Below are 144179 nucleotides of genomic sequence, written 5' to 3' on the forward strand. Positions count from 1 at the left end.
CGGGCAAATTCCCCTTTATGTGCCTACTCTTTCCTTTCTCTTTCATCTCAACTTTGTCTATAACATTCTTAAGCCACAATACAGATAAGTGGGCTGATGTGAGGCAAAGAATGAGAAACATTTAAAATAATTGTTCCCTTTTAGACACAACCTGAAACTCAGACCCTTTTCACAGGGGGTCATAGAACTAAACACTCTTAATCTTAAGTATTGGTTGCCGAGTCGATGTCTTCCTGCATCTTAAATAAATGACTGCATTATTTCTTGAAATATAATTTTGGCTTTTTACTGTTTATATGTTTGGCACTTTGTCTTCTATTACCTGTATGTACCGAAGAAACAAAACTTAAAATTGGAACTCAGTTTACTAATTCACCCATTGCTGGCTCTTTTATCTACCCGACCATTCCCATCATTTGAGGGGTCTTATTACACATATTGTTTCCTGTACCATTCACCAGCCATGACAAAGATGAGGTGCACAGCTGGAAAAGAGTATTAAGGAATGGATTTTTAAATAAACTATAGATTTACATAGAAAATAAATATTAAGAAACTGTGCATTTATTTGACCGTGCAGTATTTCAAGCCGTTTTACTCTGCCTCAGGATGTTTTTGGCCAAGGCAAATAGCTGCGAGCTGTTAGTTATCAGTCTTTGATAAATCTGACACTAGCCCAGGTTGGTTATATAATCCACCATCCCCTGGTCCTGGAGATGGCTCCACCTTTGGAATCTGTGTCACATTATTCTGGCATTAACAAAACGAGCCAGGCAAGATGGTGACCTGGGCAGTGCTAAGATTACAAGAACAGGATCACTTTCTGTTTTGTTTTGACTCCATTGTGAGGATTGTGAGTGTCAGATTTAGAGTCTTTGGTGTTGGGGCTTTTCTGATAACCTTGTCAGAGCCCAAACTAACCTGTACTTTCTGGGCTTTACTCCAAGGATCCAGCAGGGAATTGGTAGTACCAGCTGTGTCTCGGAAAAAAGAGTCTTGGACCAGCCTTAGCCAACCAATGGGGCTTCTGTGGGCTAGTCCTGCCTGTGAACCATTGTGATGTGAGTTTTCATTAGCTTTGCCTTCCTTAGAATGACAGAAGTTTTGGCATTAGAAATGTATAAAATTCACACGTACAAGAAGAATAAGCAAGTCTCGAAACCTAGAACTGTTTTCACAGGAAATGAGAAAAGAAAATGCTAAAAACAAAATTGTGTTAAGTGGGGAGAGAGAGAACTAATTAGGAAATATGGATGGGGCCTTTCAAGTACCCAATCATATATATACATGCAAATTTTACAAATATTTATATATACATTTTACATTTGGCTTTGCCCTGGGCTCAATCAACAAAAGCTGGTATAACCAAAAAATAATAGAGCATAACTAGCATTATATGACTGCTCAATAAAATTAGCTATGTGGGCTTTCAAAGGAATGACATTGTTTTATAGAAAAGTTCAGATTATAAAGCAGATCTAAGAAGGACCCCAGGGCAGTCCTGGGGAAAGCAGGGAATGGAAATCTAAGAAGATATGGGCTGGTCATGAGGTATCGAAAGCTAATTCTGCTCATGGTAATCCAATTCCATTAAAATGTACCCGGCATATCCTACACTGAAGCATCATTCTAGAGTCTGCAGAAGACACAAAGGCTAGTGAAGGGTGGTCCTTGCTTTAATGAAATCAATGATCTTGGTATCTGGATGGAGGTGAGAGTTGGTAGAAGGAAATATATTCAGTAGGAAATATTTCCAGGCAGGTAGAATTAGACCCAAATGTTCAATTTGGGCAAAAAAACATGCATCTCTGAAAGTGGACCTCAAAATATCTCAGCCTCTCTGAAACCGAGAGAGACCTCTGGATTTCCTTCTTACTGTTCCTTCTGTACCTCATCACCATGGAATCTGTTTCCTCCCCCTAAGATTCACCTTCACCACTGAGCACTCCTGTTAACATCACATGGCTCTAATTGTTCGGCATTCCAGCTTCGCTGCCTATTAAGAATGGTTACTCCTACTTATATGTTTACATGCCATGTGTAGTTTTATATATTTCTGCTGTGGATGTACATTTTTGAGAAGGTGCTTATCTACCTTTTGCATGAGATGGTAAGTTCCTTTAAGGACAGGCACTCTATCCTTTTCCATGGAAGGCCTCACGCCTTCTCATAAAGCATTTGACGCTTCAGGTATTCATAAATTTCTTATTCTAATGGTAATCAATATTTATCACAGAAGCAGAAATTTGAGTTCTTTTTCATTCTCTGGATCCTAACTTGCTTTGTTCTCAAGAATGGGAAACAGATCTGTGAGAGAATCTCAGATGGTGGTCTGACACATTTAGCTGGTTGGAGATATGTAATCTTTGAGGAAACTGAGCCAATCAAGTCAACTTCTCTCCAAAACCTCTATGACCCCAGAACAAAATACTCCCAAGGGTTCTACGAAAGTCTTAGTCCCAGAATACATTAGGTGTATCTAATGCTGATATGAGTTTAGTGGTGATAAATATGACACATATAATTAGTCAACACTCAGCAAAATTTAGTTTTTCAACTTCTCTTATATCAGTAACATGTTCCTCACACATAGAATGAGAAGTCTCATGCACATGGAAATAGAGTCACCAGTGAATCAAGAAATAACCAATCTGAGCAGCATCCACACTCCTTGAATAAAGCTGATTCAGAGGAAAGTCATTCTTTCTGGTGCTCTTCCAAAGTCAGACAAGAATTTTTCAACACTCCTCCTATCAAGAAATGAAATCTTTTCTTCACCCTTTGAATATGGGAGGCCCTGCAACACGGTTGACCAGTACAGCAGAAGTGACTTCCAAGGCCAGATCACAAAGGACATGTGACCACCATCTTTTTGCTGGAATGAACATTCAGAAGTCCAGGTACCCAGAGGCTGCCATGCTGTGAGTAAGCTCAAGCCACATGGAGAGCCCATGGGTCAGAGCTCTGGTCCATAAAACCATCTGAGCCAGCCCAGGTTCCAGACATATAAATGAAGAAGCCTTTAGATGATTGTAGCCTCTGATGGCTCAATTTATGCTCAGTTATTAAAATCTTCCTGAGTTGAAGCTTCAGACATGATAAAGCAAAAACTAGCTATCTCTGCTGTGCTCTGCCTGAATTCCTGATCCACAAAATACACAAGCAAAAGAAAATTTTGCTTAAGGCCTTCCTTCTTTTTGTGTTTTTGAGGAAGATTGAGAAGACAGGGCCATTAAGACTATTTCATTTCATTATCTATCAAAATTACTCCGTTTTCATGATTCACTGATAAATAATAAATTATATCCATCATCAGAAGAATAAACATCTAGCTTATGATTTCTGATAGGTAGTCTGTATATTTTGCTAAACCACACACACACATACACACATACAACTGTCTCCAGTTGGCAAGTTTATGTTACTTGTTTCTCCTTTGTTGGAACAGGAGTACATAGAGAGGTTCTGTCTTGAGGAAACTGAAAAAAGACTGGCCTGCTCACTCACAGCTGGTATGACCTGAAGCAGAATGAAGCACCAGCTCTAGCCTGATGGGCCGTACTCAAGAAATCATATGTCACAGTCCCTTCCCTTGAACAACTGATTAGTAGAAATAAGTAACAAAGTGTTTATTAATGAAATACCAACAATGTTAGCAACACTATTATATTAGCATGGGACAATGACAGTTGGGGAAAAAGTTATTTGTTACTTGAAAATATCTAGGCTAGAGATTCTCAGAATATTCACACTTTTCAAATATTGAAGGAATAATATTTAGAGTAAGAATAGAAAAAAGTTTAAATAGGAAAAAGGCATAGCAAGGCTAATAAAAAAGACAACCTACTAAAGATAGTACTGATTCAACTATTCTGTAAATGTGTTCAAAGTGCATTATATTTATTACCAGGTGTGCACTGTTTATTTCATTGAATAAATATTAATTGAGCTCCTATTTATATAACATAAGTATTTCAAACTTAATAAAATGAAACAAAAACCTCTTTTCAGGCTACAGGCCAAAATGCAATATATTTCAGTATGATTAAAGGTGATTTTTATTACTGAAGTTTAATAATATTTTCAATAAATAGCATTGACTTCATTATTTTTGTAAGTTTATGAACTCTATTTCAGACACCTGAATTTCAGACACTTGAGATTCTCAGTCTTTTGATTTGGCGTGATCAAACCAATTAGTTAGATTGTTTTAACAATCTATCTAATATCACCCTAGCATTAATGTATTTGGAATTATTGAGCAGGTGGTGGACAATTTGTCAGACTTTAGTTCTTGCCAGAGTCCAAGTCTGTTTGCTTATGTGGACCTGGCTTCTTCTCAGACCTAGTTATGGGATTAAAAGTAAGTTTCTCTGCTGGATAAAGTAATTTTAGCTCAGATACATATATTTAATAATGAAAAATGGTGGACACTTTACTAATTTTTTCCATCAAGGTAGAGAGCATACACAGGGATAAATTACAGTCAGGGTCCCTGAAGAGGTCTGGATTGCTCTAGGGTCCAACTATAAGATGTGACCAAAGAGGCCTTCCCAAAGCTTAGAAAAGCTAACTCATAAATCCCTATTAGCAATTGGAAAGGCAGCTGAAGGAATGTAGATACACTTGTGCAAATCAATCAGTTGCTAGAAAGAGTATTCAAAACACAGTAAGCGATGTCATGAAAAACAGAACACTTAACCACCAAGATGAACTGAACCATTCTTCATCTCTCTTTCCCATTTCGCTCTGTAGTTGACAAAATCAAAGAGCTGTAAAGTGAACCTTCTTCAGACATTTACCTGGAAGCCAGCAGTTCCCTAGAAATGCTGGAGATGGCAGCGGAAGATGCTCACAGATGCCTTCTTTTGAATTTTGAGCATATTGCCACTGTGCCTGGGTATTATCTCCTCTGGAAAACTGAACTTTTAGAAATTTAGCTAAATTGTAAATCCTCCCTAGTTGGTCAAGTCTGTGCTCTTGGCAGTTCTATCCAATGAATATTATATATTTTCTGTGAATATTTGAGTATCTTTTGTGCTGGCCATATTCATTAATGAAGCACACTTGCCTTGATGAATCATAGATAATAATCAACTAACCATATATATCCTAAGGAACCAATATCCTACAAACTAGGGAGTAAAAAATTTAAATAGTATTGGATGAGGATGGGAGAATGTGATATAAAGCATTTTTAAGAATAATGTTAAACAGCAAGTTGAGTTACAATATAGGTTTCTTCTATTTCAATGTCATTTTTATGAATTACTTTTTTACCTATTTTTCTCTGTACTTTTATTTTCAGTTCAAACCTTGATATCAACCTGTAGCATTAAATACAAACTGTCAATTCACCTTATCCTTAAATTCATGCAATGCTAAAAACAGTGTCTATTATTATTAAGCCATATATTTGCAATTATGCTCTCAGAATTTAAATTTTCTAAAACAGTACTTTTATAATCATTTTCCTATAATCACTTGAATGAACGTGGATCTATAAAGCTATTTCAGCTCCTGTAGGGTGCACCTGGCAGTGGAGATGAAATATGGATTGATTCATATGGCCAGAATTACTTTATTAGGCTGTTCGCCTTGGCTTTAGAAATACCATGTTTCACATATTTAAATTATTCCTTTTCTCTCAAAAGGATAAAACCTTGATTGAAATAACTTCCTCCTTTTTCCAGTCAGCTACAAAAGAGAAATAAATGAATTAAGCAATAGGATTAAATGAATGCTGATGTAGCAGCTCAAAACCACTTCTCAAAGTTAGCAGTGCCAGTCAGGAAAAGAGAGGAGAATGTACAAAGAGAAGAATCAGCTGAAGATATATAATAGGGCAAGTGGACCATGAGTTAATTGCCTAAGGGTCACCTAGGAACCTTGATTAAAAACATTAACATCTTGATGTAACAAATCTACAGGACTTCTTCATGCCTCTTCCCCCAAGCTCCCACAGGCTTTTGGGGGCCTTCTGGTTGCCTTGGTCACAGAAGGTTTTCTTGCTTTAATCAAATTCCCCCTCCCCCAACTCTGTAGCCTCCTGCTTTGCAAAAAAAAAAGAGCCTTTGCTCAGCAAACCAGTTCCTCTTACCGCCAACAGCACAGAGACCATGGTTCCATGACAGCTGATTCCAGTGTCATACAAGGATTTCCAGGAGAGCTACCTGAAATGTGGGCAAGAAGACAAAGACCACTGGCCGAGAAAATTTCAAGATTACCTGGTGATGAAATGGTGGCCACATATTACAAATATCTGATTAGTATTTGTCTTCCAGTCTCAAATGTCCTCAATGTTTTCTTAGTTCTCATGTCAAAAATAGGAGGAAGGGAGTCCAATGTGATGGGCACATCAGACTTAGCTTTTCTTAGCTTCCCTTCAGGGTCTAGCGCCTCTTGGCAATTTCAGGTCTCTCTTTCCCCTGCCCTTTTCTGTGTATTGTTTTTCTTTCTTTCTTTATTTGGTGCTTTTCCACTAAATTGAACATTTCTAAAGAATCAAGACTAGGTCTTCTATTCTTGTCTATAACCACACTGGAACCTGCTTTCCTGTGATTCTAATAATCTGCAAAAGCATTATGCTATTCATTGCTTCCCTTCCATCCTCTAACTCAACACCTTGTCCCTATTATACCTGAGCTGGAAATTCACTTTTAGAGCTTTACTTTGTTAGGTCAGTAATTCTCTGCTAAGAGAAGGATGACATGTACCTGAATCACCCAAACAGGTTTTTTAAAAAAAAAACCAAACAAACAAAACAGAGAATTCCTTCCCCTAGGAGATCTTTCAAAATGGTTTGGAACAGCACAGAGATTTTTGTAGTTTGAGAAGACTGACCAAGAGGTTCTTATCCCCCTCCCATTTCCCACCTTTCACTGCACATCCCTACTAGAAAGGCACTAAGACTCTGTTGAGAACAGCTGCTTTAAATGAACACTGTGATTACCAAGAGAAGAGTAATGAAGTCCCATCTCTCTCACTGTTCATAGATTTTACTTCTTTTCTTCTTGTTAAACCTCAGGCAGCTTTCTAAAATGGAATAGTCACCTTCTAAATGCAAACCTGATTAATACTCCGCAATGATTCTCCTTCATCCTCAGAATGAAGCTCAAACTTCAAACCCTTAAGCCTCATCCCTGGCTGTGCCTCTACACATTCCCTATCATTCAAGTTTTCTCCAATCCAAGGTACTGTTAGCCCTTGGTGCTTCAAGCACAAGACCCTTCCACTGCAAATGCTTTGTCTTGAATTAAATTTCTTGATTGACAGCCTCTCACTCTTCGTTTTACCCTTTGTGATTCAGCTCAAGAGGGCTTTTCTCCAGGAACTCTTTTTGGAACCCTCCAAGACAGGCTAGATGCCCATCTGAGGGAAGCACCCCTTGCAAACCTCCCTTGTAGAACTTTTAATCACACCATCTTTGTAATGAGAAGTCTGACTCCATTTTTTTAGGTATTTGATGTTGAGAGCCTCTAAGCTTCACTCTTTTCTCCTTCTCTTGTGCCACATATCTGGAGAAGCTGAGAAGACAACATGGATGCTCCGTCAATTCACACTGGTGGGAGATTCAAACCACACAAGCCCCCATCCATGTTCAGGAACTGTCACCCCAACTTCGTCCTGTACCCACAACAATAACCCGGCGCCAGCCACCTTTCCCTGCTCTCTTCAGTCATTTCAGACCTACTTGAAAGTCTTGCTCTTCTTGTCTCAGAGATCTCAATTTCATAAGCAATAAAAATTTTCCTATCCTCTTGGCGTGCGTGTGGCATCAGAAATCTCAATATCCAAACCACACTTTGGGTGGAGGGTCTATCTTCTGTGGAAGATGACCATAAAGTAATTGTAGCCACTGTTTTTCTTGCCTGTAATCTCCCCTAAATTATAAGTCCTTTGAGGGTAAGAATTGTGTTGCTTAAATGTCCCCACTACCGTCTACAGTATTATGTCTAGCGCAACAGTGGATGCTCAGTAAATGTTTGCTTGTTGAATAAGGTGCGTGTCTTTAACTGAATGCCTGCTTTTATCAAATAAAATGTAAATAAATTAGGCACTTACAGTTTGAAAGAAACTTGGGTATTATCAAATACAACCCAAACTAATGAGGCATATATATTAGCATCATTATCTGTTATGTTAAAATAAATACATGGAAGGTTTTTGGTTTTGTTGTTATTTTATAGTAAAAAGTTACAAAAAGAATGGACTAAAATACAAAGCTGTCATTTGTGGACTAGTTTGAGAGCTAATGAGATCACGACTCTGGGAGGTATTTAAAAAGACATCACTCGGAGATGTCCATTCCATTCTCCACAGCTCAAGTAAGGTATGTTAGGATTACCATCGATTTGGATAATTTTTTTTTTGAGACAGAGTCTCACTCTGTTGCCCAGGCTAGAGTGAGTGCCGTGGCGTCAGCCTTGCTCACAGCAACCTCAAACTCCTGGGCTTAAGCGATCCTACTGCCTCAGCCTCCTGGGTAGCTGGGACTACAGGGATGCGCCACCATGCCCGGCTAATTTTTTCTCTATATATTTTTAGTTGTCCAGATAATTTCTTTCTATTTTTAGTAGAGACAGTGTCTTGCTGTTGCTCAGGTTGGTCTCGAACTCCTGACCTTGAGAGATCTGCCCTCCTTGGCCTCCCAGAGTGCTAGGATTACAGGCATGAGCCACCGCGCCCGGCTGATTTGGATAATTTTAAGGAACCTGGAAGTAATCATGAACACAGAGCAAGGTAACAAATTATATATACATTTATTACACATTTCACAATTATTTAAAAATGCTTTCAGATGGCTTGCTTATATTTCAAAGCAACCAGTATCAAAGTTAAATCTCTACCAGTAGCTGACTTTAGTATACTTGGATCATCATCTGCATCTGTTACAAGAGTAATAGGTAAAACCCTGGTGAACTGGCTATCCAGCATGGAGAAATGAGACAATTGCCTCCAACACATCCCTGATTTGCACAAACACACCCCTTTGAGCTGCTCTCCATACCTCTAACCCTCTTAATCACCTCTCTTAAATATGAGGTTGACCAGATGCCCTTAGTTCTACCTATGGAAGTGATCTTGAAATTCTGTGGTTGGGACATGATTCTATGCAAGTGGATCATTTTCATTGTTTAATGTGGTAATTAAGGTGTAGGAAGAGTGCTGCTGACATGCTGATTTGGATAGACTTTTGTTCACATCAGGCAAAGGACTAATTTTACCATAGGCATATCAGACAAAGGACAAACCAAAGCAGTACGGATGGGCCCTCTGCATGTGCACACTGAAGTAGAGCCTTGGGTCCAGAGCACCTGAGGATGGTGGGTAGCGCTGGCATCCTTTATTAAGTGGAAGCCTCCCCACCCTGCACTGGCAGCCAGGATGCTCGCCCCACCCCTTTCCCGTCTCTGTTCTGTGTGGCAGGTAGTCTTCCAGGGTGGCCACATCCATCTGCTCTTAGGACGTTCATTGCTCCCTAGTGCAAACAGGCCCTTCCCATCCATGTGGTGACAACACACTCTCTGGGTTGATCTTGAGCCATACTGGATAAGGAATACACTTTCCTTGCAAGAATCACTTTTCTCACTCTGCCAATGGCCCCTCGTGTATCCTTCCTGCTGCTAGCCATGTGTGGAAGGCAGGTTGTTGATCACCATTAAAAGATGTCACAATCTAGAAATGCAGTGATTATGACCCAAAGAGTTCCAGAGAAGAAATGGTTGGAAGATGTATTTGTTTTATGTTTATTTTACAAAATTCCACACAATAAATTCAACATGACCAGAACATGGATAATTGTTCACGTTTTCTGTATACTTTAAATAAGATTTGCATTTGCCACCATCACTAACCAAGCCCGATAAAAACCTTTGAGAGCATCTTTGGAAGTCAGTATTCATGGGCTGTGAGATGTGTCACACCAGTTGTGAGCAGTGAGGCACCCAGAATGGAAACACATGGTACTGGGGAATTTCAGAGGCAAAAAGACCAACGTTGTTTCAATACAAACAGGGTCCAAACAGCATGGTAGCAATTGCAACACTGCTACCTTATTCTTGTTGTGGGAATTGCTACATATAACAATTAAAAGCATGAAGAGCTGGTGCCTGAACACTACAAAGAATCTTCACAGGCTCTGATTGGACAATGAACAAATAAAAAGTACCTCTTTTCTACTTATTATTCTAAATCTTCATTGATAAGGCATTATACATGACCTCATGAATGTTATAATACATTTTTTAAAAATAGGTTTTATATAGACACAGCCCCTGCAAAAAAATAAATATTTGCCTCAGGCTTTGCACACCCAAAAGGTGGCCCTGATTGAGAAAAAGCAGTTGGAAGGATCCTTCCTCCTTTCTATATGATAGATTCCTGCAAGGATGATATGATTTTCACCTGGATTTCATACAAATTTTAAGGAAGAGGATTAAGGAGCAAGAGGTACCACCTAATTAACACATCAAAAGCTAATAATCTACCTCACCACATACATACACACACACATGCACACATTGCTAGTGACAGCGTGTGTCAAGCCTTCAGGCCTTAGCAGTTTATCATTTTCATGGGAATTGCCAGAAGTAACCCCAAATAATCGCAGCTCTTTGAAGACTATAGTAAAATTCAAGCCCTATTGAAAAGGTCTGAAAATTATGCTTTCACAATGAACACAAAGCAAGTACTTTTCTTTTCTAGGTATCACTTGAAGAAGTTTAGTCATCACCATACTTGCTACATTTCCAAAGAATCTTTTGAGGGGTGGATCTCTTCATTATTGTACAATTAGCTGAAGCAAGCAGACACTTAAATGGGAGGTAGAGAATTTTTGGATGAATAAGCAATCACCATCTTTCTAAGTGCCTCAATAAGGGCCTGATAAAATGCCAGCGTTTCTGACACTTCCCATCCCATTATTTCATCCACAGTTACAAGAGTGTTGCATCAGCCAAGACCAAATCAGAAATACAGCTGTTTAAAAATGAGGTTCTCTCCTGATGAGAAGAGTCAGAAAAAAATCAAGAAAACATATGTCGACATTTATGAAATTCCAATTTGATGATTTTATGGAAAGACAAACAATGCAATAAGGACTAATAGGAAAGAAACAAGCTCCTGTTAATTGGCAAATTCCAGAAGCACTCTCTGCAAATGTCTTCAGAAACCTGAAGATCTAGTATAAGATTTTACAAGTATTTAGCAAGATATTAATAACATGGTGTCTGCTACCTCATATTTCTGGTCCTAAAACCCAGTTGATTATTCCAAATAAAATGTGTATATTTTTTAATCCTTGAGATTTCACTAGACTTAAACTACCCTTAAAATATAGAGAAGGGGGGAGGCTAAGTCGTTTCTTTCATCACTTATGAATAAGTAGATTGATAAGATAAAAAACATCAGCAAAGAATAACATTTGAACTGCAAATAGTGTATCAGGCTAAATACGTATCATTTATGCAAGAGAAGGAATGTGAAGAAATTAGAAGCTGGGTTTGTTTCTAATAATGGGTTTAAACAGAGAGTCAAGGATCTATAGAGGGGAAAGTTGTTGTTAATAGGTTTCTGCAAGAATGAAGAGGAGGCGGGATAAGGGCTGAGATGGAGAAGGTAATGTTAGGATTTGGGTCTGAACTAAGCCATATTTTTATGAGGACATGACAGTCCGAAAAATTGTAAAATCTGCAAAACTAATTTATAATAAAAACAAGTAGAAAATACTTTAGAGATTATCCAAACTGTCTGTGGTAGGCAGAATAATGCTTCCCCCACGAAAGATGTTCACATCTTAATACGCTGAACTTGTAAAAATGTTACTTTACATTGCAATAGGGACTTTATGGGTATGATTAAGTTAAGAATATTTAGATGGGAGGATTATCCTAGATTATTGGGGCGGTCTCAATATAATCATATGGGTTCTTATAAGAGGGAGACAAAAGTGTCAGAGCAGGAAAGAGATCTGAAGATGCTATGCTGTTCGCATTGAAGACAGAGGAAAAGACCACAAACCCAAGTGACTTCTAGAAACTTAGAAAAGGAAAAGAAATAAATTCTCCCCTAGAGCCCCCTGAAAGAACACAGTTCTGCCAAACCTTGACTATATCTTAATAAGACATGTTGGACTTCTGATGCCCAGAACTGTAAGACAATAAATGTGTGCTGCTTTAAGCCACTAAGTTTGTGGCAATCTGTTACAGCAACAATAGGAAACTAATAACTGTCACTCTTACAGATAGTCTAGAGCAGCGGTCCCCAGGCTTTTTGGAACCAAGGACTGGTTTCATGGAAGACCATTTTTCCATGGACCGGGGAAGGGGGGATGGTTTCGGGATGATTCAACAGCATTGTATTTATTATGCACTTTATTTCTACAATTATTACATTGTAATATATAATGAAATAATTATACAACTCTCCATAATGCAAGATCAGTGGAAGCCCTGGGCTTGTTTTCCTGCAACTAGATGGTCCCATCTGGGGGTGACAGGAGACAGTGACTGATCTGACAAGAGGAGGAGCTCAGGCGGTGAGGCCAACAATGGGGAGCGGCTGTAAATACAGATGAATCCTGGCTTGCTTGCCTGCTGCTCACCTCGTCTGTGTAGCCCAGTTCCTAACAGGCCACAGACAAGTACTGTTCCATGGCCCAGGGGTTCAAGACCACAGGTCTAGAGAGTAACATAACTTACCCAAGATAACAGAGCTGGTAAATGACAAAACAGAGAGTACAACCTAGGGGTTGTACTCTCTATGATATGCCTCTTTCTGCCAGATCTTGTTTTAACAGAAAAATAGATACATGATTTGTTTAGACATCAAAACTGGTAAAGTTGTATTAGAGAGCATAGCTTGGACTCAGGTCAAATTGGGTTCCCTGGCCCTACTCCCTGGAGCTGGTCACCAACAGAGCAGCTGAATAGCTGCAGGTGCATCCCCTTTGTGCATCCTAGTTGTAGGACAGGGCTTCCCCAGGGAGGCTCAGGGGAGAGGAAAATGCCTTCGCTGCAAGCAGGAGCTCTCAAGAGGGTAAATGGTTATAGAACATACCTGACAAGTGACCTTGGACATATGAAACCCACCCAAATGGGAAACATGCGTCATCTCAACCAGGGAGAAGATGTGATACAGAAGTAACTTCTTCCCCAGTACTTGACTGAGAGGGCAGGAGTGTTGGAAAAGTTTCTCTTCTGTATGCTTCAACACCTTGCTGAGCAGATCAAGCGTTCCCTACACATCTCTTAATACCCCAGTCTGGTCTTTCAGTCTGTCACCTGCCTCTGTCACAACTTAGCCAGACTTAAGAGAACCTATACAAAGTTAAAGAATCTCATGACAAGATACATTTTTTTCTTTTTTTTCTTATTTACAGAAAGGATATTTGTAGCAACAAAAAGTATAAATCATTGTTTTAAAATTGCTATGGTCTGAATATTTGCTTCCCCTTCAAAATTCATATGTTGCTATCCTACCCCCCACTGTGATGGTATTAAAGGTGGGGCCTTTGGGAGGTGATTAGGCCATGAGTATGGAGCCCTCATGAGTGAGATTAGTGCCCCTGTAAGAAAGGCCCAAGAGAGACTCCTCACACCTTCTACCATGTGAGGATTCAGAGAGAAGGCACCATCCATGAACCAGAAAGCCTTGATTTCGGACTTCGCAGCCTCTAGAACTATGAGAAATTTATTTCTGTTGTTTGTAAGCTACCCAGTCTGCGGTATTTTGTTATAGCAATCCAGACAGAGTAAGACAAAAATTAATTATCGGGGATTGAGGATGATGAAGAAAGTAAATAGTGTACAAACACAAGAATGGCGCTCACTGAATTATGAGTGTATTTTTTACGCTACAGAAAGTTTCTGTCTCCACATTGAGCTATGTGATGCTCCTTCCCCAAGGCAGGAACATTATTTTCTTATCTTCAGCATTTATTACAGTGTCTGGGAGAAGGTAGGCTCACTAATATTTCCTCCTTGAGGAGGAAAATAATATAATTGGGTTTATTAGTGTTTTTGACTGCATTAAGTTATTGACTTCTTTACTAAAACACCAAAAAGTAAGTATTAGTATGAATACCTCTATTTTACAAATTAAGAAACTGAATCACAGATAGATTTGGGAACATGGTGAAGTTGACACAGTTGGGATTCAAACCCAGGCATTTGGGCTCTAAATCCTTACCTCAATGTGCTAGTACTTTGGATGTTAGGCCACTAGGATATCAAGCCACAAATAACAGGTTCTGAAGAGTCAAAGGACTGAGAAATTATTTGCAGCTAAGAAGCAAATAAGAAAAGGAGTTGACAAATTCTCCATTCACTCAGCCTCATTTTCTTTCAAAGAAAAACTGTTACAAATAACACAATTTTATAAGTGGAAAATAAAGTTCTCTACTATCATGTGGTTTAAAATTGCAGAAGTTTTTCAACTTGTAATTTGATAAACATGCAGTTTAAAATGTCAGTTCTTTTGTTTTTCCCAGATACTTTAGGCCTGTAAGGTTTGAAAGGATTTCCCCACGTAGGCAAATTCTAGCTCTATGCAAACTCTGAGTCATGTGAGAGAGCAACCAGAAATTTATGTTGAAATACAAGATTGAGTGTCTGATGAACAAGCCATGTGCCAAACCTTAATCAGGCTGTGCTACAAGGACAGGTTTTATTCCCCTATGGTTCTTACTTACAAGTCTTTCTAATTTTTCGCTGATTTTTTTCTTATTATGGAAAACGTTGCCCTTCTTCTGGGCTATAGGAAGGTTATTTTAATGTGAAACTCATAGATTTACCCCACTGAGAGGCATCTGTGACTCAATATCATGTCAGGGTGATGCCATCTGCCTTGGTGGATGGACACTACCAAAAACGGGTCTGTGAAAATCATCCTGCATTTGCTATGATGATGCCACTAAAGACATTATTTTTCCCACCAAATTATCCTCATTTGAGAGCCCTGGACACAATTCTTTCTGGTTCTAGAATTAAGAATAGTTCTGCTTCTCTTAAACTTAGTTTGCTTATCCCTTATATACTATCAGAAAAAAAAAAAAAAACTGTGTCTGCTATTTAAAGGGAAGTAAAATCTTAAGACAGAAGAATGAGACTGGGAAGTTGAAGGAAGTAAGTGGGCAGGAAAGGAAATTTGGAGGACTCTAGGAAATAAACCTAGCTCTGATACATAGAACACTGTACCTCAGAGAAATGATGTGCCGTGAATATAGCATAGAATTCCCCAAAATAACCTAGCCACATTTCACAAAGTGAGATAGCTAATGGAAGTACAACTATACCTTCAGGGATTTATTTTATAAATTTTCTTCAAAAGCCAAAGAAGGATAATGGATCATTGAAGTTAAAATATTCTAGTCTGACTTAGCTCACACTCCATGAAGCCAGCACTCAACAGCAACAAACTCACACCAAGCCAGCCAGAATGAATGGAAATTTAGATTATTTAAGTTTTCCTTGATGGATACGTATCACTGTATAAATTTTTAAAAGAGTGGTGTTCTGGGGTAGGAGGAAGATTCATACCTTAGAGTAAATTTCAAATATATATAAAGACATATGTGTAAGAATATTCATAGCAGCATTGCTTCCAAAAAAGAAAAAAGCCTGAAAACAACCCAAATGCCCAAGACTGGGAAACTGAATAAATCTAAACACATGGAATTCTATACAGCAGTAAAAATGGATCAATTACAGCTACACATATCAACATGGGTGAATTTCAGAATCATAAAAAGGAGTGGAAAAACTAAGTCACTGAAGAATATCTACCATAGGATGCCATTTGTGTAAAAACCAAAAATAACAAAAAATTTTAATGTGTGAGTACAAATATATCTTCCATAAAATGACAACCAAAACATACAGAAATAAAATAGTGTTTATTCCCGAGCAATACAGAAAGAGACACGAGCAGAGGCAAAGAGGCATGTAGGAGACTTCACCTGCATTGGTAATGTATCATTTCTTAAACTGGGTACTCGCTATTATTCTTCTAACTTCCATGTATGTGTGTGTACAGTATATGAGAAATGTTTCATAAGTTAAAAATTGGTAGAACCAACTATCTTGCTTTGGCAGAAACTAGGTTTTCACCAATCATTTCCTTTGTCTTTCTGAGCACACAACTAGCCTCCATCTCCCAGCCTCACTTGTAGTTAGGTGCTGCCCTGTGATAAGTTCTGCACCAAGGACTGTGGGCAGAAGAGGAATGTTCTGTGCACCATAGCTAGTCTGCCATGCACCTACCCCACTGTCGTCTTCATGCATCTGCTAATCACCTGCAGAGAGTCCAGTGGAGGACCCTGTGGACTGAGTGGGTGGCAGAGGGCCTGAATTGCACCAGAACCCCCATCCCTGTTTTGTACCTAACTGTGTTGTGACCAAAAAATGAAAAGTTAGTGTGATAAGCCACTGAGATTTGGGAATTGCAATAGCAGCAACTTACCCTGCCTAATATACTTGCTATAAAATGATGAGCATTCAGCCTCTGGCTTCCAGATGCAATTAAGACTTCAGAATACAAACTGAAGTCTATTCCAGAGAAATAAAATCAATCTTTCTTTTGATTAAAAACACCAAGCAAAATTCAAACCCATCCAAGAAACTGGGGCCAGACCTCTTCTCCCTTATAAAACAAACCAACAATATTTGTAATAAAGTCAATCCCACTTTGCCAAGAAAATGAGAGAATTCACAGATCCTAATTTAAGCTAGTTTCTTACTTCTAGTTCCAGTTCATTTGTGAGGCAAGGAGAGAGCCATCATCTATTTATAATATGGAGGCCAAACGACGATGGGCTCATGATGAACGTTCCACAGAAAGAGTCTGAGAAAAGGATAATCAATGGCCTCTTGCACCCACAAACCACAGCTGCAGAGAGAAACATATAGAAGAGAACAGTAGTAACAGCTTCATTTCATGAGCCCTTCCTTGATGCCAAGCAGTATTATCATTGACTTACAGACACATTTAATCTTCATCCATGTGATAATGCTATTAACACTATTTTACAAATGAATAAGATGAAGAACAGAGAATGAAGTACAAGGTTCAAGGGTCTTTCATTACCTTGTCTTAGACTGTGTTGAGGTGCTAAAATGTGACTCACCCCAAATATGGGCTAGTTATTTACCCTTAAATATATGTTATGAAGAGGTCCCAGGCCTTCTTGAATTTTCTTTTTAAAATTCAGTGCCCCCCACTCCCCGCAGTAAATTACTAACACCATTAACTGAGAATAGTAGCAATAACTGAAGCCTATCTCTACCCTCTAAAAGCCCAATAATGGAAAGCAAAGAGAGAAGATTCAGAAGAGAAAGGGCTTAGGAACAATTTCTCATTTTCTACGTTTCCTCTTGCTACTGCTTTTAAAAATCACCAACCTTATTTGGAGCATGTTTCAGAATCCCTCATTTTAAAACAAGAAAAACATTAATAAACATGTCCTGAGTTCCTATTGGGTGCGTAATGTTCCATTATACACAAACAAGGCTGGCATTACTTGTGAAACAGGGTCCCAATTCCAAGTTTTTGCAATGCAGAATGAAACATAAACATGTCAACTATTCCACTGGATCAAAGAAAGAAAAAAATCAATATCCTGTTTTCCTGAACCGCAGTACTACTAATTGCCTTTAAGTGGGCAATATATTTCAGTGAAGTAAGATGAGCTAATTACCTTCCTTCTCTTTTCAGAAGCCTATGATAATGCAAGAATGGGAAAGGATTTCTCCTTTTGTGAAGACTGGGTTTAGGTAGATTATAAAATGTATAACTTGGAGGCAAAATAAACAAATAAATGAAGGGAAAAAAAAACAATGATCACCAAAGACATAAAATAATTAAAAAGTAGGAAAAGATCTAGCAACTCTGGAAATAACAGGAGTTGAAAATTATCAGAAAATATATCCACGGATCCCCGAGAACCTTTCCTTCCCTGGTAATACAGCTAACACTAGATGACAATTTATTCTTTGCCAGACACCGCTATAAACATTTTACATGTATTAACTCATTTAAACAACCAACTTAGGCAAGTATGATTCATGTCTCTGTGTTTTGAATGAGGAAACAGAAGCACAGAGAGTTTAAGTAGCTGGTGCCAGCTCACATAGCTTTTTAAGAGACACAATCAATATTGAAAAAGGAATCACCTCTGGCTCAAGCTCAGACACTGAACACCTCTCCAGTATCATCCTCTGGTCTGTTTGGTTCCTTTGTTTAATTCTTCACATATCCTAGAGGGCTAATGAATAATGAAGGTGAAGATCCCAGGTAAACCTTTACAGGTAATTTTGAATACACAGATCTTGAGCATACTCTCTGAGAGAATCCCTTCTAAGGGAATTATAGCAAATCCTCCCAGACGGCATAGCATTGTTCAGACAGCGTTGATAGGTGAGTGAGAAAGGGAAGATGTCTGTGTGAGTGTGAGAGATAATACAGGGAACAGGAGGAAAAAAGACAATAATAATAATGATGATTTACAGTTTCTAAAAGTTTATGAGCCATATTGCAAATAGGTATATTATTATATGAATTGTATATGATATTGTAGGGTTGTAGTCTGTTCTCGGTTCTTGGTGTGCTCTTGGCCAAAGAATGATCAGATACACCAAAAGCAAGGCACCCGTGCAATGAAGTTTATTGAGAAAGTGTTATGCAGATAGTGAGGGATTCCGGGTCTCCTAGGGACGAAAGTGGGTGCTGTTGCCCCCATCTTGGTCCTGCCCCACCCTAATTCTCCATACCTGGGGAGGAGGGAATACCCTACGAATCTGCCAATCAGAACTTGGTGCACCAACTGCAAAAGAATGCAGAGGACTCTCTAGCCCAGGGGCCAAGCCATATGGGTACCATAAAGTCTGGAAAGTGACCTAGAACCCACATGCGTAGTTAAGGCTCAGGTCATGTGACTCCCAACTGTCCAATCAAAGTGATTCCATGGTGATTCCTAAACCACAAGGGAGGTCTCTATCTGGGCACTATAAAATAAGATGTAGACCGTAGCCAATCTCTCTCTTTGCTCTTACTTTGGCTTTCCCTTTGCTGTGACAATGGGCCTGGTCATCATCTGTGACATATGTACCATGCTCTGTAAACCTATATCTTGCTCTTGCTCCATAATACTCTCTTTCTCTCTTCAATAAACCTCATTTTCATGCTTGCCTAACTTTGGAGTGTCTGGTCATTCTTCGGCCACGAGTGCGCCAAGAACCGACATTTCAGACTAAAACCTGACAGAAGAACAAGATAGGTTTACAGAGCAAGAGCAAAATATGTTCACCACGGATGACGAATGGGCCCCCTGTTGTAACCAAGGAGGCCTTGGTTATGGTCTGGGGTCTTGTTTTAGTGTCTGGATTGGGCCCTTTTCGTGATTCAGACATCACCATCAAACCACTTTGATGGACAGTTGGGAGTTATATGACCTGAATCTTACTGCGCTTGTGGATCTCCCATGAGCCTCTCTTAAAGCCCATGTGGGGTGGTGAACTGCAATGTAGATTTAAGCTAATGACATGATAATTAGCCTTAGGTTGTTCTAGGTCACCTTCCAGACCCTATTGTACCTCTGCATTCTTTTGCAGTTGGCATGCTAAGATTTGATTGGTAGATTCATAGGGTGTTCCCTCCTCCCCTAGATGTGGCAATTGCTTGGGGAACCCACCTTTGTTTCCAGGAGGGCTGAAGTCCCTCACGGTCTACCTAACAATTCTTACAGAATAATAAAATAATAAAATTATAAGGGATTGAAGATATTAAGGACTTCCAATCTGATTGGCGGAGTTAAGAAAAGTAAAATTAGAGTAGGCTAGGTAAGTTTTCTAAGTTATCCAACTATTTAATGCCACAGCCAACAAGAGAAATCAGATTCCCTACCTTAGTTTCTCATTGCTCATCATTTAACCTTGTGCTACAATGTCTAATAAACAACGTCAAGTTTTTGATCATTAGCATCTAAACTTAATTTGAGTAATAGGCAGCAAAGGATTCTATAAGCTTCTAGATTGTTTTTCCTCAATCTGTGTGAAGTTGCTAATTACCTGTTGTCAATGAAAACAACCCTGTAGGTAGCTGAAGAAATGGATTGGAGTTTGAAGTTCAATAAAAAACACAGGTGTTGCTTTGTTCAATTAAAACCTAAAAATAAACCTAGCGGGATAAGAGGATGAGAGATGGGAAAAGGAAAAGGAAAACTGACATTATCCTCTGCTGGAACTGTCGGAGAAAGGATAAAAGCAAGAAAATAGCTTACTAAGCACTTCCTAATAGGGAATTTGGAAAGCTAAAGGTATTTGCAGAACTCACTTTTGTCCACAAAACAATTTACATTTCAGAAAACAAAACTGTGAAAAGATTTTCTGTCTTCTGAAAAAAAAAAAAAGTAAAAAGTCATAGTGGTCAAAATTAAAGAAAAAATTAGACTTTAAAGCAGACAACAAATTATAAATTGAGGGAGTTTTTGTTTTGGGGGTTGGCATGGGGCATACATTCTTTTTAACTTGTTAAAAGTTGATATTTGTACACTTAGAACAGTGTACGCTAGTACAATACAGGTGCAGGCGCTTTACCTGAGGTACTGCAGTCAGCACTAAAAATGGCTTTTTGATTTGTTTTTAATAATGATAATTGACCTTTCAGAAGTCTTATAAACAAAAGTCAGAGTTCCAAAACTGAAATATACCATGTACCGTTGACTCCTCACTCGAATACTGTCTGATTCTCTCATTCCTGTTAGGAATTCCATTTAATACAGAAAACAGCAACGTTAATTTTGATTTTCTATTTTGCACACCAAGACGCAAGGAATTCTTAGGCTCTGAACAATGTACTGAAAAGACATGGAGAAAAGCGTTACTTTAAACTTCTTCAGGAACCTCTTTGTCTTCTTCACATCTCCATCATCTTTAAATCCAGGTACATTTGTAGTAGGAATTTGTTCTGTGAAACCCTGCAGCAATATTTCTCTTCATTTCCATGACAACAGCTCCCTATCAACTTCTGAAGGAACTTGCCTGTATTGTAAACAAACCTCTCTTGGCAATTGGCCTGTTTTCTTTCTCTATCTCATCTTCCATCTGCTCAAAGGCTTTGCTTCAAAAAGAAATAGGTTGCAGGTGTGTACTTTTTCTTTCTCTCTCCCTCTCCCCCTTTGTTTCTGAAAGAGGTCGATCTTGGAGATTAAAATTCTCTCAACTAGTGACTTTAACAATCTCACCAGGAGTGAGGCTGAGTATCTGTGTGTACCTGTGAGCCAATATTTGGGACATATAAACATATAGCCTGTTTAGTTCCATTTTAACACATGTCCCCTTGAAAATAAGCAGACTAACACATTTCATGAAGTCAATTCTAACTACAGGAAAAAAGTCAAAAATGATTTAGTGTCAGCCTAAAATGAATTTTTTTTCAGGATCTTTCATTAAAGACTAAAGTACCTGTTATTGAAATAGCTTAGTAACAGAAACAGAGCCTTACCATAAGCAAGGTAAGAAACAGCTTTTTATTTAAAGAAAATAAAGTTACATGTTTAACTTGAGGTTTCATGACCTCCAACTGTAATACAACTTTAATCCTCAGGGTTTGGAATGCAGGTCAGTTATTTGTTCAATATGATAAATTTGTCATTTTTGTGAGTTCATTTACCTACACTACTCTTCTTTTATTCAATGTCACAGCTATTGGAACAAGAAACTACTAGTACAAACACAATTGTCTGGCATTATTTCCAATATCGAAAAAAAAAAAGTCAAGTAGGAGGAAAAAAAAAGGTAAATTCCTTCACCAAACATAAAATTTGAAGAGTGATAACTAGAAAGAATATTTAGCTAGAATTATAGAGAGAAATTTGGGGGCATATAAACCACAGTGTCAGGTTTTTATTGAAAGTGTTGTTTTATTTGCTTGTTTTGTGTTTAATTTTCCTAAAGATTCCTGAAGAGGGACCACCTTTCTGATAATATCTGAAGAAAGGCCTTTTTTTGCAAAATTTATTTTTAATTGACAAATAAAAACTTGTGTGGATTTATGGTATACAACATAATATTTTGATGGATTGTGGAATGATTAAATCAAGTACATTAACACATCTTTATTATTTTTTGTGATGATTGTTGATATCTCCAGAAAACCCCAGATTTGTGAAGCCCAAGGTGTCTTCTCTTCAAAAAATATTAATAATAAAAACCAACAAGTAATGTTTGTTAAGTTTCCAGCATGTTTTTGTTTGTTGATATTCTTAAAGTACTATCTAAACCCCAAGTATAGTATTAATAACAATAGAATAATTTAATTTTAAAGTATTTTCATGCTTTATCTCATGGTCTAACTTTTATCTGTATAATTACATAAATAATTTTATATTATAAGGAGAAAATCCCAAACTCAGCATAGCTATAAAAGCAAACAACAAAAAGAATCCTTACATCTTTCTTGTTGAAAGTATACTGCTATTATCCAATTATTTGTCAAGTGACAAAAAACAATAATTGTTCAAGGTAAAATGCCTTTAACAATTTATATCCAGTAAGATTTCAGAGATGCTACTTTATTGTGAAAAAAAGATTGTCTAGGGCTTGCTTACAATTTAGCACTGATATTTGATAGCTATGTCCTTAGGCAAGGTATTTAGACTAAGCCCATTTTATGTAGAAATTTTCCCCAAACAAAATGAGAACTGTACTTATCTCTCAGCACATAATTGCAAGCAATAAATGTTAGTTCCATCCTCCTTTTACTGAGTAGGGGAAGAGGATCATTATGGTCAGAGGCGTCCTAGAGAGAGTAATTCAGTATACAGTTAGTTGGGGTTTATAAATTAAAGTTTCCAGTATTATTTTTTAAAAACAAAGTATAACTGTGGTAACAATCTTCTCAGCTATTATACTCTATTCAGCATTACAAATACTACTCCAGCAGAAGTCAGCTCACATAATATGCATTATCATTCCATTGCTAACCACCACTTCCTCAGCAGTTCCCCACAGCAGTAGGCTAAGGAGACCTAAAATGCTGCTACTATAAGCCCACATTGGCTTTGTCTATGTACCAAGTAAGGTAGAGAATTGAGTCCAAATTCTAAGCAGAATATGAGTGTCTGTGTGTTTAAGGTGGTCCTATTAGAAAATGGATTAGACTTCTCAAGGCAAGAAGAGTTGGGGATACTGTTAAATTATAAGATGAAAGGAATCAAGACCAACTTCTTGGACCAAACCTAACATTGGAAAATCATGTTCAAGGCTGTTCAAGTGGCCGGGCGCGGTGGCTCACGCCTGTAATCCTAGCTCTCTGGGAGGCCGAGGTGGGCGGATCGTTTGAGCTCAGGAGTTCGAGACCAGCCTGAGCAAGAGCGAGACCCCATCTCTACTAAAAATAGAAAGAAATTATATGGACAGCTAAAAATATATATAGAAAAAATTAGCCGGGCATGGTGGTGCATGTCTGTAGTCCCAGCTACTCGGGAGGCTGAGACAGGAGGATCGCTTGAGCCCAGGAGTTTGAGGTTGCTGTGAGCTAGGCTGACGCCACGGCACTCACTCTAGCCTGGGCAACAGAGTGAGACTCTGTCTCAAAAAAAAAAAAAGGCTGTTCAAGTAATTCCAAAGACAGGATCTGCCCAAGTTCAAGTGAGAACTGATAATGATCCAGCTGGATCTTGGCAACCAGGTGGGAGAAAGAACTTATCTTTGGAAATCTCTACCCCACCTTAACAGCTGTCCTTTCCTCCTCTGGGTATATCACCAACCTGCTGGTGCTTCCCAACACCAGCCTACCTTGCCTCCTTTATTTTATTCCGCTTGAACTTCTACTAATGCCAGCTAAATGTGTGGCTGATTAAGGCATTTGGGGAAAGCATCCTAACATTTCTTACATGGCAATGGGATCCATTTGACTTCGCTCCCTCTTTTCCTCATTTACTTCTCCCAGGAATTGTAAAAGTAATCTGAACATTCTATAAGATACCTACATTTACACTTTTGTGCACCTTCTCATTTACACACATATTTATTCAAAACATATTTATTGAGTGCTTACCATGTGCCAGGCACTGTGCTAAACGCTGGTTAATACAGTGGGAACAAGGACAAAAATCTCTGTCCTTGGGGAGTTCTCTGGGTAGTGGAGTATACAGGCTTTAATCAAATCATCACACAAGCTTATGCAAAATTACAATACAGGAACTTTTAGTAGAAGAATTTGACATCTAGCATGTGGAAATAATTTTCAAGGAAGACCTCCCAGAGACAGTGAGGCTTGAGCTAAAGTTTGAAGAAGACACTATAGTGAAGCAGTCACAGATACTGTATTTATTGTTTGTTCCTGCACACTGGGGTTCAAGTCCCACAAGGGCAGACTGCCCTGTCTCTTGTCACATCATCCTTAGGGCCTGAAACTGGGTCTGGCACAAAGTTCAACACTCCATGAATGTTTATTAAATGAATGAACTGAAGTAAATCTAACTAAATAGAAAGGGGCAAAGCAATTCAGACAGGCTCGTGTAAAGACCCTTAGTTGGAGGAACCATGAAAAATAAGAGATTGAAAATGTCCAAACAACTCAGAAAACTGGCTGTAGGTTTGGAGACCTGGGGCGTTAGTTGTTTTAAATCCGTCAGGGCTGAGGCAATGACATCCATTTAACTTCCTTCCCTTTTTCCTCATTTACTTTTTTTTTACTGATCATCCAAGATTCCAGGGCTTACCTATGAAAATTGTGAGCAATTGTTGTTCTCGTAACAAAATGTGAGCTGATTAATACACCCATGAGGCAACATAGGGACTAAGATGTAGAGATAAGCTCTTCTTCTCCCTTTTCTCTCCTCCTCCTTCCCTTTTCTCCTCCTCCTTCTCCTCCTTCTGTTCTTTCTCTCTCTCTCTCTCTCTCTCCCCCCCCACCCCGCTTTTCCCCCTCTCTCTCTCCTTCCTTCTCTCTCTCCTTCCTTCAGTGACTGTGTAAGGGACACTTTACTCTGAATAATCTTTGGTGCACATGGTAACATATAAGAAGAGAAGTCAGGACAGAAAACGTACTAGCCTTGGGTCGAGCCAATCAACATCCATTGAGTATTCCCTGCACGACCAGATCTCTCCTTGACCCCAACTTTGGGGAAGGACCATCTTCATCCTAGCAGGCATCTGCTTAATCAGAAAAGCTGAAACAATAGCCTCAGAAGAAGTCACCAACAAAAACAAGATTTCAACTCACACAAATGAATTGCATGTGGCATTATACAGGAGTACATAGTATATGAGTTAAATCAGGGAGACTTCCAGAAGAAAACATTTCTTTTTTTAATTTTGAAAAAGGGCTTATCAGAGAGCAATGGAGAGGTGCAATTCCTGTATATGTGTACATACATGTGTGTATATATAGTATAATATAAATGTCTTCAAAGGTTAGGACCATTTGGGGAAAAACTAATCACCTCTGAAGCAGAATCTTGATATGGTCACCACAGCTCGGTGGAAAATACAGCAAACAAAAATAGCTAAAGAATGTTTTCCCTTGTTCCTTTTCAAGCTCAAACCAGGGTCCTTTCTCTGGTACATAAAAAAATGTGAGCACTTTCATCCAAAGAACAGGCTCAATAATAAAAGACCCTATTACGAACCACATAGCAGCAAATTTCTTCAGAACTGAAAATCTGTTGACCTAAACTAAAAATGAATATTTTTGATCTTAAGATTAACCTTTGATCTATCCTCTCCTATATGAGAGTATTCCGTATTATGATATATAATTAACTGTTGCTTTCAACATGAATACCATAAAATTTTTAAAAATATTCCATAAGACTAACATGGAGATAATGTTCCATTTGTTAGGCATTTCCTACCTGAAGGCACAAAAATAAATTTACACTGACTGTAAGTTTGTGCTGAGAATGTTTTCACCTTTTTTTGGATCAACACCTGCTAGTCTGGTCTTGTGTCTCTTTCACTCTCTGGGATAGTATTTCACTGCTTAGAGGCCTTTGAAAGGCAACAGATAACAAACACTCTTTGGTCCCTTGCATTTCAATAGAATAACCTGAAACTTCTTATCATGAAGGCCCAGGCAGACCATGATATTGGGGAGGGATGGGGGTTCCCAGGTCCTAGTTCCATGAATAATTTGATTTCTTTTAAACAAAGAATGGGTTAAATTAAACCCAAATTCATGCCAAAAATAATTTTTTACAGCAGCACCCATGAACTGCCTAGGTCCTCCCATTTTCCTCATTTCGAAACTTAGCACTTTGTTCGAATCATACCTTGTGCCCACATTTGCGTGACACATACAGAAGAGGACTGGCTAGACATCAAGGCATCAAGGGCCCTGTTTCAGCAGGAGACTATACTGGAGTTATATAAACGAACATTTACAGATCTCTTGATGAAGAAGCTTTTAAACTAGTCTGATCGTCAACTCGATCTGGCTCCGAGGAGCACCTACCTATGGTCAGAGAGAACAGGAAATGAGCTCCGCGTATACCAGGTCATGGTATTAGACATTTGCAAACCCTTCTTAGGAGAAAACCACTATTTCAGCTAAAAGAGCTTTGGTTTTCAAATGTTAACAAATGTGTGTGTGTGCGCGCGCACGCACGGGAGCGTGTATTTAAAGGATCCCTCTCTAAGAACATAATATTTACTTAGCATGTCATGATTAGCAAGAACCAGTGCTTGCAAAACTATCTGCATTTAGGAACTGTGACTAGCAATGCATACAGCAATCATTTATAATACATAGCCCAGGAAATTGTACATTCTAGGCACTAATTCTTTGTTGAATGAATGAATGAATGAACATTGTTGCTCATCCTGTTCAAGCTATTCTGGGATTGATTGATTCATAATGCGAATGAACAGACAAGCTAACCTGTAGTTTTCTCCTTACTGAATATACATGTGATCTGTTGTGGTCTATTATATCTCTGCCACAGCCAATGCCTCTCTGAGTGGCCTGTGGCGAGTCAATTAACTTCTCTTTAATTCTCCTTCAATCTTGTAGCAAGAAAATGAAAATACAAACTGACCATCTTTCTCAGAACCAGCGTGAAATTAAAGGAAATAATGCCAGACAGAACAATATAAACCAGTAAAATTGAGTCCTATAGGTAAATCCACAGAGAAAGAGAGGAGATAGGTAGTTTCTGGTATGGGGGGTGGATTGGAGAGTGACTACTTAATGGGGTGATGAAAAGATTTTGGTCCTAGACAGAAGTGGTAGTTGTACTAAATGCCACCAAATTGTATACTTTAAAAAGGTTGATTTCATGTCATGTGAATTTAAACTCAGTAAAAAATTTGTATCGTAATGCTTAAAATTCTACAGCATGTCTTTGCTAAGCATGTGAAGAGAGTGGTGTGGTGGATATTGCCTATCTACATGTTTCAAAAGGACAACGATTGCTCTGTGGTCATTTGCCAATAAATTTACAGTGAGTTTACAGAGAATTAGAATGAATATCAATGATGAATGTGCTGATATCCTGAAAAAGTTACACTGATCTGAGTCTGGACCTGAAATCAAAGCAAAATTTGTGATTTGACAATGCAGAATATCTCTTGACAAGCAGGAAATTATCTATCTCCTAGATCATTTTAAAAGGAAATATTAATATTCATGATATGAAAAACATTAATGAGCAACATTAATTTTGGATTATAGTCTATTTACATATATTCTCTGAAAGAAAAATTTTTTCAAGCAAGCTCTGTTGTCACAAGTACATTTGCATTTCACAAATCTTGCTCTTTGATAAATCATCAAGTATTTATGAAGCTCTGTTATACAGAGTGTGTATGCCCAGTACTATTGCCAGACTCTAAGGGGTAAAAGAAAATGACAAAACAGGTTTTCATTGCTATTATTTATTATTTACACAGTTGGCTTTATCTCAGGGATAGTATCATATGGTAATACTTTGAATTAAGTAAACAAATGCAACATAACCCTGCACTTATATAACTCTTGGCAAAATACTTCTGCATATATTATCCTTACAGCCACCCTGGGAGGCAAGCAGAGTAGGATTATTTATCACCATACTGTGGGATTAGAAAGCTTTCAGAACACATAGTAAGCAGTACAGCCAGGACTTGAATCCAGGTCTCAGATACCAAGGCTGATACTCCTTTCATGACAACTAGGAGTCAGAACATCTGAGCTCTAATTGTGGTTCTGCCACAAACTTGCTAGGTGGCATTAAACAAGCTTCTCAACCTCTTGAATTTAAATTCTTCCTCTTAAAATGAGATGATTGGGGCACACCTTCTAATATGTGTTCTTTTTGGAGCCTGCATTCTTTGTTACCAAGTGCAGAAATTGCACATTCCTCAGCTACCTATTCTTCCCTGTCATTTCTTAACCTGAATGCACCTTTTACCTTAATGTAAGTCAGTTCTTAGAGGCAGTGACCCACACTTTTTGAATGCGCACTATGTAAAGGTTATGTTTGCAAAACCATCTTCAACTAAAGTAGCCAGGAAAAGGATGTCCTCAAATTATTCAGCCTACAGCACATGAGCTTCTGTGATCACACTGGTCCTATCTATAGATAGGACTCTCTTGTTGGCTATATCTCCCACCGTATATAGCCCTTTTGTCCTTGCAAAGTGCTTTTCCATTGCTTGTCTCACTTGACATCACTAGAGTGAAATACAGACCTTAACAGGTACCGGGCAAAGACTCAGTCTAAGCCGCACTATCTCTCCCTAAACTAACATGGCCCTACACCCAGTCTTATTGTTAGCCTACAAGGGTGCGACACAGATAAGGCAGGGTGGGAACCTGACCCAGCCACAGCCAATCAGAAGGGCTTTTGTCTGTGGCTCGGACCAAGAGTGATTCATCAGCCACCAACCCCAGAGGCTTTCAGTAGGAGAACAAAAAGCCCACTATTTGTCCCAAGGGCTGCGCTTGGGTTTATTCCCTTGTGCGGAAAAAAAATGTTACTTTAACTGTCAAGAGCAACTTCAGAATTCCCACAAAACAAAGTTCAAGGGAGAAGAAGTGCAAAAGACAAGCTACGTGTACTGCTTTTACGTCCACACGGTTACGAGTGGAGGCAAGTGACTGTGTAATCCAGGGTAACCTGTTCCCAAAAGAAGATCTCGATAACCTCATTTATCTTAAATGTCAACAAAATCATTGCGAAAAATAAATTATGGAGAGAATGACCTCAGCATTTCAATCACAGAGGGAGTCTCAATTGTCCATTACTGCTTTTAAGGCCTCCCTGGTTCTTACCAGACATGAATATGTGGAGATGGTTTTTTCTTTTTGTTTTTTCCCACTCACCTGCTCCAAAGTACCTTTAAAAATATAAAATTAAGCAGGTTCTCCCTTTCTCTTATTTCATTTTTAAAATTTCTTTGCCATGGCATATAGCGGTATTATACTCATAAGTTTTAGAGTCCAGAAAAACTCCACCCATAATTTGTATCAGGGAACACAAAATCTTCAGAAAAACACAGTTTTCTGCATAGTAAGTAGGTAAGTATTCCACAGAGTGGCAGATAATGGAGATGACTTTTTACCAGAGAAAGTCTCGAACCACCTTTGTCTAGAAAGGACTTCCAGAGTTAGAGGGAGTAACATTGAACAGGAAAAGCAAAGAAACAAAACAACAAATAAACAGTCCTTTACAATATGCTAACATTATATTCAGAGTCTGATTACTTTCTCTAGAGGTTTACCTTTTGATTATTTTATTATTCCATTTTATCATTAGATACAAAATGGTATAGTCAAAAATGAGCCCTGGAAAGGTGATCAGGAGTTATAAGTTTTTTTAAATTGTATTTATGCATTTAAAAAAATTTTATTGATATATAGTAGTTGTATGGGCAGTATAAATTATAAGTTAAGCACCAAGCTCTGACGTTACTATTATATGTCCTCAGCTCAGTCATTTTTCAATTATTTAATCATTCATCATTCAATGATTACTTGGATGTATAATATTTCCAAATGCTGTGCTGGTTTCTGGCTCCAGAAGTCTACCATGTTTAAGAAACCTTTTGAAGAAGGTGGTACAGGCAGTTCCTTACATACAAATTTCAGTTTTTGGTGCTCTAGAACCCTGCTACCATGACCATACCTGTTTGGATCAGAAATTGGCAGCTGACCCAACCACAGCCATCTATTGGCCTTCTAGCAGCTTCTAAGACAGGCTATACAAAATATCCAAGATGCTTCTCTATACTGAATGACAACCAATTGAACATTATAAAAATCATTCAGAGGGTTGAAATGTCAAATATACAGAGAGAACAGCAGAAAGTAGAGTGGAGTAGAAGGCAAAGGGGAGAGAGAGAGAGAGATGACCTCATGCACAAGCCATCAAACAATAGAAGCCATACCAAGGTATAAGCTCTGAGGAGAGTGAAGAGAGTGGGAAATTGATAGAAAAAGAAGTAGAGGTCTCAGTGAAGAAGAATAACAAATACCTTCTGCTAAGAGGAAATGATTCATTAATTCAGTCAATCAATATTTCTTGGGCATCTTCTTTATGTGAAGATACAAATGTGGGCAAAACAAAATTCCTATCCTGATGAAGCCTACTAAAAGAGCCATACATTAATCAAACAATCATATGAACCATGGTAAATGCTTGGAAGGTAAAAACACAGGGAGATCCATGATGAAATAAGAGGAGAGGAGATCAAAGAATGAATAGGCGTTAAGTGGGCAAAAGCAATTTGGAAAGAACCATGATATCATGGGTACATTGGAAGAGTAACAGGCAGAGGACAGCAAGGTTAATCTAGAAAGTTAGGTAGAGGCCAGATCATGCCAGACCTTGTAGGCCATTTTAATGATTTGAGTCTTAATCCCAAAACCAGTGAAAAGCGGTCAAAGGATTCCCATAGGGAACTCACAAGCTGAGATGTGCATTTAAACTTACAACTGTGACTGTTATGTGGGAGTTAATAGAAGAGGCTTAGAATGGAAAGACCAGTTCAGCAGCTTTTGCAGGAATCCAGGGGAGAGAGAGTGACTTAGGCCCAGGGGACTGGACAATATCCTTAACATGCTGGGCCTGAGGGTGGGGAAAACGTCTAATTCATCTCTGCATCCATAACATATGCCACAATCCTGGCACCTAGTAAACCCAGAAACGATTGTTGAATGAATGGAGATAAATTCCAAAGAGTCAGTGGTCAGTATGAGTTTAATAAGTTTCCTCTTCCACAGCGAATCCATCCTAAAGGAGAAATGTCTAATGGTGGTGTTTCAGGTGCAGTGTTATTCTCTCAAAGGAGATATTCAAGGGCAAGGGAAACTTTTAGCCTGAAGTTTGAAACCCTGAAATGCCTCCATTAAAGATTTTTCTGTTCAAGAAGGGGAATAGACTAGTGGTTAAGATCACAAGTTCTGGAGCCAAAGTGCCCAAATTCTTCTCTCAGTTCTACTGATTTCTTGTTGTGTTACAAAACTGAATTGGGCATATTACTTTACACCCTCTCTGTCTCCATGTCTTCTTCTGCACAGAATTATGCCTACCTGAAAGGGTCACTTTGAGGATTAAATGAGATTATTATTATATATGTTAATAATTTATCACAAGACTTGACACTTAGGGAGCTCTCAATAAACATTATTATTATCATTATTATCACCTGGACTACAAACTTCTCAAAGAAAGGCAATCTTTATTAGAGCATATAGGTCCTGGGACATATTGGACACTCAATAAATTTGTGCTATTGATTTTGAATTCTCATCCATCATCCTGAATTTAAAGATTTTATTTGACACATTTGTTTCAGAGCTACTTTTTTTTTTTTTTTTTTTTTTTTTTACCTGGGTCTCCTAACAATCTTTTGTATCCTGAAAGGGAGCATTCTTCTCACCCTGTAATTATCAGTCTTTCCATCACCTTTCTCTTTTCCTGTTCCAAACAAAATTATTCAGGCTGCTTACCTTTCCCCCTACAAATCCAGCCATTTCAAAGTTAATTGCTTCTACTTCCATTACACACCTGCCTTGCTTTATTTTGTCTATTAGCTTTGCTTTCTGGTAAGTAGATTGTATCTATTATGCTTGTCCCCTTTCTCTTCTTATTAATGAACTTCCTAGCCCTGGCATCAGTTGAGAGTTATGCTTCAACCCAGGCTTCTTAAACCAGTCTCCAAATTCTTTGCTGCTTAGATGATTGCTTTTGGCATCCTCCTTGCTAATTCACCTTTGTTAGGCAACTCTTGTCTTTGAAAACATCCCTTTCTTACAGAGTACAGGAGGGAATTATTCCTCCAAACAATTTTTTTTAACTACTCTTTCTTTTGAATTGGTTTCATTTTCTCCTCCCTTTGGATGTCTAGTAGTATGTGTCTTCCAGCTAGAATTGCACATTTGTCTATGCCTCTGGCAGGTAAAAGGAAAGAAAAGCCACACCTCCAGGTACTCTTCCAAAAGGAATCAAATAAAAGCCCTCCCAGCTCCATCTCTCTGGATACCTCTGAGCATAGGCTGGTTTCCTTCAGGAAGATTAATTCTGACTTTTCCAATTTTTATGGTCCACAGGCATCCCTCACCTTCCGTATCTGAATACTGCATAGGTTGTTTGTTTTTCTCCTTAATTTACTCTTAACACTGATTCCATCTACTTATCCTGGACCTTGTTTCATAGCTCATTGCAAACTATTGATCTCCCTGCCTACTCCCCATACCCTCTTGGATTTCACTACACAATTTTTAAACAAGATCCCTGGGATTTGTGTGTTTGTTTATTTGTTTGTTTGAAGGGTGTTTTTAGGTGAGGCCTCCTTTTTGTTTTGTTTTTAACTGTTACTTATTACTGTAGAAGATTGCATTTCCAGGGCTCTGTGCTTTATTTGGCTGTGTTTCTGCCTTCAATCCTAAGTGATTGGCTCATAACTGATCGTGTTTAAATTTGTCTCCTTATCCACAATGAATCCAGTAGAGACAGAGGGCTACTCGGTTAAGAATCAAAGAATCTTAGCATGGAGAGAACCTCAGATGCTATCTGACACAATCTCGTCTCTAACATTGATGTCTTCCTGGCTGCATCCAGATGCTTCAAGTGACAAGAAGTGCACTGCTCTACAAGGCAACATTTTCCACTCTTAGACATTCCTATGTTTTACAAAGTACTTCCTGATCATTAAATGGAATCCAGCTCGCCGTAAGTTACACATTTGTGTACTACGTTTGCCTTCTGAGGTTCTATGCAATACATTGGATCAACACTCTCCCTTCAAGTGTTTTTAAATATCTAACAATAGGTGTTCTAAATTCTTGACTATTAACTCTTTTCCAGGTCAACTATCTCAAATGCCTTCAACCACTGATCCACTGCCTTGGCCTCCAGCTCTCTTACGCTCCGCTGTAGAGTTCTTGCATCTCTATGTCCCTTCTGATCTGCGTGACCTAGAACCAAGTGCAGTGTTCCCCACGGGCAGAGCATCATGCAAGGATAACCATTTAGTTACATTCATTAGCCTAAGATTGCATTCTCTTTTGGATATCCTTTCTTTATAGTGATTTAGAAAATGTTTTAGTCCTAATTTTTATATGAATTATTCCTGAATCAGATGTCTACTTCTCTAGCTAATTTTTGGAAACTAAATGTAAGCTTCACATTTAAACTTATTAAAATACATTTTGTGCATCTTGGACCATCTTTTCCTCTTTTAGTTCTTTTTATTTTATTTTAAAATTTTCCAGTTTTAATTATTGTGGGTACATAATAGTTGTGTATCTTTATAGGGTACACGTGATGTTTTGATACAGGCATACAATGTGAATTAATCAAATCAGGATAATTGGGGTATATATCACCTCAGGCATTTATCATTTTTTTTGTGTTAGGAACATGCCAATTCTCTTTTAGTTATTTTAAAGTATACCCTAACTTATAGTTGATTATAGTTACTTTGTTGTGCTATCAAATATTGTTCATTGTATCTAACTATCTAACTACATTTTTTGTGTAAATTAACCATTCCCACTTTATCTCCCCCTTTTTGCTACTCTTCCCAGCCTCTGGTAACTGTCATTCTACTCTGTGTCTCCATGAGATCCATTGTTTTAATATTTAACTCCTACATATGAGTAGAACATATGAGATTGGTCTTTCTGAGCTTGGCTTGTTTCACTTAGCATAATGTTCTCCAGTTCCATCCGTGTTGTTTCAAATGGCAGGATTTCATTCTTTTTTGTGGTTATATGATATTCCATTGTGTATGTGTACCACAATTGCTTTAAACATTCATCCATTGATGGACAATTAGATTGATTCCAAATCTTGGCTACTGTGGATAGTGCTGCAATAAAACATGGGGGTGCAGATATCTTTTCGATATATTGAATTCCCTCCTTCGAATATATACCCAGCGGTGGGATTGCTGGGTCAGATGGTAGTTCCATTTTTAGTCTTTTGAGGAACCTCCATGCTGTTCTCCATAGTGGTTGCACTAATTTACATTCCCACCAACTCAACTTTTAGTTCTTTTCAAATTCCAGCTTCATTGGTTGACAAATTTGGGCTAAAAAATATTAAATAAATAAATAAATAAATTCCTGCTTTAATATTTCAACTTATTTATTCTGTCTAGGCTTTCTACACCTGTAAATTTAGTGAGTACTTCTCTCTTATATCACAATGCAAATTATTAGCAAAAAAAATTGAGTCTGGTCCAAGAATACAAAACAGAGAGTTCCACCTGAGGTTGATATCAACAAAACAAATGGTACTATTTAGGTCCTCCGCTATCCAGGAGCTATAAACTTTCTGGAACACACAATACACCCACATTTCTTCAGGTAGTATGCAGAGATAATCATGCACATAATTATGATAACAGCTAACATATGTTATGTATTGTGAGTCTATTACATGCTAAATGTTTTTCTAAGAGGTTTACACACATTAACTCCTTTACATTTTATAATAACTGTTTGAAATGGGCCATGTTATTATTCTCATTTTTCATATAAGGAAACTAGGACATGGAGCAATTAAAATGTTCAATCAGACAGGGGAGGCAACTCTAAAATACTCCAGAACCTGAACTCCTAACCCCTCATTGAGATTTTGTCAAGTGACATGCTGAAATATAATCTTTTTATGACTTTCCTGCTTAACCAACCTAGTGCTTCCCAAAATGAGAAATGTGACTGGTTTAATGTGGATTCTAAGTGAAAATAAGCGTGACTCTTAGTGATCACAACTTCATTCTAGGTCTTCACAGACTGCATCTTCTGTTATCCACAGCTACTTCTTGCAGTACTAGAAACCAAACTCATACCCCTATAGCCTTGTGATTCACATTTGTTCCTTCTTCATATGCTCCATATGATATATGCAGTCCAGTTACCCTTAAAGCTTCTTGACAACAATTCAGGGACCATATATTTATAAGCTCTTTGGCTACCCTCAGAAATAATCACCAATTTAACTATTTAGCCTGTTACTCTTTAAATCAATCTACCTTTCTTGATCTTTAGTTCTCTCTTAACTTTGACAGCTGTGATCCTCAGCTGAAAAACATCTCCCAGATTAAAAAAAAAAAAAATTAGAAAAAAAAAAAACCCAGAAGTTGAGTATTTCCATTCTCTCACTTTCATCTGAAAACATTACAGCATCTTCTCACCATGGTGGGTCATTCTCTATTGTCCCAGAAATTATAGTGCAGAATGTCAATGTAGCAGCGTATCTACCTCCCTGCTTGAAATATGGCTAAAGGAAAGATTTTGTCAAGGCATATAGCATGCTAGGGTATTTCAAGGACAGAATATAGTTCTACCCAATACCTCCTTGCAGCATCTCTGCTGGAGAAAACAATACCTTATGTAGCTCAGCTACCCTGACATAGTTCACACCAAACAGGTTAGGAGTGGCCAAAACTGATAGACAGAGATACAGAGCCCTAGGGAGTTAGGGAGCCTGAGGGTTCACAGTCACTGGCAGAGAAAAGAACAAGAGCTAAAGAAAGAATGAAATATGAGAAGATAAGAACCAAAGAAAGGGAAGAAGAAATGGGGAGAAAGAAATCCTTGTGGGCTGGGGTAATTAGCATGGGTCACGGGTATCTTCTAACAGTCAGCTGGCTTACCTTTCCAGCTTCAACTCTCAACATTTTCCTCCCATGACCCCAGGGTACAACCACACACAAATGTTGCCCCTCGCTGGACATCCTGGGCAGCACGTCATGACATCATGCCTCCTTCCCTTTGTTCACAATAAAAGATAATTCGGTACATAGAGTGTTCAGTGCCGCACCTAGAGTAATGCACTTGTGTGGCCTTTATTATTAGTTCTTTTCTCTGTGGTTCAGTGACACTCAACAGAAGGAAAAACTCACTTGAGTTTCAGATACAGATAAGCTTTAAGGCCTTTCAGAAAACGGAGATTGTGAAAATCCAAAATTGACCTTGGAAGAATGACTTTGAACAGTACTATGGTACATAGACAAAGCTGAATTAGGCTGCCAGGCTAAAGCTTCTCAGCATTTATTTCATGTTTAGTATGTATTAATATAACCCAAAAATATGCCTCTCTGAACCATTGGCTATAAACATAAATTCTTTTTTTAAAAACCACACATTTCATCCAGAATTTAGTGCTCATTATAAATGCAGGGACCCCTTCCATTGTCACCTCCCCCACAATACATTTCCAAAGAAAATTTCCCAAGAAAATTCATAAAAATGTATTCTGTTTTGAAAGCAAACTCTTTTGAAAAAGAACTGATTTGGGGGAAATCTAGCAATACGAGTTATGCATTAAGTTTGACCTCTTGAATGTCAGTCAGTGAGAGAATGTGTAGCTTAGAGTTTAGAGAAAAGTATTGAGAAAAGTGTTGTTCACATACTGCTACTTAAAACAACAGAAGTCGTTTTTGTCTCTAGATATTTCAGGACAAGTTGAATCCAAAAGAAATAAATAAGGGGAATGTTTTTCCTGGCTACTTCTCTCGTGGCTCCCGGCATCCTGGCCTGGTGGGGGCAGAATCAAGTGACAATCTTTTTGAGATGGAGAACATGGGAATAGCCCTTTCTCAGACTGTGCTTGCAATCTATAAATTCCAGCCAAGCCAGATTTCATTCTCTCTCCAAAACTGTTGCCAGGCACTAATGCCAAAAGAATTGTGCTGCATAGACTTTTTAAAGAAATCAATTACAAACCTCTTTTATGAGCCAAGAAATTTCGACTACCAGAAATATTTTGTGTGAAACATATAGAAAGACCTGAAGTGGTTTTGCGTGGTGTGTACAGGTCAGCCTGCTTTATGCACCAAGGTAGAATATGATGAATGAAACACAAGTTTTCACAATACGCAGCATTTTTTCTCATGCTTCCCCTGTGAAGGATTGTGAATGCTAAAGACCAGCAATGGGGAACCAGCAGCCAAAACAGAATTCAAGGCCATTCTCACTGACAACATTGTGGAGTTACTGAGGGAACAGCAAGATGAAGCTTTCAGCCTTTTTCAGTGTCTAGGAGAAAATATTTAGGAGAAGATTGTGCTTGGGGAAAGTTTTGTCAGCTTCAAAATCAAGAAAGAGTCATGGTGCAATTAGGCTGAAGGAAAGAAATCTCATTTGAGATCCCTAGAGGGTGAAGCTGAATTTTCAAATCCACTAATCAGAAAGGGAAACTGCTTTAGAGACACAAAGTCTATGAGGAATTGTATAATGTACAAGAGTATCTCAGAGTCTTTAATTCATCAAATTCCTATTAACTGGAGATGTCTGGAAAATGTGACCAAGCTAATAAAGATGACTGGCTCCAACAGTCAGGTTTTCATACATGGTAATAACAGCTCATGTGCAATATTGGATCAATATTAGTAGACAAGTAGACAAGTCCCTAGATCTTTGGCAGGAACCGCCCCCATCCCCACCCCTGCTTGTCTAAATAGAAGGCAAAACAGGGTCAGAGGGATAGTACCATGTCTTGCTTAGGAATGGAAGATTCATGCCTTCTTGGTCCTCTCTATGTGCTATGGAACTTAAATACGAAAATTTAAAGACCAAACTTTTCCTGAGATTCCAATCAAGAAAAACATCTCAAACTGAAACTCCCTGAAGTTAACTAAACTCATCAGCGTTCCTACCAATCCTGCTCCTCATCTGATGTCCTCTGCATCAGTAAAGGGATGCATTCAGTTTATACAAACTAGAAGCCTCTTTCTTCCTTACTCATCATATCCAATTCACACCAAGTCCTACTGATCCTACTCCCCAGACATCTCTTGAAATTGTCCATACCTTTCCTTTCCATCGCCACCACCCTAATTTAAATTAAAATCTTCTTTAATTCAGAACACTGTGGCCTTTCAACTGGTCTCCCAGCCTCTTGTCCTGACCTTCCCTTTTCACCCCCAATTCATATTGCCTTCCTGCAGTCAGTGTCATAATGTAACCATCTGAAAAGAATTCCTCAATGCTTGTAGACACAGATCTGCGAACTTCAGAACCAAAATCAGATATTGATGCTCTAAGTTCCTAAATCACACTGTAATTCCAATCCAAATAACCTGACTCAGTCTTTTGTGTAGAAATTAAGGCACCAGCTGGAAGAATGAGGCATCTTTACAGTAGGAATAGGACTGGCTATCTGCAAAGGTTCAGAGGACTCAAGGAACACTATGACCCGTATTTAAATGCTTCTTATTTTACAATTTCCTTGAAGACGTTCTTCTCATTACTACTGAGTGGTGGCCAGCACTGGACCTCAATGTGGTCCAAAAAATAAAATGTGGCATCTGAGTAAGGAAGAAAGAGTTATTCCCAGACAGAAGGACAGGAATCTTCTAATTTATATTTTTAAAAATCTAGAGGAAATTTATGTCATATGTTTTGAAGATGTTAGCCCAAAGAGGGCAGAACATAACCTTGGACCAGATGGCAGTCACCACTGATTCAGGTGCCGTCACCACAGTGTCGGCATGTAGTATGCTTGCCTAGTTATGGGCTAGTTCATTCAAACGGAGATCAAACAGAGACTCACACCAGGTGACATCAAAAGGCCAGATGATCCTTGTTTTATGTGGAAGGGGGACTTAAAGGACTTCGGGGACAGTAAACTAGATTGAAATGTTCAACCTAATTTTTCACCAGTCCTTCAAGAGGGCCCAAAAGATGACCTTTTCCTTTATCATAAGGAACAGATTAGGGAGGGAAGCAACTCAATCTTTAAAATGTGTTCAGTAACTGGGCTTTGTAGGCTGGGAGTGTTGACTATAGAGGAGCCTAATAAAATGGAGCAGAGAGAAAGTAGAAAGTAAAGTAGGTACAACCATAATAATAAGCAGAATGCCTAATTTGGAAATCGGATGTCAGAAAATAGCCTGACCTGCAGAATATAGTCTGGTGGCTGTTGTGTCTTGGGAATGCAGGAATTAAGCTGATGGCTTTATGTGACAGGCGGAACCTACACCCAAGGCCTGATTCAAGCACCCCATAAAGAGTCCCACCATCTCCCCAGGCACATCTCTCGGTTCTCGGGCACAGAGGAGATCGGATGAAGGAAAGGCTGTACCTGTGGGGAATGGCCCTCTTTTACCACCACACAGTTACTGCGTGAACCTTGCTCCTGCCCTTGACCCAAGTGAAAAGGAAATCCTGAAAATTGTGATTTCTTTTAGATGCTGCCTTTGAGGTAACACTAAGTCCTGGGGTCCCAGGAACAAACTTTTTGTGGGTCCACTCGTCAGACTTTCTTCTGTTAACATTCTGATCTCCTTTGCCTTTGCAGCGTGTGTGGAGAAACTACAGCGCATGCTGTGATCACTCACTCCAGTGCCCAGTGTGTAGGTGAACTGAACATCCTCAGTGACCATCGGAATCCCCACATGGTCGTTGGCTCTTGAAACAATGGCCTTAGTGGAAGTCATTGGTTAAATGACTCTCTACCCAAAGAGTATAAGAAGCAATACTATTTCCCGGCAAAACTGAAAAGATTGGTGCAATTAAAAACCCTCTGCATGGGCAGGCATGGTGATGCCCATCAACTCATCACTGAATTGCCTAGCTTGGCCTGCCTTAGAGGTGATAGAGGCAGGCTCTAGATAAAGGAGACTGCCGTGAAGTGGAAGTCATTTTCAGGGGTCACCCGGAAATACTGCAGAGTATAGAATAGTCTTAACTAAAACCTTTATTCTTCCTTTGCCTTGAAAAACAAATCCAACATGAGCTCCTTTGATTCTTGATATGTGGCTATTGATCTAGTTTCATGGTCAAGAGCTTAGGGGAGTATCTGAGTTGGTGATAAGAAATGTTGAGAAAGGGTTATGCGAACAAAGTCTCAGAATGGGTCCAGACCTGAAAATACGGCATTTCATTACAAGTCTCTCCAGAACATACCCCCTGCAGAAGAAGGTCTGTCTAGGATAGAACAGCCAAGTGTTCATGTCTAAACTTCTTTGTCCTTACAGTGGGTGTAGTGAGACTTGGACACATCCTGGAGTCATTTCCTCAGTTTCTCCATGTGGACAGGACAGTCCATCCAATGGATATTCTGCTTTCCCAGGCATTCCAGTGCTGTCTCAATAGTGTCATAAGGAAGGAGGTCATGGTGAGCTCTAGCACATATATACCCCATCATCATGGCCAACTAGGCTATTTCTGTAGCCAATTACCCAATTTGATACCAGTAAAATGATTGAGATCCCATGCTATAGGTCAGGGAAACCAGCCAGAAACAGCCAGTGACAGATCCATTTCCCTGAACCTCTAAATTGCAGCAATTTGCTCTTGTTGAAATAGAGACTTATTCTGATGTTTTTTCCTTGCCTCTCATAATTCTGTCAGCACCATTACCCATGTAGTTATTAAATTTCCTGGCAAGTCATGTGACACAGTTCAGACCAATGAGATGGAAGTAGAAGTCTGTTGGGAATTTGGGGGAAAGTTTTTGCTCTCCTGATCACATCCTCTTCTTCCCTCCCTCCACTTTCTTGCTAGTTGGAATACAGACATGATGCATGGTGTTTCCACACATGTCCTGTAACCATGAAGTAACATTCATTAAGAAGAAGGTCTAACTGCTAAAGATGGTGGACCAGAAACATAGGATGAGTCACTGATGTTATCATGAAAGCCATCTGCCGTCAGACTCCAACTGAATGGGTCAACTAAACCCTTTTCCCATTTAAGCCACTGTTGCTTACAGCCAACTGCATTCTTAGCTGTTTTACTGTTCAGAGGAATTGTCTTACGTAAGAGTGGAATGGTACCAGTGAAGAGAGAACTTTTGTGAAATTGGGTTTTGTTTTGTGAGGTTTATTGTCTACTCTGAACCAAAGACAATGAGGTACTGATTTTTCTCCTCTGGGTGAAATATATGGGTCTAGAAACCATTGGTTAAGGTAGGAATGTTACCCCTGACTGTTGTACGGTAACTCACTCTCAATATTCTTGTCTCCTTAGTTTTTCACTTGGTATTATGCTATTTTAGAGGTTTTAGTAATCCAGAGAGAAATTCTCCCACTAAGGAAAAATGAATGGTCACACTGAATTGGAAGCTGAGAATAATATTAATGGTTGGTCATTTTAAACTGTCCATGCCACTAGGAAAGCAGACCAAAACCACCCAGAAGATTGCCTGGTAAACTAATTGCACTGCCAGTCCTAGTGATAAAGCTAAATAAAATACCACTGGCACCAAGCAGGCAGAATCACCAAGGCTTCAGAGCCATGAAAAACGGAGATATGCGTCATTGCAGCAGGTAAAGAGCTTTGACCAACTGACATCCTGGCAAAAGGTCCAGAGAACCCGGAATCAGTGGTGAAAGGGAAAATTCATAAATAAGATTCTGATCAGTTCTAGAAATGAGAAATAAAGTCTCTTACTGCACTTTCTTGTTTTCTGTGATATATTACCAGAAGACTTTCTCTTGACTTTTACTTTACTCCCACCTTATTATAGATAATGTTATCAGTAGCTAAATTCAACTATTATTCTATATGTTGAAAAATAAGAATATAATCTCATGATATAACTAGAGGGGAATAAAATATGGTCTTTGCCTCATGAGCATCTGATGCTGTCAGGAAGATAAAACTAACCAGAAAAAAGAACAAAACAATAAAAATGTACAAGGGTTCAGTAAGCACTCTGGTGAAATAAATAACTGCTTCCAGAAAGAGAGATAACCGAGGATCAGAAAACTCTAAATAGGGCCTATAGGCAAGTGCAACAACCTGAACTTGATGGAGGAATCATATTTTCATGGACAGAATGAAGCTGATGAGCATACCATATTTGATAAATAAGGGATATTGCAAGAAAACGGTATATGCAGGAAGAGGTGAGGAGAAAGCACCAGTGATTGTGCATACAGCTAAATTTTGGGTTGGTGATTTTCCATCTGAAGACAGACTAAACTCTAAGAACAGACCCAGAATGCTCCTATCCTTTTTTGTGGCAGAAAGCATGTTTGCAAAGTCATCGTGTTGTCTGATACATGAAAACTTTGAAAATACTTTAAAAATGCAATCTTTTCTATTCTGCGTTTTAATACCACATAGTCTATTTTAAAATCCTCTAGATTCCTAAGGAAAATGTGCTGTCACTCTTAGCTGTTAATACTCTTTCATGAAGAGGAGGTTTTATTCAAACCTGACAAAAATGCAAAAGAACAAACAATATTCTGCTTTCCATTGCATTTTCTTTCACCCAAAGCTCTTAAAGCCCTTTGAAAATACTAGTTATATCTCTCAATAGCTGTCATATCACTGTACTACCATCTCTTTTTTTTCAACCAATGAGAGCAAATCACAGAGTTACTATTGACTCAAGTAAATAAGGTCCCAGGATCCAAGTGAAGAACCACCAAGTCATTCTACAAACCAGGGCATAAAAAGGAGAAGAAACTAAGGATGTAAGTCTCGCAGATAAAAAGAGGTAGATTCTCTTCTCCTTCTTAGAACATAGAAAATCCATTTAATATTCATTATTTTCTTCATCTGTGATATAGGCATAATAACTTTGAATGACTATGAGACCTGCATACATCACTTAGACACCTGGAGGGCGGGCAGAAAAGAAATGTTTACTATTTTCCCAAATCATTTTTCTTTTGCTGACAAGCACTTTTACCAACACGACAAATTTTGGCAAGATTTATTTTCCCAAATAAAAAGGCAATGAGATGCATTTGCCTAAACTAGAAATACAAATTATCTCTTTTGCCATTACTTCTATCTATAATTTTAAATCTCATGCCTCTAATTTCCAGGAGTATTGATATGGGATGTTAACACCTCTATGGAAAGGTTTTGTTTGTTTTCTGAGTTCCAGAGCATTTCAATTCAAATTTGTTTACAGAGCTCTCTTGAATTTTCAGAACAGCCTTTCGCAGTTCACAGCAGGCAGCAGGGTAGATAAACTTTATAGCAGCATTTTCTCCCAGCAATTACAGTGTTAAATTATAAGTGAACATAGTCTTCTTAAAATAAAGAACTCTGCAAAAGTGACCACTTAATTAAGGGCATTCAAATCCCTTGATGCCTTGGCTAATTCACCTGCCCCTTTTTTTGACCTAAAATAAGCCATCTAATCCAAAACATGAGATATTTTTTCCTGCCCAATGAAGCCACAATTTGTCGCTCAGGTCATTTACTGCCACATATTGCCATCAGTCACCCTAATGTAGTGCAAAGTCATGGTTATGACATTTAGGGTTTCTGGGTAGCCAATTTTAATGGAGAATAAATAATTTCTCCTGTTCAGCTAATACCCATTGGTGTAGAAAGGTAATCCAAATGTCACTGCTCCATCTCTTTATTGAGGAAAAAGAATAATGAGCAACATCTGCTTTGAATATGTTCCTGGGGAAAAAGGCTTGAGGTCTCTCTTCTAATCACAGAATGATCTGGGAGAGCTGAAAGTATTCAGGGGCCTGTGTACCTCCAATAGGTACACTGTCACTAGGAAAAATAAATAAATACACAGGAAGCTCCAGGAGTAAAGACTGTGCCATCCTAAGTGCATACATATGTACACACTTCTGCTCAGAAAGGTAGAAAAGTATCCAGAGTAGGAAACAGCACATAATAAATTTGTTTATTGCCTCTCTTCAATAAACAGTGGCAATAAGAGGAGCTTTTATGGATAGGTTTTGTTCCCTCCAGCTTTAGCTTTGTCCACACAGCCGGTGGGAACCCCTGCAGGACACTTATAAATGGACAAATTTACAATCTGGCCTCTGTAAATTGCCCCAAGCCACATCTCATCCAAGTTGCCCTTGTGCTCTTTTCACCACCTGTGATGCCAAAGGACATGGGGTCAGCCCCTGATGTCCCCCCCAACACACACGCACACACACACACCCCAGCTTGCTTCCGGCCAGATCAGCCTTTTCTCATTTATCTGAAGGCTGAAGGCTCCTTTTGATTTCTAGGCTTCTTGCTTTGCAGAGATGTCTGGATATTTATTTACTTTTTTCTCCTTTTGGAAGCATATGCCCAGACTTCTCTAGATTCCAAAACAGAAAAATAAACTCAGTTAGAGAATGAAGTAATGTAACATGATCCCCTTGGGGCCCTCGACATCTGCTTTTTCCTGTGATGTTTTTAATTTGGCCATTCATTCCTCTGCACAAACTTGCAATGGACCAATGTTCAAAGTAAACAAATAAAGATAGGGCCTTCTTTCAGATACCAAGTCACCTACTGTAATATGCAGCACGTTTTAGGAAAAATATGTATTTCATATACAAGCTTTGTTCTCTCCTCTTAACTTGGGTTCCATTATTCATTGAGGGCCTGTATTAGTCAGGGTTGTCTAGGTTAATTTGCATTAAAAAAATTAACTCTAAATCTCACAGGCTAAAAATATTAGTTTACTTATTTTTTTGTTTAATTTTTTTTTTTTTTTTTAAATCACGTTTGTGGTTCAGATAGCTTCCCTGGGTGGCTCCCTGAAACACCCAGCTGACTTCCTTACTCCTCTACTCTGAGGAAGTCCCAAAAATACTTCCGTCAGTGGGGTGGTATAGGGACTGTCCTTGCTGCCACCAGTTCCACAGTTCTACACTGAATCTTTTCCTAGGAAGTGACGGCTAAACAAAGAACTTTCCTTATAAAGCTGTCAATCAGAAAAAATAAGACCAAAAAAACTAAAGTAATTTATCTTTCATAAAAACAAAATTTCAAGTCAGCCGGGCACGGTGGCTCACGCCTGTAATCCTAGCACTCTGGGAGGCTGAGGCGGGCAGATCGTTTGAGCTCAGGAGTTCGAGACCAGCCTGAGCAAGAGTGAGACCCCCGTCTCTACTAAAAATAGAAAGAAATTAGCTGGACAACTAAAAACATATAGAAAAAATTAGCCAGTTGTGGTGGCATATGCCTGTAGTCCCAGCTACTCAGGAGGCTGAGGCAGTAGGATCGCTTGAGTCCAGGAGTTTGAGGTTGCTGTGAGCTATGATGATGCCACTGTCTGCCCAGGGCTCATCCTTAGCTTTTTTTTTTTTTTTTTTTACTTTGAGCTACAAAAGAGAGTCTGTTTATAAGCTTTCAAGAAGTTTCTCCGGCTTTTAGGCTTCACCTTAAATGTGTGATTAATCACCCTCGGCCTTTTGTTTTCTTTCATCAATGCCTCAATAGCAACCACAAACTTCTAAGTGCCTAAGATGTAACACCCACCAGTGCGTTCCCTTCCTCTGATATTCCATATCAGTTCACAGTTGGGGATATTTTAAAAAATTACACTGATATAGCATGTCAGTGTGTATCAGTGCTACAAAGACTACCAGTGATGCAGTACTTAGTGCCAGCTAGCCAGCCAACAATGAATCCAACTCCCAAATTTTATTTTAAGTTTGTTCCTAAGATCATTTCAGGTCCTAGATCTCTGGGAAATAGATGCTGATACAGAGATTTCATGCAGAGAGTTTATATAGGGAGAGCCCTTGAAAACACATACAAGGACGTGAGGGAAGTAGGTTCAGGCAGAGGGAGAAGTTGAACAGGGATGTAGTTGCAACAAAGGCCTCAGTCAATCTGATGACTAGCTCTGAAGCTAGGCATTTCAAAAACAATCCTCCTTACTCACAAACTTTGTCACCCTATTTCCAATAACAGCCAAAACAATTAGTAAGAAGACCGATAAGGAAATAGAAGACTTGAACAACACTATAAAACAACTAGACCCAACAGAAATCTATAGAACTTCTCAAGTACTCGCAAAACATTCTTCAGGATAGACCATATGATAGGCTATAAAACAGGTATTGATAAATTAAAAAGGACAAATAATACAAAGTATATTCTCTGATTACAATGGAATAAAATTAGAAAAAAATAACAAAGAATTTTGAAAATGTGCAAATATTTGGAAATTAAAAAACACACTCCTAAATAAACAATGAGTGAAAGAAAGAAATCAAAAAGAAAATTAGAAAATACTTTGAAATGAGTTAAAATGAAGATGCAACACACTAAAATTTATGGGCTATAGCTAAAGCAGTGTTTAGAGGGAAATTTATACCTACAGATGCCTATGTTAAAAAATAAGAAAGATCTCAAATTAATAACCTAACCTTCCATTTTAAAACACGAGAAAAAGAAGTGTAAACTAAACTTAAAGCAAACAGAAGGAAGGAAATCATAAATATTATAGTGAAAATTAATGAAATAGAAAACAGAAACACAAAAGAAAAAATCAACAAAATCAAAAGCTGGTTCTTTAAAATGGCCAAATAATTGACAAACCTTTAGTTAGACTGACCAAAAAGAAAAGAGAGAACACTCAAATTACTAGAATCGGAAAAGAAAAAGGACATTATAACTGATCTTACAGAAATAAAAAGAATTATAAGGGAATACTATGAACAATTGTATACTAATAAATTAAAAACTTAGTTGAAGGGGACAAATTCCTAGAAAGATACAAACTACAAAAACTGACCTAAGAAGAAACAATCTGAATAGATCTATAATAAGTAGAGAGATTGAATTTAGTTAGTAATAAAAAAAAAAACTACCCACAAAGAAAGACTAGAGGCAGATAGCTTTACTAGTGAATTCTGCCAAATACTTTTAAAAATTAATATCAATTCTTTACAAACTCTTCCAAAAGTAATAAAAGAGGAGGGAACACTTCCCAGCTTACTCTATGAGGCCAGTATTATCCTGATAGCAAAACCAGACAAAGACACTACAAGAAAACTACAGACCGATATCTCTTATGGATATGGACACAAAAATCTTCCACAAAATACTAACAAGCCATATACAGCAACATACCAAAAAAAAAAAAAAAAGTATACACCATGGCCAAATAGGATTTATACCAGGAATCCAAGATTGGTTCACCATTTGAAAAGCAACTTATGTACTGTTTAATATCTCATATCAACAGAATGAAAAACAAAAACCACATGATCATCTCAATAGATGCAAAAAAAAGCATTTAACAAAACTCAATACCTTATCATGATGAAAACATTTAACAAACTAGGAGTAGAATGGAACTTCCTCAATCTGGTGGATGGCATCTATGAAAACACCCAGATGTAACACCATATTTAATAGTGAAAGAGTGGATGTTTTGCCCTAATATCAGAAACAAGACAAGGATGTTCACTCTTGTCACTAACCTACAGGTTCTAACTAGGATAATTTATCAGAAAAAAAAAAAAAAAACAGGGGAAAAGATCCAGATTAGAAAGGAAGAAGTAAAACTGTCTCTATTTGCAGATGACATGATCTTTATATAGAAAAATCCTAAGAAATTCACAAAAAAACTATTAGAACTAATAAATGAGTTCAGCAAGTTTGTAGGATACAAGATCAACATACAAAAATCAATTGTATTTCCATACACTAGCAATTAACATTCTAAAAATGAAATTAAAAAAACAATTCCATTTAAAATAGTATCAAAAGGAATAAAATATTTAGGAAAAAATTTAACCAAAGAAGTACAAAACTTATACTTGGAAGACTGTAAAATATTGTTGAAAAAATTTTAAAAGATCTAACTAAATGAAAAAATACTCCATGTTCATGAATCAGACTTAATATTATAAAGATGGGAATACTCCCCAAGTTCATCTATAGGTTTAAAGCAGTATCTATCAGAATTACAGCTGGCTCTTTCTATATAGATTGACAAGCTGCCTGTAAAATTATATGGAATTGCAAGGTACCCAAAATAGCTAAAAAAAAAAAAAAGTCTTAAAACAGAAGAACAAAGCTGGAGGACTCAAACTTCTCAATGTCAAAGCTTACTCCAAATCAACAATAATCGAGTCATTCTGGTACTGGCATAAGGACAAACATAGATCAATGGACTAGAATTGAGAATCCAGAAATCAACCCATGTGTCTGTGGTCAACTAATTATTAACAATAGTTTAAGGACCATCTAATGGGGAAAAAATAATCTTTTCAACAGCTGGCATTGGGAGAACAAGATAACCACATGCCAAGGAATAAAGTTGGACCTATACCTCACACCATATATAGAAATTAACTCAATGTAGATCAAACACCTAAATATAGGAATGAAAATAATAAAACTCTTAGAAGAAAACATAAGGGCAAATTTTTATGACCTTGAATTTGGGAATGAATTCCTAGATATGACACCAAAAGCATGAGCAGAAAAAGAAAAAAATAATCTAAAAAACAGACTTCATCAAAATTAAAAGCTTTGTGCTTCAAATCATACTACCAAGAGAGTAAAAAGACAAACCAAAAAATGGGAGAAAAATTCGAAATCATATATCTGACAAGGGACTTGTATCTAAAATATATTAATAAAAAGAACCCTTACAATTCAATAATAAAAAACAATAGTAGCCAAATTTTTTTAAAAAGGGCAAAGGATTTGAATAGATATTTCTGCAGAGAAGATATTCAAATGACCAATAAACATATAAAAAATGTTTGTTGATATTAGTCATCAGAGAAATGAAAATCAAAACCACAACACGATGCCACTTCACACTCACTAGATGTCTAGAATCAAAAAGTTAGATAGTAGCAAGTGTTGACAAGGACATGGAAAAATCAGAATCCTTTAGACTATTGGTGGGAATGTAAAATGGGGCATCCTTTTTGAAAAACAGTCTGGCAGCTCCTCAGGGGGTTCAGCACACAGTTACTATATGCCCTAGCAATTTCACTCCTAGATATTTACCAGGAAAAATGAAAAGATACATCTATACAAAAACCCACACATGAATATTTATAGTAGCATTATTCATAATGACCAAAAGGTAAAAGCAACCCAAATGTCCATTAACTGATGAATGAATAAACAAAACGTTACATATTCGTGCACTGGAATATCATTTGGCCATAAAAAGGAAGTAGTGCCACATGCTATGACAGGGATGAACCTTGAAAACATTAGGCTAAGTGAGAGAAGCCAATCACATAAGACCGTATTATATAATTTCGTTTGTGTGAAATATCCTGCATAGGCAAATCTATAGAGACAGAAGGTACATTAGCATTTATTTAGGGCAGGGAGGGATGGATGGAGGAACTGAGGGTAGTAGCTAAAGGATATAGGGCTTCTTTCTGAAGTGATAAAAATGTTCTAATACTGACTATGGTGATGGTTGCACGTATCTGTGACTATAGTAGAGACTATTGAATTGTGCACTTTAAATGGGTGATTATACACTATGTAAACTATATCTCAGTAAAGACGGTATTTTAAAATCCTCTTTACAAAAGTAGGAAGTGCATGCTTGACGCCGAAGCCATTCCATGTCTGATCTACATTCCTTCTAACTCCCATTCTGACTCCTCCCTCCCATTGATTTTGTTCTTGGTTTCATTTCCCAGACCTAACTTTGTGGTTCAGTATTCCGGTTTTGAGTCTTCCTGTAAACCCTTTCAGTCTGATGACCCACCAGACTTTTTCAACCTAAACTTCATTGTGTTTACCGGCATGTAAGGTTTTGCCACCCTTGGTCCTCCAGGTCAGGTATAGCCTCTGTCAATCCACACTGCTAAGGAACCTCATCCAGAGAACAATGAGGGGAAGAGCCCAGAGAAGAACATGAGCAAATTTGCAGAGTCGTTTCTGCTTATCCATATTAAACTACCATCCTTGAAATTTACATTTGCATCTCACATGTTTTATCCACTAGAATAAGTTATTTTCCAGGAAATCTCTCGGCTCCTTACACAACAGGCATGGGTCTAACCTCTCCCATCTTTAGATGTGTCTCAATTCTAGCAGTTATCAATGTTTTAATTCTTAACATATTGACTGCCACACTAGAAAAAAAATTTTTTTTTTCCTTGGGGCCACAGTGTTTTATCATTAAAATAGAATAAAACCTTCGAAAACAAACGATCCTTTCTAATTTAATGAAAAATTTGTTATTTTTTATTGTTTTCTGTGCATGAGTTATAAGCAACTTGAAAAATATTTCTCGTGGCTCCCAGGGCGAAGAGACATGTGAGTTACATATACTTCACGAGGTCCAGGGCTCAAAACTAGCATGAGTTCAGTGCAACTCACATGGCAATTAATGTGATAAACTGGAACTCATTACACATTAAATTGAAACAACAAATGAATTCATTTATTTATTCATTCAACAAATATTTACTGAGCAACAAATATTTACTACATGCCTGGGTACTGGGGACGCAAAAGTCTCTGACTATACAGAACAGGCTTCTACGTTAGAATGCGTAGTGAGGGAAGTTCTCTTTGTGGAAGTAGCATTTCAGCAGAATGAGAAGCCGGTCATGCAGAGAGCTGGGAGAAGAACATCCCAGGCAGAGGCAACGTCATGAATGAATGCCTGCATGCGTGAAGTAGAGATTCGAGGGGGCCAGTATTCCAGAGAAAAGGGCAATCACGTAAGACTTGGAATTGGAAACTTTGAAAGTTTTTACTAAGTAGGTAAAACTTGAGCAGCACATTGGAAAAAAAAGGACCAGCCTCAAACTAATGAGAGGAAGGAAAGGCTTTCCAGGCAAGGAAATGGAAAAGAACAAATCTGGACTATATTACACGAAACAGGTCAGGCAAAGCCCAGGGTCTTAGAGGATTGTTTCACATTAATAGTTGTGACCAGCTCTGGGTTTGGCTTTATCTGTTTGGAATTCCGATAGGACACCCTAACATGGCAAGGAGCCCCAGCTGTGCCTAGAGTTGGGATCCTGTTTCTGTGTGGCCAGCACTCATGCCTTATCAACTGCAAGAAATAACAGTTATTGTAGTTTTGCAGAGGCAAAATGGATAAGACTTTCCGTTTGGCTCTCTGGGTTGTACAGAAACCAATTCTCCCCACTTCAGCATTAGAACACATGAAGTGTAGGCAGCTTAAGGTATAGCTTAAGTCTTCCTGAGGGTAAAAGAAAGAACCAAGCTTGTTATTTCCCTGGTAAAGTCAATGAATTCTAATCACTGATAAGAAAAATTCCCCACTTTCAGAATTGTGGCCTTCGCCTCCTTTTTAGCCTCAGAAAAAGTTTATCTTTCTAAAAACAGAGTACAGAGCAACAACTTTGTACAGTCACCAGCCGCTCAGCTGAGAGCCTGCACTAGAAAAGTCACTTGTTTTGATCAGAGAAAGAACTCTTTCTTCTGCTGTTAACCGTGGTTATTTAGCACTCTATTTAAACATAATATTGTTTTTAACACATGACATTTAGGAAACAAGATATAAAGAAAAATTAAATCCTGCAGAGAGGCAGAAAGTGATTTTTACTTAAAACTCTCAATATTCATGTCACTTTTCCTGGGAGAATTTCATTTCAAATGCTGCTTATTATTTTCCAAGGCAGAAAATGACAAAGCCTGTCTGAAGGAGAAAAGAAGAACAAATTAATACATTAATATATGACTCCTCAACACACACACACACACACACACACACACACACACCTGTCCTCAACTTCTGGCCGCCTTCTTCCGACAAGCGTGTCTTTGCCCAGAACCTAAGAGGTGACAAGGGCATTTGTGGCCAAAAGACACTCTTGCAGTTGGCAGTAAGCATTCTTTGCATTCTCTACATTTCTCAATACAGCAGGCTCAGGAGGAGGACCAGAGAAAGAGCTGCCCTTTTATTATATGAGGTAATAATGGGCAACCATAAAAACAAGGAGGATTTCCATGTCATTTTCTTACCTCTCTTCTCTGTGGGGAGGTCAAGCCTGGTCTGATAACCTGTGCAGAGGAGGACGTTACCCCTGAGAAAGAAGAGAAGTGAATCAAGAGCATCCACAATTCAAAATGCTCTCAAATCAATTGGCAAGCCTTAAAGAAGTGGCTGGCAGTTTTAAGACTCTACCACTTAATAGAGACTTTGTTAAAGGCTTTTAAGTCAAACACCGTCAAGTCACTATCAAGACACCCTTAGGCTTCTTTAAAACATCATCAAATAATCTAAAGAGAAAAATCTAAAAAGAGCAAACTAATAGACCAAGAGAGTGGTCTTGAACCCCACTCTGTAGAGCCTCCAGGAAGTGCAAAATGATAGAAGTATTTTGGCCCCAGAAAGTCCCTAACCTAAGCCTTGTAAATAGTGTCTCAGTACCACATTTTATGATAATGGAGAACTGCTGTGGGTTGATAGCCCCCTAAATCCGGGCGGGGGTGGGGAGGGCAGGCCGACAGCGTTCTGTGCACACTCCACAGATCCCTTCCTTCCTTGTATTCTGAGCTTAGATGTGAGAGCACCACAGCAGCAGGCTCTTTCATAGGCTTCCCAAATACCATAGCTGGTGCTTCCAACTAATTCTCAAGGAATTGCTTCATCTCCCATTACCCCCAAACCAACAGCCCAGGCGAGTAAGCTACCATCCAGGAGCCAAAAGCGTGTTGAGTGATGCCTTTGCAGACTCTAAGGACACTACTGGCCCAGGCCTTTGAGGACAGAGGGATGAGGAGACAGAGAAACAGACTCTCTCTCAGATCATGGGAGGGGAGTTCCTAGGTGCTAGGGGATGAGATGAGGGGAGGACAGGGGATCACTTGAGTTTCCTTAAGCCAAGATGGGCAGAACAGCTGGTAAGACGTGGCAGTCAAGAGCTCAGACTCAAGACAGACCCTTCGTGGTTGGAATCTCTGCTGTGCAGACGCTAAGATCTGTGACCTCAGCTCTGTATCCAGCTTTTCTTCGTCATAGTCCCTCATCTGCAAAATGGCAGTAACAATAGAACATACTTCACAAGGTTGTCTTGAGGACTAAATGAGTGCCATGAAAAGCACGGCACACAGCATGGCACTTAGAATATATTCCCACGTTGTTATCATAACACATCCCACTACATGGATGAGATTATTAAAAAAAAAAAAAAAAAATCCCCGTCTTTCCTGCTCTAAATCCTCCCTGCTGGAGCACACTCTGGTTTTGAATAGTTTTAATATACAAGGTTAGAGCCTCGGCCGGGCGCGGTGGCTCACGCCTGTAATCCTAGCACTCTGGGAGGCCGAGGCGGGTGGATCGCTCGAGGTCAGGAGTTCGAGACTAGCCTGAGCAAGAGTGAGACCCCGTCTCTACTAAAAATAGAAAGAAATTATATGGACAACTAAAATATATATATACAAAAAATTAGCCGGGCATGGTGGCGCATGCCTGTAGTCCCAGCTACTCGGGAGGCTGAGGCAGGAGGATCGCTTGAGCCCAGGAGTTTGAGGTTGCTGTGAGCTAGGCTGAAGCCACGGCACTCACTCTAGCCCGGGCAACAGAGTGAGACTCTGTCTCAAAAAAAAAAAAAAAAAAAAAAAACAAGGTTAGAGCCTCCTCCAGGAGGCAGAAGGCCAGAGATGCTGCTTATTCGGCAGAGGTCTCCTTTCGGGGCCCTCCTGCTCCAACCACCCTCTCAGGGCTTTTGGCCTGAAACTCCCAGTTCAGAATTGAAGAGTAAAGGAGGCTATGGTGCCCCTTATTAGATGCATGAAGATGAAATAAGGCAAAGGATGCTTAGTGATCCCTTAGAGGACAAAGATTGTGCTAGTCTAATTTGGAAAAGTGGATGGTTTCTTGGAGGAGTGGCCAACAGAAAATGAGGGTTGGGTAATGCCGGAAGGAATTTCAGGCTGTCGGTCTGTCAAGGAAACATTGCAGTTATGAATCTGCATTGGCGCTCATCCATCAAGGTGACACCTTCCAGAACTTCAACATTCGACATGGTCTCCACTCCCCAGACTGTCCCTGCCTGGGCCCCTGGCCTCTGTACGTGGGGACTCAAGTCTCGGAGAAAAACACTGCCGAGAGCTCCAGGCATTAAACTGCCAGGGGCTCATTTAGGCCTTAATTCCCAACACTCGACTCGACAAATTTCCAAGATTCAAATCTCAGAAAATCCCACTGACCTGGGATTAAACCCTTAAGTGGGCACATTTAAGTATTGTTTTCTCATGTACAGAAATAATATAACTACAACAGGAAAACATATGAAGACATGAGTGGGCAAAAAATTTAAGAAGTGCCTGCAACATCTCACATACTTTACCTATTTAATCTTCGTACAACACTAAAGGCAAGATTGTTTTCTGTATGTTACGGACAGGACGCTGAGATTCAGTGAGAGGCAAAGCCAGGTTTCAAACACTTTTCTATCCAGGACTTTTCACCACACCAACTTGCCTCCCTGTTATACTGGCTATTCTTAGTCTGTTTCTAGCATTTTTATGACCTTTTTCTTACTTATAAAGTGAGGAGATTAGAATAAATCACCTCGAAGTCATTTCCTAGCTCTGTAATTTATTAAAAGACAGGACCTTCCTGCAAGGCGGAGGCCTGAGAGTAACAGGATTCTTTCAGCGTTTGGAAACACCCTATCCCCTCACGGCGGGGGGAGAGAGACAAAGCTGGGATTCGTGGGGGAGCTGGTCGTGGGCTGAGAAACCAGGCAAGTGTGAATTCTAATCCTGGTGCTGACATTGACTTCCTCTTAATCCTCCCAGTCACTTTGTTTCTGAGTTTCCATCTATGCAACAAGGTTAATAGGACTCATCAATCTCCCAGGAGGGTGTTCACATCGGCTCAGCATTTGTAAGGAGCTAAAGCCTCCTTTCTGAGGGCTCCTAGTGGTTTTACATGGGGGTACCTTAACAAACAAAAATCATGAATGCTCTAAGGGAGTCTGTTGAAAACTGCATTAAAAAATAATAATACTATGTGTTCCCCCAAACCTGCTTGATGATCTCAAATATAAAACTCATGTTGAAAAGCAGTGGTTCATTATTTGTTCAGATATTTAGGGAAAGTGATGAGGCTAAAGACCTATGAGAAGGCACACAGTAATAATAAAGGCTCTAGAATAAAACCAGGCATTTTGGAGTTCAACAACCTCACAAAACCAGTATAATCTAATTTCTTTCCTTTTTTTTTAATGTTATCTTTACCAACAGAATGATAGACTGAATTAGAACACAGGGTAGTCCTTTGTATCCTCATTGAAATGGTCAGAATTTTTTTACCCTGATAAATGGTCAGAATTTTTTACCCTGAAGAAATATTCTGGAAGAAATAGAATCATCCAGAACTTGCAAATGTGCTCCAATTTTGAATGGGTGGAAATAGCCAAACAAGCAGGAAATCTCCCGTTCTTACACGTCTCTGAGATTAAGCAATCTGCCAGGTAAGCATCATGTTTATGTGCCTTTTCGTAGATGATTTGTATACATGTATATGTACTATATTATATATTATATATAAATATATAGGGCACATATATTTATATATTCATATATATTTAATATATGTATTTATAGCATACACATATTAATATAGTAAATGTGCTCCCAGATTTTACAGCTTTAAGCATCAAATGTTTTTTCCTTGCCTAGGTGATGAGGGTGGCTTGGAGAGGCAGGGTGGGAAGGGGCTGGGTGATCCAGCTGTGTACCTGCATCTGGATTTCCTCCATCCTGCACATAATGGGAAGAGAATTTCTGATACCGCTTTCATATCTTATTATCACCAGAGACTGATCACTTCTGTACTCCCCCGAGAAACCATGAGTCAGACCACTTTTATTTTGTGTAGGTCTTCCATATGATGTTTTTTTCCCAATGCTTAGCTGAATTTCCGACTGCCTTTCTCAGACTGTGATAAATCAGAGACTTCTCTTTCCCACTCTAGGCTCCATTATGACATCACGGTAGCTATACAAACCACAGAGTGAAGCAAACAAAAGAATTTTTCATTTTCTCTTTCATTCAATAAGGCCACATTTTCTGTCACACTACAACCTTTTGACCTGTGTCCTAATGGCGCTGGTCACTCAAGGGCAGAAGTTCAGCCATAGGTTAAGCCTGTGTGTGTTTATGGTGAGGAGAGGGTTTGTGTGCCTTCACTTCCTGTTGTCCGGGCTTGCACAAAGCAGTTGCTCTCCCATAGCCCTGAGATCCTGCCTGCTGCGTGAGCTCCTTCGCCTGAAAGGTTAAAAAAAAGAAGGTTGCTTTCTCCTCCTTCCCCCAGTCACCAAACCCTTTTGTCATTGCTGCAGCTGAGCTGACATTAGCCCAGTCTCACCCAGAGAAGGCTGAGGGCATCTGTGCTGTAATACTGGCTATTCCATTTGGACGCAACAATTTCCCAGTTTTGCATTTCCTAACTCGTCTTGTTCTATAAATCCTAAAAGTTGCATTAAAATGTGCTTTGCGTTGCTGCTTTAAAATGTTCAACGTTAATGGAAAACCATGTATTAAATAATCGAGGTACCATAGAAAAGCAGAATATATGGGGAAACTTCTCCTCTAAATAAGAAAGTCACACAATTTCCCCCATAGGGTCTTTTTTTTTCCCTTGTACACATCTGCTCTCCCGCCTCACCTGCTGCTGTCCTACTCCACCACGCTCCCAGCCCTGCTTCCAGGAGATAAACACTCTGACTGCACTAGGATTTGTGCTGAACAGCTGGCTGGTTATGTGTGGCTGCATACAAGTCTTCATTCATTCATTCATTCATTCATGCATTCACCCCACCTACCCAACTACCCATTAAACCGTAAGTCTCTTCCTCTTCCAGACAGGCTCAAACTCTAAAGAATAGACAAATGCAAACCACTATAATTAGTTTTGTATGTCTTCAGCATAAGGTGGGACAAAGGGTGGGTGAAAATTGGGCTGGAAAAGAGCATAACGTCCATCAACCATAATGGTTGGACACGCTCATGGCTTTACCTCCTACCTCCCTGAGGCCTTCTCTGTACTCCCCGTGCCACCTGAGCAGTCACTGTGTACACATCAGTGCCCTTAGGGGCCCCATTCTCTCCCATTCAACTGGCTCCTGATATTTAATTTGGTACCTCTCCAGAAACACTGATTTACCCTCCCTGCTGGTTCCCTTTCCCCTCCCTGTCTGTATGACAGACTCTGAGACCTAGCAATCGGCATGTAATTAACTATTTAACCTCTGCTCAGCTATGCGGACAGATGATATTCAATGCTTCCTTCCTTCTTCTCCGTTTTTGCCAGGATCCCAAGTTACGTGTGTCCCTCTGTTGCTTAATCTCTTGTTTCATCTTTCCCCATATGGTGTGACAGATCACTACAACAGACCAGCACGGATGGGGCCCCATGTGGGAAGGTGCCCCACGGAGGCAGATGAACGATTACCCTGGAATAGTGCCACATTCTGTTTTCCAGGGGCCAAATCTGGATGCTACTGAGGAAGATATAAAAAACCCAATAGGCACTTAATTGTGCAATGTTATACTTCCCAATGCCAGCTGGTCATCAAATTATGAGATGAAACAAGAGGATTTATAATCCTTGAAATTTCATCTGAGCGGGTGTTGTCACAGAGGCACTCCTTACCATATGGCCTGTCTTTTTTGCAAGGTTCCAAGAAACCCACCAGGGCATTGAGTCCCAAGCATTAATTTCATTTTGTCTATTTACTTCCTATTACAACAAGAGATAAGATGCAATTAAATATTCCCATTCCATTCATTATTTTTTCTCTGAATCTATGTCCTCTTCAAATATAAGTGCTTCTTTCCCTAAAATATATGATTCTTCTCCCTGAAATGGTTTAGTATTTCTTACTATAAATTTTTATTCATACAGCTGTTCCTTGTTTTTTTACCTGAACTATCGCATTTTCCTTGCCTGGGATTATTGTCATTATCTCATTCTAGTTTAAGCATTTCTGTAATTTTCACGGTGACAATGTTTTTCCCATCTCTAACTCAAGGATCTTTGCCAAAATACAAATATGTGAGACATAGTTCTCTATATATGGCTTTACCCCAATGTCAGTAGAAAAATAAATGCATTATATACCTCTCCTCTAAGGCTCTTTTGTACCTGTGTACATAGCCATGTAAATGGTAGATTTCAGGCATTTAGAGGATGTTGTTAAAAAAAAAATCAATGAGTTAAATTTTAAATACAAATGGCCATCATGAGTCTCTGAAAGGAGATATTGAAAAGGAAGATAATGGTCAGCTGGGAGAAGGGTGAAATATTAATAGCTTCAACCAGACTTCATGATATGTATTGCCCAAAGGTGTAGCTGTGCAGAGTTGCAGAGTTGTTTTAATACACAAAGAGATTTGAGGGAGGAGGAAAAGTGGGAAATTTAAGGTCAAAGGCATAGACAGTGGCCTGAATAATTCATAAGACTGAAAGTGGAAAGTGATAATACTATTTTTAATGTGATTTAAATAAGTTGATTTAATTATTTGAAAACTAAGTTTAGCATATAAGGGACTCTATTTAGTCCCAAAAGGACATAGAGAAGAGAAAAAAAGTTTATTTCTTCAGAAATCCAGAGAGGGACTCCAGCTAGAATAAACAGGTAGAAACAGAATTAACTATACTCCATTGACCATCCCCCAGTGACGGTTTCAGAGGAAAGGAGGATATATTGTGCATTGGGGTTGTACATCACAATTAAAAGCACACACTGAAGCCAGACAGACTGGATTCAAATCCCAACTCTGCCCTTTACTAGCTCGGTAATTTGGACAAGTTAGCAAACCTCCCCATGTCTCAGTTTTCTCATCTGTAAAATGAGAATAATAATGTATTTACTCCAAAAATTGATTATAAGAGCTAAAGGGAAAAAATATTTGTGTATATATGTGTGTGTGTATATTCTAAAACAGTTCCTGACATATGGTAGGCACTACATAAGAATTTTTTGTTGTTGTTGTTATTGTTGTTACTATTGAACAGAACCAAGAAGCAAGAAGAAACTTCTACTATTTTGATCTTTGTAAAGCCAGCCAGTTTAGGACAGCACTAGAACTCTGAACAACTTTCGCTGTATTTAGGGGATGAACAAAGGGAGAAGGAGCCAAAGGCAGAAAGAAAGAACAAGGATGTCTTAAAAATAATTTCTGCACAGTTCAAAATTTTTCCAGGGCTGAGCCAACCAGACCTTTCTCCCACATCCTTAGTGCCTTAACGCCCTGTAATGGGAGCTATAAATGCACCTCACTGCATGTATTCAAGGACATACTTCTGCTACCCTTCTGAAAATCACCTATTTACCAAACAGATATTTGCTGTTCATGAAGAACTCTTTTTAGAACAGATTCGGTCCCCCTTTTCTAGCCTCTTTTGAATTTACCCCTAAGCTCACTAAGAGGCAGACAAGATTTTGAAAAGTAGAGGTAGCTAGAAAAGATCAATGTGAAGGGAGCAGCTCACGCAGAAAAAAAGGAAACATGAGGATAAATTGAGATAACATATGGACTGGAACACAGGTACATGTAAAAAAGTTAAAGGAGAAAAGAGAGATGGGTTCGGGCAGGTATAATGAATGCCCAGGTGACAGCCCTGTGCTTCACATGGGAAACAATGCAGGAGGGCAGGGGACATCTGGAGGAGAATATCTGATTGTGTTTACAGAGTAGAAGCAGAACATTTAGGAGTCAGAAGACCTGTTCTCTAACTAGATGGGCTTGTTTATGTCACTTCTCTAACCCTCAGTTTTCTTAATGTTTCAATATTTAAAATATGTATGAAACTTTTGCTATGTGCCGAGCACCATGAGAGGCACTCTAAGGGATTCAAAATTGAATAACAGCGTCTGCAGTTGAGAAGTCAGACCAGGAGCCCTGTTCTGTATGTCCCAACTCTAATGCCATGACACTGTGATCAGGATCCGGCCAACCGGATTCCCGATCCAGTTAATGAAGGACAGCCAAAAATGATCACCAAATGTTGTTGCATAGAGTCTGTAGATTACTGAACTCTGAAGAATTTTGTTAAGATCCACTACCACTGGCCTGGCAATCATTTTACTTTTTCTAGGTGAATAAACAGGTGAAGAAAAGTTGATAAAGAGTGATTGATTCCCTATACTGCCTGAGAAATTAATTGCATATGAGAATGCAAAAAAAAAAAAAAAAATGGAAGTGCAATATATAACAAAAATCAGGAGGTACATTATCTTGTCTAATTTTAACCAACTCTTGACTTATATAAATAGAGATTTAACTGGTTGGTTACCTCTTTTTCAGTTTGTGTGTTTTTAAGTGATTTGTGATTTTTTTAAATGTCTTTCTCCTTTTCTTTTAAGAATCCCTGGCAAGTTGGCATACATATGGTGAACATATGGCTTTCCTCTAATTGATTTAATTCAAAAGAGGACCCAGGGGGAAGCTCTGAGCACTATCTGTTTGAGAGCTTGGGGGAATGTTTATTTCAGAGTGAAGGGTCTAAGTGTGATACCATCAGAGCAGTGCAATTGAAACAGGCCGGGCATTACCCACACATGGTGGGAAGTATCTGTGGTATAAATCATTAGGATAATTTTAACTCAACGTCTGTGAATTGACAGAACAATTTTTGAAAAAATCCTGATGTTTATTTCGAGAATTTTTTTTTTAATTGCTTGCACTGAATTTCTCCCACTAGTAAAGCTGTCACTTTGCAAGTGAAATTGCATTGCCTAATTCACCAGCACCTCCCATTTAGAGATCAATTCGCCTACATTCCAGAATGAGCCCATGTTTGCTTAATGCATCCTCCACCTGACAGAGATAATTCTGCTGCTAAACTACTGCGGAAGAGATGGCGCAATCGACTGCATTCCTTCCTTACAGACTGCTATAAATAAAGCCATGTGTCTATTGTCTGTTTGTTAAATGGCTCCTAGATGATAGTAATCCAGCTGCGACAAAACCAAAATCAAATTGAGTTCACTCTCTTTGTTGTCCTTTCTGGTTTGGCTCTAACAATAAAGCCAAAATACCTGTCATTAGCTGATGATGACCTTATTCGTTTCGTTGGGAGCTTATTTGAATCCTTAATATTGGGTCACAGGACTAAATTATAAAAATGTGCCATCTGGCCATGACCCTACAGTGTCTTTGTACCTTACACCCAAAGTCATTTCGCTGTGTGACAAAAATAAAGGACGTACCAAATATATCAGTCCTTCTGAGTCAGGCATGAAAAATTTATTTAATATAATTATTTTTATATTCATAGTTAATACAGTATCTGTGTATATATATGCATATATATGTATACATATATATATATAAAATGTATGTGTGTGTTGCATTTTAGTCCTTAGCCAGACACATAACATGTTTCCAATAATTTTTTGTTGAATGAATGAATGGGTAAGAATTCTCATTGTTTACATAAATAGCTATGCTGTGGATAAACTTATAGTGGTAATAGTACTAGTACTAGTAGCAATAATACTACCAATAATATAGCTACCATTTATTGAACTTTTACAAAGTTAAGGCACTAATGTAAATGTGTTTTGAACTAAGTACTTTGCCTCATTTAATCCTGATAACAGTCTTGTGAGAGAGATCTTGTTATTTCTCAGATTATAGAACAGGAAATTGAGGTGTGAGGAGGTTAAACAATGTGCTCGAGGAAAAAGAGGTAATACTTCAGAATCCAAACAACCTGCTTACAACCTCCAAACTATTTCAACTTAGTTCAGGGAGTACGTTGTCATTTCAATGAGGTTCATTGGAAGGCTCAACACTATTTTTGTTTGAGCAGTGTGGTTTCACTTATATACTCTCTCCTCTTCTACCTCCCTTCTCTTCTGGGAGTGAATTTAATCATATTAAATTGCTCTGACAAATTATTAATGACTGTATTCATAGACTTGAAAATAGAAGGGATGGGGAAGGAAGACCTTGATTCTGGAAGTGAATTGCAGTCAAAAACAATGAGACAAGAGTCAGAAAGTATTCCTAAAGTGCCCTTGTTCACTTCCAAGTGCCTGAGCATTTCTCAGAAAAATTATTATTGCTGCTAATTACCAACCTCTGGGTCATCCTCACATCCCTTGCAATGGTGTGGAGTATCACTGCCTCAGTTCCACAAAATATTTAGGAATTTTCCATTAGAAATTCATCATAGGGAAGAAGCCTTTCAGATATAACCTGTAGATGTCATCTCAGAGTATACTGATGTATTTTGATGTCTTGTATAGTGTGCCATGGGAAACAGCACACCCCATAGTGGTCATGAATCAAACTCCCCTTCCTGAGACTCATACAGCCATAGTACCAAGAGAAAAAAATGACCTGATATATTTCTTTCTTGTGTATCATGACAGTATACTTTGTTCTACCCAGTGGGACCCAAAAAGGGAGAACTAGTCCAAATATTATTTTAGAGCCAATTATTAGCTTATGTATATATTTTACACAATAGTGTTATGAACACCTCAAATGTCATTCCTTAATCAACTGAAACTTGCACCTCTATAGTTCCTACAATTGATTGCATAATTTGAACACTAATTGTGTACCTAAAATTTCTGCGTTGTCATGGCTGTAGACACATACTAGAGGTCTATTCTGGTACCATGGGTGTCACCTTTATTTGAGAATAGAAGCAGAATTAGAATCCATAATTTTTTAAAAAATCTTTTTAGAGAATTTCTTTTAGTTTTCTAGTTTTCTCCCATGAGCATTTCTTTAGCCACATAGTTAAGGTGTTAATTCATTGCAGAATTTTCTGGACAGTATAGTTTAAATATTCTTTTTCAGAAGCTACCTCAGCATACTCAGGCAAATCAGACTGTGTGTCCTGATTTGAGGTGTGAAAACATGACCTCATGACCTCATTTGAGGTGTGAAAAATGACTACAGGAGCATATATAACAATTGAGGAGCATTTATTGAACATGGTGCCATCTCAATCATGATATTACACAGTATTTTGAAGGGGTCAGGACAAGAACGATCAGACTATAAGGGAATTCATGCCATAGAAGCTAGTGATCCTGCTTAAAATGCTTCCCTTGCTAAGGAAAGACAATTCAGGTAAATATTTGCATGGTGAACAACTTGCATTCTTCCTTTCCCATAAATGGCTCTACCTTTCACCAAAGATCCACTTGTCACCTGCACAAATTGCAGGTGTTGAAGCCAGATCTGTGACCCTGAAGAGCATCTTTGCCATTTCCGAGTGACCTGTGCATCTAACAATGTGCCCTACGTCTACAAACAGTCGAGCTTCTGAAATTTTCTCTAAGAAACACAGAGCGTATGTCATGCAGCTGGCTTACACAGTACCCTTAGGGTCAGATAACTGCTCCCTGAAGTGCTTTGGTTTTCTGATCAGTAGACATCTGTCATGCTGGTCACACAGTGGGGAAAGCATGAAGCTAGCATGCCAGTGACTGGGGTCTAGGCCTGACTTGGCCACCAGGATACGTGGGGGTAGGCTAGTTCCATTGTTTCCAGCCCTCTGCCTCCTCACTTGAAAGGTGAAGGCATTTGATCATGTGAACTCTAACTTTCTTACTCAATTCAAAGCACCTGTGATTATATAATTTTGCAATCAACCAGGACAATAGTAACTTCCTCTAATCTACACTGAGAGCTGCTTGTTGAAATTCTGATTAGATACCTTAGATAATATTTCTTTGCAGAAAATTATTGTTGATAATTTTTTGCTTAGAAAATTGAGCACACACCCACCCTCCAACCAATCAGTGATACATGATGAACATGTAAACTACTAGGTAGGTACCTTTTACATATCTAAGCCCTCCATTGGCCAGTAACCTGGGCTTTGCATTCAGTTCTGCAAATTTGGGTTCAGCAGATCCAGAACAGATATAAGCTAGTAAAAGGAGATCAGTGGGAATTTATTTTATGGTAAAAAAAGAGCTGGAGAAAGATAGAAAATGACTATTTTGTTTGCTTGGAATGTTTCATCTGAATGAATGGGATTCATTACCCAACCACGGCAAGTGGTGAGATATAGAGCTATCTGGTAAGCTCAAAGAAAATTTCCTGGAGTCTTTCAGAACCATCTTGGGTCAAGGTGATTTACTACCTTAGCCAAAGAATGATCCCTTTGGAGTCAAGCTGACCCCTTGCTGAGAAGCAGCTTAGTTTAAAAACTACCACCCAAACAATTGAATGGCCCTGTTGAGTCACTGGATAGCACAACATTCCTAAATCATAGGAAAAATAACAATATAAGAATTAATATTTTCATGACAATTTTACACTTATAACAAAGCAAATTTCACCTTCCCAATTCGAACTTTACCAAATAAAACCCGGAAGACATTTCATACAGAGCCAGTGTTTTGTTTTGCTTTATTTTTATAATTTTCTCAGAACAGGAAATATTAAGGGAACACAGCAGACTTTAAAATCCAATTTTATGCAAAATCACAGAGCCTGACATGCTGGAAGCTTTAAAAAATGTTTTCCAATTTCAGTAACGATGAAAAGCTATACAACCTGCACCTGTAAATTCAAAGCATGACACGGAAACAGGCAGCCATTCATCTGCATTCCATTCGGAGCTATAAAACTGTCCGGGGACATGCTTAGGAGGAGCTTCGTGATGTTTCAGAGGAAAAGTAGAAATACCTTCTAACATGAGAAAAATGTAGGTAGTATAGAGTTGAGGAATAGCCAGGTTTAAACCCTCAAAAGCAAATAGCATTTCATGGGTAGAAGCATTTAAATATACCATAACTCTAGTGACATTTGCCTTCATTAGAACCATTTACCCCTAACCGAGGCTTTTTAGCCCAGTTCAAACACCTACTGGTTACCCAGGTCTTCCTACTCAGAATGGACACTGTAGGTAACCCCTCCATGTGCTAGTATCTTTCCTCCTAACCCATCCCTAGTTTTCTCCTTGTCAATCACCAACCCTAGACAGCCTCTACAGGCTGCCTTTTCTCTCTAAGGAGTCAACAAACACATCCAGTTGGTGTGGGAATATCCTGGTGTAGCTTGGTGTCCTGGCATATTTATTAATATCAATGCCTTTTACTCTCAAAAGTGTTCCATTTTGGAGGATATATTGTGTGATCACCCTTTCTGTATCATCCCTTCTTCCTTCTATAATATCTATTTCTGCAATGTCAAAAATACCACCCCAGTATGAATGTCTATCAAATTACTCCTCTAACCTTCCAAGCTCTTCTTTCCAAGCTCCAGTCATATGGTTTCATTTCAGTGATTCATATGTCTATTTGAGAGTTCTTCTGGAGCCATAGACTCAACAAATAATAAATCAAGTCATCTGCCCCTCTTTCTCAGACAGACCATTTACTCTCGAGCATTATTATTATTAAAGACAACCAATAAAGCTTAATGTCTTAAAGTCATCCTTGTCCACAGAATCATATGTTATTTTCCATAAGTACTTCTGGGTCAAAATATTATAAACCTAAGTTTTATTTTCTTCTCCACTAGAAACACCTTCATCCCTAATCTCTGTCCCAGACTGTTACAAAATGCTTGCTCACAGATGCTTAAAAATTAGCAGTGATTCCAAAGAACAATGAAAGTAATTTAAACCCTTTAGCCTGGCTTTCAAGGCCTGCATACTATGACTTCAACTCAACTTGTTAATCTGAAAAAGATCTAATAGTTCTTGCCTTTATGATTCTATATACACTTCCTTATTTCTTAATAGTAATCAACCTTGTATTCTAGGCTTCACATGAACTTATTTATCTATAAGACATACTATATTTTGAGAATAACCTAGAATTCTTTACCCTTGTAGCATCATCTGTACCATTTCTTCAACCTGAAATAGCCTCCTTCACCTCCACTCCTACCTTTGAAGTTTAGACATTCTTCAAGGACCCAGTCAAGTATCACTTCCTTAAGAATACTTTTATCTCCATTCTCTCCCAAATAAGCACTGCTATTCTATAATCTACATCTTCACCACCATTACCATCAGTCAGTATTTTCAGAACTCTACATTACAACGACCTCTGAAGGCTCCACTTCCCTTCAACCACAGCCACCTCCAAATGCACACCAGATTGCTGCCAGATGGATCTTTCCAGGCATGAAACTCATCGTAGCATTTCCTAGCTTGAAAGTTTTTAATGATTCTTTCTTTCTCATAGACTACAGAAAAAGTCCTTCTCCTTCCTGTCTACCTAGATAGTTCTACCTAAACTAGGCTCTGATGATAATTCCCCTGTGACATTGTTTTTGATTATATCATTTTCTCTGCCCTCTCCACTCCAAACAAAATTAACTACCTTCTTCTCCAGGTACTACCAAATTGTATTATTTCAGTTATCATTATACATTTCTTGCTTAGATTTTGTTTTTTCTGCTAGATTATGAGTGCTCTAAGAGTAGGACTTATGTGGTGGTTAAGACCATGGACTCTGGAGGCAGAACGTAGGTTCAAATCTTATCTCTGCTACTCACTGGCAGTGTGATCTTGTATATCGGTTAGCTATTACTACAATAATGATGCCTAACAAGCAACCACAAATTCTCAGTGACATGTAACAATCAACATTTTTTTGCTCATTAGTTTATAGGTTGATGGGTAGTTCTGCTGATTTAGGTCAAGCTTTGCTGATTTTAGTTGGGCTCATTTATGCATTTTTGGTCAGTGTTTGCTGGGCTGAATCTGGCCAGTTTGGGATGGTCTCAGGGAGGATAACTCATTTCTGGCACTAGTTCTCTCATCATCCAACAGGCTTGCCTAGACTTGTCTTCATGGTGGAGGCAAAGTTTCATGAACATTGCAGACTTATACATGGCCTCTGGAGACCTAAACTGGGAACTAGCATAGTGTTTTTGCCACAAGCTATTGGCCAAAGCAAATACAATCCAAATTTAGAGGGTGGAAAAATAAACTGCAACACAATGAGAGGAGCTGCAAAGACACACTTGCAAAGGGTTTGGATAAAGGGAAACCATTAATGTGGGCCACTTTTGCAATCAATCTACCACATCTTGAGCAGCTGCAACTGTAATGATTTATTTTTATTTAGATCTATTGAGGTATAATTGACAAATAAAAGTTGTATATATTTTAGGTATACAACTTGAGGTTTTGACACATATATACATTGTTAAATGATCACCACAACCAAGCTAATTAACATATCCATCATCTTACATAGTAATCTCTTTTTGTGTGAGATAAGAACACTTAAGATCTACCCCTTTAGTAAATTTCAGGTATACTATACAATATTGTTAACTATATTCACTGTGCTGTACATCAGATCTCCAAAACTTATTCATCTTGCATAACTGAAACTTTGTACCCAGGACTAATACAGTTGCTGCTGAAAATAGACTGCAGGAAGCACTGGGCAGAAGAAGGAAGATCAAGAGTGGATGACAGCAAGATGGCAGAATAGGACTTTCCAGTACTTGTTCCCCTGCAGAAATATCAATTTGAACAACTATCCATCCATAAACACACCTTCCTTTACAGGAGCTAAGTAAACCAAGTGAGAGATTACAGCAAGTGGGTATAGCACAGACTAAGAAAAAAACATTGAAGAAGGTAGGAAGAAAAGTTTTACATTTCCTGTGTCACCCCTTCCCCAACCCAAGGTAGCACAGTGTGGAGAGAGATGCCCTCCATGTGAGGGAAGGAAAGGGAAGTAAGCACCAAATTTGGCCTTCTACACCAATACCAGGCCCACCCCAGTAAAACCCAGTGCCAAGGCAGGCACCTATGGCCCCAGACTCCAAGGTAATATCCAAAGCTTGAGCCTCTTGGCCTATTCCAGTGCCAGGCTGATCCCAATGACTCTAGATTCTAGATTGCCCTTGGCACCAGAACAACCCCAGCAGCTCCAGCCTTTGAGCCCATCCCAGGGTCCAGCTGACTCCAGTGGCCCTAAGCTCTGGACCACCTCTAGCACCAGGGTGGCTCTTACAGCCCCAGACTTTAGGCCTGCTCCAGCAGCAGACTAGCTTCTGCATCCGTAATCACCAGGCCAGCACCATGCTCCAACTCCTGCAGATACAGGCTCTCAGCCAGCCTAACGATTCAGACCAGCCCAGAGCCAGGTTTTTTCACATAGCCCCAGGCTTTAGGCCCTCCCCAACACCCGGATAGCATACCTGGCCTCAGGTACCAGGCTGGAACCTAAAGACACAGACTTTAAGCCTTCCCAGTGCCAACTGGACCCTCAAGCCTCACTGTCCAGACTAGTCCTTATGGCCCTATACTCCAGCAGATTCACAGTCCAGATTTACTCCAGCAGACCTAGGATTCAGGCTCATCCCAGTAGACCCCAGTACTGGACCAACCTTCACAGACCCAAGTTCCAGGCTAGTCCTCACAACAATCCTACTTGCAGACCACATGAGATAGCCTATCTATAATCCACGGATGGGCTGACTAATGAAGAGCTTTCCCAGACAAACCCATTCTACAAAGACTGAAATAAGTCCCTACTTCTTAAAATGTGCAGACACACCAATGTAAGGTAACAAGAAATATGGAAACCAAGAAGACATAAAACTACCAAAATAACACAATAATCTTCTAGTAGTTGACCCTGAAGGAATGGAAATACATGCACTGTCTGACAAAGAATTCACAATACTTGTTTTAAGAAAGTGCAGTGAACTTTAAAAAAAATACAGAGAAATAGTTTGGTGAAATCAGACAAACAATAAATGACCAAAATGAGAAATTTAACAGAGAGACTGAAATATTCTTTTTAAATTAAATTCTGGAGCTGAAAAATGAATGAAATAAACAATGCAATAGAGACCATAAACACCAGAATTAATCAAGCAATCCCTATTAAAATTCCAATACATTTTTCATAGAAATAGAAAAACAATCCTATAATTGGTATGTAACAAAAAATGTCCCTGAATAGCCAAAGCACTCTTGAGCAAAAGGAACAAAGCTGGAGGCCTCACACTACCTGACTTCAAAATACACTACAAAGCTATTGTAATCAAAACAGCAAGGTACTGGCATAAAAACAGAAACATAAACCAAAGGAGCAAGATAGAGAGCCCAGACATAAATCCATGAATTTATAGTCAATTGATTTTGGACAAAGGTGCCAAGACTACACAATGTGGAAAAACCGTCTTGGGACAACTATATATCCACATGCAGAAGAATGAAATTAGATCCTTATTTCACACCATATACAAAAATTAACTGAAAATAGATTAAAGACTTAAACGTAAGACCTGAAACTGTAAAACTACTGGAAAAAAACAGAGAGAAATAGCTCCATTGGTTTGGGCCATTATTTTTAAATATAAACTTAAAAGCACAGGCAACAAAAGCAAAAATAGATCAGTGGATTATATCAAATGAAAAAGCTTCTGCACAGTCAAGGAAACAATCAACAGAGTGAAGAAGTAACCTATAGAATGGGAGAAAATATTTCCAAATTATACATCTGATAAGGGGTTAATATCCAAAATGTATAAGGAACTTAATTTAATAACAAGAAAACAAATAGCCCAATTAAAAAAATGGGCAAAGGTGGGAACAACACCAATTGGATATCAGACTGAGGTGGGGGGTGGGGGAGGGGATGGGGGTATGCCTACACAATGAGTGCATTGCGCACCGTTTGGGGAGTGGTAACACTTGAAGGTGCTGACTCGGGAAGGGGGAGTGGGGAAGGGAGGGATATATACCTCATGATGGGTGCAATGCGCACAACCTGGGGAACAGACACGCCTGGAGCTCTGACTTGGGGGGAAAGGCGGTACAGGAGCAACATATGTAACCTGCAATTCTGTATCCCCCATAACAAGATAAAATAAAAAAAAAAAAAATGGGCAAAGGATCTGAATAGACATTTCTCAAAAGAAGACATACAAATAACCAATAGATATAAGAAAAAATACTTAAAATCTCTAATCATAAGAGAAATGCAAATTAATACTATGATGAAATATTACCTCACACCAGTTAAAATGGCTATGATGAAAAAGATGAAAGATAACAAATGCTGGGAAGGATATGGAGAAAAGGGAACCCTTGCACACTGTTGGTGGGAATGTAAATTAGCATAGCCATTATAGAAAACAGTATGGAGGCTCCTCAAAAACTAAAAATAGCACTACCATATGATCCAGCAATCCCACTATTGGGTATATACACAAAGGAAATGAAATCAGTATGTTGAAGAAATATCTGTACCCTCAAGTTCACTGCAACTTTATTCACGATAGCCAAGATAGGGAGTCAACCAAAGTGTATATCGACGGATGAATGGATAAAGAAAATGTTACATATATGCATAATGAACCTTACAAAAGGAAATTCTGTCATTTGAGACAACATGCATAAACCCAGAGGACATTATGTTAAGAGAAATAAGCCAGGCACAGAAAAACAAAAAACGCATGGTCTCACTTACATATAGAATCTAAAAAAGTTGAACTTATAGAAGTAGAGAATAGAATGGTGGTTACCAGGGCCTGGGGGAGCTGAGGGTCATTGCATGGGATGTTGGTCAAAGGATACAAAATTTCAATTAGGTAGGAGTAATATTAATAATTCCAAGAGATCTATTGTATAACCTGGTGACCACAGTTAATAATAATGTATTATGTACTCGAAAATCACTAAGAGAGCAGATTTTAAGTGTTTTCTACACAAAAAAGAAGTATGTGAAGTAACAGATATTTCTGTTAGCTTGATTTAGCTAACTAAAATTTAGCCATTCCACAATGTATGCATATTTCAAAACATCATGTTGTACATGATAAATATACACAATTTTTGTCAATGTAAAAAATTAATTTCTCTTAAAAACTAGACCTTATAGTCTCCAGATCCTGCAAAGCTAGAACAACCCAGTTCTCTTCTCCTTCCTGCTCTTTTTATAGGAGTGAGATAACATATGCCCTGTGTCTAATGCATTCTGTCAGCTGCTACCCCAGGGTGAGTGTTTTACTTGCCACTTGTTTTCTTGAAGGAGCTGACTCCTTTGGAACAGTTTTTAAAAACATATCTCTGAAATATAAAAAATCAGAATGAACTTGACTTCTTTGTATTATTAAGCCTGGCCTCAGCCTCCATACCATCATCTCAAAAGTGGAGATAGAAGTACTGATCTTGATGGACTGGGCCAAGGATTAAATAAGAGAGTGTATGTAATTCCAGAACAATGTTGAGCATACATGATAATTGCCTTCTTTTCCCAAAATGGGTATTTTGAGGCTTGAGAAGATTCTATTTATGAGTGAAGTTATAAAATGATAGCATTTAAGTCAATTAATGCTAAGGTGGGGAGAATTCTTTTGTATATAACTGAGTCTGAGTGAAGCTGGACTGATGATAGGCTTCAGATCGATGCTCATCCTAGTGCTTTCCTGGTGTCTTGGGAAATTTTCAACTCTGAAAAATCTGATTTCCCTAAGATAAGCCACAGTTTGTATCTGTCCTAGGCAGATTAGAGTCCATCATTTGCAGAAGTTGAGACATCACTTTCAGGCCTCAGTGAGGTTAAGGACCAAAGATAAGCCTGTACTTGTCCCCAGGAGCTTCTACTTTATCCCCATGTATCAGCTATATTTTCTCTCTTCCTCACAGGTATTTCCAGTTACATTCCCTGAATCAATTCATCTGCAAGGTAAACTCCAAGGCAGATCACAGTTTTATAACCTCCCCACTTCCTTCATATCCTCCAAATAAAAGTATAAACAACAAGGCAAGAGTAACAAAACAACAAGCATGCCAAAATTAATATAGTTCCACAAACTGCATAGGGTGCAGCTCAAAAAAAAAAGTTAAGGGCCGGGCGTGGTGGCTCACGCCTGTAATCCTAGCACTCTGGGAGGCCGAGGTGGGCGGATCGTTTGAGCTCAGGAGTTCGAGACCAGCCTGAGCAAGAGCGAGACCCCATCTCTACTAAAAAAAAAATAGAAAGAAATTATATGGACAGCTAAAAATATATATAGAAAAAATTAGCCGGGCATGGTGGCTCATGCCTGTAGTCCCAGCTACTCGGGAGGCTGAGACAGGAGGATCGCTTGAGCTCAGGAGTTTGAGGTTGCTGTGAGCTAGGCTGACACCACGGCACTCACTCTAGCCTGGGCAACAGAGTCAGACTCTGTCTCAAAAAAAAAAAAAAGTTAGTATAGAAGGTCTGGGATGGTTCTTGAAACATCATAAAATTTGATCCACCCAAATCTGTCTTGATTGGATGTTAGATGCTCTTCTTTTATCAATATAATTTTCCCTATCTCCAACCACCTTCCCACCAATACACACTCCAATTAACAACCAGGAAAAAAATTTAACCAAATATAAAAGTTCAACTTACAAAAACTCCAAACAGTACTTTAAAAATCAGGTCAATTTTAATTAAGAACATTGTATATTATACAGGACTTAACATATGAGCCCTACCATAAACAATTTATTCTTTGAATAGGATTATAATGATTTTTAAATAAAAAGAAGATATACAAATGGCCCAAAAATATATGAAAAGATGTTCAACATCACCAATCATCACGGAAATGCAAATTAAAACCACAATAAGATACCACCTTATCCCAGTCAGACTGGCCATTATTAAAAAGTCAAAAAATAAAAGATATTGGTGTGGGTTCCATTGAAAAAGGAACACTTATACACTGTTGGTGGGAATGTAAAAAGTACAACCTCTATGGAAACAGTATGGAGATTCCTCAAAGAACTATTAATAAAAGCAGATCTAACATTCAATCCAGCAATTACACTACTGGATATCTATTCAAAGGAAAAGAGGTCATCATATGAAAAAGAAACCTGCAGTTGTATGTTTATCACAGCACAATTCACAGTTGCAAAGATACAGAATCAATCTAAGTGCCCCTCAACTGAGGAACAGATAACATGTGGTATCTATATAGCAGGGAATATTACTCAGCCAGAAAAAAGAATGAAATAATGTCTTTGGCAGCAACTTGGGTGGAACTGGAAGCCATTATCCTAAGTAAAGTAACACAGGAATAAAAAGTCAAACACCATGTTCTCACTTATTAGTGGAAGCTAAGCTACAGATACGCAGGGGCATACATAGTGGTACCATGAACACTGGAGACTCAGAAGTGGGGAGGGTGGAAGGTGGATGAGAGAAGAAAAACTATCTACTGGGTGGAATGTATTAATACACTATTTGAGTGACAGACACACTAAAAACCCAGACATCACCACTATACAATTCATCCATGTACCTAAAAACCACTGGTACCCTTAAATCTATTAATGTAAAAAAATATTATGATGATAGTTAAATAGGACAAGAACTACAAATCATTAGTTTAATAGAATTAATTAATTATGTGGAAATATTGTCAAGATAATATTTGCCAGGGCACTAGTGTCAATTTTATAATATTGATGAATACAGATATGTATTAAAGTAGTATTCTTCCTGTCCCTAGAACTGTATATGTTGGGTATCTCCCATTAAGGTATTAATTTATTAAAACTCATCCTTGGTCGTTTTTTGTCTCTGAGCCTAGATCTATACAAATTCACTCATTCAGCATTTGACATTTAACAAATCTATTGAGCTACTAATGTGTGCAAATACTATATTAGGCTCAAGGGAATTAATGGTAAATAAGACAGATAAAGTCCATGATTTCATGCTTATGTTCACATGTGTGTGTATGTATGTGTGTCTTACGGAAGGAAAGACAGGGAAAGGGTTTTATGATAAAATTAAAAAGTCAACATATGACAATATAAATTGCAATAAGTTCTATGGAAATATACAACAGTATAGAGGGACAGAGTATGATGTGGTAGGGAAAGAGGTTGGTGTTAATTATAATAATAGTGAACATTTATTGAGTGCTTAGTGATAAGCACTGTTTGAGTGTATGTGTGTACATATCCACCTAATCCTTATAAGACCCTATGATCACTACTACTAATCTTACCCCTGTTTAACAGATTGAGAATCTGGGGCACAGAAAACTTAAATCACTTACTCAAGATTTGCCTTGCTGGAAGGTAGCAGAACTGGGATTTGCTCCTAAACTGTCTATTTGCAGAGCCTGAGCATCTTTCTGCCTCTCAGACATGAATGTAACCCTGTATGACTGGGATGGAAAAACCCAAGTCAAATGCAAATATCTTAATGGCCCTCAGGAGGATATTTCTATCTCTACTTTATCGTCAAAAAACATAAATTTCCAAAGGTGGCTGGTATAGTCCTTTTTTCCCCTGGAGCATAAAATGTGAAAGGAAAACACATGTATGAAGGTAGAGTTGGAAAATTCATTGCACTCAAGAAACATATCTGATCCCCCAAAAGGAGTTAAGCTGCAATAATTTTAAATACTTTCACATGCTTTTTAGTTAATTATTTTAGAGTAACGATGTAAATAAATTAGGAGAGTTTTTTTTATAAGGTATAGGCAAATGCTCATAAATCTGAATTATTGAAAAGAATTAAAGTAATAGCATACTTCAATGTGATAATCACTAATTGTCTATTGTACAGATGAAGACAGAGAAATAATTCACCACTTTTTCACTGGCAGTCCACTAACTTCACTTGTAACACATTGCATTGCATCTTTTTTCATTTAGCTTTTTTTCTTCCCCTATTATGGAATAACCTCTTTTTCCTATTTTGAAAAGGGTTATTTTCTTTATGGATAAAAACCTTTGATTTTGAACTGTTGCTTACCTCGCCACTAAAAATGCTTTTTATAGGCTTGAAAATGGACACACAGATTTTGAAATATACTTGGTCCAAACATGAGACAGTCTGTATTGTGAGTTCCTCTGATAAACGTAGAAACAGCATTTAGAAGTAGATTTTAGGAGTATGGTATTGAAAAGCCTACAATTCAATAAATCATAAGTAAATGTTATTAAAATAGGTATTGAAAATTATTACAATGAATAATAATATATATGGAATAGTCCGTTAATTTTATGAGCTGTCTTTACACATGGAAAAGATGCTTCTATTCTTAAATATTCTACATAAAACCATCACACTTTGATTCTTGAACCAAAGGCTTTTAGAGTGATCTTACATATTTATATAATAGTTTTACAGGTTGACTTGTTTTTGAGAAATAATGTGATGACATAAAAAATGTGTAAACATTCAAGCCTATACTTTTTTTTATTGTACATATTGTTTCTACCAGAGTGAACATGTGTATCAAGTATGAGGCCTCTAGTCAACATTCTTATGTGCATAAATAAGAACTTACATTGTGAGGAGAATAAGATTTTTGAAACCTAAGGATCCACATTGTAAGATGAAAAAATCATTCTGGGGTTGTCAGCAAGTCCAGAGTCTGATACGTGCTGATAGCAACCCTGATACGCCATAAATATAGTAAATAGATGCTGGATTCAGACCCACAGGCACGCACTGATACCCCAGACCAGCGCGGATATAGGCAACCCTTTATGTCTGCACTGACTTTGGCTTTTGCAGCTGCTGTTTTCTCAGTGTTGTCTCCGGGGCAGTTTCCTGTTGCCATAGCTGATGGCCTGCCCACGCCTGCCTGGGCCTTTCAAGTGTCAACACTGCCAGGCCGGCTGCAGTGGTCAAATGCTTGTTAATGAGATATAGCAGCTGGGGAGGGGTGAACCACTGAGACGGATAAAGGAATGCCGCTGGTGCAGGAAGCGATGCCTTTTGAATCTTTTCAGCAGGGTGAAAGCTTTCAAATCAAAGAGGGTATGTTGTATTCATTAATAAACCCAAGTTCCCATGCAGTCACATTAAAGCCAGCAGTTTAACTTTGCATCAGACAGGTGAATTTCCCCCAGATTTTACCCAGAAAGACAATGAACAAGAAAACAAGGCTTTAGCTTGGAACAAAGCAGCACTTCCTCATCTGAGGGGCTGACTGGACTGCTAAACCAAGCAAGGGTTGCTGCATTCTTTTTCAATTTATCCTTTTGTCCATGTATTTGTGTGTGTGCACGCACGCTCGTGTGCGTGTTTCAAAGCTCATAGCAACCACTCCTGCTCCCCTCTCTTGGGTCTTTTAGCCTGAGCACTTCTTTTTTTGTCTTTCTTTAAAAACCTGACTATCAAAAACAGAATTAACAACTTAACAACTACTTGTGAAGAAAAAATACATGGGCATGGATGCTGGCCCATACATATGGCCTCTGTCTCAGATGGAATATGGCTGCACACCCTCATCTCCTACCCCCATCACAACCTGTGGCTGAGATGGTTTCTCCAGGGGGCTGTAGAAGTTGGCAACAGCAGGAGACAGCTCCAACAGCTGGGAGAAGCCAGAAGAAAGAAGAAAAAGATATCCAAAGCATCTAACTGGCAGGAAGTCCCAAAGATAGTGTTGAGGAAAGTATTATTATTTCTAAGTACATTTGCTAGAAAGTTGGACCCAGAAGGAATGAAATAGGCCAACATATAACATTAGAGATGGATTGTCTATTTTAGGGGTATTTGAGAGAATTCAGAAAGAATGGTATAATTTTAGGAGCAGGGACATATACCTTGAACCAACTGAGATATAGAGATATTCTTACATCTCACAATTTCTATGTTTTCAACAATCTTATAAATTAGCTAATAATTCTCCAGGCCTATCTAATCACCAAAAAATCAAAGGCAGCATCTACATATTATCCTGATAAAATTTTTAGCTGCAAAGAAGACTAGCTATCCAAGGAAATTAAGAGTGGGAGAAACGCATTCTTCAAATTACTTTGGTGTTTTAAATATTCATAAATTGATTTATTTTAGGCACCAAGTCTTATAAAAAGACCTTTAAACTATATGGAAAGAAAAACGGGGATGCCATTGATTGGATTCATATAGTGTGTCAGGCATAGAGATTGAAATTTAAAAAAAGAACAGATATAAAAAATACACACACACACACACAAACATTAAGACACTGTCTTACAGTAATTCTATGAAGACTTTTTTACTAATCAGTTGTAGAGAGTTTATATCAACCTCCCAAGGTCATAATTGATAGTTAAATTTTAAAAGTAAGAGCACTTTTTACTCTGTCTGCATTTTTTATTTTGTCATATTGTCCCTTTAGCTGGGCTGATTTTGGGCACATCACCCTGTCCTATCAGGTACAGTCTGATAAAAAAAAATGAACAAGTTACACTAACCCAGAATATTCAGTGCTATATATAAGTGTGTATGTGTGTGTTGTGTGTGTGCATCTATCTGGGCTGGGGTAAGGAGAGATGCATTGTTACTAACCAATCCAGAAATCTAAAGAAAAGTGCCATAGTAGGCTTCCATGGAGCCTGTATTTCCATTAGATTTAACCTGGAGGTGACTAAGGGTATGTTATATTTATATTCCATGATTTAAATGGCATCCTACGGATATGTACCTTTATAGCACATGTGGAGGGAATGAGGATGGGTGGAACATGGAAGAGGAGAAAGAGCCAGGCCTGAAAAAGGTTCTTGGTTGGACTCTACAGGCAGCGTCTCCTCTCCGTTCCCTCTGTATCTGACCTCTCCTCTGCCAAGATAGGAAGAGCCTGCATCATGGTAGAGATCTAAGGAGATTCTGCCCAGAAAAATTCTGCCAATATATGACAATTCCTATCTACTGAAATGCCATTGACAAATGGTTATTCTTTGAAAACCTCATCTCCTTCTTCCTTCACCCCAAGTGCTAAACACCCCCAAGGAGCTGCGGAGTCTTGTCTTTCCAGCAGGGAGGTGACAGCAACAATAACAGTCTGGTCCATCTGAAACCGCTGCCTCTACCCTGGCACCCAGAAATTTGTCTGTCTTCTCAATAGCATCCAGTCTAACACCATAATAGGGTCAAACTGGGCATCCACCAGTCGTAGCCTCTGGCGCTTCTCCTCACCAAAGGGGAATCACAGAAGCACATCTCTGAGCCTTGTGAGCAGCTCAGACCTGCCCTCTTGCTCACATTTCTCTGTCTTTCAATTCACCGGATCTCAGTAGTCATTGAGAAAAATCCCCAAGCAGGGCAAAATCATCACAGTTTCTACGTAAAACAAAACAGAAACCTCATTCCCCAGAGCACACGTGCACTTCATGTAAGTTTAACATTCGATACACTTCTGCATTTTGTTCTTTTCTTTCCTGCCTCGCCCACACTGCCTCCCCTTTACACCACGTTCTCTCCTTCCTTTTGCTATATTATTTTTGTATTGCTGAGAAGCTTTTCACTTAAAACTGAAAATAGTCTAAGTGACAACTAAGTAGCCCCTTCTCAAATAGAACCTGCAATAACATGCCTGGATTACATTAAGGAATGTTGGAGGGGACCCCAAAACCAGTGTTTGAACAGTCAACCTGACAGAATCCGAGGACACCATTGAAAGGGCTCCTGTTACCTAACTGACTTACAGCTAATCAGTGTAATCCGCGTGACAATACATCGTCTGACTCCAGGAACCTGCCGCAACAGCCAGCGGGAGGGAGGACCAGCGCAGCAGCGCACTGGGAGCGTCCATGCCTTTGCCACCGTCCTGCTGCGTGAACCGCCTGCTCCTCTGGCTCTGCTCTTGAGCAGTGTGGACCAAGACGTTTCATAGAGTGAGATAACTTGGATTTATTTGTTAGAGAAAGTGAGCTGAACGTGGAGACAAAAACAGAGAGAAAACCACAGAAAGAGATCAATAGCTAATGCCCAAATCCCAGGAAACAGAGCAGAAGTGAGAGTAAGTTTCTTGGCAGGAAAACCAGATTGGTCTCGAAAGGAGTTTTAGGAAAATGTTTGAACCAGTCTTAACAGAATGAAAATGTTTCTAAAAGAGCCTTTTGACTGGTTTTCTCTTGGACAATGTGAAGACCAAATGAAGGAAGAATAGACGTAGGATGATTAAATCTTTTAAAGGTTATTTAAATTTTTCCTATGACTACATAGCCCATTTCTGAGAGTTTACCTCAAGATTCTTCAAAGCATAAGAATGTAAGAATTGACTCTCAATGCCTCTGGGTCTGTCACCTCCCAAATCTGCATTGAATGAGTAAGTAGCACAATACCTATCTTAGCACCAACAACTGTGACTTTTTATCAAATCTCCTTGCCACTCAGCAAAAAAATCTCCCAATGTTTGCGATCGACATTTTTTTCAAAAGAACACTTCTGTTGTCAGATTCTTGTTTGAAACTGTTTAATCAGAAAGAAAGGTATGTACAGTTAACACTCTGACTCTATTTCAGGCAACATTGCCCATGAAAAGAAAGGAAGGTTGACATAGGATGCCATTCTTGTTTATCTTTATATTGTACAGACAAGACTTAGGGTACTAAAAGGAAGGAGAAATAGACATTGAGCATTAGAAGGTACAATTTATGGATTCTACGTAATTTTGAGTGAGTTTTTATGTTGATTAGACACCCAGATAGAAAATAATCTTTAATGGCTCGAATAGCAAGATGATCCTGTTGACTATCAACATAGGCTATGTATATAGTCAGATTACTTTCTTATCTCTTGTTCAAAGCTCTACATCAAAGGACTATTATCAACTGTCCAAGTGGACAGCAAAGCCTTGCAATCTCTTAAAGCATTCAAGAGTGAGGAAAATTAGAGAACATTCTTTGTTGCGGTAAAGGTAGGTTTGCTATGTGTTGAAGAGAAGAAAAAATAGCTGTTATTCTAGTTACAGTATTAAAATACTGATGAGGGAATAGGGACAGAATAAGTCTCTGGTAAATTAAGGAACTTAACGAGAAGTCAAAGTACCAGAGTATTTGTATGAAACAGAGTTTAATTCTAAACTGGGAAAAACTAGACATTGTATCACATTTGCTTCAATAATTTTTTCTCAATGATTCATTTATTCAGCAAGTATTTATTGAACAACTATTATGTGCCACGCTCTGTTAAAGCACTGACAAAACTGGAAAGAACAAAACAGGTGAGAATTCTGCCATCATAGAGATTATATCCCAGAGATTATTATCATTTTGCTATATAATCAATACAGCTATGCTGAGAATGCAAAGATTGGCCTTACTCAATCTGGCCATTTTTCTCTACTAATGTCATATAACAAATAATGCTAAAGACTTATGATTAATTTAATCTATGGAGAAAAGAGATCTCTTATGTGATGTAGTACAAAGCTTAATTTGATGGGATTTTGTGTGTGTGTGTGTGTGTGTGTGTGTGTGTGTTTATGTTTGGGTGGATAAGAGAAGCATTTCAAGATGTAGAATTCAAAAAATATAACAGAGAAAGAATTATTTTGAGGAGGAGTTGGTCTTCTTGGAGGCACTCTATATTTTTTCCTCCAAAATCAAAGAGTTACCTAAAGGAAATAATTTATTTTCTAAAATCGCCTGGGACATTTCCTTTAGGACCAGGAGGGTGCAGTTCAGTCAACCCACAACAAAGGAGAATAGCATCAAGAAGATGCAGTGAGTGCTAGAAAGTAATAATGAAGACCAAGTCCAAGGACATAAGAGGGGCTATTCCAAAGGAGAGAATGAATCTGGAATTTGACCATTTATTAGGCATTAATTCTGCTAAATATTTATTGTTTGGTTCATAGAAATAGACAAAGTGTTACCTAATAATAATAGAAATTGAATTCAAAAAGTAGAAAGGTAGTATCCTTTAAAAAATATAATCCATGACTTGTCACATTTTATAGAAGTTTGGAGCAATAATAAAATAATCATTGGGCCAAATCCTTATCTTTAAAGATAAGCATTTCACAATTAAATACAGTATACAGTATTTTCAAGTACAAAGACAACAAGGAAGTTGTCTGTAGAAAATGCTTATCTGTTTGAAGCACTTTCTTTCATTTCTTCACCTCTGTCGTATCTTGGGCTCTTCCCTCTGCATTAACCTAAAAATTATATGATATTTTGTTTTCCAGTACATTCTCTTGAGGTGCCTAATAACTTTTGCAAAGTAATATGGATTATAGCTGATTTTATTATACATGTTTGCTTTTGTAGGTCAATGTCTGTGTATCTGTTCTATATCCTCCTTCCTTCATACAACACCCTCAAAAAAAATAAATAAATAAAACCAAACAAACCAACAACAGCAACAACAAACCTAACAGATCAGCTACAGACTACTCCCAAAGGAGGACATCAACCCTTTGATTTCAATCTTAGATAAATTCCAGTAAAAACAATGTTCAGTTGTTCACACTCAATTTCAATTTCGGCCATTTTATTTCAAAATCAAAATTTATTAATTATTACCAAGGTTGTAACAAGAAAAGGCTACCAGTCATTTTTCTAAAATTCTTTAACAACATCTATAGAATAGATGCATTTATTCCAAACTATTTTTTAACCATCTGTTTTGATTCAGTGAGTCTTGCCGTCGGCATGCATTAAAACTTTAGTTGCAAAAGTGATGCCATTTTTTTTTTCTTTTTCAAATTGGGGTCAATATAATAAAGAGAAATGACACTTTCTTCACATGATAGGAATAGCCCAACTAAATAATGCACATAAAAATTCTCTTTGGAAATTATTAAATCAAATAAGCTGGTTTTTACAGAATGGTCAAAGGTCTATATTAGAAGCAGCTAGTCTTCTACTCTATATGGTGTTTTAGGGGGCTTATAAAGGTCTAGTGAATAGAGTACTATCATTTTAAGTAATCCTCAGAATAAAGAAACACAAAGGCAGGGGCCAGTTGACTGAAATGTGGCTGATGCAATTCACTGTCTCTCCAATGGATTGAGCCACAAGGAATATAAACCATGAAGATGATTGATGTGATTAGATTAGTCATGCCAAAGTGTAGTTTAGCAATCACCTATAGACAGCCAGCTAAAGTCCTTATTGTCTCAGTTCTCTCAGAACCTAATAGATTCTTGGAAGGTATTATTGAATACAGGTGTCCCTCATCTAGGAAAACAGATTAACAAAATTCCAAACTCTCAAAAAAAGTTACTATGAAATAATTCAAACTATAGTAGGATTTTCTCTGCAAGTTACTCTTTAAGTATAAGCTACTTTATGCAAGTAAGCATTTTGATTTGCAAAAACTGAAATTGTTAAACATTTCTGTGGCACATTCATTGTGTAAAACAGATGGTACATGAACTAAAATCCCAACTTTTATTGAATATTAAGCACAGATGAATTGATTGATTTATTCTAGGTTATGCCAGGTTCAAAAACCCATTTTACACAAAATAATGGAGAGCAAAGGATAACCACTCTGACCACAGCAGTCACAAATCTTCAAGGCTGAACCCAACCATCAACACATCACAAACTTCTAAAATATAGAATGTTTAAGCCCCTACACCATTTTTTAAATCTATATAATGTTGACTATAGCATATGAATCATTCAACAGTCACAATTCAAGTTTGACCTTTCCCTTTCTTATCTAGAGAAAATTTTATTTTCAAGTGTCCAGGAATATTTAAACTATTCAAAGTATTTCAAGAGAACTTTTGGCACTTGGCACCCAGCTCAATAGCTAACAGTTGCTGCCACCTATAGGCTCAATCTCAAGAAAAAGGGCTGGGACAGGAACAGAGGTTTACAAGTTTCAAAGGCACAGTTCAACAAAGCAGGCTTTTTTCTTATTAAAAAAAAAAAAATTGGTACACATAAACTGTTGATGCAACTCTCTGAAAAAGTGAAATTAGATGTGACAAACTTCACTGGCTTCATCAACGACAATCTCTTTAAACCACCTCATAAGGGGCAGGAACTTTAAAGCAGTAGCCTTTCCACTCACAAAGCAACCAAATGAAGCAAAATGAAGCAAGTTAGGTCTTCAATCCCATCCAATTGTGACTTCCGTGGCTATACGATCAATATGAAAATAAGTGACAAGGAGATAATGTCTTTTGCTCCCACTAGCATGTATCACATGTGAGAGTCTGAATTTCTTTAGATAGATTCTCTCCCATCTGGAGATTTTGTGAACTCTTCCTTGTGTCAAATCAAGTAAAAAGAGAAGGAAAAAATTTAATCCGTAAAAAAATTCAGAATTAGATCTTACCCTCAGAAGTTTTTTATCAGTAAAATAGACATCATAATGACTACCTCCGAATGTCACTTAAAAATATTATAAATCTGCATATCTATATATGTGTGTGTATATGTGTTTATATGCACATATAACTATACTTACATTCCTTGAATACATATATTCAATGAATAGCATACAGCAGGTCATAAAAATGTTGTTCCTGTTATACCCACTAATTTTATAATATTCTAAAGTCATTTCATAATTGGAGTTTTGTTTTTTCATTTGCAAAATGAAGAGCTTAGACTAAGTAATTTCTAGATTCCTCCTAGGCTGAGTATTCTTGCATATGGCATTTGAATTTAGCATTCTCTCTACCCATTTCTGTATTTGGGCTATCCTTATGGTGGATAAATGGTTGAGGACCAATTCCCTCCAGCTATGTTTTCCCTCTATATTCTAGGGCACTTGAAAACCAGGAGAGAAGGAATATCACCATGGCTGATGTCCATTGTACTATTCCTTAAGTACAATTGTTGCTTTATTGTACTTACAATATTGGACTGACTATGCCCTCCAAAATTTATGTGTTGAAGTTCTAACTCTCAGTACTCAGAATGTGACTGCCTTGGAAATACCTTGATCTTGGACTTCAGGCCTCCAGAATTGAGAGAAAATAAATTTCTGTTGTTTAAGCTACCTAGGCTATGGTGTTTTGTCAGAACTGCCCTAGCAAATTAATACACCCCTCGAACTAACTCTGAGACTTGAACAGGTTACGATTTACCATTGAACAACACGGGTTTGAACTGCGTGGACCCACTTCTACACAGACTTTTTTCAGTAAAAGTTACATCAATGTGCCTGTCTCTCCTGCCTCCCCTTTCACCTCCTCCACGTCTTCTGCCTCTGCCACCCCTGATATTGCAAGACCAACCCCTCCTCTTCCTCTTCAGCCTACTCAATGTGAAGACAATGAGGATGAAGACTTTTATGATGATTCACTTCCACTTAATGAACAGTAAATATATTTTCTCTTATGATTTTATTAATAATATTTTCTTTTCTCTAGCTTACTTTATTGTAAGAATACAATACATAATACATATAACATACAAAATATGTGTTAATCATTGTTTATCAGCAAGGCTTCCAGTCAACAGTAGGTTATTAGTCAAGTTTTGGGGGAGTCAAAAGTTATATGCAGATTTTCAACTGATGGGGGTCAGTGCCCTAACTTCTATATTGTTCAAGGATCAACTGTATATATGTTTTCAGATTCCTTATATTTAAAATATAGATAATAATACTTTCTTTGAAAATTATGAGATTAAAAATGATTTACATATGTAGCCTACTATGTATCCAACACAAAACAACGGTTCAAATATTAATTCTTTCCCTTACTTAATCCTGCCTCTGCTGTCCAGTAAATGAGTAATCTTTGGAGTGTAAAGACACCTACTCTTTTTTCTCTTCCAGTAGTCACCTGTTCTGTGTGTACAAATAATTTGACAAAATATTTTTATAAATATTAATATATAATACCTTTTATGAAACTATATACATTTAAGTAGTTAGTTATATTAAAAATGTAACTAACTGCAAAGTATACTGTTGAAAATGACAAATATATATGAAATCAAAACCATCCTAATCAATCTGGACCACATAGGTGCCACCCCCAGGTGAATGCTAAGGTTTGCTCTACAAAGCTTCACGGATTTTACCATGTTAACATTACAAAGTTGCATTGTTCATTCAAATCTTACCTTTGGCATACATGTCTTCAGAACTTCTAAAATTCTAACATATGCTCAAGATAATCTTAATATGTCTCTTTTTCTCTTGCTACCTTCTAGCAAAGGCCCAAACAAAAAATTCAGAGTTGCTTCTCTTATGCTCACAACCTCTCTCCTCACACTCCACCTTCCATTACATCCTGGTCTCTGCCTTGTCATGTCAGTGTAGGATTAATTCAGTGTCTTCCTAATACATTTTTAAAAATTTGCTTCTGCAGATTTTATGAACTAATAGAGCTCAGGGCTAATAAAAAACGTAATAACCGTACTTATAAAACTACACAAATTCAAAGAGGGAAAACTTTCCGTAAGAAAACATTACCTTTCTTATTCTCTTGGCCCAATTCCATAATCCTTTTATTTTTCCCTCTGCCCTTTTCCTTCGCTCCAAACTCAAAGCAGAATCTTCCCAGAAGCCCATGATAAAAGAAAAATAATGAAAACAAATGTAAGTCAAACTTTCTGCAAACCTTGAAAAATGAGCTGTTCTGGTTCAGTTCAAGTTTTTGGCAAAGATCCAGGATCAAATAAGAACAAGATCACGTATCCACGGTGAAGAGTGAAAGTGTATATAATCTAAAAGTAAGTGGAGAACTGATCAGTTATCCATCTAATTAAAGAGGAAGCTACCTTTGGTCATCAGGTAAAACCAGCAATTTTTCTCAAATATGACTCAGGGTATCATGAGTATCATAATCACACCATCTAAGACAGTAGAGTAATAAAGTAAAGTTTTCAAACTGACAAATGCTGGAATAGATAATAAAACTTCAGACACCTTAACTTTAGCATACATGGTCAATACGGGAAAAGAGAAATATAATTTAAAATTAAAAAGGACAGTCACAAGCTTATCAATCTGGTCCTTTAGTTACAAGTAGTACAAAATATGGTCAGTTATTTGAGAAATAGTAGAATAAAAGAGACAATTAAAAGAACAGGACAGGCCGGGCATGGTGGCTCACGCCTGTAATCCTAGCACTCTGGGAGCCCGAGGCAGGAGGATCGCTCAAGGTCAGGAGTGCAAGACCAGCCTGAATAAGAGCGAGACCTCGTCTCTACTAAAAATAGAAAGAAATTATCTGGCCAACTAAAAATATATAGAGAAAAAATTAGCCAGGCATGGTGGCACGTGCCTGTAGTCCCAGCTACTCGGGAGGCTGAGGCAGGAGGATCGCTTGAGCCCAGGAGTTTGAGGTTGCTGTGAGCTAGGCTGACGCCATGGCACTCACTCTAGCCCTGGCAACAGAGGGAGACTCTGTCTCAAAAAAAAAAGAACAGGACACTTATTAACAAGTCAGTATCTTTGGTGCACACTGTTGGTTAGAAGACTGGACTTCATTCAAAATTCCTCCTGAAACACCTTCTGGTGATTGATCTAGTATAGATCCATGTGAACTAGTTCTGGACAGTAATATGTAAGCAGAAGTCACTGGGGAGGGCTTTCAGGAAAGTTTTAAATGTATATAGATAGATAGATAGATATCTTTAGATATAGAAAAGATAGATTAAATTAAGTCTTTTGCCTTTATCTCTTCTTTTTTGGAACCTGACTGAAAGTGCGCTAACTCTCTTGTGACCACGAAAGCATAAGCATGAGGAAAGAAGGCCACTTACTAAAGATAGCAGACCTCAAAAATGCAGAGACCCTTTTTGTCACACCAGCTGCAATCGGCTTATCCCCAGACTCCTGCTGCAAGAGACAAATAAACCGTTTTGTTTATTAAGCTACTATAATTTGATTTCCTATTACACATGGCCAAACACACTTAAAACTGATACAATATCCTCAAAAAGATTCATAAGGTAGTTCACCCATAAACAAGAACCATTTGATATGAAAAAGGAACAGGCAGAGAATTTGAAAGAATTCTTGTGATTTCAACGTAAGATTAGCAAGTTAAAAAATACAATAACAGAAGGGTCAAATGATAGACTGAAATCAATTTCTCTCATTATGAAGCAAAAAGCAGAGACATAAAATATAAAAGGAAAGTTCAGATAAATGGCAGATAAGTGCAGGGGCATGAAATTTGGTCCAACAATATCTTCAGAGAGAAAAGAAGAAACAAATGTGAGAATATAATCAAAAAAATTAAGAGAATGGTTTTCCTTCTCTGAAGTAAAGCATATATATCAAATTGAAAGGAACTACCAAATGTTAAACAAAATGAACGTAAAATAATATCTATACCTTGGCTTATCATAGGAAAGTTTCAGAATCTAAACATACTGGCTAGATCTAATAAGCTTCTAAGAAGAAAATACAAGGATTTTATCTGCAACGAAATTTTCCTCGGAGTTTCATCAACAGAAGATGCTATTAGAAAATTAGCAATGTATTTCAAGTTTTGTAAACAAATGATTTTCAATGTTAAGTTGTACATTCAGCCAAACTATCATTCGAGAATATAATAGAGTGTCTCTCCATTCTTGATGTTTCAATGCTGCCAGTTTTAGATCTCCACTCCTCTGTCTTCCCCTCATACCCACATCTAGGCAAACTGATAAAAAGCACCATGAACTCCCTCCTTAGACACTAGGGGGAATTTCAAACCCTCATCTTGGCCTCACCCTTAACCACAACAAAGGCCAAAGCCACTTATCCGTCCCATCACTCGTCATTTCTAACTGGCTTGGGGTACCTGCCCTGCTATCCTCAGAAAGCCTCATTATATGAGTAATATAAACATTTTCACACCATCTTGGGGAATGTATGGCATCATGAGTCTCAACATTTAAACCAATTTGGGGTGAGGAATTGATCCTGCCTACAGAGAGACAACCATAAGATGGAGGCCAAATAAATATATTTCCTAATATACAATGCTTCAGAAACTTAACTTTGCACGCAATCTTTCTGAGAGAAAAAGATCTTTGATGATATTCTCCAGAAAAGTGTAAAATGTTCCCAAGATGACATCCATCCAAAAAAAGAAATGTGATTCAAGACATAGAGGATTTAATCCAGGAGTGTGATGAAAATAATTTCTGAGATGTCTATGGCAGGTCCAGAAATGAGTCAGACCAAATTAGAACGGAAAGTAAGAACTCCAAGAAGTCAGGATTTCTTAGAACTTCAAGACAAATGACATAATAAAGAAGTTTAAACTTCTTGGTGATATAGGAACATAGTTATATAAATACATTTTTTATGCCAACAAAAATAAAGAGAGATAACTGAAAATTTCAAGGGAAAAATCTCAATTAAAAATTTATAATTCAGACATGAAGTAAATTAAAATGAGAAATTATTTCAAGCAGTTGATGGTGTGAAATACAAAAACAAATCCACCTGACTTTGACATTTATTTAGTGATATAGAGTTATTTATTTCTTAGTGTTTCCAATCATAATAGTTGGTTCTTCAGAAGAAAAATAACCACATAATTACTGTACTATAAAAGCCGTTTATTATTTTTTTTAATTTTAGAATTCACCTATAAGGCCGGGCGCGGTGGCTCACGCCTGTAATCCTAGCACTCTGGGAGCCCGAGGCAGGTGGATCGCTTGAGGTCAGGAGTTTGAGACCAGCCTGAGCAAGAGCGAGACCTTGTCTCTACTAAAAATAGAAAGAAATTATCTGGCCAACTAAAAATATATAGAGAAAAAATTAGCCGGGCATGGTGGTGCATGCCTGTAGTCCCAGCTACTCGGGAGGCTGAGGCAGTAGGATTGCTTAAGCCCAGGAATTTGAGGTTGCTGTGAGCTAGGGTGTCACCACGGCACTCACTCTAGCCCGGGCAACAGAGTGAGACTCTGTCTCAAAAAAAAAAAAAAAAAAGAATTCACTTATAGACAAACCACAGAAGACTTATGTATAGTTTCAGATTAGAATGCAATTGCTAAAAATCTTAACAATGAAAAACAACATCTTAGCTAGCTGATTCTTGAAACAAATATGTAGGGTGAAGAGGAGAGAAATATAAACCTGTTCTGAGAGTGGGAAATCAAAAGATATGGTGAACATTTGAAGAAACAAGAAATAGAGATTTAAGCACATTATTTAAAGTCAACATAAAAAATAGAAAAAAAAATAATATAATCACCAAAATCTGGGAGAGGGGAGAAGAAATGAGAGAAAGGAAATAATGTATCAAAATTCCTTACTTTTTAGAGCAGAGCATTCTTAAAACCATTTACAATCATAGGTTAAGAAATAAAGCCATATTATTTGGAGTTCTAGTAATCATCCATAGAAAGACTAAAAACAGGAAGAGTTCATTTTTAACTCTACCATTTTGGTTACCTCTAGAGAGGGGAACTGGGAAGAAAGAAATAGTTGACAGTAGAAATTTTATTTAATTTTATTTTCTTACAGAACACTTACAAATGTTTACTGTCGTCTATGATACATTTATATATATTTAATTCCAGACCATCCATTTACTAGCTCTTTTGCTTATGTGATGTTATTCAAATTACTTAACTTCTCTGTGTCTGATTATCTCATCTATAGAACAGGAATAATAATTGTACCTTCTTATCTCATGGATTGTTTTGAGAATTAAATTAGTTTATATATACACACAGTGTATAAAACAGTGCTCAACACATAGTAAGCACTAAGAGTGTGCTAGTATTAATTTAAAAGAAAATGAAGCCAAATAAATTAAATATGCTCTAACTCTCTAAGAGATCTGTTATTGATGGTTTTCCATGGGAAAAAGTAGACAATTTCAGCATTTGTGTTATAGCTTAACAATAGACAACAGTGAAGCTGTACTATCAGCTGAAATAGCACCATGGCACCAAGATCCATGTAGTTTTCCAGGTAAGTTCTGTATTTTGTCCAAAAGACCAATATGTATGCTGACACACCAGTATTCAAATGATGGTCATCAAACCGAACCATCAGTAAGAAAGAAATTGCTTTATAACAATTTTGCAAGCACAGTATTTGTTTTCTTCCTCATTAACTACAGACATCCAACATACAGTTGAGAATCCAGTTCTCTAACAGGAGATACTTTTAAGGCAACTGGTAATATGCCTAATTCAGTTCTTAGAAAGTTATCATGATTATGGGCCAACTCTTCAGCCTCCTTTACATTTCTACAGGGCACAATAAAAGAAGAAAACCCAGTAGAATACCAAAGGAAATGTATGACTTGATTTTTACCCTCTTTGAAACTAGAGACAAAACAAGAGCCTGGTCATTATTACCTGAATCTCTGACTTCAAATATTGAATACCAAATTTTAGCTAAATTTTCTTGCTTAAATGATTCTGATTTTCATTAAGGATGACAAAGGTTGAAAAAGGCCTGTGTAACGCACAACTTTGTTTTTAAGTGAGAACCCCATTAGCTGGCTACGGAAGTGAAGTTTAATAGGTTTCAGTTCTTTAATTATCAGATTGTCTTTGGGTGTCTGTGGCAGTTCCTTGGGATGAGGTTCATTCCTAGAGAAACTGTGGTTCGATTATATCTGTTCACATTATAAAAATTCTCCAAGTTGTATACTTGTGACCTCTGCACTTTTTATAAATATATGTTGGAGTCCTACATAAAAAAAGCTTTACAAAAGAAAATCACAGTTTTGATACTTACCACTTACCTAGGAGAACTTGAGCAATTAACCGTTCAGTGCCTGTTTGCCCACCTCATGCCCGTAGTGGGGTTGATAAAAATTATATATACCTCATAACACAGTTATGAATATTAAATTAGATAACCTTTGTAAGAGCAGTGCTGGCACATGGTCAGTACTAATGAAACATGACCTACAATCACTATTTCAGTTATTCCTTATAATATTTAAATGGTGTTATCACATACTTTTGGCTTCAGTATTTTCCCCTTCATCTTGGTGCTTTCGATTGTCTGTTTATGACATGGTTTTGAGTTGTCTGGCTCATTGTCTCTTGAGTGTTGCACACATCCTTGCAAGCCCCAAACCAACCACAATTCTCCAAGAACTATGACTAGCTGAGCTTCTACCTCCCCGTTTATGAAATAGTGCCTCTCTTGAAATGCCTAAGTGTAAAACAGTCTTGGGAAGAGGATTACCAAAAAATGGGGAATCATATTGCTCTTATGATGAGCATAAAATGAAAAAAAAAAGGTTTATCTTTTTTTTTTAATATGCCAATGCTAAATCATCTTCTCCATCCATCCTTTACATGTTATCTTTCTGTATCCAATATCAGGATTTTACCTATAGATTCATTAAGAGCCATCTGCAAAAATTTAGCCAATCGTTCTGGGCAGCTGGGGTCAATGCCTTTGTGTAGGTTTCCTGTATACATAAGATAGTGTGGATTTTCAAAGTGGAAAAGAATCAGAAAATAGATTCAACAAGGGCCGTTTTTCCTTCAACCACAGTTGGAAATCGAGAGCACTGATCATGAATAAGGGAGTACTTGAGTCAACCAAAATAACCCTTCCAGCTTTTTGTACTTTTGAGCTTACTATGAACTTCTCCAAGAAGCCTAAAGTAGATGCTAACAACTACAGTGACCAACTTTACACTCTGCTCCTGGGCTGTGACTGTCACCATCCGTTAAAGGCTTGAAAGGTCTTTTGTTATTATTACTATTTTCATATGGAGGAGAATCTCTAAGGCTAAATTCCCTAATTGGCAGCAAACTTGTCAGATGCCCACCCTTCATAAACTATAAGATCCCCTTCTCAGTCATTAGTAAAGGCAGAATACAGTGGGAAAAAAGCCCATTTGCCGAAGTCAGAATTAAGAATCATGATGCCAAGAGATGGTTTGCTTTTAAGATGGTTCACTTTTAAGAAAGGTTTCAGGTGGGGCCTTCTTTAACATGAAATGCAAAATGCAGCCTAGAAATTATTGAGTATGTATGTTATTAAAAAAAATACTGGCCACTACACAATTCTTATATAATAGACAAAAATCTAAAACTGACAGTATCATTGGCAGCCATAGAAAGGCACATAAACGTCTTCCTCTGGACCTCTGGCTTTAGCAAACTGAAATGTAAGCCCAAACTACGATATTTTGGATAGCGTTTTATTGACAACATATTTTTGCAAATATATTCATTTTATTTTTATTCAAAAATAATTTAGGTAATAAATTATCTTATAATCTCCTCGATTTCGGAATCTAGGCACTTAGCACTTACTGTTAGAAAACCACCAAACCATAGGTTCATTTGAAGTAATTCTTCCACCTAATATAGTCAATTCATTGAATATTTATTTATTCATTGAGTATTTATTCTAATCCTTTTAGCAATTTTTTTCTACGACTGCACTGACTTAGAAGTTTACAGATAAGTAATAGAAAATGAAAGTAGCTGGAGGCACCTCTGCAGTCACTGGTTTGCGTTGTTCCTGAGCCTGCTCACCTGTGGTTACTCTAAGTGAACGCCCTGTCCTCCTGCTGATGACAGTCTCACTGTTTATTAATACTAGTCTATACCTTCAATGGGATTGTTTGGTCTTTCAAATCAGAGACTTTTTCTCTTCATCTTGTGTAAACAGGACCTAGTACAGGTACCTGACACATAAGCATTCAACAAATAGCTGGAGATAAATGAACTCCCCACAACCCTAAGGCTCTGAAATCAGGTGATTTGGCTACAAATCCTGCCTCTTGGGCAAGTTACTTAAACTCTCCAATCCTCACTTGCCTCATCTGTAAGTCAGAGACAATCAATACCATCAGGTTGGGGTGAGGGTTAAAGGAAATAGAGGAAAAATTCCTAGAATATTTTGAGTAGTCAATAAATGCTAGTTACTATCAAACATCTTACTGAACAGGTTTATCTTGACTTCTCCTGCCCTTTCACTCTCAAACGATGAATACTTAGAAAGTGTTGAACAATTGTTTAACGAACACGTGAATAGAATAAAGCAATGTGGTATAATGAAGTCAACATGAATAGAATTTAGAATCAGAAGACCTGACTTTGAGTCTCCGCTCCAAATATTTAGCAAATCACTTAATCTTTTGAATTCTGTTTCCTTACCTATAAAATGAAAATAATATTACTCCACTGAGAGTTAATTTAGAAAATGTTTGTGAAATGAAGCATACAAAATGAAGCAATTATCATTTTTATTATTCTGTTTACCTAATATTAAAATAACCCATTTAAGCAGTAATGAATCAAACAAATTTGGATGACAGATATAAAGACATAATGAAACATGGCCTATTTCAGATTTTTATATTCCAACTAGATGTGTTATCATCCCATAAGGACAGACAGCTAGACAGAGTAAGAGAAAAAGAAGAAAAAAAATAGCAATGTGGACAGAAAAGATTCATTTGATCAGCCAAATAAATTTAAGCCAGTGCAGGAAACAGCCTGTAATAACTAATTTTTTCTACTATCAACTCTTTACTCCATCAAGACAATGTCACTATTTTCTAAAAGAAGATTGTCTTCTGATCTCATAGGAAATATTTTATAGAACCAGAGTTAGAGAGATAGAAACAAAAGCTTCTGATTTTTCAGCTTTAGAAAGACCTCTTCATTATCAGTATGTATTTATCATTTTTATCTGCAAAATTACATTGATCGGCCGGGCGCGGTGACTCACGCCTGTAATCCTAGCACTCTGGGAGGCCGAGGCCGGTGGATCGCTCGAGGTCAGGAGTTCGAGACCAGCCTGAGCAAGAGCGAGACCCCCGTCTCTACTAAAAATAGAAGACACTATATGGACAACTAAAAATCTATATAGAAAAAATTAGCCAGGCATAGTGGCGCATGCCTGTAGTCCCAGCTACTCGGGAGGCTGAGGCAGTAGGATCGCTTAAGCCGAGGAGTCTGAGGTTGCTGTGAGCTAAGCTGACGCCACGGCACTCACTCTAGCCTGGGCAACAAAGTGAGACTCTGTCTCAACAACAACAACAAAAAAAAAAAAAAAAAAAAAAAAATTACATTGATGATTAAACCAAAAATAACACCTCAGTTCAAAACATATGTGTAAGATACAAATAAAATAATATTAAAATATAAAAAAAAATTCAGCAAACATTATGTAGCACTAAACAATATGAATTTTAGATTGTTGCCAAATAAAATCATTCGAAGGCTTGTCATTAGTTTTGACTCCAAAGCTGACAACATTTTATAAAGTAAATTTTGTATTCATTTGAAGTATTGGACATTATTATACATTACCTTGGAAATTCCTCAGAGTTCAGGAGATTTCTCTACACCTATGCTGCTTAAGTGTGTTATCGGACGTCATTAAAAGTGTGATGACTAGATGTCTAAATGAGGTGTGGCCGGTCACTGCAAGACAGCCATGAACCTGAACTAGACCCCAAAGTGGCTTGCCTATCTTGGTTTCAAGAATTTTGCAGGCCGGGCGCGGTGGCTCACGCCTGTAATCCTAGCACTCTGGGAGGCCGAGGTGGGAGGATCGTTTGAGCTCAGGAGTTCGAGACCAGCCTGAGCAAGAGTGAGACCCCACCTCTACTAAAAATAGAAAGAAATTATATGGACAGCTAAAAAATATATATAGAAAAAATTAGCCGGGCATGGTGGCGCATGCCTGTAGTCCCAGCTACTCGGGAGGCTGAGACAGGAGGATCGCTTGAGCTCAGGAGTTTGAGGTTGCTGTGAGCTAGGCTGACGCCACGGCACTCACTCTAGCCTGGGCAACAGAGTGAGACTCTGTCTCAAAAAAAAAAAAAAAAAAAAAAAAAGAATTTTGCAGGGAAAATAATCCAAAGTAAAATCTATTTTTAATCTCAATCAACAATAACTAAAAGTTGTAAAAAAGAAAAAAATCATCAGAGAAACACATTATTTATATTTTAACATCTAATTTACATCACAGAATTTATCTCTGAACCTTACTGTTCCTTAGTGGCTTTATGAAATCATGTACACAGAATTACATTATGTAATGGAGAGTTTTAGCTGAAACTTATACTCCCAACTTTTTGTTTCCTTAGAAAGTCTTTTTTTCTGAAATTGCTGAATAAGCTCCCATTTTAAAGGGCTTCTTTTTTCCTGAAGTAGAGCCTTGAATACATTTTTTTAAAAAATAGCTTTCTTTCTTCTTTCTCCCTTTTCTTTCTTTTTCTTTTTTTCTTTTCTTCTTTCTTTCTTTCTCTTTCTCTGTGAGAAATGAACCTTCAGATTATTCAACATGAAAGCCAAGATCTCTTCTAGAATTGCAAGATCTTAAAAGATGGAGGAGTTAGGCTATGAAGAAAAAAGTTTTCTTGTGGCTGGAGCTACATCTCTGCAGATAAGGATTCTTTTAGTAAAATACCTTCTTTCCTGGACCTGGTGGTGTGCAGATGGGAGAGACATGATATAGGACATTCTCCTTATGGAAGAAGTGAGTTGGCCCAAATCAGTCCAAAGCAAGGAGAAGGTGACCTCTATCAAGGCAAAGCCAGCCAGGGACTCAGCAGATATTTGTCGACAGGAAGGCCATCGAAGGCATCTGGGCCATTGAAAAGCAGGGCCGTCCAAAGCTATCTCTGGGCACAAGAGACGACCAGGATAGATTTCAGGGGGCATGGAAGCATTCCCTAAATATTACCAGGGATCTCTGATGAGAGGAACCAGAAAATTTAGACTTTTTGTGGGCAAGCAAGATACGAAGATTCTACCATGACATGTGGGATATTGAAGCATGAATGACCTTATTTTGTCATCAGTGCCTGATGGGTCATACTCCCTGGGTACTGCCTTTCCTAGACTTGAACTTCCCTGTATCTTTTGAGAGGACTTTATAAAAGTACTATGTGCCTTTTTTTTGGGGGGGGGAGCTTTCTAAAAAAGAGTTTCTTTTACCCTCCATTAATTATTTTCAATACTCAACTGTATAGAATCTTTTTGGGCATAGAAGAAAGATTTCCTTTTACATTTTCTCACAAATAATTCCTTACTTAGAGGCTTATTTTTGAGATTTTACTCTTGGAGTTCTAGTCCATTATCCTATGCAATACTTCTCCCAAAATTTTCCTATTATGGCACCCCTTATATTTGTGTGGCATGGTGGGGTAAACGGAGTAGACTGATTATGTGTCAGGTGACTGGCTCCAACTGCCTCAGTTCCAACACAGCTACCCTAAGGGTTGAGGGAACCAAAATGTCAGTCAACAGTTGGAAAGTTCTAGGACAGCAGTGTCCAATACAGTGGCCACCGGCCTTAAGTGGCTATTGAGTATTTGAAATGCATTAATAGTTAGTCTAAACTGAAAAGTGCTGTAAGTGTAAACTACCCACTAGATTTTGAAGACTTCATTAAAAAAAAATACAATATCTCATTGATAAATTTTATACAGATTATGTTTCAAAATGATAATATTTTGGATTTTCTGGGTTAAATAAAAAATATTAAAATTAATTTTAGCTTTTCCTTTTTATTTTTTAATGTGACTAAAAGAAAACGTTAAATTATATATGTGGCTCCTATTATATTTTTTACTGGAGTACACTGCTTTGAATTAAAGTAATATTCTCTATTAAAATGCAAATGCCTCCTATCTGAGTATAGCAGTCCACTGTACTCTTCAAGGCCAATCTGTCAATCTGTGGGATATTTTCCATTTTGCTTTCTTTATAATTCTCTTGCCTTTCCGCTGACTCTTTCCTTTCAAGTTACTCCAATCTTCAAAACAGTGCTTTCCCGTGACCCTGTTCCCTCCTAACCTTGGTCTCCACCTACTTTCTCTCATCCAGTCACTGAAATCTGACCACTAGTCCCACTGGTCCACTGGAACTGGCTTTCTCTGTTTGGCCTTGCTGTCTTCCTTTTCCTTTAAACTCTTTCCTAGTTGATTCTTTCTCTCTTCTTGTCTCTTCCATCCATCATAGACTGAAACGTTTAATTTAAACGTTTTGGTCATCTCTCCTGGCTTCTTTTCTCAGGTGATGCCAAAGTCTTGGGCCACAGGACCTGCCCCACAGTTGGCCCCGTCCTGCTTTGGACTCTCCCAGTTCCTCACTCCTTCTCCTCTCCTGTCCTTGGCTCACACTGGGTATCTGAGAAACACTCTTATGTTCCCATTGGGATATCTTCTTGACAACTATTCTCTTCCTCCGTTCTTGAAATAACTTCTCAGATTGCTTCAGGATTCAACAATACAATTATCCGTCTCCTCCCTCTCCCCCACTTTCTACATCTGGAATATTTCATCATAGGTTAAGCTGCCACCCCCTCCGCAATCCCCAGCCTCACAGAAAGACATCAGGCAATTCCTTCTTGGTCTCCTTCCCCGAGATCCTGCTCAGTCCTTCAAGACTGATGTTTTCCAGTCTTTTCTTCTTAATCTCTAATCTCTTTCTAGACAACTTAATCCACTTCTGGGATTTTAATCACCACTTACAGGATAGTTATGTCATACATGAACTTCTAACCCAGACCTCGCTCCTAATGACAATCTGTATAGCCAGCTGCCTGTTAGACATTGTCACCTGGATAGATTATCAACACCTCAAAAGTAGTTTATCCCAAACTGAAAGCATGTTTTCACCCCCACCCAAACTTGTCACTTCCTCAAGTGTCACATTTAACCAATCACCGAGTAGGCCTTGGGGCATTCACACAGGTAAATTTGCACAGTCTACAATGCTTCCCTATGAACATCACCTATTTGCAGCTGGCTAACTTAGACGTCAACTGAGAAGGCCCTTCTCTGGGAGGTTCCATCAGCTGCACTCTACTGCTGCCTCCATGGCCTCCCAAGACATATGCTCTTCCTCTGTAAGAACTGCAATTAAATAATTATTTGTGTAATTCTTTGATTTCAGCCTACCCTAATGGATTGTATGTTCCATGAGGGCAGGAACTATATTTGACTTATTCCCTAGCAGAGTCTCTGACTATAACACTTTTTCCAAAGACTTCAGTAAATGCATTTATAAAGTCCAAGGATGTGCCTGAAGTGATGAGAAGAGCCAGGCGGCATTCTGGGTACAGACCGAGGGAGGGTGGAGTAGAAGAGAAGGGAGGGGGCCAAGCAGGGAGTATGACTATTGTCTTCCAATGATCCATATAGTTAGTTGCTCCGCATCTCCAGTTTGGAGATGAAAATAATGACTCAGATTACGAAGTGTCTTCAAAATAAATTCCTGTTAAGATGTTCATTTAGCTAACATGGGCAGCTATTTATTCCCTAGGTAAGGTATGATAGTTCACGATTTAAATAAGATAGTAACGAATCACTTTAAAAATGAATCAACTTAGTGGTCTTTGATGTCGGCCAAAGTTAGCTAAGATGTACAAAACAAAATTCCTTAATAGTTAAAAAAAAAAAACTCAACTCGTCAGGGATCAATTTAGTTTTAAAACCTCTTATTTCATCTTCACTTTCTGAAAATCAAATGGGGTATTTAATAGTAGGTCCAGGTTTTCCTTAAAAATAAAAAAAGTCATAACAATCAATATGCATGTAGCCTCAGAACTCTAGCTTCTCATGAGAGTTAACCAATTCCTCTCTACCCAAATAAAATTATGCTATCTGAGGATCTCTGAGGGTAACTGGAATATCAGGCCTCACAATAATGGAGCTACTATTCTTTTTGGTACACATCCATTCTTCTGCATTTCAGCTTGGTTCCTTTGACAATTCAGCATCCTCACATGCTTACCAGCCATCCCACTCAGGTTTCCTTAACTTAAAGTGAACTTTCCTAAATCTCATATTTCTTTTCCTTTCCTGTGCTACTCATGTGCTATTTTATAGCTTTTTTCTTTTCTTTTTTTTTTTTTTTAAGTTATTGGTGCTTATGTATCATCTTACATACTATTCTTTGAAACAGAAAGTTTTTCTTCAACTATTCTTGAAGGAAAGTCTTGTATCTTACACATCTTTGCATTTTCCTTAATGCTCTATAATAACTCACGTAAAGTAAATGTCCCATAATATTTGCTGAAAGAAAAAAGGCATTTGCATTTAATACTGTGCCTTCACTGTGAGATTGGCTTCATTATTTAGCTATGATGTATGCTTTTCTCATTCAAAGCTGGTATCTGATCTGTCTGTTCTGCATAACCTGCACCATGGTGAGGGACTCTCAGCTTCTCTGCAGGATTTCAGGACCAATGAAACACAGCTACAAAACCCTGGTCAGACTTAGCTATGGGAAGAGGATACAGCCAAAAGGCATAGACCACACTCAACCTTTTCCTTGTCAATTTCTGTTCAAAGGACCCAACTGAAGGAGATACAGTAAGAGAATAGTGGCCTTTGGAGTGGAAGGTCACTAATTTGGAGAGGGAGATTTTAGTCTACAACATTTTACAATATTCCAAATTATTTTACTCAGTTAATTTTTTAAAGAAGGGAGAGATCATGAGATAGAAAAGGAGAAAAAAAACAACTACTCCTGGTCATTGTTCTTCTAAGGAGCATATTTGGAATTAGAGTCCCTTCTCTTCCAACAAAGCACAGTTAAAATCTTCATGGAGCAGGGGGGAAGTGGGAGGGAAGGAACCAAATTATCTGTTTTTTATGATCAGTGTAAATATACTTTTCCAAAACATACACTAGATTGTCCATGGCCCAACAAAGCACTAAATTTTAAAACTAGATTTTATCAGAATAGATCTTCATAAACAAGAAAGTGCTCTTATGAGACTAATCCAAGAAAGATACATTCTATCCAAGCAGAAAAATATGTATACTTTTTTTCAATTTAACTGCTAATAAATCTGACTTTATCATTTTTTATTTCTTTTTAAATTGCCAAATGAACTCTGAAAATAGTCTCTTTGGTGGTTCTGAATGAACCAGTTGCTAGTAACTGATTCGTTCAGAACCACCATTTAACATTCCCCGTGGAAGAAGGGTCCACAAGACGGTCTGACTTGATTAAAAATCAGTCATAGCATGTGTCTTCGTGCTGCAGGAAACCTCTCAGAACGGGCCTGGTGTGCTGAGCAAAGCCTATGTTTTGTAAATAACCTCCCTTAAGTCTGATCTGAAAGTGCTCTCTTCCTGATTTCATCAATAAGGTTACTATGTGACTTTAAAAAATTCCACTGCTCTAGGAAAACTTCTGTTTCCTTTTATGCTCAGATTTAGCAGGTTTTTCAAAGCCCTTCTTATTAAGAAAAGTTGTGGCTGGAAAAATGGATAAGTAGTTACAACTATTCCAGGAAGCTATAAATATTCTGGTTTAAGGCATTTAAAAAATTATCCTCTCCTTTATTGTCTCCCAGGGCCTACCTACAACCGGGTGCTGCCCTCCCAAAGTGAAGTGGATGGTCCTAAATGATCATAGGTGGGTTTTAAAAAATAAACACAAAATTAGTTTCACACCTACTTAGACAGCTTAGAATTTTAATGTGTGAAGTATGCCAGGACTCTGCAGTGAAATAAAGCTTTGCATTCAAACTGATGTCAGCCAATCAGAAAACAGTATGGAGTGCTGCCCATTTCATAATTAGGGAGCCTCACTCCAAGTTCTAGATTTTACTTGACCCGCGTTTGCCATTTATTCATAAGGACTTTGTTTTCAAAAAGTGTTAAAATAGCATGAAGGCCCTGATTTATGCCCGCCAAATCCAGGAAATTCAAAGTTAATCCTCGGAACTATTTGTGTCTCATTTTGCAGCAAACATTCTATATAAAACTAGGCTCTCTGTCCGAGGACAACGCAGAGTAAAAAGACTATGGCCGATTTTCCTGCAAACTTGACTTTTTCAGCTTCAATGCTTTAAGTTGTAGTCTAACATATTTTCTACCGTATTTCTCTTCTTTCTGCCACAGCTTTACATCATTCACACTATTGCCTATCCTGGATTATACCCTTTTACACCCGTGTTACTTCATCAGAGAGACAGGAACAACTGGCAGCATTGACTGACCCAGAATAACATGAGGATTAGAACTCTCAAATTGCAGGGGATGATAACAGTTAAAAATGCTCCTCTTCTTCTTCTTTTTCCCAAAAATCCTCTCCCTGGATACCAGATGTGGAGGAAATGTTCTTGGAGAAAATAAAACAACATCCAAAACAATCAGAATATGATTTAAGAGACCAGAATTTCTGTTGTCCTCCTTGGGAAAGCCCTCTGGCCCTGTCTGCCTGTCAAACTCCTACTCATCCCCAAAATACCACTCTTTGGCAAGACATCTCTGCCTTTGACTCCTAGCGTCCCTGAGTGTGACATGAGTGGTGAAGACTCAGGTCTCTAAGGCCTCCTCCAGTTCTGAGGTGCTATGTTTTTGTAATCTCCCAAGTATACGGTGATTTTCCAACTCTGAACATTCTAGGAGTATTCTTCTGTGCTGTTCATTTGGTGCTTAACATTTGCTGGCTTTTGCTAGTTCAAATCCCAGCTTTGTCACATGCTAGCTGTGAGACCTTGAACAAGTCACTTAATCTCTAAGCCTCAGCTTCCTCATCCATAAAATGTGGCTCATAATGGTACGTGACATTCATTATAGAGTTATTTCGAGGATTACAGGACAGAACACATAGAAAGAACACATTGCCATCACAGTGGCTGGCAATTAGTAATTGCTCAATAAATATTAGCCAGAGCCACTTCTAGCTATTTTTTCTTGTGTAAGTTCTCTGCCATGCCAAACATGGTCACAAGGTCTTGAGGTTGAAAATGCATAATATGTTTACTTGTATCCCCCACTTGCTTATTACAATATCCTAAAAATAGTGAGAATTCAACAGTGTTTTGCTGATTACTTGTTACAGGTTTATGTCTGATTTTCAGTCATTAAACATTCTGTACCTAGTTTTTCTATGAAGATATGACTTCAGCCAATTCAACTCTTAAAACCTTATGGAGACAATGATCCATGACTGTCTTAGTTTGTGTAGCATTGCTGTAAAGAAATCCCTACGGTTGAGTTATTTATAAAGAAAAGAGGTTTATTTGGCTCCTAGTTCTGCAGACTATACAAGAAGCATGGAGCGGGTATCTGCCCAGCTTCTGGTGAGGGCCTCAAGCTGCTTCCACTCATGGCAGAAGGTGGAGGGGAGCTGGCTTGTGCAGAGATCACATGGTGAGAGAGGAAACAAGAGAGAGAGAGTAGGGAGGTGTCAGATGTTTTTTAACAACCAGCTTTGCCAGGAACTAATAGAGTGAGAGCTCACTCACCCCTCCGAGGGTATTAATCTATTCATGAAGGACTCGCCCCCACTACTCAAACACCTCCCATTAGGCCTCACCTCCAACATCGGGATCAAATTTCAACATGAGGTTTGGGGAACAAACATCCAAACTATAGCATTCCACCCCTGGGCCCTAAAACTCATGTCCTTCTCACACTGCAAAGTACAATCATCCCTTCTTAATAGTTCCCAAAAGTCTTAACTTGTTCTGGCAACAACTCAACAGTCCAAAGTCCAAAGTCTCATCTGAGACTCAAGGCAAGTTCCTTCCAGCTATGAGCCTGCAAAATCAAAAACGAGTTATTTACTTCCAAGATACATTTGTACAGGCATTGGGTAAATATTCCCTTTTCAAAAGGAAGAAATTGGCCAAAAGACAGGGGTAACAGGCTCTGTGCAAGTCTGAAACCCCGCAGGGAAGACATTAAATCTTAAAGCTCTAAAATAATCTCCTTTGACTTCATGTCCCACATCCTAGGCACACTGGTGCAAGTCGTGAGCTCCCAAGGCTTTGGGCAGTCCCACCTGATGTCTTTGCTGGGTTTAGCCTAAATACATGGTTGCTATTATGGGTTGGAACCTGGTGCTTATGGCTTTTCCAGGCTAAAGGAGCGCACTGTTGGTGGCTCTATAATTCTGCAGTCCAGACGGTGGCAGCCCTGCTCCCAGAGCTCCACTAGGCACTGCGGCAGTGGGGACTCTCTGCGGTGGCTCTGCCCCTGTGGCAGCCATCTGCCTGGGCACCCCAGCTTTCTGATACATCCTCTAAAATCTAGATGGGAGCTGCTAAGCCTCCACCTCCCTTGCATTGTGCATGCCTGCAGGCTTAGCACCACATGGAAGCCAACAAAGCTGTGGCCTGAGCAGTACCTGGGGCCACTTGAATCCTCCTAGAGCCAGAGCTGCTGGGATGTGGGGTGCAGGGCAGCGGTCTCAGAACTTGTTCAAGAAACCATTATGTCCTCCTAGGCCTCTGGGCTTGTGATGGGCAGGGAGGCCTGAAATGGGTTCAGGGCCTTTTTCCCATTGTTTTGAGTATTAGTGTCTGGCTCCCTTTTAGTCATGCTAATCTCTCTAGTAAGTGGTTTCTCTGCCCCACCCTATGAGTCCCCTTCTAAAAATGCTCTTTCCTTCTAGAATAAGAAAAAACGACTCTGGCAGGAACTAATAGAGTGAGAACTCACACTATCTTCCTCCCACTCCAAGCAAGGAGATTAATCTATTCTTGAGGGATCTACTCCCATGGCCCAGACACCTCCCATTAGGCCTCACTTCCAACATTGGGGATCAAATTTCAACATGAGGTTGGGGAGGACAAACCTAAAAACAATAGCAATAACAACATTCTAAATTGTTTGCAATTCCATTGCTTTATAAATAATTTTAGAAGAGCAGCCTAAAAGCGAGAATGAACTGGAAATGGGCCCTGCCCTGCTCAGGTTGCACCTGAAAAAGGCTGAGCCAAACTTAAGTTAAAGATAGTCCTCGAGTTTCTCCAATACAACAAACATTCCAGTGGGATAGGAGTGTATTTGTGTGTTCATCTGTTTGCTGTTAAGAGAGGGAAGGAGGAAGGGATGGAAAGAGAATGAGAAGAAACGAGACATAAAAGAAGAAAGATGGAAAAGAGGAGGAAAAAAACAAAAAAGGAGAACAGAGAAAAGGAAGATGGAGGAGAGGGTAATCTGAAAGGGATAGGGTAAAAGAGAAGGCCTTGTGAGGAAGGAATGGGGAGATGTAGAGAGAAAAGGCTGATACAGAGGGAAAGGTTGTGTTCTGAGCTGTGGAAAGAAGTTCCATCTCCAAGTCTCAATGTGCAGCCTGCCTACCTGACCTCCAAACATTAACAGGAGGCACAGGAATAATTTATACTCTGAAGCTGAAATTTGGCCACTAATACCTTTATATTACTTTTATTTAAAGGAGATTTCTGGTATGGGACACATGATGGGTTCTCAGACCAAGGGGAAGTGAATTAAATCATTATTTCTAGTCTGCCTTTTTTGCAGGGACTTTTCACAATTTTGAGGAGAAGGTATGTGAAACAGACATATGTTTTTAATGACTTTTTCCTATCAGGTGTGTTCTTTCCCTCCCCCCAAAACATATCAGAAATTTCTAAAATTCCAAGTACTTTGGAGGAAAAAGACAGGGCTACAATGACTTCCTGGCTGGTCAGGTTTCCAGAAGAACCAGTATTATTTCGCAAAGAACTTTCAACTATCTACACTGACATCTGACATCTTCTGGGTTGCTGAATAGTTTGCCTTTTGGTTGACTAAAGAATGCAGTCTTCTTAACCCAACCATGGCCCCATTAAAGAAACCAACTAGATATCAGGTTGGAAACCCAAAAAGTAACATGAATAGCCTTCTGTGAATTTCAGGTAAAGGGTGGTGTTGTTAAGAATTACCCAACCTTCCAGGCAGATCTGGGTATGTAGAAATTGATTAACACACCGAAGTCCAATTCCACCTACAGTTTTGGGAAAACATGCTTCTTTGCATGTGCATAGCTAGCTTATCTCTGTGGCTACAGGGATTTTCAGTAAAGATTAAATCTGTTTTGCAGGGAAACATTAGCAAAGATCCCTGTAAGATACAATTTTCGAAGTAAGAACTATTACAAGTGGGATTTTTTGGTTTTAACTGCAAATGTAATCAGCAAGCCTCGTGGCGGCTGCTTCTCTGACAGGCGCTCAGATTTACTGGAATGCCTTAGCTCCCACAAGGGAAGAAATCATTTCCTGTGAATTCCAAGTCCTGCAGGTTACTGAAATGTAGCCATTTCCTCTTCTTGCTGAGCACCCTCCCTGACTATCTCTGCAAGGGCCACATTCCTCTGCCGTGTAGCTGTGGACATCCCTGGCCCGTTTCCATGGAAGCACATAGTCGGAGACTCTTGTGCCTGGGTACCGGGCCAAGAACTTTTCACTCTTAGAAAACATATTGGCCTCTAGAATTTCAGTGCTATTTGAAAACAGATACTTCGGTTTGTAAGGAGTTCTCTTGTGAAACGTGCAGCTATGTTATGATTTAAGTCATGCTCTATCAGAAGATGGAAAAACAAAAATCTGCAAGGGTTAGAAAGGTGGAATTTATGTAAACCTTCCCATATGTGTTTTCCTTGCCTGACTGTGGAACTCCTTGACATTCTGAAACCAGGGCTATTTGAGACACCATGGTGTCGTAGAGTCAGATGGCTTCAGTTTAAATCACAACCCTACCACTTCTAGCTGTGTAGAACTTGGGTGAGTTTCTTGACTTCTCTGAGTCTCAAGTTCCTCATTTGTATAATGGAGATTAAAAAAAAAAAAATGAAAATCCTACTCCCAGGGTAATTATGATAATTAAATGATATGATGTATAGAAGAGGCCCAGCATAGAGGAAGTAGTCAATAAGTTATAGTCTCCCCTGATGTGTCAAGAGAGGCTATCCGTAGTCAAGGTGGCTAACGGATTTGATATCAAAAGACAGTTGTTATGGGAACTAAAATTCATGTTTCCTAACTTGTTTAGTGACCTGTTAAACTAAATCACCTCTCTACCAAGTGGTTCTTTATCTCTAAAGATTTCTAAAGACATTAATTCTCATGTCATGCTACAGTCAGTTGGCTAAAGAATGTAATTTTTTCCCTAGGACAGGAGAATTCTGATTCACATTTGTTAACTTGCCAAAGTTCATGTTTATTAAGAAAAAACAGTGTTTATCTGCCATCATCCTGCCCGTGCTTGCTCCTCGAGCCCCCCCCCCCCCCCCACCGTCCCACCTTAACAGGCCCCTGGCTGTCCAGCTGCCCACAGAATTCTGCCCTGACTCTGTTCAGGCCCTACTCCTCCTTCAGAGTTCAGATGGACATCTCTATAGCACATTCCTAATTGATTCCACCTCCTTGTTTCCTCCAAAATGAATAGAATTTATGTCCTGTAAGAAACAATTTTATACTTAATTATATCATATCCTATTATTAATTCACATATTAATTGCATCTCCAGCTAAATAAGTTTGTTGTGTGTAAAGACTATTTCCTGTATGCTTCTCCCATAATGTTCAACCTAGCATTCAGCCCATATTAGGTGCTCAATAAATACTTCTTTTTATTAAATTGATAATTGATATGGTTTCACCACAATCACCATTTACCTTTATATCAACCACCTAAACAGAGGGTCCATAAATAGAGCTCCAGCCATGGCAACATTTTGTCTGTGCTCATCTCCCTCAGCTCTGCCTCTGACCTGCAGTCACTGTCATTACCATCCTAGCATCACCAACAATGGCACTCAAGTGTGTCTCCAGTTCCCCAGAGTTGAATTGGTGTTTTCTTCAGTTCAGTCCTCATGAGAAAGACACATGACAGCCAGACACTTAAACATGTGATTTTTATTGTAAGAAATAGAAAGAGCCAAAGCAGAACATGTGGTTAAGGCCCCATATAGATGCGCTGAAGCTCAACTTCAAGTAATATGATGCATCTGTACAATTAATGGAAGCAAGAAGCATGAGTAGGCCAACCCAGGATACAAACTAAGTATGAGGTGCGGTGACTGTGGGGTGCATTCATACTGAAGAGCAGTGAACCAGCTTGTAGCCCGTGCAGTGAAGACCATGAGCAAAAAAAAAAAAAAGGAAAATTAAAGATAATGGCAGTTAACACTTTGTATGAATGCTTCCAGTTTTGTTTCTAGGTAAACAGATGTATTTCTCTTTTGTAAAAATTAGGATCAAAATTATGTAATGCATTTATGAAATAACAGATTTAATATTTAAATTAATTATCTATTATGATTATTTTTGTGGTTCTACATTTTTCTATAAGATTACTTTTAATTGCTATGCATTATTCCATTGAGTAGATAAATTTTTATAAGATTTCCATCTTATGCTATTATTAAGCAATTCTGAGATGTAAATTTGTGGCTAAAACCTTTGGGTATCAATTATTATATCCTTAGGAGAAATTCCCAATAGTGGAATTTCTGGTAATATCCGTTCCTGCTGTCTCAACTATGCATGTTTCTTCCACTCACTACTCCATTTCAGATCTCTGTGCTGGATGTCTTCCATCTAACGCTCCAGACCCATTCCCTGCCTTTCTTCTGTGTCTCAGGGGATGGATCTGCATGGACTTCTTCAACAAGCTCCTTGGCCCTCTTGCTTTGGTTGGGTTCAGCCAGCGAGGCATGACAGCAAAGGCTGGAGGGCTGATGAAAGGAGAGTGAAGCGGGGATATATTCCCTCGGCTCCCTCCTCCAGGAGGTTTGCCATGGGCTGGTTGCCTCCCTGCGCTGAGCACCGCAGGCCCTGCCAGACAGCCCGCTGCACTCTCTTCTGTCTCCTGGTTCCAGTAACAGCTCTCTCCTCTCACTTGTCAGGCCTAGGGTAGCCACAGAGCCTACGGGTGGGTAGCCCCAGGGGAGTGCCCTTTCCTTTGTGGGCTCTCTATTCCCTGTCCAAACCTTTGTATGTAGTCCCTTTCTTAAAATCTAAAATTTTCTAACTCGTGCCATCAGTTCACTGCCATGCCGCAGACTGAGCCATTCCTCTACAGAATAACTCCCACATTGGCTCACATTACTTACTGTCACTTTCTCTCTTCTTTTGTTATCTTGAAAAACTCCAGCCATGCTTTTGTCCACCTCAATCACAAAACAGCAGTGCACCCCACATTGCCAAATCCAAAGTGGCAAGCCCAGTCTTCATCTTCTTTAGCCTATCAGCAGCAGCTGGCCCAGGGAATCAGCTCTTCCTTCCTAAAACACTTTGGTTACTTCACCTGGAGGACATCATTTGTGTAATAATTCTCCACCCTTTGTTGCTGGTTCTTCCTTACCTTCCTAACCAGCTGGAAGTGACTTAGTCTCCAGACCTCTTCTCTTTTGTATCCTTATTTTTGGTGATCTCCTTTCTCACCATGGCTTTAATCTATCATCTCTATACTAGCTACTTTCAAATTTATATATCCAGTTTGTACCTCTTCCCTAAACTCCAGACTCATATACCCAACTGCTATTCAACATCTCAACCACAAGTTATCTCTCTTTTCACATATAAAAACTCTAACATTTGTTTTATTTTATTTTATTTTATTTTTGCCTGCAAACATATAAATGGCAAGTCCATTTGTGTGGTTTCTCAGGTCAAAAATTTTGGAGCCATCTCTTTTTCATGTTACATACTCAGTCTTTCAGGAAAACCTGTTGACTCTGACATTAAAATGAACAGAATTCTAATGGCATCTCAACAACTTTCTCCACTGTCATCTCTCACCTAGATGAGAGAAAGGCCTCTGAGCTAGTCTCCCGATGCTTTTGGTGCCTCCTCCTCCCACAGACTCTTCTTAGAGCAGCCAGATTATGTCACCCATCTGTTCAAAATGCTAGTGGCTTCTCATCTCCTGCAGAATAATGCCATGTCTTTCCAATGACTTGCAAGGCCCCAAAGTGATCTTGGCTCTGGGTATCTCTCTATTCTTATTTCAGACCCCTCTGCCCCTCACAGACTGTCCTTCCTAGTCCTTAAACACACCAAGCATGCTCTCAGCTCAGGACCTTTGCATTTATTGCTCCCTCTCTCTGGAATGTTTCTGGAAAGCTCTGCTGCTCCATAGTCACAGAGTTTGCTTTCTGGGTTTTCTTAAGCTTCTGCTCAAATGTCATGCTACCAGAGAGGCTTGTCTTGAAAAGTACAAAACTAACCTCACCTGCCACTCCCTTAATCTGTTACTGTTTTTATAGCAGTGATCACCACTCAATATATTTTATTTTTATTTTTTATGTTCTTATAGCTTTTTTCTTCCCTGAGAATTAAGCTCATTGACAGCAGAGACATGTTTGCTCCCTATTGAATCCCCAGCTCTTAGAACTGTGCCTAGCACACACGTAGGAACCAAAGAAATGCGTTTAATAAACAAATAAATGAAAACATATGTATTGTGTATTTTTTTCCTTTTAATGTTCATTGTGGAAATTTTAAAACATACACAAATTAGAGGAAATTGTTTAGTGTATTCTCATTTGTTCACTAGTGAATTTTAACAGTTATTACTATATGGTCAATCTTGTTTTATTCATCCTACCGACTTCCTTCCACCCATATCCTACTAGATAGTTGTAAAGCAAAGTCCAGATGTCATGTCATCTGTAAATTATATCTGTGTTTTTATTTGTTCCCCCAAAATTTATGCAATTTATACTCACCATGAGCAGTGTTTAAGGTGTCCATTTTCCAATCCCCTACTTACACAAGTAGATACGATCATATAAAAATAATCTTTGCCAATTTTATTGGTGAAAATTTATCTCAATTAATTCATTTTTGAATTTAAAAGAACAATGAAGAAAAAAGAAAGTTTTTGAAGTCCAAGATAACATCCTCTTTTTTACCTCTGTGACCTCTCACAATTCCAAGAAAATAACAGACAGAAGGTCTTAAAACTATGTTCTATTTCTTTCTCTTTTTTAAAGTTTGTCTTATAGAATCATGCACATTAACTTGTATCATTGGAAGAACTTTATCTTAATCATCTCAGCACAGACTACTAAAAGTAACATTAGAAACAACATAATTTTTTTAAAATCCTGTTTTGATTTTTAACTGGATGAGAAAAAGTCCTGGAGGGAATAGAGAAATTGCTGAGAAAAAATAAGTTGCAAATTCTCAGCTGATATTTTTTTTAACTGGTCACCTCAATAGATAACCTTATTAAAAAAGGAAAAAAAAAAACAACTTTCCGGGGACTTTTCTCAGTCTTTGAAGCCATCTTCCAGTTCTGGAAGTAGAGAGCCAGCTCAAGGTGTACCCGGGCCTCCGCCGGCTGTGGGACTGGAGACAGATTGCATCCTGGCGGGGCTGGGCTTGGTCTGTGCTGGGAAGGTTCAGGTTGGTGGTTCTGGCAGTTACACAGAACAGCTCTGTAACTTTCTCTGGAGAAAGCCTTCTGTTCTCCTAAGTGCTAGCATATTAAGCATCTAGCCGCATGGACTAGGATGGGGAGGGGTTTGGAAAAGAAAATGTGAAGACAAATGGGGATATTTAAAAGCAGAAAAGAAAATCTAACGCTCAGAACAGCATTCTTTAACTTAGTCTAGCTATAAATTTTCTCTCTTGTTGATTTCCTGCCTTGGAAAGAACCCATTAATGAAAGAAAGAAAAGGAAAAAAAAAAAAAAACAACCACAGACTGGAAGCTCAACTGTGAGTTTTTTTTCATGGTAAACCTGGTACCATTCATATCTGTGAAATGTGAAAGGAAGATTTGAAAACCTCATTTGTCATTTTACCAAAAAGCTTGAGCAACCTATTTAAAAGACACAAAAATAAACTTCAAATCTGGGCGGAGGTGGCAGCAGTGTGTCTCTTGCCTTTTTCCCCTACTTGCTTTACCAGTGGAGCTTGAAGCTTCTCAGTCTGTCGTCACGTTTACCTCCCTTCCTTCCCTGCCAAGAACCTGATGGTGAGTTTCCGGTTATATTAGGAGTGGTACAAATCCCTGTTGTAATTTGCTTGAGACCCATCCAGCTAGATTTCTGGGTGGGAAATTTATTCCTTCTCCTCCTTGAGGGTTGTAACAACAGGTCAACAATGTCTGTACTGCATGTGGATGGACGTCCACTGGACCACGGATGTGACCCCCTTATCAGTGAACGAATTACTTGGAGGAGAAAGATGGAAGTTGAGGTCTGCCAGGAATGAGGCCTTCCCAGGCTGGCCCTTTCCACATCTCCCTGGGAGGGCTCCTGGTATTTCCAAGCTGCTTCTCCAGGAAGGCTCCTGCCTTCCACAGTTCCTAGGGACAGATCCAAACAGAGGGGACTGTCCCTAAGTGTTCTAGAGGCCCTCAGAACCTTCTAGCCATAGTTGCCACTCAAAGTTAATAACCCAGCCTTCTGGGGTGCCAGTCCAGAGCCTCTTAGGAGCATAAATCTGAATAACACCGTAAGTGATAGACTCCTAGCCCTTTCCTCAGCACCTTAGACAGCTGGGGGTGGGGTGGGGTTTATGGCTCTATTAACTCTACCTTGGCTAAGGATGAGCCAATTCTTACAATCCCCAGAGGAGTCCTTTTCCAGGCAGGTGCAAGACATTCCAGCCACAGCACAATGCATCAGCCTGCATGTATGTGAACTCAGCATGGAAGGGAAAGAGAGGAAACAGTAGAAAGAGAAAGAAAACAGTAGAGGAAGGGAGGAAAGAGGAGAGGAAGAAAGGGGAGGAGAAGGGAGAGGAAGAGAGAAGAGGAGAGAGGAGGAGAGAGAGGGAAAAAGCAAGGAGTTTCCCACTTTCATTACATCTGTTTCTTGCTATTATTCCAGAAACTGAAGAAGCCAACTCATGGGGAAATAGGGAGTTCTCATCTACTTCTTTTGATAGAGGTAGAAAGATTTCAGTGTACCTCAACTTATGTGTAAGTTGTGCTCCTAGAAATCTTTTCTCCTTTTTTAATTTACATAAGTTTTTATTTCAAATATATCAGAAAATTCCCTACCTAAAGGATTCATGTTGGAAATTCATTTTAAAAGTGAAAGTTCCTTTTGAGGTAAGAACAATCACCTACCTTATTATTATTATGTTCTCTTAGTGTGATGTTCCCTTTCACAAGTTAGTTAAAAATCAGAACAAAAAGGATTATATTTAAGTAGAACCTGACTCAGAAGTTAAAAGAGAGAGTTCTATTCATTCGTTAAAATACCTTGATAAAGAAGGAATCTACTGACTGACTCTGGAAAACAACACAGTTTGCAAATGGTTGGTGTCATGACTAGAACTTGGTTCTTGGAGGGAAAGGGAAAATTTGTAGCAATGCCTCATTTAATAAACTATGTGGGAATAAACTCTTTAATGAAGTCCCTATTTTAAAAAGAAAGTGCTTTTGAAAATAGCAGAGATGCGAAAGCCTTGAGTGAGCACTGCCTTCTGTTCCTCAGTCTCTCCTTTCACCTCTTTTATGTCCATCTGTCCCCATCCCACTCTAGTTCTCTCTCCATTAAAGTGAATGGCTTAATATCAGCCAATCACAGAAAACCTTAGTGTTACAGAGTTTCTGGGTATCACCCTAAGCAACAATGACAAAATTAAAAAAAAAAAAAAAAAGTTTATTTTTCAATGCATTGAATTAAATTAGTTACCTCCTACTAAGAAAACTTCTGCTATTCAGATGTAAGCAAACAGATGGTGATATAAATATAGAATTATTTCTAATCTCAAGGTCATTTTTCCATGGTGATAAGGTGAGGGAAAGAATTAGCCCAGGATACTCCTCATGTGCCTATACTTCATGTTCTTCCTAAATGTGCCTTTTCTGGCATGTTTGCATTCTCTTACTCCTTTAAATCTCACCATCTTCAAAGCAGCTTCTCATCTCCCAAAGACTCACATTTGATTTTGTTTCTAATACCATTAGTATTACTAGCCTCTTTATCTCATGTGCACTGGCAAAATGTAATTTTTGTAACTTAAGAACATGACTCACACAAATATACAATGAATATGTTAAAAATTTATTCAACTCATTAATTAATAAGGAATCAGTAGATATAAAGTTGTTCCAAAAAAAGAAAAATTTTTTGAGGAACTATTTACAGACAATTTGAAAATGATAATAACATTAGAATATAACTGCTAGTTTAAACACAAAACTGGTTAATGGCCTACAAGGCAATAAACCATTGTATATCTTTTCTACTAGACAGAAATTATTTATATCCCTACTGAACAAAAATTACTAGTCAACATGTTACTCCACAGTGAGTACTAATCAATAGCAAACAGCAAAGTCAATGTAAGGCTGGTGGCAGGCACCCCTCCCTTCCCTAATGAAAAAAGAGGCGGCTCCTCCTGTCCCTCGGTACCCGCCCCAAAACTTAAACAAAGAAATTCCTTACTCCTGGAGCCGACATCTCCTGGCCAAAGAAGCTCCCATCCCCCAACCCTAAGGACATATAAAAACCCACTCAAACTTCTGTGCCCCGTGACTTCTCGGGTCTCTCTCTCACGGGGCCCTCGAACTTCGCCCGGGAGCGCCCTAATAAAGCCTCGTTGCTTTCCCCTTTTCAATTCTGTTCGTCTTTCTTTCTCTGGCACCGGCTACTTCAAAGAAACCTTACAGTCAAACAGTACTACATTAGCTTATACAAATAAATAATTTGGGAGTGGACCTAAAATATGATATTAAAAGGTAATGCAGCCACCCTCTCGGCCTTATTTACAGGTTTTAGATAATTTTTCTTTATAGTAGAAACACAAGTCCTACTGCTCTGCTATTATTTCAATCACATTTATAAAGTTTCTGACAATATTGAGAATATGTCATTAGAACACATTTGTCATTAGTTGAGATATCAGTACTTTTTAACAGAAAAGAAGGAGAAACGTTCATCTGAAAATATTTGCTAAAAGACACGTCCCTCCTGCCAAGCAGTGGGACTCATCCAGGAGAGCCCTCAGGGAAGATCATTAAGACAGAAAAGCTGAGTAATCAGGAACCATGCCTGATATGGATCACACCAAGCCAGAGGCTAGGAAACTGATTTAAAAGTTGGGATCAAGGAACATGCAGGGTGGGAAGCCAGAAAGCAAAGCTTTAGGCTACAGCAAGTCAGATGTCAACAGCCAAGATCTTAATGAGCCAACAGGCCTCATAGGTCAGGACAGATAAACCAGGCAGACAGGCAGGGCCAGAGCACTCAGATAGCCAGTATCAAGGGCACCCACCCCAGAGAGCTTTGGCCTCAGACTATACCTGATACTCCTCATCTACCCACACTAGAAAGGTTGCTCAATCCCCAATCCCCTGGGGCAGAGAGCTCCATCCCAGGGTCCAGTACTGCCCAGCTATGTGGACTCTTCCACTAGCTCCATTGCTTAGAAACTAGATCTATCTTTTGACAGCAGAAAAAAATAAGAGACACAAAAGTAATATTTCCATATTCCTAGGGTCCTAGTCTAATGGTCTATTCCTCTCTCAAATTAAATTGCCTATAAAAGAGAAAACTGAAATGGGGCTAGATGCCTGCAGAAACTGGTTTCTAATTTCTGAACCATTCCTGAGTTTTTATTTCTTTGCCATTTGATCCCATTGATGTATCTTCCATCAGGCAGTGGAAGTATAATCGATACTTTTGCATGAGCAAAAATCCTAAATCTCTTTTGCATAGATTAAGTAAAGGTAATTTGAAAATTAATCAATGAAATTAACCAGGGTAGGAAGTTGGCAGGAGGAGCAGAGATCTTTTGGAATGAATACTCAGAACATAATGTATTTCTTTGAGAATTGTATCTCCTGCTCCATACGTAAGAGTTGGCTCTGGCTGTCATGTTTATACTAAATTTGCATATCACTTTGACAATGAGGATTGAACCACGGCTAGTACCTAAAAGAAGTGAGGCCAATCAATGTTTCTACCTTGAGAATCTTGAATTGGAATTCAGGAATGCAAACTCAGGCATAACCGGAGAGTCATCAACATCAATTATCATTTTGTTGCCTAATATGGTAGCCACTAGTCACATATGGCCATTTACATTTAAGTTTAAATTAATTAAAATTAAAAATTCAGATTCTTAGTCACTCCAGCCATACGTAAAGTGCTCAAGTGCTCAATAGCTACGCGTGGCTAGTAAGGTACTATACTGAACAGAGCAAATATAGAATATTTCCATCACTGTAGAAATTTGTTGGACAGTATCAATCTATCATGTGCTGGGGGAAGTAGACAAAGCCTATAAGTAGAGACAGGGAAAGAAAGGAGATGCGCAAACAGAAGTAGAACCCAGAAGCAAAGAAGGGTGGGATGTCAGCTGCCTCTATTTTCTAGGCCCTTGTTCTAGTCTCTAGAAAGTCTCAACTTTTTCTTGCCTTTAAACTCCATGATATATGTGTGTCTATATGTCCCTACAATAAATTCTCCTTTCTTACTCAAGCTAGTTGGTTTAGAATTTTTTCCTTGCAACTCAAAGCTACAAGGTATGAAAACCTGCAGCAGATTAGGATGATTTGAATCCTTTTAGCCCTCCCTAGTCTTTTTTTCTCAAACACACAGTAGCACTGAATTGCTCAGTTTTGCTATTTTTCCCCTTCCATTTGTCTACAATATGCGTGTGTGTGTTGTCTTACATTTATCTGTAATGAAAATTCCCAAAATTTACTGAGGAGGAGGTATTAATTTTTAACTTTGAGGCTCTAAATAATGTAGTGTAACCTCACTCATACAAGCTATGGGTACAGGTTGGGTGGGTTAAAGTTGGGTCTTAGGGATAGAATTACTTGGCGGATGGCTTGTTTATTTCCTCTACCCAGAGAGTTACCGAAGTGCTTCACATACAGTCAAGATGCACCATAAACCGCAAGCTTATAACATACAATTTATCTCAGGAAAAGAGAGCAGAGAATCAAATTTATATGACTTAGGAGCTGCCTCAGCAATATTTTATTTTCACTAAGTATCTTTTGCTAAAAGGGTTTGGGAGAGAAAGCAGAGGCCTTATATCTGCTAACATAACTTCAGGACTCACAGGCTTGCAAAGCAAGAGCGATCTTGACCTCGGGCGGGGAGAATACCTTTGATCTTCACCAGCCACTGTAGCTGCCTCAGATTATCTCAAATCCTAAACAGGGGTGAAAGCATGCCTGAAGCTATTCGAACTCTACTACCTGCCCTGTGCAATGATCCGTTGCAGGGAAGGGGCTGCTGTGAAAAGTGATTAAAGTCTATGGGTGGCAGAGAGAGGAATGTATATCAGAAAAAGCAAGGGTTTGCCACCTGAAACCGCCTGCTGTCTAAGGGGGGAGAATGACCTTCATCAGATGATGATGGGGTTGTGTTTGTAAGTTCAGGAGCAGGATCCAGAAATATAAAAGGAAGAAGAGCTAAAATCAGGAAGTCAGAGTAAAGAGGAGAATCTGACTAGGAACAAAAAAAAAAAGAGTAAATATAAGGCTAGATTCTGCAAGAGGAATAGTCCAGAGAAAGAAAGCTAACAAACAAAGAAATTTAGGCGAGAAGTGGCCCAGAAAAGACTTTAAGGAAAAGAAATATCTCATATTAAAAGTTGTTTTGTGTGGGATGCTCAGTGTAAATATTCACTCCAACTTCTCTCCTATAAAATTGTAATGACACCTGCCCTCCCAAATCACAAAGACCTCTCTTGTGGAAGGAGATGAATTGGCCTGGCACATTCATAGAGGTGGGCCAAAGACAAAATCTCTAAGAATTCTGTGCAATTATTCTCATAATCAATGTTAAAATGGTGGCCTCAAGTAAACTTTGTGATGCTATTTAAATCTGATAGAAAACTACATTTATGCCATCTTGTCTTAAGTTGAAACTTCGAATTTTTGCCCAGCCAACGTTAGTTGTTACTATGATTTAATATTAAGCAAGGAGAAAGGAGCAATGTAATAAAAACAATAATTATAGCTTTAATTCACTATTTGTTTTGTTCTTGGTACTATACTGATCTCTCTCTCTACTATATGATCTCATCTAGCTCTTACAGCAGAATGTATTGCCTCCATGTTATAGATGATGTCACTGAAGCCAAGCAGTTTAAGTAACTCACTTAAGGTTAAACTCTAAGTAATAGAAGCAGAATTCACATCCAGGTATACTAGTCGAGGCTGCAATAAGAAATAGATGGCACCTGCAAATTGGAACTTGGAGAGTTTAATAAATGTACGAGGAAGGTGTAAAGAAGGATCCACAAAGTACTTCCCTAGCTAATTCCAGTGGCGGCCATGACTATCCTTGGTCCACAGGAGCAGAGGAAGTGGTATGTATCAGCAAACTGTGTGATAAGGATCATGACCTTTAGTCAAGGACATAGTCAGCTCATGGTGACCACAGAGAGAGAGCTGGTTTAATATGCTGACCCCACACACACGCCCTTCCCTCTTTCTGTTTGTTCCTCCCCACCACCACCCATTCACATAACTCAAAGGGAAGCCAATCCTTTTTATGAGCGGAACCTTTGGGGATGTTGAGTTTCACATCTGAATCAACAGGTACACAAATTGAGAATTCAGAACCCCAGAAACTAGGAGGCCCACAAGATAACAAAGACATGGAAATCTTGGGGAGGCTTAGACCTCTTAGGCTAAGAAACTTTTCTAGGCTATGGAATTAGTGGTTTAAGACTATTCTATCTAGAATACGTCAAGAGTTATAAAAATCTCCACTTAATGTCTGGTTTGCACAGATGTAAAGAGTTTACTCAAGTTTGAAGTTATATCCACTGTTTGCTGAATTTGCCATTATTTAGAAATAATGTATATGTACACACTTCTGCTATGCAGTTTGTTTTGAAAACACAAATTTGTTGCAGCATGAGTGCTATATTGGGGAAAAATTTGAGGATAATATAAATTTCTCATATTTGCTCATACACCATTGTGTCCAATATAAAAACTAAGGTAAATGCAGAAAACTACACCCAGCATTGGAACACACAAAACACACACACTCACACACCCCTCAAACATCTACCAACTGTCTCAGTCCATTGTGTGTGTTATGAGCCGCTCCCATTCACATCTGGTATTACGACATCCATTCCGATTGTACAATTTTACATAGCATAAACAGATGTCACATTGTAGCAGAACTAAGTGTACATATCTCTGATGGGCCAAAGTCTTATCTCAACAATTGGTGCTCTATTCTACAAGAATCTTCCCAGCTTTCCCCAACAGATCCAGATATGTGAGACATTCAAGTTATATCTTGGACACTCTTAAAGGCTCTCCTACTTTTCCTTGCTTATGTATGAACCCTTCCCCTTCCTAAATCTCTGAGGGATTTTCCCTCCACTTAATCAGTAGGAGATAATGGGGGAGACAGTGAAAACAAAATAGGACCCACTTTCCTGACCAGCAAGGTAATGAGAGAAAACTTGGGTTTAAATCTCTTCTGATTTGTCTAGGCTAGAGGTTCCTAACACCAGCCAAACCATGAACTAGTGGTGGTCCTTAAGAGTCCTTAAGAAAATAACAAAAATAAAAATAATCTGACTTTTTTTTCAGAAAGTGAGATATGTTGAATTTTGAGGATTGTCCTTTGTTTGAATAATTTTTATGTGACATGGTTATTATTTTTGGTTTATTTTTTCTTAACATCCTTACTTACCAAAATGAAATACATTTAAAGTCTGTATACCAATTTTTTAAAATTTACTAGATTATAAAGTCCTCAAATCTAGAAATCACTTTTCCAGATATGAAAGTCTTATCTGGCAACCCCTAAAGGACATACTGGCCTCTACTGTACTCTCGACCATGGCATTTTGGCACATGTGCTGTCAAGAAAGCGAACCTCATAACTTCCCTCTGAAGTTATAACCCAGACCTCCTTAGGTCCTCTATTTAAATAATAAAAATAAAAGCTTTAACATGTCTAAAAAGTTAATTTCCAATATTGCATCACTTTCCACATTCAGATGTGTAGGGACAGCTGTCAATTCTAGACACAAACAAAAGAGACCAGATGTGTAGTATTTAAAAGCAGTGCCCAATTCTGCTCAGAGATTATGTTCCTTGCAACACACCTTCCATGGCATCCTACACTGGCTCAGGCAGTGAGGGAATGAGATAAACCTGGATGGGAGAACAATCCCAGGGCCAAATTGGGGGAGCCAGAGGAAATGATATTTGGTAGGACAGGGAAAATCCTCAGAAGCTACAATGTGGCTATTTCATTCTTACATGAAGAGGACTACACCATCTAAAATTGAAAGGAAAAATCACACAAACGGAATTAAATGTAATGAAACACTTGTGCGTCAGCATTTATTTCATCATCTCTTGGTTCTATGCCAGATATCTCTTAAAAGATGCACAAGGAACTGTCCTCAAAAAACTTAAAATATGTTTTTTAAAAACACAAAAAGAAAGACTAAATAATGTAAGAAAATGTACTAGTTAAATGCTGTAATAAAGACAAAACCAAATTTAAAAAAAAGTCGTGTGTCGGAATGATTAATTTCAGGAATTTCAGGAGGTAGATGGGAATTATAAAGATAGCACATGTGGAAAAACAGCAAAGAAATCAGCATCTCTGGATGGAAGAATCAGGATGGGGTGAGAAGACGGCACAGGAAAGGAAATTAGATAAGGAGGTCTAAACTAGTTTATATAATTTAGATGTAAGGCAAAAACTCTTTTTAATTAGTTCCTTTAGCATGTTCTCCTACTGCTAATTCCAATCATCTCTCTCCCCCTAACTCCCTAATTCCACTGATCTTACTCCTTAAATGAAAAAAAAAAAAAAACAAACAAACATACCAGACTTTAAGCTCTGAATAGTCGTCCCATGCTGATGGATTGAATCTTGTTCCAAAGAAGTAAAGCAGATGCATTCTGGAGGGCCGCAGGGCTGGCAGGGAACGGGGATCCCAGGAGTTCTTTGGCCAAATGAACATTATAGGATTTATATTTGTCTTAGCAATTTTGGGGTTTCTATTATCTTTAATCTGTTGAACCGTAATTGGGATCCTAAAGGGGAATTTAGGTCATGTGTAGAAATTATCATGATGGAATTCATTTTAACTAGATATTTTGGGAGATTATGTTCCTTGCAACACACCTTCAATAAATTACAAGGCAACTAATACTTACCTTCAGTTTTACCTGTGAATTTTCATGGGACTTTCTCGGCATTTTAAAGCCTGTATAATCAAAAAGGATATATGAATTATGAACATCTAGTCTTATTTACTACTTTGCTGTCACTTTCATAATTATTTGGGTTCCACCGTCTTCAATGTCTAGGATAATTGTTCAATAATTTCCCCCTTTTTTTCTGGTATATTCAGGAGTTCAATTTGAGTGCACACCATCCCCCTGCCCCTTTAAGGAATAACAAGAATGTTCATGTCTTGTTTTAACAAGTGGATGATCTGCCCCAACTTCAGAGTCAGAATTTCACACTATAAAAAGAAGACATTATGTTTAACTTTTTGCCCTGTGAGAAAAGCAGGATATGTCAAGCCTCTACTTAAGTCTTTTTCTTTTATCCTTATGAGTCCCTCTCATGAGCTAATTTCTTTCATAGACTCTATAAGCCCCTTAAAGAGCAGCACTGTTCCCTGACACACACTGGCATGCAGTTAATCATTAATTTTGCATGGTCCACATATGCTGTCTGCCGGACTGTATATTGTTTAAGAGACTTCCTCCCATTAGTGTAAACGCCATTGTGTGAAGGTCAGTGTTGGATTTTTATCTAACCTATTATCAGCAGTCCAGACAGAGCCTCAGAACCTCCCTTTTACAAGTCCAAGTTACAGAGTTCACAAAGCTTAAACCTACATGAATACAGTAGTATTTTTTTTTTATAGCAAAACAACAGCTGCAGGGTCAGACTCAATAACACACCCTGGCTGGGTATGTGCAGATACTAAAAACAGGTGCATCTCATGACTGTTGTGTTGTGTGCCTTGGGAAAAAAAAAACAAAAAACGCTTCTTCATCAGATTAAGGTTTCAATAAAGTATGTGTTGGAAACACATAAGGAATTCAGAAACACGGTCAGCTGAAATACTAAAGCTTTTAAAAAAGCAATAAAGGTATAACTTAAAATTATAAGTGAGAGATTACTTTTACTGCTGGTGAGTATACTAGCTTATGAAAAGCCAACGAACCAACCATCTGCTAATAAAAATGACTCTGAAATGTCAAGGAAGTGAAATTATAATACCTTTTTTCTCTTTCTGGGACATGTTCTGGGATTCCGGCTTCATACCACTTGGAGAAAAGTTGAAATTAAGCTTTTGTGTGGGTAGAGGAGAGGCAGATTTGAATGTGATCCTGTTCAAATAATCTTTTCCAGCCTTGCTCTAGGGTGGTACACGAAGACTGGAAAGTGTGAGCCTTCGACCCCCTGGCGTACAGGCAACACCTTCTGTGGCCAGGCTGCCAGGAAGGCTCGAGAGGGAGTGCCCAATAAATGTCAATGTTGTGTGGCTATTTCAACTTTAAAGGAACTTACACAAGTTTACTTTAAAATTAACACTGCAGTCATACAGAAGGGGGAAAGGAGTGTGTGTTGTTTCCAGACATAATTGAGATTGAACTCTAACCAATTCAGAAACAAGCGTTACTTTCCGCAGCCCTGGAGAAGCCAGCTTTCCTCTGCCAGAGGGGAAGTATTGCAATCATCATGAACACAAAAGCATTCTGTATGCAGCTTGCAGAGAGAAGCAGCCCTGTCGTTCAGGCTGGCCATTCATCTTTGTGTGTCCTTATGGCAGCAGTGGAATGAGAAGGAGTTTCCTTCCCCTAAAACGTGAGTGGTGCTTCTGGGGTCTACAGAGTTTCCCCCACCAGCTGTGTTTGGGGCATTGCTGACAGAGGACAGGGCCCAAAGATCACTTTCAACCTGCTACATAGTCATCAATAATGCTGGCCCACGCCCAAGAGCTCATTGACCTGCCTTATGCAGAGCCTTACTCTTCCCCAGCATTCCCAGTGAGGTCAGCAGTGGCTCACTGAGGACCTCAGAAACCACCTCGAGAGACATTATTCAGACCCATCAGAGCTACCGACATGGGAAAGCTCTCCTTGGAGGCCGGCCACAGAAGAAACAGCCTAGATTTGGACACTGAGAATACTCAAGTTATGTAAAGGTTGAATAAAAATAACAATTCGGCTGCTACTTTTTTTATTATAGAAGTTTCACATTTCATCTCTTTGCAACTAAACTCCTGAGATGTGAGGGCAGCTGTATTGCTGACTCACTGGCTTGTGCACCTCTTGGGTTTCCGTTCTCACTGGAGAGCCAGGTCTTCGACATGGGGTTAAATAAGACATGACGAATCAATGGAGTAGTTTATAGAAATAATTTTGTTAAGCATAAGGGCAACATTTTGAAACCATGACATGCTTAACTCATAGTTTTTTTGTTATGGAAAATTGTGGAAATTTCAAGCAAGGGATTGAAGGGTTTTGGTTATTTTAATAACCAAATACGGATCCTCCCTGCTCCAATTCCATTAGCAAGAGGAAGAACTAGAAGTTTATTCTTTTTGTCAAAAACATAATTAATGCAAATTCGAATGTTCCGAATGTATTTAGCTAAAATGTATAAAAACTGATAAAACATTTACAAATACAGATAGAGGTAGGCAGCAGCAGCAGCACGTTCATCTGCCAGAACAGCAGCAGCAAGAGGCCTGGGTTGGGGTGGACGCATGAAACATGAAATCTTCCTCAGTTTACCCGAAGGAGAGGAGTTATCAGAAGTCAGTCCACTCTGAGAAGGCTGAGAGGTCAAGAGTCCTCATAGCACAGGAACAAGAACATGGACTTTTCCATCAGACTGACCTGCGTTCAAACCCGCCTCTGCCACTGGGGACGCTGAGTATGTTGTCTAAACTCTCTAAATCTTATTTGTTTTCTTTTTTCTTTTTTCTTCATTTTATTTTTTTAATTGACAAATAATCATTGTATATATATTCATGGGGGAAATAGTGATGTTTCAATACATACTCTGTATAGTGATCAGATAACGGTAATTAGTATTATATATCTATCATTTCAAACATTTATCATTTCTTTATGTTGTGAACATTCAATATTCTCCTTCTAGCTATTTGAAATTATAAAATGTATTTTGTTAACTATAGTCATCCTACAGTGGTATAGAACTTATTCCCTCTATCTCACTATAATTTTATATCCTTTGGCAAATCTCTTCCTATCCCTTCATTCCCCCTACTGTGGGCATGCTGTACTAACTAAATGCAACAATGGATACCTGAAAGGTATTATCTGTTGTTTAATATAAGCAAAATTCTCAAGACCAGGAAGATGAAGCAAAGATGAGCAAATGCATGCTCAGAAACAGGTCAACAACTAAGAACCAAGAAGTTGAGGAACTGTAGAAACAAAGAACAAGGTCTAAGTTTCCAGAATAATATCCAAAGACCAGACCTAGAGACCAAGAAGTGAATCAGGCATACAACAACTCAAATATCTGGAGATGGAGTAAAGAAAACCATCAGACCCAAGGCCAGAATGTCACAGTGAGCAAACCTTGCATCACCTCCATCCCGACAGGGCAGAAAACGATTTGAATTAAGAATTGAAGTGGAACAAAGAAGTCTAGATAAAGGACAAAGAACAAGAGCAAGGCACTGTGGAACACATTGGTCATTAAAGCAACTTAGGTGAAGAATAAAGCATCCACAGGAAATAGAAGAAAGTGAGGATCCAAAGATGACAGCTTTGCAACTGTCCCGCCATTCGTGCACGTAATAGTCTCACGGATGCATGTCATCTACAGGAGAAGCTACCTGTACCTTCACTCAGAAGAGTCCTAGAAGAGGAAATGTAGAAACTTTTTAGTGTATAGTAAACATTTTCAAAATTTGTACTTTTTAGGTGTGTTCTGTCATATTCTAAAGACATAATTTTCATATATATAAATATATATATATATATATATATATCAGTTGTCACTCATTCTCTAGGTGATGTCATCCAGTCTTAATGGCTTTATATTAGTTTCTATTGCTGCTATAACAAGTTACCAAAAACTTACTGGCTTAAATCAACACAAATTTATTATCTTACAGTTCTGGGAATCAGAAGACTCACTGGGATAAAATCAGGGTGTTAGCAGGGCCGGGTTCCTACTAGAGGCTCTAGAGTAGAAGCTACTTCCTTGCCTTTCCTATCTTCTAGAAGTTGCCTGCATTCCTTGACTCATGGTTCCTTCCTCCATCTTCACAGCCAGCAGTCTCCCTCTCTCTCTCTCTCATCTCTCTCCCTCCTCCCACCCTCAACTCTGGCCCTCCTGCTTCCCTCTTATAAGGACCCTTGTGATTATATTGGACCCACTGGTATAACTCAGGATAATATCCCCATCTCACAATCTTTAACTTAATCACATCAGCAAAGTTTTTTGCCATATAAGGTAACATAGTCACTGCTTTTAGGGGTCCATACATGGTTATCTTTGGATAGTTATTATTCTCCTACCACAATTTTGACAACTCTAAAATTCATATCTCAAGCTTAGACCTTACCCTTGAACTTCAGACTCAGTCATCCACAACTTATTCCACATCTCTACTTAGATTTCTAATTGGCATCCAAATTCATCCAATTCATGTCCAAAGCCAAACCACTGAATTATTCTCAATACCCTACCTGGAGCAAAGTCTGTCATTCTTGTAGCTTTCTCAATCAACGACAAGTGCAGTTATGTGCCACATAATGACGCTTCAGTCAACAGCAGCCCACATTTACAACAGCGGTCTCATAAGATTATGGTACCATATTTAACTGTACTTTTTCTACGATTAGATATGCTTAGATACACAAATATTTACCACTGTGTTACAGTTGCCTACAGTATCCAGCACAGTCACGTGCTGTACAGGTTCGTAGCCTAGGAGCAATAGGCCATACCATATAGCCTACGTAATAGTAGGCTACACCGTCTAGGTTTGTGTGGGTACACTCTGTTATGTTAGCAGAACAGCAAAATCTCCTAAAGACACGTTTCTCAGAATATATCCTTGTAGTTAAGTGATGCGTGACTGCACACTATTTTTGTTGCTCAGACCAAAAATCTTGAAGCCATTCTTAACTCCTTCCTTTTCTTCACATTCTAGGGTTGGGGTGGTGGATAGGGGCAGGCGGAAGGAATTACAAAGAAGCACAAGGAAACTTTTGGAAGTGATGAATATGTTCATTGTCTTGATTATGATGGTGGTTTCACAGGTGCATATGTATATCAAAACTTAATTATATATACTTTAGATATGCACAATTTATTGTGTGTCAGTTATAGCTCAATAAAGCTGTTAAAAATACAGTCTTATCATTACTGAGAAAATATATATTTTTTTTTGAAAATATGAGGTTGTCTTCTCATACATGGGAAAGTATTTATTAAACTAATTTGAAATTGTAATAACCACTGACACTTTGCCAAGCACGAAGCATGATTAAAACTGCTAAAATTGTCATGATTTCAAAGTTATTTTCTTCTTCATTTCTTCTTCAGAAAATAATTTTATTTCAAAGAAAAGAGGCTATACTAAAATGATACTATTTTAAAAGTTTTGAGTGAGAAAATTATTCTTTTAAAATTATTATTTTTATGTAATTTTTAAAAAGTAAATTGTACACTTCACTTTCCTGAAAATGACAGAAAATATAATCTGTAAGAAGATAAAAATGACAAACAGAAGTGAAAGCCAAAGCGGTAACCATTCACACAGAAAAAGCAACTAATCCAATAAGGCTGTGTTTGTTGAGCTCAGTTATCAAGAGTCGAAATTCTAAATCCTACTTTGTGGATGGAACAGGTAGCCTGGGTCTACAAGGAGCAGAAACTTGTAAGAACCATATACTATCAGGACACTCAAAAGACTATAATTCCAGTAACAGAAAATAATAATCCACCCAATAACACAAGATAATAAAAAACCACATCTATCTAAGCCTAGATTCAGGAGTAAAAATAATCTTCTCTGAGAATTCCTCATCATGGGGCAATAACTTCCATGGGTTTGTGATTTTAAATAACATTCATTTAGTCTGGGAATCCCAGAATGACAAGAATGTTAAAAATTCCATAAAGTCAGTAATAAGCTTTGCTTTTGCAAAACTCAAAACTCTTCTAGCACAGTCCTTCAGAGGGATTCTCACAGATAAAGCCCTGCTTATGATGAATTTACAATCCAGAATTACAGAATGTATAAAAAACAATTCATATGAACAAGACACAGCAAACACAGCAGTGTTATTAGAAACTCCACCCCCCCAAAATTAAAATGATAGCACTTTCTGATATAAGCTATGCAAACTGAAGTATGTTGAAGTTGATTAAAGTCATAAGAGAAGTACTCAAAACATTAAATAGAACAATATGTTATTATACTAAGAAAAAGAATAAGAAGACATGGCAAATTTTAAAAAGCACCAAATGGAACTTCAAACAAAAAATTTTAAATATATTTATTGAAATGTAAAACCAAATGAATGGGTCTTAAGTAGATGTAATACAGCTGGAGAGAAAATTATTGCAAGGAAAGATGCAGCTGAAGAAATTATGCTTATTCAGCACAAAGAGTAAAGTAGATGGAACATATAAGACATAAAGAGATAAAAAGTAGTAGACATACAACATATGTCCAATGGTATTTTCAAAACAAGAGAATTGAAAAAAAAAAAGAGAATTGAGATTGTCATAAAGAAAACACCTAAAGAAATAGAAATAGAATCTTTCAGAATTTATGAAAGACATGCATCATCAGATTTCAAAATCATATTTAAGCTCAAGCAGGATAAATGTAAATAAATCCACTCCAGACATACTGCAGCAAAACTGCTGAAGACCAGAGGCAAACAGACTTAAAAGCAATCAAAGAGAGAAAAATAGATCACACAGATATAACAATCAGAATCCAGAAAATGACAAAAGTATAATATCCTCCAAATGCTAGTATAAAATAAATCATAATAAAATATTAAAATACAATGATACTATATATAACTGGAGTCTCTAAAAAATGAAATAGTAGTCTAGTTGAGTTGACATTTCAGGTAACTGAAACATCCCTTTAAATACTACAATGGGGCTGGGTGCAGTGGCTCACGCCTATAATCCTAGCATTCTGGGAGGCCCAGGCTTGAGCTCAGGAGTTTGAGACGAGCCTAAGCAAAAGTGAGACTCTGTCTCTACTGAAAATAAAAAAATTCGCCAGGTATGGTGGCCTGCGCCTGTAATTCCAGCTACTCAGGAGGCTGAGACAGCAGGATTGCTTGAGGTCAGGAGTTTGAGGTTGCTGCGAGCTAAGCTGACACCATAGCACTCTAGCCTGGGAGACAGAGTGAGATGTCGCAATAAATAAATAAACAAACAAACAAACACACACTATAATGGCTTACATTTTGGCTAAATTATAAATGAAATCCTTTATAAAATATGTTACATACATTTCTCAGTTATATTCAAAGCGTAGTCAATATAATGTACCTTTTTCTTAAACTCTCAAGTAGTGTGCCATAATCACCAATTTTAAAAATATGAGTAAGGGGGGTTTTGATTCAAGATAACAAACAGAGTATGGGAGTTAACTATTTTCTCAAAATACCAGTGCAATGTCAGTAAAGGTGTATAAAAGGAAATAAATTTGTAACACTATTGAGAGAGGGAGAGATTCCCATCATCACAGCCAAGACAGGACAAATTACCAGAAGAGAGAAAGCATATGGAAATCTTATTTCCAGCTAGCCAGACTGGAGGAGCCCTCAGTCCAGGAAAAGACCATGCAAATGTTGAAAGCTTTTTTCCTGTAAGTGCAGATGTGTCAGGTTTAGAAAGCAGGAATGAGAGGCAACACACAATCAAAATACTGATAAAAGGACTGTACATAAACAGCGGGACCAGGTCACCTACCTACCTCCCCTCTCCATATACAGAAGCATGGTGCTTGCACTGGCACAAAAGCAGAGATGAGTTCACTAAAGAAACTGTATCTTCACCCTGGGGAAGGCTAGTATGGAGATCATCCCCCTGGAGGACAGTTTCCCTCTTTTTTAGATTTAGGATGCGAGAGGAGCTCTGGATTGTTGCTTTCTCACCAACGGCAAGTCAGTTAAAGCCAAGATGCAGCTCCTCAGAAGGAAAGTCAATCCATTTAAATAATTAGTATGAAGAACGTGAGTTGTCTTAGCAACAGGGTAAAAGTATATTTCTTCTTTTAATAAGGAAAAAAACAGAGGCTTCAAAGGAGGGAAATAAATAGCTAAAATAAAAGTATGTCCATACATAAGGCAAACTTAACTGAAATGATTTTGAGCATCTAATGAAGTATAAGAGAAGAGAATTCATTTGACATCAACTCTAATTCTCCTTTAAATGGCACAAGTTTGGGGACAAATAATTCTATTTCTTTCTTTATATTAATAGTTTGGCTATTAATAACAATAGCAAATATCTATTGTTTTCCAATTCTAAAAGTAAACCTGTAGTCAAGGCACAAAAGATTAACACATACAGTCCAGAAAGCAAAATTTATAAACTTCAGCAATGTAAAATGATAAAGCTGAGAGATGTAAGGATCTGGAAAAGATAGGATAAGATGTAAGAAAATGATCGAACTAATTGTCTGAAGTTAATAGATTGAGAAGTAGAAGTTTAAGAGATTATGTTAAGTTATAAAGGAAATATAATAAAATAAATTAATAGTATATCAGATATAACAAAAATATGGTGGAGAAGAAGAGGTAAGAGAAACAATAATCAGCTAAATTCTTCCTGTTTCATAAATTGAATTAATTAAATACTGTCTAAAGTTGATACATCAAGAAATGGAGCCTCTGTGAGCATGTTATTAAAAATATTGAGATACTACCTGGAAGTACTGAAACTACAGTGATTATAAGTAGTTGTCATAGTATGTTTTGTGCTGCTATAATATAGTACCACAGAAGGGGTAATTTATAAAGGGAAGAGATTTGTTTGGCTCATGGTTCTGGAGGCTGGGAAGCCCAAGAGCATGGCGCCAGCATCTGTTGAGGGCCCTCTGTTGTGTCATTACATGGCAGAGGACATCGCATGGTGAGAAGGCAGGAGGAAGGGAGCCAGAAACAGCTCAATTTCATATTAACAACAGAGCCACTCTTGCAACAATGAACCCACTCCCATGACAACAACATTAACCCATATGTGTGGGCAAAAGGATTAAGTTTTCAACACATAAACTTTTGAGGGACATATTCAAACTCTAGCAATGGTTATCTCTAGAACATGCTAGAATTTTTACTCTCTCCATATTGCTATGTTGTTTTATTTTTTTATTCCATGCCTGTATTGCTTTTGCAATTAAATGTATACAAATGATAATATTAGTAATAAAGTATACACTTCTAGAGAGGATTAGAAATGTAAGTTTATGCCAAATATTCTAAAATATTTTTGGAGTTTTATGTACAACCAAATGTGGAAATGTTTAACTCCAAAAAGTATATATATAAATGCAAGAAAAAAGAATTGAGAAAGCATATGGCACAGACTCCTTTTAAGATGAAATGACAATTTAAAATTTAACTATAATTAATCAGATTTTAAAAATGTTAAGACATCATTTTACTTTTAAAAAACACATAATAAGCATCAAGTTATATTCTGCATCTTTTACCTATTGTGTGTGCCTTTAAGTGACCTCTGAATTTCAATCTTCTCAAAATCCCATAAAATGAGTCTAATGATGTCCGAAAAGATCATTGATAGGATTAAATGAGAAATTTCAATGGAATTGCTAGCCTTTGTTAAATGTTCTAAATCGCTAGATTATTAGCATCAATATCTACTCAATACCTGTCTATGAAAACACCCTCTCATAAGGGCATAATGGAGATACCACAAATTTTTAAGCAGAGGCTTCAGGTCACATTCTCACTCTGAAACCTTTTGAGTGTGTGACTTAGGAAAGGTAGCTTCAGCTTTCCAAATCTCAGTTTTACATTTGAACATTGGGGGTGGTAATCTAGCTCAATGATGTTGTCAGAGGATATTAGCAATATGGGCTGCTGCTTTCACTTACGTGAGATGATCTCAGACGCATGAAACGTAGCTAGAGTTTATTTTCTTTCTTCTACATTATTGTCTGTACTGGACATCTGACATGTTTAGTAGATGAATCTGGACTCTTTTATATGTTTGGGAAATGCCCCACTTCATGAATCTTGGCTAAGATCCAAGACCATCTCCCTCTGTAGGAGCTAAATTTGTTGGATACTTATTTCCGCAGCCTCCCTTGCACCTAGAATGAAGTATGCAACCTTGATTCTCCCAATCAGAGAGCCAGACTTAGATTCCAGACATGGGACGACAGAGAACAAAGGTCTAGGGAGTTCATATTCTCTGTCCCTGGCAGTGCCTACAATTACAAGCTCAAATTCCTGATGCAGAGGTAGCTGTAGTGCAGTCACTTCTGATACTTAAGGTGATAAGAGCAGAAATTTACTCGCAAATGGTTTTACAGCTTGATTTTGGATCTTGTACCTGGAAATTTTGCCTTGAGCCTGATTCTCCAGCCCTTCCAATAAGTCTCTAAGCTACCCAATATATTTAATAAACACCCTTTTGCTTGCAACTAATTACCTGAATGATATGCTGTGTAGTGTCATTTCTTAATATTGTTGATATCTCTCCTAGCAATCCTTGTTCCTACCCAACCCCAAATCTATGCCACAAATAACCAAAGATGTACAGAGGAAATCAGAGAAGGTTTTTTAAAACAACATGGTTTTATATGACATGAATTTGCCATTGTGATAACAGATTTGAGATTAGAATCAATATGAATCATGTGGAATGAGAGAAGTATAGAAAGACCAAAGTCAGCCAAATGACACAAAAGTAAGAATAACAGAGGTCCAGAAATTGCAAAAAAATGGACCTTACCAAAGTTCAAGAAAGGAATACTAAAGTGAGCCTCTAGTATTTAACATAATGTATACCACATAACATAGTCCTAACTTCGTGAACTCTCAAGAAAAAAAAAATTCACTATGAGACAGCAAGAAGTCACCAATACACCATGATGAGTTGACCTCATTTCCTTTTTTATTATTTTCATCTAAATCAATTAAGCTGGTAGATTATGGGAATACAATAGATACAGTGTGTGTTATTCGGGGGATGGATACCCTAAAAGCCCTGATTTTGACATTGTGCAATCCATCCATGTAACAAAATTATACTTGTACAAACTATAAATTTATACAAATAAAACAAAGATATGATATATTATTAGTTATACATGGATTTTAGCAAGACATTGGACAGGGTCTTTTTGATGTGCTACAAATAAGATGAAGAAATACAGCTGGTACTTAGAAAATCTACAACCGATTGAAAGATTATTACATAAAGGATTAGCTGATGGACTCATAGCCACTAAAGAGAAGTATCCCAAGGCTTACCACTAGGCTTTATTCCATTGCTCATCCTGTTCAAGAGTTTTATCTGATATAGAAAAGCCACTGAAGTCTTGCTGATAAGATTTCTAGATGATACACATCAGAGATCAAAGACACCATAACGATATTGCTTATTAACCACTCAGTCCCCATGGCATCCAGATATATACTAGATTAAACAAGTAGCTTGCCCCAGTTGGCTTAAATATTTTGGATATTAACTCCTTTTCAGACATATGGTTTGCAAATATTTTCTTCTAATTTGTGAGTTGTCTCTTCTCTTTCTTGTTTCCTTTATTGTGCAGAAGCGTTTTTGTTTGACGTATCCCCATTTGTTTATTTTTGCTTTTGTTGCCTGTGCCTATGGGGTGGTATCATAAAAAATTGGGCAATATTTTTTATCTATGCTCAAGAAGAAAAAGAAAATAGAGTTTGCCACAACTGATTAGGTAGGTGACTATGGGGTACAGTACTGTTTCCTTTGATTAAAAATAACTGGGTATGGCAGATATTTTCTTTAGGGAAGAAGGGTGAGTTTAGGATAGAAGGTGTGATTTTTTTCACATGTCTCTTACTTATACAGTAAGAGAGTGCAGAAAGTAATTATGAACATCAATCTGGAGATCAGATAGAATGTATAGTTTAAGAAATAGATTTCATAGTAATTTACATAATTTACATTACCACCCAACATAATTTTACAATCTATTCCTTCTCAACTTCAAACTTTCTCTTACTCTCAGACTACTTTGCCCCCAATCCAGTTTCATTCTTCTGCATGTGGCTATCCAGTTTTCCCAGCACCATTTATTGAATAGGGCTTCCTTTCCCCAGTGTATGTTATTTTTTAAATTTTTTATTCTTTATTATTATGGGTACATAATAGTTTCTTTAAAGTGTATATGTGATGTTTCGGCACAGGCATACAATGTGAATTAATCAAATCAGGGTAATTGGGGTATTCATCACCTCAGGTATTTAACATTCCTTTGTGCTAGGAACATTCCAATTCTACTTTTTTAGTTATTTAATATTTTAAAGAATAGCCTAACTTATTGTTGATTATAGTCATTTTGTTGTGCTATCAAATATTCTTCATTTTATCTAACTATATTTTTTTACCCATTAACCATCCCCACTTTGTCCCTCCTACCCACTGCCTTTCCCAGCCTCTGGTAACTGTCATTCTACTCTCTGTCTCCATGAGATCAATTGTTTTTAATATTTAGCTCCCACACATGAGTGAGAACATGCAAGATTTGTCTTTCTGTGCTTGGCTTATTTCACTTAAGATAATATTTTCCAGTTCTATCCATGTTGTTTCAAATGGCAGGATTACATTCTTTTTTGTGGCTATATACTATTACATTGTGTATCTGTACCACAATTTCTTTACCCATTCGTTCATTGATGGACACTTAGCCAAATTTTGACTATTGTGAATAGTGCTGCAATAAACATGAATCTCGATCACTACCTCACAACACACCCACACATTTATTTAGATAGATAACAGACCTAAAGACAAACACAAAACTATAAAGATTCATTTCTTTGCTTTTCCTCTAAGATCTAGAATAAGACAATGGTGCCCACGTTCACCACTGTTATTCGGCATAGTACTGTAAGTTCTAGCTAGAGCAATCAGACAAGAGAAAGAAATAAAGGGCATCTAAATTGGAAAGGAAGAAGTCAAATTATCCTTATTTGCAGACAATAATGGCTTTTATCCAAAAGACAGGCAATAATGAATACTGGTGAAGATATGGAGAAAGGGGAACCCTCCTACACTGTTGGTGGGAATGTAAATTAGTGCAACCAGTATGGAAAACAGTGTGAAGGTTCCTCAAAAAACTGAAAATAGAACTAGCATATGGCCCAGCAATCCTACTTCTGAGTATATATCCAAAGCAGGGGAAATCAGTATATTGAAAAGATATCTTAACTCTCATATTTAAGAAACTCAAACAACTCAATAGCAAGAAAAAATTATTAAAAAATATTTGCAGATATAAAAATGGCTAACAAACATATGAAAAAGTGTTCAACATCTCTAATCATCAGGGAAATGCAAATCAAAACCACAATGAGATATCACTTAACCCCAGTGAGAATGGCCTTTATCAAAAAAACCCAAAACAACACATGTTGGCGTGGGTGTGGAGAGACAGGAACACTAATACACTGCTGGTGGGACTGCAAACTAGTGCAACCCCTGTGGAAAGCATTATGGAGGTATCTTAAACAGATTCAAGTAGACCTGCCATTTGACCCAGCAATCCCATTACTGGGCATATACCCAAAGGAAAAAAGGTCATTCTGTAACAAAGGCACGTGTACCCAAATGTTTATAGCAGCACAATTCACAATAGCAAAGATGTGGAAACAACCCAAATGCCCATCAATACATGATTGGATTAGTAAACTGTGGTATATGTATACCATGGAATATTACTCAGCTATAAGGAATGATGAAGATACGACATCTCTATGGTTCTCCTGGAGAGAGATGGAACCCATTATATTAAGTGAAGTATCCCAAGAATGGAAAAACAAGCATCACATGTACTCACCAGAAAATTGGTTTCCCTGATCATCACCTAAATACAAATCTGGGAATGACACCAATTGGACATCAGACTGAGGTGGGGGGTGGGGGAGGTGATGGGGGTATGCCTACACAATGAGTGCATTGTGCACCGTTTGGGGAGTGGTAACACTTGAAGGTGCTGACTCGGGAAAGGGGGGGTGGGGAAAAAAATGTGAAACTATTGTTTTAAAAAAAAAAAAAAAAATATTTGCCATATTGAAAAATGGACAAAAGACCTGAGTAGACATTTCTTAAAAGAAGAAATACAAATGGCCAACAGATACATGGAAAAATGCTTAACATCTCTAATCATCAGGGAAATGAAAATTAAGTTGAAATGTACATTAAAATTGTGACTCAATTATATTGGGTGGAAAGGGGGTAGAACATTTGTTATTTTAGACTATAAGTCACCAAACTATGAAGAAACATGTCTCCCACTGTAAATCATCTGAAGACTCCACATTTTGAGTAGAATGAGTGACTAGATGGGACTTCAGGCTGTCTCTCTTGGAAAAAGGATAATTGTCTTCTATATGAGAGAGGAATATTTTTTTTTTTTTTTTTGAGACAGAGTCTCACTCTGTTGCCCAGGCTAGAGTGAGTGCCGTGGCATCAGCCTAGCTCACAGCAACCTCAAACTCCTGAGCTCAAGGGATCCTCCTGTCTCAGCCTCCCGAGTAGCTGGGACTACAGGCATGCACCACCATGCCCGGCTAATTTTTTCTATATATATTTTTAGCTGTCTATATAATTTCTTTCTATTTTTAGTAGAGATGGGGTCTCGCTCTTGCTCAGGCTGGTCTCGAACTCCTGAGCTCAAACGATCCGCCCACCTCGGCCTCCCAGAGTGCTAGGATTACAGGCGTGAGCCACCGCGCCCGGCCGAGAGAGGAATATTGATAAATATACTTGGTGGTTGGAAAGGCAGTCTGTGCTTATTCCTCCTCTCTCTTGTTCCTCATCCTTTATCCATACCCCAACTTCCCTTCCTTATTCATTGCTGAGACTTTGGTATCTTTTCCATGAATGTCTTAATTTCACCTTTATATTTAGAATAGTGATTAATTCTATATCACTTAACTGTAGACTGATCCCACTTGACCTAGTCCTTCAATTTTACATTCCTACTGGTGGCTTTCAGGGTTACACCTTTCTCTGTACCAATGTCTACTCTCTGGTCTTTCCCAAGACAGTCAAATCTCTGACATTCCTCCAAGTTTGCCCACAGTGGAAGCCTTGCCCATGTTCCCCTCTTTGCTGGGGTTGACAAGAAGTCTGGAACATATGCTTCTTCAAACTCCCATTCCAGTGTCCATACTTTTTACTTATTTTAGAATATATATGCTTTCTATTTTACCTGGAAATTCCTACTTCTCTTTATTTAAATCTTAGTTCAAACATTACCTCCTCTGTGAAAGTTTCCTTGATCCTCAAAACAGAGTTCCATCTTCACTTCTCCATACACCCATAACATTTTTAAAAATATTCTTATTTATCACTAATGTCATTGTGTTTTAACATTTTGTCTACTGTTTATCTTCTTCTAGAGAATAAAGTCTTTGAGGACAGAATATTTTCTTCTTCATTCTTGTATCTCAGGTTCCTAGCATAATACAGGCATGTTTCTTGAATAACTAAACTCATAAAATCACTGATACAAAAAATGTAGTTGAGGAAGAACAAAAACAGTAGGATTCAGCTTGGTAGCATGGAATGGAGAAAAATAGGCTAAGCTGGGTCAAAAGACCTGACTCTGTATCTAACTGCAGAAGCCACAAACAAAGCATCTTAATCCCCCTAGATCATGGACTCACTAGATCACCTCCAAGTAATTTTCTAACTCCAAATTTTAGGTATCACCCAGATATATTCTTTCCATATGAAAAATGGTGGTGGAGGGGGAACAATTTTATAAACAACACCAGACTCTGCACAGAATTTCTTTGGAGTTTGGTGACCAGTTTATTTTCTCATACATTAGTAGTAGCAATATAACTTATCCAATACTATCTTCTCCCTCTAGTAAAATAAAAACCTTTTGGCTGCTTTCTCTAAACCCTATATTTTTATGAACATGCCTTTTTTATTTTGTCTGTCTGATCACTGTCCAGCTTCAAAATTAGCAAGAGCTTCTGCAAAGGTTTTGCCATTTCACTGATCATTACCTCTGAGTATGTAAACAGAAGTACATTGGTTTTAGAAATAATTATTTCTAAGTCAGAAGTTAGCTACTTCATGAGAAATATCTGATTCGTAAGAGAAAATTGCCAGTGATATTTGGCTTGGTTTAGCCCAACTTGGATAAGGGTTCCAAATCTGTCATAACTGATACTTGCCTAACCTCATACTCAAAGAGTGAGGAACATATGCATGTTATCAAGTTATTATCTCATTACTGCCGGCAGTTCTATGTGTGTGCTGGACAACATGTCTGTCTACCCTAAGCCTGAGAACGAAACCTTAATGCCAATAATTATCAGCCTGCTGGGAAAATGGCAAAATCTAGACTGTGGTAAGATTAAGATTCAACTGTCTATGCGAGCAAATTTAGAAAGCTTGAGGAAAAAAATTGGCCTGGTGAGCAAGTTTGATTTCATATTCCCTTAACATATTTAGAAGTTTTACTATGTACACATAAATAAATACATCGGTTTTTCAGAAAAGCCTGACATCTCTACAAGTCTAATAGAAAAAAATGTTTAACAAACTTCACGGTGACCATATAGTTAGAAATGTGTCAAAGTTCCCATCATCTCTGAGAAAGAAACTTCATCATGCTCCCTTTTTATTTGGGGAAGATTTTTTTTAATTAAAACAATGTCGGAAATATGAGGAATAAGGATTCTGATTAGAAGTTTTCTTTCTTTCCCACAAAGTCTTAATTATTGAGGATCCCAGATACTTTTTATTCCTCTATCAGCAGGGAGTTTCACAAATGACACTAACCAAACTGCGGGAAGAGAGACAAAAGTATAAGTTTTCCGTGGATTTTCTCCATGAAGCCAGAGCCATGTAAGACTGTGGAAATTTCTGATCCTTTTGGTTATATGTTCCCAAATATACACTGTCACTTAAAATAGAAGTGCTATATTTTTCTGAAATTCAAGAAAAGCCAAATTCCCAATAAAATTCATTAGTCAGTTATGCAAATATCCAGTGTCTGAGTGCTTAGGAATACACAGCAACAAACATAATAATTGATTTCGATATTTTGGTGACCCAATTTTCCTTCCTATAAGTTTAGTATGAGAGCAAAATTAACAAACACGTATGTAAATTTTGGTATCTTTAAAAACTCTATAGCAGTCTCTATTCCCTGATTGATTCTACAAATTCCTGAAACTAAAATTTTTTCAATACCACATAATGGTGCATTCAAGGAGGGAGAAAAAAGTAAATACTGCCTAAATACTTTCAGCTTGAATAAAATCCTAACATCTAATTAACAGCCACAATCTCTGAAGCCCCAGATTCTTGAGGAGATCATTAATGGTGGCTGCAAACTCTTTGCCATTAATACTCTTATCATTAAAGGTCACAGTATAATTCCCCTCTCCCTCCTTGAATCTGGACTGGCCTCAGTGCACTGACTGACCCATAGATTATACTGTATAATCTGAACTGAGAGGGAAAAGAGGTTACAAAGTGGAAAGAGACCTTTGAACCCTGAATGCTTTGAAGGAGAAAGCAGTCTAAGAAAACTACTCAGCTGGAAAGAGGGACCATTTCTGATGGAAAAGGAAGGAAGACTCCATGGGCAAAGTCAATAATCCACAGGGCAGAGCAAATAGCCATAGAGAATCATTCTCAGAGAGCAGGACTGGGCTTTTGTCAAGGAATTGGCCACCTGTGCTCAGCTGGATTTCATTAATTGTTATTTATCAATGACTATCTATGTGGCTTCTGTTCCCCTCTTTTTGAACCAGAGTGTCTATTGTGGTTCCCCTATGCCAGCTTTACCGTTTTATGTTGGGTGTTGGGGGAAGTGTTGGTGTCTCTTAGTTCACAGGTCTTCAGGTTAAGAGGTGTTATGCTCAGGGAATTTCACTTGAGGAACTTATCCACATCTGGACCTGATTTAGCTACTAAGATCTTATACTTCAGGGCCATGCTGAAAAATGATGTGTTTCGAGGGCCATGGGATATGTGAATGCATCGTGTGTTTGGGAGGAATGTAAATAATTTGTGGCCAAAAGGCAAACTATGATAGACTAAAGTTGTCCACAAATTCTTTGCTACTTCTCCCATTGAAACTTGACTGACCTTAGTGACATACTTGGCCCATAGAATACAGTGTAGGTGGCATGCTGGGACTTCCAATGGTGAAATCTAAAAGGCTTTGCAGCTTCTGCCAGGTCTATTGGAACACCAATCTCAGAAAACCCTAAGGACATCTTAAAGCCACCTGATTATGAAAAGCATAACTTACCTGCAGAGGCCTTGGAGGATGAATGCCTTGGTCAGCTGGGGCTTCTATAAGAGAATTCTATAAAATGGGAAGTTTAAACAACAGAAACTTACTTCTCACAGTTCCAGAGGTTGGGAAATCCAAGGCCAAGGTGCCAGCAGGTCTGGTGTCTGGTGAAGGCCTGGTTCCTGGTTTGCACATGGTCTTTTTGCCTGGCAAAGACAGAGAGAGTGATCCTGTGTCTCCTCATCTTTCTATAGGGCACTGATCCTACTCATTAGGGCCCCACCCTCTTGACCTGATCACCTCCGAAAGTACCTACCCGCTAATACTATTACTTGGGGGTTAGGACTTCAACACATGAATTTGGCGGGGAACAAACATTCAGCCTATATCATGTGGAGAGAGAGAGGAAGGACAAGGGGCATGGCAGTGTCAAATATGGGGAAAAAGAAGCCATCTTGGAAGTGGAGGCCATAGCCTGGGCTGCCCTGGAGTACTCATGTGGGGCCATCCCCAAACTCCTGATCTCCAGTACTGAGAGGAAAAAATAAAGAAATGGTGACTTTAAGCCACTAGGCTTTGATAATTTGCTACACACCAATAGATAACCAGAACATTTTCCTTGCTTTTTTTCTCACCACATTCCCTCCCAAGTTGAAATCTTTCTCTTTTAGAATCTTTCCCCCAGTTTATGCTTTTGGGCTCCAATAAGATATAAAGACATGTACTTCTAGAATTGCCCTAATTGTAGAACTTGTTTTATAAATAGTTCCTTCTTTCACATTAGATAATGGTTTATAAAATATTTTACATTTTTTCAATATATGTTGCCAACACTGAACTTGGAATTCCACCGAGTGTGCTCTGTTTTTTAACCACAGCTTATATTGGGTGTTACCCATTACCTGGCAAATGCCACTTTGTTCCCATCATTTTTGATAAAAGCAGATAAAATTCCAGTAGACTATCTTACCGTATTAGCCAAGATGACTTGCCATTTGGCTTAAAAACTACAAATTTTCTCCTCCATCTGACTACTGCAACTGAAATTTAGCATCCATGTTGTGAGGAAGCCCAAGCCACATGGAGTGTCCTTGTGTAGATTTTTCCAACATACTGCTAGGCAGTAGAACTGAGAATTAATCAAGGAAGATCTATCCAGCAAGATCTATCCAGCTGGATTTCAAAATTTCTATGAACCCCTGACTGCTGTGGGCTTCCCATTTCCTCGCCCGTGCTACCTTCTTTGAAGGGGAAGTGCTGTAGCAGTTATCTAAGTGCACCCTCCCATGGCATGTGGATTATGCAGGGGGCAGGTCATCTGTCTCCTGAGCTCCCAGATCTTCTGACCAAGAGGAATGGGACTCGGAGCTCTATCTGAGGACTCACATCCACAGAGTCTCATCAGACCTGGATCTCATCTTAACAGTGAGGTTCAGAACCTCAGACCCAAGTCTGATTCTGAAACAAAATGAGATTTTTAGAAGTCTTGGAAGAAGAGTGAGTATATTTTGCTATTATATTGTCATAGCCAGAGGGCTGATGGTAGACAACATATTTATCAAAAATGGCCAAAACAATATTTTCAGTCTCACATGTTCTTCCAGAAATTGCCACTCCTCCATCAGGAGGTGGTTTCTTTCTATTCCCCTTGAAAATGGGCAAGGTTTTGTGATTGCCTCCATGAACAGAATGTGGCAGAAGTGATGCCCGTGTAACTTTTGAGGTTAAGTCATAAAAGGCAATATGGCTTCCATCTCTCTGGCTCTCTGCCTCTCTGTCTCTCCCTCTTATCTCTCTCTCATCACTCTCCCTCCCCCACCCTCCCCTCTCTGCTCTTTTCTCTCACCTCTCTCCCCTCCTATTTCTCTTCTGTCTCAAGATGTTTGCCCAGGGAACTCAGTCACTATGCTGTAAAAAAGCCCACCCATGTGAACATGTTTGGCAACAGTCTCAGTCATGGTCTCAGCCAACAGCCTGCACTAACCATCAGACGTGTGGATGAACAAGCTCCAAACTTCAAGTTGCCCCAGCTGATGCCAACCGGGAGAGAGACAAACTATCTCCAATGAGCCCTGTGCAAATTACCCATTAATGAACAAAATAAATGTTGCCATTGTTTAAATAACTGTCAGAAAATAACTGACTTAGGAGCCCATCAAGAAAATCATTTTTCTTTCTCCCATACCAGGAACACAAATATCCCTGTTACAAACTATATTTATAGGAACTATTGCATACTCAGGTGAAGAAAAATTAAAGTTTTCTGCGAGGCTTTCCTACTACAAAAATTTGTGAGGATTGTCTACCCTGGACAATCTCCTAATCCTTGCCAGAACTGAACAGAATATTTCCATTCTTGAAAATAATATGCTCCCTGATTATTATTAACTATACCATGGTTTCTGACAAGGTTGGAACTGAGCCTTAGAAAGCCACGGCGTGAGGTCAGCCTCATCCCACACAACACGTGTCACAGTGCATGTGTTCGAGTTACCCTTACTTTACTTAATAATGGCCCCAAGGCCAAAGAACAGTGATGCTGCCAATTCAGATATGCCAAAGAAAAGCCAGAAAATGTTTCCTTTAAGTGAAAATATGAAAATCCTTGACTTAATAAGGAAAAAAAAAATCCGAATATTGAGGTAGCTAAGATCTATAGTACAATAAGATATTTTGAGAAAGAGAGAGAGACCACATTAACATAATTTTTTCTACACTATATTGTTGTAATTGTTCTATTTTATTATTAGTTATTGCTGTTGATCTCCTACTGTGTCTAATGTATAAATGAAACTTTATCATAGCTATATATATTAAAAAAAAGACCATAGTATATATATGGTTCATTTCTATCCTTGGTTTCAGGTATCTATTAGGGGTCTTGGAACATACCCCCCACAGATAATGGGGGACTACGGTGTAGATAAATGCTACAGAGGAAAAGTAGAACAGGATAAAGCAGATTGGGGTGGGCAGGAGAGCATGTTGCCATTTAAAATAGCATAACCAGGGCTGGCCTCATAGAGAGGGTATCATTATAGCAAGACTCAAAGCAAACAAGGCATTCACCCATGCCTGGAATGTTCTAGACAGGCGTGAGAAGAGTGCAGTGAGTGAGAGGTGAGAAGATGAAGTCAGAGTAGCAAAGTCCTTTAGGTCTTTCCAAGGACTGTGTCTTTGGTTAAGAGTGAGATCAGGAGCCACTGCCGAATTTTCTGCCGAGATGTGAGCTGACAGCCAAAATCACTGACTGCAATGCTGAGCAACAGGCTGTAGGGTGAGCAATGATTAAAGGAGATTAGAGTGATCCAGGTAAGAGATGATGATGGCTTGTCAGTAGTAGTTAGAAGTAGAAAGTAATGAGTCAATGTTTTGAAGAATATAAGAAAAAAAAAGTGCTTCTTGATCCAAGAGAGGGATGAGACATGAGTGAGGGAGACCTTTAAGGTGGTGGCAAAAGGCAATACAGAGAGCCCAGGAAGGACCAGGGCCACCAGATAAGTGCTCTCGATGGAGCATGAGATGTGCAGTAAAGCAAGCATCAGTGCAGCAGAGACCCAGTGGCTCCAGAACTCCAAGGAGCAGTAACAGAGAAACCAGACACACACACAGCTTTAAAAAATTTTTATCCTAAGTACCTGTTTGATAAAATTAATCACATAATTTGGAAGGTCTGGCATGGTACTCTTCATCCTGAATTCTACATCGAAACTATTGATTCTGGTTCTCCCATAGCAAAACCTCAAAACTTCATTGTGTTTTCTACTTTCACTCTAACCAAAAGAGTCAAAGTATAGAGAAAAAGAAAATATTAAAGACCAGCAAACATTTCAAAACAAAAATTGAAAACTTTAGAATATATATCAGTCCTGCTAAGCATGGTCCTTGTCGTAGTCTGGCTTCCAGTTTCCACCTTTGGAGCTTCTGTCTTTAATCTTTAATATTAATAAATTCAGCACCATCACTGGCTTCAAGCTGTAATGCACCAACATCCCCCTCAAATATATGTGGCAGGTATTTACATTTGGGAAAATATTTTCATTTAATACCCATCTTATTAATAAAGTGAAGCTGTAAGCTCCATGAAATATGTAGACTTGTGCATTAAGACAAAGATCTCCTGAGAAAATGTGTTCCTATGATGCAACTTTCCACTGGCTTGACCTCTACCCAACCACAGGGGTAGAGCCAGAATCTTCTTTCTCCAAATATCTAAGAGTTAATGATGGAGAAACAATGCGAGCTCACAAAGAAGGGCAGACGCCACATTTGCCCTACTCTGATACCTTTTCTCTCCCCCACGAAAAACAGCCAACTGACACTTTTCTCCTAAATCTCCAAAAACTGTCAGAGACTGAAATTTTTAATGTTCCAAAAAGCCTCTCTGGTAAACAAAATTAAGAAAAAAATTAAGAATATCTTCACATTTTTGATAAATTTCACTTAATGAAATGGATTATACCTAAAGGGAGAAAAGGGCTAAGTGGCTTGATTTCTATCTACAGAACTAACGTGTTCTAAGCAGAAAACATGTTCTCCATTAGTTTCCTCCCTCCAAATCCATGCAGCCCTCAGTCCTATATTAATATTTCTTTTAATAATATCTCTGGAGTGCTTTTTTCCACTCCTGTGCATCTTCCCTGATGCCACTGCTCCATTCTTTACTCTTAGTCCAAGATCTGACTTTCTGTATCTATTCTTTCCTCTTCACCCTGCCTGCCAAATTAATCTTCCTAAAACAACATTTTCACTAGGTCACTACCCTGCTCTGAAACCTTCCATAATTCCCCAGTGCCTACAGAATTAAGCCCAAAAGGTTTATACAGCTGCCCCCTGGTGGCCACCTGGTGACTCACGGTGCTGGATTCCAGTCTGACGTAGGCTGCTGTTTCATTCAAGATGGAACACCTTTTTATGTTCTATAAAGGGAGCCAAACGCGAGAAATTAAGAAGGTAGAAAGAAACCTTTACTTTCACAACTATGGCAAAGAACACCAGAGGGGAATAACCTTGTGTTCCCAAGGAGACATCAGCCTTCCCAGGAGCTCTTTTAGAAGGAGCGCCATGAGTTAAGGAATACTTTTCTCTGTTGTTTCCACCTTTGATTACTACACCAACAGTGGAATTTTCTGTACAAAACATGAATAAGAGTAATCCCTGATTTACAGTCTAATTGGTACACTGACCTTATTTCCCAAAGGCATAATTGTAAATTAAGATTCCATTCTTGAAATGGAACATAACATAAAAATAGCAAAATTGATCAGAAAATAAACTTTTAAAAACACACAAAATTTGCTTTTACAGACATTAAGGATGTAAAACAAATATTTAATGTCATTTCTTAAATGTTCCTTTGTGGGACATTTTTCTTCTTGTGGTCTGGATAAGCTAACATGTCTTAAAATGTAAGTGCAAAAGGATTTCAATATGGAAGTATTTAATATTTCAGTCTCCGTCTCAGCTGAGGTCTTAATACAAGGAAGTGCCAATTACTCTGACATTCAGACTATAATCCCGTATCACTTAGGCAGAATTAGCCTTGTAATACGAATTAACATGAGTTGTGGCAGATTCAGCATCTCTCTGTATCCCAACTGTAAGAAACTTTTATCACCATTAGGGCCAGAGATGCTGACATGTCAGTCATGCTCAGAAGGCGACAAGGGGGTTGGTGACCACTCCCTTTGCTAATGAAGTTGGTATAATATTTAGCAAGCATCTGCTGAATGAGGAGATAGGTGGGATACATTGAGATTTGAGGGGGCAGATAATTATTTGTAGCTCTTTGGTTTTCACTTAATATCTGTCATCCATCTTACCAAGCGAAGAGATAAAATTGGTTTCATTCTATGTGTGTTTTGAAAGATAAATATGCTTTTTCAAGTATTAGTATTACTATAGTAGTCTAAAATTTGTATGACACTTATTTATTTACTAGACTATAATATCAGCAAGGAAAAGGAACTATCACTCTTTTTTTCTTAACCATCCAAAGACATGTGAAATATTGGCTGTGCTAGGCTTCAGTATAGGAGTAAATAAACAATCTAACTAGAATACAATTCAAACCTAAAAATAGGAGATACAGATAGACAGGTAAAATGTGGCATAATTATAAAAGTCTGTTTCTGGTTATCTAATCATGATAGAGTAACAGGGACTGGATTTACCCACCTGCTTTAATAATAATAATAAGCAGACAAAATATATAAAAAATACATTTCAGACTTTGGACACCAGGTAGTACAAGACATGATCCTTGGGACAAGGTAAACAAGGTGAGCTTCACAGGTGACCCACCTGATTCTTATCTCAAGCCTAGAGTTTGTCATTGTAGCAGAGAGAGAGGGAACCCAAATCAGCCTCATAGTCTCCTT

The sequence above is a fragment of the Eulemur rufifrons genome, chromosome 4, assembly GCF_041146395.1.
Source record: "Eulemur rufifrons isolate Redbay chromosome 4, OSU_ERuf_1, whole genome shotgun sequence".
Lineage (NCBI taxonomy): Eukaryota > Metazoa > Chordata > Mammalia > Primates > Lemuridae > Eulemur > Eulemur rufifrons.